This window comes from Bufo bufo, chromosome 3, assembly GCF_905171765.1.
Source record: "Bufo bufo chromosome 3, aBufBuf1.1, whole genome shotgun sequence".
Taxonomy (NCBI): domain Eukaryota; kingdom Metazoa; phylum Chordata; class Amphibia; order Anura; family Bufonidae; genus Bufo; species Bufo bufo.
The window spans coordinates 288,678,536-288,822,714 of NC_053391.1; positions in this window are offsets into that span (position 1 = coordinate 288,678,536).

Here is a 144,179-nt window from a genome sequence, read left to right on the forward strand (position 1 = left end):
GGCCATTTCCCCATCTGGATGTGGAGTGGCCAACACAGGCACCGAGGAGAGATCCCTTTTCAAAGTTGAAAAGGCTTCCTCCTGCGCATTGGACCAACCTTTGATTGAGGGTTCTTCTCCTCGAAGGAGCTCATAGAGAGGTTTTGGCTTTGGCAGTGAAATCCTCTATGAATTCCCTCATGAAGTTGGCGACCCCCAGGAATTTCCTCAAATCCTGAAGAGTGCCGGGCCTGGGTAACTTCACCATGGCTTCCACACGGGCTGTCATTATTCCTTTGGTTCCAAAGGAAATTTGGACCCCGAGGAAGGTTACCTCCGCTTTGGCCAAATTTGCCTTAAGGGGACTCAGCTTGAGTCCTGACTTTGCCAGGAGTCCCAGCAGCTCTCTCAACAGAACCAAATGTTCCTCCATGGTTTCTGTATGCAAGAGCAGGTCATCCACGTATTGTAGAAGGCATTCTGGCCGTGAGAACACTCTCAGTACGGCTGCCAATGCCTGATGAAAATACGTGGGGCTGCTGTGTAACCCCTGGGGCAGTACAGCAAACATGTATTGTTTGTCGCCCACCATAAAGGCAAATTTTTACCGGCATGACTCCGTGAGTTCGATGGAGAAGAACCCGTTAGCAACATCTACGGTCGAATACGCGGCTTTTGCCGCTTATTCTGGCCATGATGTCGGGAGTCTGGGCCACCACTGGAGCTGACATTGGGGTGTATTTATTGAGGATCCGGAGGTCTATGGTAAGCCTCCATGCACTAGTGTCCTTCTTCTTGACTGGCCAATATGGAACAGAAGACCGGCCTTCTGTTCCATATTGTAAGTGGGCTTTTCATACCCTGGACGCGTGCACCACGACTCTGCCAGAGGAGTGCCGACTGCTTTCCCCTTTTTGGTATTCTTGACTGGCCAGAGGGCATTGTTGCATTTTGAATTGCCCTCAATGACCACACCCCTAGTCTTCAATTCCTGGACCGTGTCCATAATTGAATGGGTGGCCTCTGGTGGAAATCGGTATTGGTGTTGAGGTGGAGCGTCAGGACCCTGTATGTCCACCTGAACGCCAATCAGTCTGCCACAGTCGTTTTTGCTCTGGGCCCACAGCTCGGGATGCTCGTACACAATAGGCTCCAGGTCTAGATTATGTGAGACCTCAGGCCACTTGTGTTCTAGCATGTCAGTAGAATTTTCTACTGCTTGCAAAGGTGGTCCCAGACACTGGCGTTTGATGACAAACACCTTAGTCCCCTGGGACCCTTCCACACAATGCAATTTGCCAGATCCAGGATCCACCCATTTTGTGTCATTACATCGGTTCTGATAATGTTATCAGAACCGGGGTAATACCACATGGGTATCCTGAGGGTCGTGCACCTGGTAATCTGGACGATTACCTCTTCAATTCTGTGGGCCATCACCCCCCCTTGTTGGTGATCAAATCCGATCACCACACATTGGGGGCTGTTGGGGTGTAAATCGTGCTTGACATTAGTGATGGAAATTTCCGCACCAGTGTCAAGCATGATTTTCGTTTCCTGTTCTTTTATTGTGGCTTTTATGTGGGGTCTCCCTGAAGAGTCCAGTATGATGGGACATACTGGTGCCAATTCTTGTGGGACTCCTAACCCTCAGTCGATGTCCACCAGACTCCCAGTAGGTACCAGTGAGGTACATACTGCCACTTGTGCCTTTTCACCCTGAGTATTTTGTGTGGAATCTTTTGATTCCACACCCCCTGGGACATTCACGACAGCCAAGCGTTTTGGTGATTGGCCTGGTGAATGTCCCAGATTCTTATCAACGCGTTCCCCCACTGACTTGGCAAAATTAGGTTTCATTCTGAAACCATTATTATTGCCAGTCTTTTCCGGGTTTGTCCAGTTATTTTGTGGACAATTCCTTCTAATGTGCCCTTATTGTAAACACAGGAAACAACAAATGTTTCCTGGCTTTTCCCATGGCGGGGCCGTGGGGCGAACGGTTGATGCAGACCTTGTGTGCTGTACCCGTTCATCTTGTGATCTAACGTGTACAGGCACACGCTCCCTCACTTTAACGGACTTCTTATTGTGCAGTATATCCTGTCTATACTGCTCAATAGTCATGGCCGCATCCGTGAGGGATGGCTCCCTAGCTGCACTTAGCCGGATTGCAGTATCAAGGTATGGGAACTTTTCCACAAACATGCTCACCATGCCTTGTGGAATCCCAATACCCTGATCCTTAGTAACCCTCCCGTACATCGCTTCAAACCGACTACACAGTGACAAAGGTTCATCATGGATAGTAGGCTTGAACTTTGACAGGACCTCTGGAGTGACGTCCCAATGACCCGTGGCCAGTCTCATGAGTATGGAGAGGCGTTCCTCCTTATCATGAAACTGGCCATTCGTGGGTTGCATTCTCCCCGTTACCTCATACCTTTGGTTAAATATATAAGGAGAAGAGGGATGTGTGTTGGAAGTGCTCAGCAGAAAATGCTGATCTGAGTCATCTATTATGGAACTGCTCAGAAATAAGTCATTTTTGGATCAGTATTTATGAGGAACTGTACAGAAGACATAAGATCAAATTGAATCAATGCTTTATGCAGGCAATATTGGGTCTTTTTCCCCCTATTGACTTAACTCCCTCTGAGATACGAATTTGCCTGGAGGGGTTCATGGCCGAAAAGGCCTTGATTGTTAAATATTGGGGCACTAAAAATAGCCCTACCTTCTCTGAGTGGAGGGCTTTGATGGATACCATCGATTCCTATAGAAGAATAGCAAGAAAAATAGAGTGACTTTGAAAGGGTGGGTTCTCCGCTCCAAAAATCCCGGTTACAGATAGATAGAGTAATAAAGGTTTGGTCAGATCACGCAGCAGTGAATTAATTAAGGGAGGGGGGTGGGTAAAAAGGGTTAATTGTATTAGTCTGTGTATAATTATATTACATTATTTATCATTTTCAAACTGTATGTTATGGAATTTTGTACACTTGTCTTAGAAAACAATAAAGAAGAAGTAAAAAAACAAAAAAACAAAACAAAAGGTGTGTTGGTAACCACAATTTTAACAGCTCCAATGCGATATTCCGGAGCCACTGAATATTTATTACAGTGACCCATTGGGATCGTATTTTGGGATCTCCTTGCAGATCCGTAACAGGAAGTTTATCCTTTCCATACTGGAATGGTTAGGATAGACCCCTTCCTGTTTCTCCGTGTTGGTGGATTGGAAGTGGAATATGGCCATCCACTTTCCTCTTCCCATCCGTTGTCCTGTTCCTGGAAACAGCTGCTACTTCTATTCTCCTCGGGTGTCAGGGTGAATCGTAGCGACCGGTCCACCTGTCCCCTAGTATCTACCACTGTGGATGTGTTATCCGCTGGAGACCTTGGCGGTGTCGCCGCTGTCTCCCCCTGTGCCGTTCCCGAAATGCAAACCTGTTTCGTGGCCACCATACTGTTGGTACTAGGCCTGGACAAATTGGAGATTGCCCGCTGCAAATCCGCAATGCTTTGCGTCTTTGCAGCCAGGTCCTCCCTCATTTGAACAATCAGGGCATCCGTAGATGCCGTATTGTTCCTGTACTGATTATTCTCAGTGTACAGCCGGAGTAGCTCTCTGTCCATGTCAGAGCAGAAACCCTCCTTGTCTGAGAGTCTCGACTCTAACACGCAGATCTCTCTGCCCCTTTCGACTGTACACTGAGTTTCCTCTTGTAACTGAGCCTCTAGTGTGTAAATTCTTCTAATGTTGTCAACACAACAATTGCAGTGGAAGTTTGCCTTATCAGCAACCTCCCCTGCCTTTCCTGTGTTGGTGAGTGTCTCTGTGTGTTCTGCCTTCCAAATGGTATCCTCAAAGGTGAGAACCAATTTGGCTAATATTTGGAGGCGTTTGTTTGTCTTGTTGAAGACACTCCTACTGATACAAATATGGTCATGAGCGTATGCCTGGTCCAACAAAGCGGACCATAGCAGCTCAGCGGATTTGTATGTAGTGGGGATAATGGGATTAAAAGTGCTGTGTTTACTCAAGTGTAGCAGTGTGGAGAAGTTCATACTCACTTTTTGCTGAGCGTCCATCTTCTCGTTGGTGACTCCTTTGTCCTACGTAGCTGCTTGGAAGAAGTCCTTTTTCTACCGGATCGCTTCTTCCCAACTAGCTGGACTTGTACGCTGCTCCAATGAAGATGAATCTCCTCCAGTGACGTGTCTTCTTCTTCCTTGCAACACTCGAGTGACGCGGTGACCGTGTAAAGCAAATATAAAAATATTAATACACAGATAGATTATATATTCTCTGCTAGAGATTTTGATCTGCGTTTGGTACTATAAGGAAGAGTCGCGTTACCTGTCCGAATTATCAGGTCCTAGACGCTCAGACCGCTGACCTGGTCTCTCTTGCCTGATAATTCACTGTATAAGTGACCTCTAGCCTCAAAACCAAACACAGATTTCAAAATCTAAGCAGTGGGCCTGGCTCGCCAATGTAAAGGGGGAATATTAATTAGCAATATTTATGCAAATATCAATTAATATTCATAAAGAAGAGGAGTCATCTACCGATGACTCCGCCTATTTATACCTTTATATAAATAACACTACTTTCACTTTGTCTTACGCTAATCACTAAACTAGCTGCATGCGCCTTACTGAACTCACTATCGCTAATAACCACACGTTACACAGATAGTTACAAATAAAACAAGATATTTATTAATACCTACAGTACACTACGCACGCAATACACTAACAATACAGTACTATAAATACAGCACTAAACTACACTACATGGTTTCCACCCACAAAGCTAACTAATACAACACACACACATATATTAGCAGCCCATCCCACCTGGTTCTAATCCTATCCCTAAGGGAACAACGAGGGTTAATGGTAGTGCTGCAGGGGTGAATGCAGGCCACAGACACAGAAATACAGTCAGGGGTACAGAATAGGGAGCAGGGATGCTCCTGCAGGTTTTGGGTAGGGGATTGGTGGTAACTGAAGGGTAGGGATACAGCAATGCAAGAGTTAATACCCTGCAAGTGAATGCTGGGGTACAGGGGAATAGTAGGGGTAAATGGTAGGAACAGGGGTACAGGGATAAGAGTATGTCAGGGAGAGTGGGTAGAGGTAGGGGTGATGAGGGGTACAGCAGGGATAGTGGGGGTTAGGATCAGGGAGAGTGATGGTAGTGGTGGGATAGTGGAGAGGGTAGATCGTTGGTGGGATAGGGGTATGGGGCACAGGGTAAAATAAGGGTTAATCGTTGGTGGGATAGTGGTATGGGGCACAGGGTAAAATAAGGGTTAATCGTTGATGGGATAGTGGTTTGGGGCACAGGGTAAAATAAGGGTTAATCGGTGGAATAATGGATACTCAGCCCATCCAGGGTACGCTCGTTGTCCAGGGGGGTCCTCTGTGGGGGGGGGGGCGGCTCGGCTCTTCCGCCCAGTGCAGGGGCCGCCGGATATTTATAAATATCCGGCGGCCCCTGCACTGGGAGAAAGAGCCGAGCTGCCCCCGCAGAGGACCCCCCTGGACAACGAGTGTACCACCATCAGGGACACGTGGGCCGGCGCAGTGATATGACGTCACTGCGCCAGCCCGCGCGTCCCCGAACGAGCGCATCAGGGCCGCGCCACTTGCTAACAGGCGGGAGAAGCCTTTGATCGCCCGCTGGAGATAATTAAAACAAAGGACTCAGATTCTGTTGAATCTGAGTTCTTTGTAGTCATCAGGATTAGGGATGAGCGAACCCGAACTGTATAGTTCGGGTTCGTACCGAATTTTGGGGTGTCCGTGACACGGACCCAAACCCGAACATTTTCGTAAAAGTTCGGGTTCGGCGCTTTCTTGGCGCTTTTTGAAAGGCTGCAAAGCCAATCAACAAGCGTCATACTACTTGCCCCAAGAGGCCATCACAGCCATGCCTACTATTGGCATGGCTGTGATTGGCCAGTGCAGCATGTGACCCAGCCTCTATTTAAGCTGGAGTCACGTAGCGCTGCACGTCACTCTGCTCTGATCAGTGTAGGGAGAGGTTGCAGCTGCTGTTAGGGCCAGATTAGACAGTGATTAACTCTGCAAAAACACTTAATTCAGTGATCGATCTACAGCTGTGGATCATTCAACTGCTGCTATTTAATTGCTCACTGTTTTTAGGCTGCCCAGAGCGTTTTTATGTCACTTTTTTCTTGGGTGATCGGCGGCCATTTTGTGTCTTGTGGTGCGCCAGCACAAGCTGCCACCAAGTCCATTTAACCATCAATAGTGTGGTTATTTTTTTACTATATCCTACATCAGGGTCTTGGCTGTGCTTGCTATTTTATTGAGGGGTAAAATACAATTGCCAAAATAGCAGTACCCTAAATCTGGTGTTTCAGCTGTGGCTAGCCAATTGTAATACTGTCTGCTGTCTGCCGAAGCACAGTTTTTGTTCTGGGTTGAATACAATTCCCAACTTAGCAATTCCCTAAATAATTTTTTTCTGCTGTATCAGGCCAAGTTTAAATCGATCCATAAAAGGGTATATTAGATTTAAGGAGCAGATAGTGTCATCCTCAATAACTTCACACGCTACCGTGCATTTCCAAGTTTAATTCTGTCTGTAAACGTATACCTGTCACCCAGCGCCTAAATAATAGGCCTAAAATTTATATTCAGCTAAATCTGTGTTTATTGCTGAGGCTGGTCAATTCATTTAGTGTCCGCCAAAGCACAGTTTTTCTTCTAGGTTGAAATACAATTCCCAACTTAGCAATTCTCTAAATCAGTGGTTTCTGCTGTATCAGGCCTACTTTAAATCTATCCATAAAAGGGTATATTAGATTGAAGGTGCGGATAGGGTCATTCTCAATAACTTCACACGCTACCGTGCATTTCCAAGTCTAATTCTGTCCGTAAACGTATACCTGTCACCCAGCGCCTAAATAATAGGCCTACAATTTATATTCAGCTAAATCTGTCATTACTGTTGTGCCTGTATTAGTGTAATACGGTACCTAAATAGATAGCCAGATAGTATTAGGTGCTTGTTAAAAAAGGCCTGAATTTGAATTCAATACATTGGGCCAAATAATTTTTTTCTTATTGTGGTGAACGGTAACAATGAGGAAAACATCTAGTAGCGGACGCGGACATGGTCGTGGTGGTGTTAGTGGACCCTCTGGTGCTGGGAGAGGACGTGGCCATTCTGCCACAGCCACACGTCCTAGTGAACCAACTACCTCAGGTCCCAGTAGCCAGCAGAATTTACAGCGATATTTGGTGGGGCCCAATGCCGTTCTAAAGATGGTAAGGCCTGAGCAGGTACAGGCATTAGTCAATTGGGTGGCCGACAGTGGATCCAGCACGTTCACATTATCTCCCACCCAGTCTTCTGCAGAAACCGCACAGATGGCGCATGAAAACCAAGCCCATCAGTCTGTCACATCACCCCCATGCATATCAGGGAAACTGTCTGAGCCTCAAGTTATGCAGCAGTCTCCTATGCTGTTTGAAGACTCTGCTGGCAGGGTTTCCCAAGGGCATCCACCTAGCCCTTCCCCAGGGGTGGAAGAGATAGAATGCACTAACGCACAACCACTTATGTTTTCTAATGATGAGGACATGGGAATACCACCTCAGCACGTCTCTGATGATGACGAAACACAGGTGCCAACTGCTGCGTCTTTCTGCAGTGTGCAGACTGAACAGGAGGTCAGGGAGGAAGACTGAATGGAAGACGATGCAGGGGACGATGAGGTCCTAGACCCCACATGAAATGAAGGTCGTGCCACTGACTTTCAGAATTCGGAGGAAGAGGCAGTGGTGAGACTGAGCCAACAGCGTAGCAAAAGAGGGAGCAGTGGGCAAAAGCAGAACACCCGCCGCCAAGAGAGTCCGTCTGCTATTGGCCAACGCCATCTGGGACCCAGCACCCCAAAGGCAGCTTCAAGGAGTTCCCTGGCGTGGCAGTTCTTCAAACAATGTGCTGACGACAAGACCCGAGTGGTTTGCGCGCTGTGCCATCAGAGCCTGAAGCGAGGCATTAACGTTCTGAACCTTAGCACAACCTGCATGACCAGGCACCTGCATGCAAAGCATGAACTGCAGTGGAGTAAACACCTTAAAAACAAGGAACTCACTCAGGCTCCCCCTGCTACCTCTTCTGCTGCTGCCGCCTTGGCCTCTTCCTCCGCCTCTGGAGGAACGTTGGCACCTGCCGCCCAGCAAACAGAGGATGTACCACCAACACCACCACCACCTCCGTCACCAAGCATCTCAACCATGTCACACGGCAGCGTTCAGCTCTCCATCTCACAAACATTTGAGAGAAAGCGTAAATTCCCACCTAGCCACCCTCGATCCCTGGCCCTGAATGCCAGCATTTCTAAACTACTGGCCTATGAAATGCTGTCATTCAGGCTGGTGGAGACAGACAGCTTCAAACAGCTCATGTCGCTTGCTGTCCCACAGTATGTTGTTCCCAGCCGCCACTACTTCTCCAAGAGAGCCGTGCCTTCCCTGCACAACCAAGTATCCGATAAAATCAAGTGTGCACTGTGCAACGCCATCTGTGGCAAGGTCAACCTAACCACAGATACGTGGACCAGTAAGCACGGCCAGGGACGCTATATCTCCCTAACTGCACACTGGGTAAATGTAGTGGCGGCTGGGCCCCAAGCGAAGAGCTGTTTGGCGCACGTCCTTCCGCCGCCAAGGATCGCAAGGCAACATTCTTTGCCTCCTGTTGCCTCCTACTCTGCTTCCTCCTCCTCTTCTTCCACCTGCTCATCCAGTCAGCCACACACCTTCACCACCAACTTCAGCACAGCCCGGGGTAAACGTCAGCAGGCCATTCTGAAACTCATATGTTTGGGGGACCGGCCCCACACCGCACAGGAGTCGTGGCGGGGTATAGAACAACAGACCGACGAGTGGTTGCTGCCGGTGAGCCTCAAGCCTGGCCTGGTGGTGTGCGATAATGGCCGAAATCTCGTTGCAGCTCTGGGACTAGCCGGTTTGACGCACATTCCTTGCCTGGCGCATGTGCTGAATTTGGTGGTGCAGAAGTTCATTCACAACTACCCCGACATGTCAGAGCTGCTGCATAAAGTGCGGGCCGTCTGTGCGCGCTTCCGGCGTTCACATCCTGCCGCTGCTCGCCTGTCTGCGCCACAGCGTAACTTCGGCCTTCCCGCTCACCGCCTCATATGCGACGTGCCCACCAGGTGGAACTCCACCTTGCACATGCTGGACAGACTGTGCGAGCAGCAGCAGGCCATAGTGGAGTTTCAGCTGCAGCACGCACGGGTCAGTCGCACTGCGGAACAGCACCACTTCACCACCAATGACTGGGCCTCCATGCGAGACCTGTGTGCCCTGTTGCGCTGTTTCGAGTACTCCACCAACATGGCCAGTGGTGATGACGCCGTTATCAGCGTTACAATACCACTTCTATGTCTCCTTGAGAAAACACTTAGGGCGATGATGGAAGAGGAGGTGGTCCAGGAGGAGCACTTTCAGGCCAGTCTCTTCAAAGTGACTCAGAGGGTGGTTTTTTTGCAACAGCAGAGGCCAGGTACAAATGTGGCCAGCCAGGGCCCACTACTGGAGGACGAGGATGAGAAGGAGGTGGAGGAGGATGAGGATGAAGCATGTTCACAGCGGTGTGGCACCCAACGCAGCTCGGGCCCATCACTGGTGCGTGGCTGGGGGGAAACGCAGGACGATGACGATACGCCTCCCACAGAGGACAGCTTGTCCTTACCTCTGGGCAGCCTGGCACACATGAGTGACTACATGCTGCAGTGCCTGCACAACGACAGCAGAGTTGCCCACATTTTAACGTGTGCGGACTAGTGGGTTGCCACCCTGCTGGATCCCCGGTACAAAGACAATGTGCCCACCTTACTTCCTGCACTGGAGCGTGATAGGAAGATGCGCGAGTACAAGCGCACGTTAGTAGACGCGCTACTGAGAGCATTCCCAAATGTCACAGGGGAACAAGTGGAAGCCCAAGGCGAAGGCAAAGGAGGAGGAAGAGGTCGCCAACGCAGCTGTGTCACGGACAGCTCCTCTGAGGGCAGGGTTAGCATGGCAGAGATGTGGAAAAGTTTTGTCAACACGCCACAGCTAACTGCACCACCACCTGATACGGAACGTGTTAGCAGGAGGCAACATTTCACTAACATGGTGGAACAGTACGTGTGCACACCTCATTCAACTTCTGGGTCTCCAAATTGTCCACGTGGCCAGAGCTAGCCTTTTATGCCATGGAGATGCTGGCCTGCCCGGCGGCCAGCGTTTTGTCTGAACGTGTATTCAGCACGGCAGGGGGCGTCATTACAGACAAACGCAGCCGCCTGTCTACAGCCAATGTGAACAAGCTGACGTTCATAAAAATGAACCAGGCATGGATCCCACAGGACCTGTCCATCCCTTGTGCAGATTAGACATTAACTACCTCCCCTTAACCATACATTATTGTACTCCAGGGCACTTCCTCATTCAATCCTATTTTTATTTTCATGTGCTGTTCCTTTCATATTGAATTTCTGCACTGTATTATTTCTTGTTTTACCTATGTTGTTTAAGTCTATTGTTCTCTGCTGCCATCTGCTGGCCGGAATTCATATGCTGCACGCCTTCGTTCTTGTTAAATAAAGTTTTTTCTCTGGGCGTGGTTTTAGCAGCCTTGGGCCTGGTCACTTCCTGTAGCCTTTTTTAGTGCTGCATTCTTTGTGACTGGAGACACACACCTTGGCTTGTGAAGGCATCAGTTTTTGACCAGCAGTTGCCTCAGCAGTTAGCCTCAGGAAAGACATCCACATCACAGCATCTACTGCATTCATATATTGCATCACTGTATGTCACTGCTCTGGATCAAATAAACCCACGTTTGATTGCATCCTCATGTCTACGTCTGGATCCATCTAACCTGAGCATCTGCCGGTCCGGTCTGCTCCACTGCTTGGATACGAAGGTAGGACAGTCACAAAGCCATTATCAGTTACACCTTCAATCGCCTTCATGTGGGGACAGAACAGTCAAAAACTGCCTTAAAGCCTTATACCACAGTCAATATCCGTCTGAATGTCCAATGCCCGGCTGCAGATCCCCTCAGAGCCCAGTGCCACACTCAGGAACCTCCCCTGCAACAGGCCCACTCCCAGCAAATCTGCCCAGCAACAGTGCATGTCCCATAAGCCTAAGGGGAAGCACGGTGTGTCCGCAGTAGATATACTCTCGCCTGTAAGTCCTCCACTACTCATCAAGCCATTTTCTACATCCTTTATTAACCCTTGCTCGCATGATATAAGAACTGTTCACGCACGCGGGGCCTCCCTCAAACCAAAACCCCGCAATTCACTCAAAACACCTTGGGAAACTCATCGGGGTGCCTCATCTGAGCCGCACTGCAATTTTCAGCCCCCAATTCAAAAGTTCATTTTCTTAAAGAGACAGCGCACCTTAAATCAAAATGGCCGAAAAGGACCTTGTACAGTTCCCCAGTGATGAAACAAAGCAAATGCAACCTGATACTGATCATTATGAAGAGCTGGAGGTAGAACCCACACTTCCAGCAGACCAAGTCACGCGACCAAGGCGCTCTCTCAAACCAACTATAAAGATCACAGAAAATTATCACACCAGGAAAGATGAGCTATGCGACAACCTGGAAGAGCTATGGGAACGAGTTTCCTCCCTCATATCAGGACTTAAGTCCTCCTCAGGCAATGCCACCAGCTTACAAGTTGCCGTCGGGCGGCTGAACGCAGCCCATGAAAGATACAAGAGACTGTCCACAAGGTATATAACCTTTCTAAAAGACTCTAATATTGAAGAAGCCCCGTCAGAGTTGTGCAAGGCAGAATCAATAGACAGACAAAGAGACGCCATGGTGCTGGACGCTAAAGATAAAGTGGAACTCCGCATCTCTCATTTACAAGAAACCAGATCACACAGATCACATTTGTCCAAACATTCCTCACGGTCCTACAGATCATCATGCTCTAGAAGCTCCACCCTGATTACTAGAGGCCCGCATAAATGCAGAGCAATCCAAAGTGAGGCGTTCCTTCACCGAAAAAGAAGTCCTTGCGAGGGCTGAAGCAGAAGCCAAGAGGGCAGAAGCGGAGGCAGAAGCCAAGAGGGCAGAAGCGGAGGTAGAAGCCAAGAGGGCAGAAGCGGAGGTAGAAGCCAAGAGGGCAGAAGCGGAGGCAGAAGCCAAGAGGGCAGAAGCGGAGGCAGAAGCCAAGAGGGCAGAAGCGGAGGCAGAAGCCAAGAGGGCAGAAGCGGAGGCAAAAGCCAAGAGGGCAGAAGCAGAAGCAGAGGCTCGAATAAAGATCCTTGAATCAGAGAGGGAAGAGGAAATCGCATTAGCAAGAGTAAGACTACTTGAGCAAGCATTGAGCCAAGGCCCTGATTCAATCTGCTTACCACCAGAGGAGATAGACGATCCAGCTGATCGCACCAGCGACTACGTACTGAAACAGTTATCTGCACCACCCCCAGTGTGCAGTACTGTCCAAGCCAACAACACTGAAACCTCCAAGTCAGCTCTACCTGCAGTGGCAGCGATACCCACAGCACCTGAGCAATCCAATAACAGTCGCCCAGACGCGCCCTCTCAAGGGCAGTTATTACAGCAAGATCGCCACCAGGTGTTTCCTGGCCTACCTCCACAGCTCAAGCAGCAGTCATCAGAATCTACAGAGGCTAGACCACAGCTCAACCCTGCAGCAACATCATTCTACCCGGAAGCATCTCACCCTTTCACGCCACGCAGCCTATACGCCCCAGGGGCATCACAAGTTGTCATGGCAACAAGCAGTGAGAAATCAGATATGTCTGAGTTTGCCAGGTTTATGGTGAGCAGAGAGCTAATTAACACCAGTCTCTCAAAATTTGATGACCGTGCGGAGAGCTACAGAGCCTGGAAGGCAACCTTCAAAGCCGCCATCGCCAACCTCAACCTAACCGCAGAGCAGGAGCTCGACCTCTTGATCAAATGGCTGGGCCCAGGCTCCACAAATCGCATCAAGAGCCTTAGAACTGTCTATGTGGGACAAGCAGAAGCAGGTCTCGCTGCAGCCTGGCAGAGACTCGAACGCACCTTTGGCAGTGCAGAAGCAATAGAGAAGGCACTATTCAGGAGACTGCAGAACGTCCCCAAGATCAGTCTCAAAGATGTCCATAAGCTTCAGGATTTAAGTGATTTGCTCATGGAACTGGAGCTCGCCAAAAGAGACCCTCGTCTGTCCGGGCTGTGCTACCTGGATACAGCCCATGGGGTGAACCCAATTGTCGTGAAGCTAGCATACAGCCTGCAAGAGAAGTGGGCGGCATCAGTCTCAAGGTACAAAAGAGTGCACGACGTCACTTTTCCCCCATTTATTCATTTCTGTAGATTCATCGATGAACAGTCCCAGATGAGGAATGACCCCAGCCTCGACTTCCTGGAGTTCAATACTACAGCCTCAGTGACACCATCATCCAGGTATGAAAGTATTGTACATAAACACAGAGACTTTAAGAGCAGCGTGAATGTTAGAAAGACTAACCTACCATCATCTGCAGTACCCACTGGTAAACAGTACACTACCTCATCAGGAGACAAGGCCTTCAATCGTGAATGTCCCATTCATAAAAAACCACACTCACTGAACAAATGCAGAGGATTTAGATCCAAAACCATACAGGAGCGCAAGAAAGTCCTCACCGAGCTTGGGGTATGCTTCAGGTGCTGCGCTTCATTGGAACACATGGCTAAGGACTGTAAATCCATTATCAAATGTGAGGAGTGTCATAGTGATAGACATGCCTCAGCTATGCACCCAACTCCACTCACAAGGGATTCACCTGCTGCCATCACCACCAGTCCTGCTCCAAGTCATGGCGGGGAGCCCCAGAACCACGCTAACACAGCCACTGCTGTTTCCTGCTCATGCTTGGACGTATGTGGGGAGGGCCAGAGTGAGAAATGTTGTGCCCGCATATGCCTAATCAAGGTCTACCCGGAGGGGCTACCAGAAAAGGCAGTAAAAATGTATGCCATCATTGACGACCAAAGCAACCGCTCCCTAGCAGGACCTAAATTCTTTGAAGCCTTTGGAATAAAGGGACCATCAGAACCCTACATCTTAAACACCTGCTCAGGTCGCATAGAGACTAGCGGCAGGAGGGCACAAGGATTCATCGCTTGTTCAGTCAGTGGAAATACGGAGATACCTCTACCGACGCTGATCGAATGCGATCAAATACCCAACCATAGGGATGAAATTCCTACCCCGGAAGCTGCATTTCACCATCCACACCTAAGGCACCTGACCAACGTTATCCCACCTATGGACAACAACGCCGAGATTCTACTCCTGCTTGGCAGAGACAATCTAAGGGTACACAAGGTGCGTCAACAGTGTAATGGTCCCGACTATGCACCATACGCCCAGAGACTGGACTTGGGATGGGTGGTCATAGGAAATGTATGCTTGGATCAACCAAGAATCCGCTCTTTCAAAACGTACGTGCGTGGAGATGGACGCACAACTTGCATTAAGCCTTGCCCTCATCACTATGAGGTGAAAGAGAAGCCTCCAGACCTCATACAACCACCTGACGACATTCCTCCCTACTTTGCTGACAACTTGGGAAGATTAGTCTTTCACACAAGCAAGGACGATGATAAAGTAGCTTTGTCAGTAGAGGACAGAGAATTTATCAAGATAATGGACAATGAGTTCCTTAAAGACGAAACCAATCACTGGGTTTCTCCATTACCCTTCCGAGCTACCAGGGTGAGACTCCCGAACAATAGGGAACAAGCTCTGTGTAGATTTAACTCTCTTCAGCGTACCATGAACAGTAAGCCTGAGATGAGAGAACACATCGTCGCCTTTATCGACAAAATATTCCGCAACAACCATGCAGAACCAGCTCCATCCTTAGGGAAGAACGACGAGTGCTGGTACTTGCCTTCATTTGGAGTGTATCACCCACGGAAACCTAATCAAATTAGGGTTGTTTTCGACTCAAGTGCCAAACATCAAGGTGTATCGCTTAATGATGTCCTTCTCACAGGTCCTAATCTGACGAATAACCTAGTTGGAGTGCTGATGAGGTTCAGAAAAGAGCTCGTTGCCATCACCGCTGACATTGAACAGATGTTCCACTGTTTCGTAGTCAGAGAGGACCACCGGAATTTCCTCAGGTTTCTGTGGTACAAGAATAACGACACCAACGCAGAGATGGCAGAATATCGTATGAGGGTACACGTATTTGGAAACAGCCCTTCACCTGCCGTGGCAACTTACGGCCTTCGGCGCACTGCATTAGAGGGAGAATCCAAGTACGGTAAAGACGCCAGAGACTTTGTAGAAAAGGACTTCTACGTAGACGATGGACTCAAATCACTACCGACTGAAGAAGCGGCTATCGATCTGCTTAAAAGGACTCAAAGTATGTTGTACCAAGCTAAACTTAGACTACACAAAATTGCTTCAAACAGCCTGGCCGTTATGAGGGCCTTCGAATCAGGCGATCATGCACCAGGATTCAAGGACATTAACTTGGGACTGGACAGTCCACCTGTGCAGAGGAGCTTGGGCCTCAGATGGGATCTCTCGGCTGACTCTTTCGGCTTTCAGATAAGTTGTGCAGACAAGCCATTCACAAAACGAGGCGTCCTATCAGTGGTAAACAGCCTATTTGATCCGCTGGGATTTGTAGCGCCCATCACCATACAAGGTAAATCTCTACTGAGACAGTTTTCTGAAACAGTCAAGGATTGGGATACCCCACTTCCCTCCGAGAAAGAGCAAAAATGGGAAGCGATCTTTGTGTGCCTTGGATGAGATCCACATCCCAAGATGCTATATTAAAACTTCACTTTCCTCTAGCATAAAGAAAGAACTCCACGTGTTCTCGGACGCCTCCACGGAGGCCATCGCAGCGGTTGCCTATCTGAAGGTGACAGAACCCAACAACCAAAATCACGTTGGATTCGTCTTTGGTAAGGCTAAGTTAGCCCCCAAGCCCGATCATACTATTCCCAGACTGGAACTCTGTGGGACTGTGTTGGCAGTGGAGATTGCGGATTTTATACAACAAGAACTGGGTGTCGACATAGCTGAAGTCCAGTATTACACCGACAGTAAGGTCGTTTTAGGTTACATCCACAATCGGACCAAGCGATTTTATGTGTACGTTAGTAACCGCATAGAGAGAATCAGGAGGTCCTCCAAACCTGAACAATGGCACTACGTACCATCCGAACTTAATCCAGCAGATCACGCCACTAGGCCTATGTCTATAGGTTCCTTTATTAACTCTACTTGGCTTACAGGTCCAGAGTTTCTGCTTGGAGAGGCAGACGAACGTGTACAGGAAGTTTTCAACATCCAGGATCCGGATAATGATCCAGAAATCCGCGCTGAAGTTAGTGCATTAGTCACTGGGACAAAGCAAACCGCAAGCTTCGGTTGTCAGCGCTTTGAAGGTTTCTCCAGCTGGATGAGACTCGTCAGAACTACTATTGCAAGGTTAGTGCATATTGCAAGATGTTATCATAATACTCACCAAGATAAAGATTGTCGTGGTTGGCATGCCTGTCATAAACCCTTCTCTGCTGAGAACATCTCTCATAGTGAGTACCTCATAATACGTCACGTCCAGCAGGAAAATTTCAACATAGAATGGAAGTGCTTGTACAACAAACAGCAGATTCCTTTAAAAAGTCCCCTTGCCAACTTAAATCCAGTTATCGACAGTTTTGGCTTGCTAAGAGTTGGTGGTCGTTTGAATCAAGCCCACCTGGGAATTGCAGAACAAAATCCTCTCATCATTCCCAGCAAACATCATATCACAGTCTTGATAATCCGACACTACCACGAAAGGGCCGAACACCAAGGCAGGAAAATTACTGAGGGCAAATTACGGTCTGCAGGCCTTTGGATTATAGGTATGAAAAAACATGTGGCCCAAGTACTGCATGAATGTGTGCACTGTCGTAAAGCAAGAGGAAAACAACTACACCAACAAATGGCCGACTTGCCTGCGGATAGACTATGCACAGAGCCACCTTTCACCTATGTTGGCCTAGATGTTTTTGGGCCATGGATGGTGTCCGCACGCAGGACCCGCGGCGGTCACGCAAACAGTAAGCGTTGGGCTGTACTATTTACTTGCATGAGCGTGCGAGCAGTTCACATAGAGGTGATAGAATCTATGGACACATCCAGTCTTATCAATGCCTTAAGACGGTTCTTCGCTATCAGAGGACCAGTTAAACAATTGAGGTCTGACCAGGGAAGCAACTTCATCGGAGCTTGTAGAGAACTTAACATCGACACCAAGTCCAATCAAGATCAGTTGGCGGAAAAAGGTTGCACCTGGATTTTCAATCCTCCTCATAGTTCCCACATGGGAGGCTCCTGGGAGAGAATGATCGGCATCTCACGCAACATCTTAAATTCTATGCTGATGGATGTAAACTCGTCAAGACTCACACATGAGACTCTTGTCACCCTTCTTGCCGAAGTTTCGGCCATTATCAATTCAAGACCCCTTGTGCCAGTGTCTATGGATCCTGAAACACCAGCCATACTGACTCCGGCTATTCTACTTACCCAAAAAACTGAGAGTACGCTAATACCTAGTGGAGAATTTACTCATGCCAACATCTATCAAAAACACTGGAAACGTGTACAATATCTAGCAGATTACTTCTGGAACAGGTGGCGAAAGGAGTACCTCAGTATTCTTCAAGGAAGAAGAAAATGGCAACACAACAAACCAAACTTGAAGGAAGGAGACCTTGTATTGATGAAAGAGCAACAAACCGAAAGGATTGACTGGCCTATCGGACTAATTTCAAAGGTTTTCCCTAGCAAGGATGGCAAGGTCAGAAAGGTGGAGTTGAAGATCTTCAGAAAAGGCGAGCTTAAAACGTTCTCAAGACCAATCAACGAACTAATTTTAATATTACCCATCGAGAACGTCCCTGCTGGGTGAACAGGACTGTAACTAGCTTCGCAGATCTTCTCCATTCCAAGTTGGAAAACAGGACTAATCTATGTTTGCATTCTAACATGTTTTTCTTTTACAGGTTGTTTATATTTTATGGACATTCGTCATAGTGAAATCCCCAAAGTGAATTTCAGACGGGGAGTGTGCTGTTCCTTTCATATTGAATTTCTGCACTGTATTATTTCTTGTTTTACCTATGTTGTTTAAGTCTATTGTTCTCTGCTGCCATCTGCTGGCCGGAATTCATATGCTGCACGCCTTCGTTCTTGTTAAATAAAGTTTTTTCTCTGGGCGTGGTTTTAGCAGCCTTGGGCCTGGTCACTTCCTGTAGCCTTTTTTAGTGCTGCATTCTTTGTGACTGGAGACACACACCTTGGCTTGTGAAGGCATCAGTTTTTGACCAGCAGTTGCCTCAGCAGTTGCCTCAGCAGTTAGCCTCAGGAAAGACATCCACATCACAGCATCTACTGCATTCCTGTATTGCATCACTGTATGTCACTGCTCTGGATCAAATAAACCCACGTTTGATTGCATCCTCATGTCTACGTCTGGATCCATCTAACCTGAGCATCTGCCGGTCCGGTCTGCTCCACTGCTTGGATACGAAGGTAGGACAGTCACAAAGCCATTATCAGTTACACCTTCAATCGCCTTCATGTGGGGACAGAACATTTCATTTTACCATTATATTGCGGGGCAACCCAAAGTTGAATGAACCTCTCCTCTGTCTGGGTGCCGGGGCCTAAAAATATCTGACAGTGGCCTGTTCCAGTGTTGGGTGATGTGAAGCATGATTCTCTGCTATGACATGAAGCCTGAATCTCTGTTATGGGACCTCTCTCCTCTTTCTGGGTGCCGGGGCCTAAATATATGACAATGGACTGTTCCAGTTTTGGCTGACGTGAAGCCTGATTCTCTGCTGACATGAAGCCTGATTCTCTGCTATGGGACCTCTCTCCAATTGATATTGGTTAATTTTTATTTATTTTATTTTTATTTTTATTCATTTCCCTATCCACATTTGTTTGCAGGGGATTTAACTACATTTTGCTGCCTTTTGCAGCCCTCTAGCCCTTTCCTGGGCTGTTTTACAGCCTTTTTAGTGCCGAAAAGTTCGGGTCCCAATTGCCTTCAATGGGGTTCGGGTTCGGGACGAAGTTCGGGTCGGGTTCGGATCCCGAACCCGAACATTTCCGGGAAGTTCGGCCAAACTTCTCGAACCCGAACATCCAGGTGTTTGCTCAACCTTTGTCCGGTCATTCTGATGCAATCAACCAGATTGCATCAGTGTGAATGCTTGGGGCTTGGGGTTTCCGGTAATGGGGCCTATGGATATGGGGGATGTAGTGATGAGAAGGGGATATATATATATATATATATATATATATATATATATATATGTATATATATGGGACATATGGGGGGGCACATATTCCACACAGGGGCCACGATGAGCCTCTGTGGACCACCAAGGGCATATGTGCGCAGATGCTGGGCACATCTGCGCACATCATCCTATAATGTGCCTATTAATGCCTGTATATACAGTACAGACCAAAAGTTTGGACACACCTTCTCATTCAAAGAGTTTTCTTTATTTTCATGACTATGAAGGCATCAAAACTGTGAATTAACACATGTGGAATTATATACATAACAAACAAGTGTGAAACAACTGAAAATATGTCATATTCTAGGTTCTTCAAAGTAGCCACCTTTTGCTTTGATTACTGCTTTGCACTCTCTTGGCATTCTCTTGATGAGCTTCAAGAGGTAGTCCCCTGAAATGGTCTTCCAACAGTCTTGAAGGAGTTCCCAGAGATGCTTAGCACTTGTTGGCCCTTTTGCCTTCACTCTGCGGTCCAGCTCACCCCAAACCATCTCAATTGGGTTCAGGTCTGGTGACTGTGGAGGCCAGGTCATCTGGCGCAGCACCCCATCACTCTCCTTCATGGTCAAATAGCCCTTACTTTCAAAGTTTTCCCAATTTTTCGGCTGACTGACCTTCATTTCTTAAAGTAATGATGGCCACTCGTTTTTCTTTACTTAGCTGCTTTTTTCTTGCCATAATACTAATTCTAACAGTCTATTCAGTAGGACTATCAGCTGTGTTTCAACCTGACTTCTCCTCAACGCAACTGATGGTCCCAACCCCATTTATAAGGCAAGAAATCCCACTTATTAAACCTGACAGGGCACACCTGTGAAGTGAAAACAATTTCAGGGGACTACCTCTTGAAGCTCATCAAGAGAATGCCAAGAGTGTGCAAAGCAGTAATCAAAACAAAAGGTGGCTACTTTGAAGAACCTAGAATATGACATATTTTCAGTTGTTTCACACTTGTTTGTTATGTATATAATTCCACATGTGTTAATTCATAGTTTTGATGCCTTCAGTGTGAATCTACAATTTTCATAGTCATGAAAATAAAGAAAACTCTTTGAATGAGAAGGTGTGTCCAAACTTTTGGTCTGTACTGTATATATATATATATATATATATATATATATATACACTGCTCAAAAAAATAAAGGGAACACTTAAACAACACAATGTAACTCCAAGTCAATCACACTTCTGTGAAATCAAACTGTCCACTTAGGAAGCAACACTGACTGACAATCAATTTCACATGCTGTTGTGCAAATGGGATAGACAACAGGTGGAAATTATAGGCAATTAGCAGACCACAGACCACTTCTCAGTTCCTATGCTTCCTGGCTGATGTTTTGGTTACTTTTGAATGCTGCCGGTGCTTTCACTCTAGTGGTAGCATGAGACGGAGTCTACAACCCACACAAGTGGCTCAGGTAGTGCAGCTTATCCAGGATGGCACATCAATGCGAGCTGTGGCAAGAAGGTTTGCTGTGTCTGTCAGCGTAGTGTCCAGAACATGGAGGCGCTACCAGGAGACAGGCCAGTACATCAGGAGACGTGGAGGAGTCCGTAGGAGGGCAGCAGGACCGCTACCTCCGCCTTTTTGCAAGGAGGAACAGGAGGAGCACTGCCAGAGGCCTGCAAAATGACCTCCAGCAGGCCACAAATGTGCATGTGTCTGCTCAAATGGTCAGAAACAGACTCCATGAGGGTGATATGAGGGCCCGACGTCCACAGGTGGGGGTTGTGCCTACAACCCAACACCGTGCAGGACTTTGGCATTTGCCAGAGAACACCAAGATTGGCAAATTCGCCACTGGCGCCCTGTGCTCTTCACAGATGAAAGTAGGTTGACACTGAGCACATGTGACAGACGTGACAGAGTCTGGAGACGCCGTGGAGAACATTCTGCTGCCTGCAACATCCTCCAGCATGACCGGTTTGGCATTGGGTCAGTAATGGTGTTGGGCGGCATTTCTTTGGAGGGCCGCACAGCCCTCCATGTGCTCGCCAGAGGTAGCCTGACTGCCATTAGGTTCCGAAATGAGATCCTCAGATCCCTTGTGAGACCATATGCTGGTGCGGTTGGCCCTGGGTTCCTCCTAATGCAAGACAATGCTAGACCTCATGTGGCTGGAGTGTGTCAGCAGTTCCTGAAAGACGAAGGCATTGATGCTATGGACTGGCCCGCCCGTTCCCCAGACCTGAATCCAATTGAGCACATCTGGGACATCACGTCTCGCTCTATCCACCAACGTCACGTTGCACCACAGACTGTCCAGGAGTTGGCAGATGCTTTAGTCCAGGTCTGGGAGGAGATCCCTCAGGAGACCGTCCGCCACCTCATCAGGAGCATGCACAGGCGTTGTAGGGAGGTCATACAGGCACGTGGAGGCCACACACACTACTGAGCCTCATTTTGACTTGTTTTAAGGACATTACATCAAAGTTGGATCAGCCTGTAGTGTGTTTTTCCACTTTAATTTTGAGTGTGACTCCAAATCCAGACCTCCATGGATTGAAAAATTTGATTTCCATTTTTTAATTTTTGTGTGATTTTGTTGTCAGCACATTCAACTATGTAAAGAACAAAGTATTTCAGAAGAATATTTCATTAACTCAGATTTAGGATGTGTTATTTTTGTGTTCCCTTTATTTTTTTGAGCAGTGTATATATACATACACACATATGTATGTATGTATGTATGTATATATATATATATATATATATATACATGCATATATCTCAACCCCTCCTCAACATACACACATAAAAATAATTCTGTATACATAAGATGTGTAAGAAATCTAAACTATTGCCAACCTTAGTTAACATGGCTGACTGTTTACCTGAGCAGCCTTTGCACCCCGGTTAGCAAGCGACTACGCCTGGGGTCCGGGGATTTGTTGTTACATAATAGTACGTCCTTGTGTGTCCAGTTACTTCCCGCTGCGGCTTACTAGTAAATTGGCCAGTTGGTAATTGTTTATAAGTCCCTACAATGAGGGAGTCAACATAAACTACCTTACTATAAAGAAACAGAAATGCACCCTTCCATTAGGCGCACGACTGTTGTTCAGGTCTGCATCCGAGCTGCAGTTTTTTCAGCTTTGATATGGACCCATTCAATTCCATGGTGCCGAAAAAGATGCGGTCTGAAATCTGCGTGCTGTCCCCATCCGTAGTTCTGTTATGTGGTGCCTAGAAAAAATATTACCTGTCCTATTGTTGTCTGTTTTGCGGACAAGAGATATGCAGTTATTGAAATGGATGTCTGGGCAGTTACGCTAAATGCATAACGCACAGGGAAGCCTTACAGGTTTTTCAGATACACTATTAGCGCGCCATGCAAAACACACAACGGTCATGTGCATATAGCCTAAGGCCCCTTGCACACAATCGTATGCCCTCCGAGACATACGGTATATGAGCATGCCATATGTCCCGGAGCGGCATACAACACGCGCACGGGAGCGCGCAGCATCATAGGTTACTATGACAATAATGTATATTAACTATAGGTTACTATTGATGCTGTGCACATCGGCCACCCGCGGGACGATTGTCCTGCATTCATATGAACACATGACTATAGTCCCACGGGCAGACGATGCGGAGAGTATCATAGTAACCTCTGCTGCTGTGCGTTCCCATGTGCACAATGTATGCCGCTCTGGGACATATGGCATGCTCATGGACCATATGTCTTGAAAGGCATATGGTTGTGTGCAAGTGGCGTAAGTGTCTAAAGTAGCTAATAAATATAAACTACCCAAAAAAATAACATTAAACTGTATCCAAACTATCTCTAATCCCAAAAACACTATAATGACCATAAACATGTGTAACTTCTGGATTTTTATGTAAATCTAGAGTGTTTATACACCTACTCCACACAATGCACTAATTGTCTGCTAAACAAAATTGCATTCATATTTTCTTTTCTTTTAAACATACAGTAATCTATAAATGCCATCAACGAATGGGCGAGTTCAAGAAGGAGCATCTAGAAGATCAATTGGCTATCCATAAGCTGTTGGGGCGGGTTTCGAAGAAGGTTCGGAGGATGGATAAGAGGAACCGTCAAATAATGAAAGATATAGTAGCTTTCCATGAAAAAATAAAAAAATAAGCCAGAAAGGACAGTTATTGTTAAAATGTTGTAAATTGTTATTGTTAAAATGTTATTAAAATTATTTATCTGCAATAGACTTCATGTGCGATCTTGAAAGTTCTAGCAGTCAGAGGAACGTGTCGTGTGTAGCTCATTTTGTACTTCTTTTTCTTGTCGTTTAAAAAAATAATTATTTATTGAAACAAAAATTTTAGTAAGTCAAATACTGTAATTTTTTTCATGTTAGCCCATTCCTGCTGCACACTTGCAACATGATGCTGTCAGAGGTGTCTTGGTTTATTTTTGGTGTTGTCCTGGTCTGGTAGGGGCCCATTCCTGGGAACAAATTCCTGCTGCACACTTCGAACCTGCTGCTGGCTGTCATGCTGAGTTAGGCCGAGCTATGTGTAGCCCATATACTGGACCCTTAACATCTACCTGCTGCTGATGATGAAGTCTGTCCCGACCCTGATGACTTATGTGTGGGCCTTATACTCCACAGTTACCAATACTTGCTGTTGTAGGTCCTGACACTGCTGAGTTATGTATGGGCCGTATATTACAGTGTTAGGCTACTTTCACACTAGCGTTCGGGGCTCCGCTTGTGAGTTCCGTTTGAAGGCTCTCACAAGCGGCCCCGAACGGATCTGTCCAGCCCTAATGCATTCTGAATGGATGCGGATCCGCTCAGAATGCATCAGTCTGGCTCAGTTTGTCCTCCGCTCCGCTCAGCAGGCGGACACCTGAACGCAGCTTGCAGCGTTCGGGTGTCCGCCTGGCCGTGCGGAGGCAAACGGATCCATCCAGACTTACAATGTAAGGCTACTTTCACACCTGCGTTTAGGTCGGATCCGTCTGGTATGTGCCCAGACGGATCCGCATCTATAAGGCTACTTTCACACTAGCGCTTGATCGGATCCGTTCTGAACGGATCCGATCATATTAATGCAGACGGAGGCTCCGTTCAGTACGGATCCGTCTGCATTAATAACTTAGAAAAATTTCTAAGTGCGAAAGTAGCCTGAGCGGATCCGTTCAGACTTTCAATGTAAAGTCAATGGGGGACGGATCCGCTTGAAGATTGAGCCATATGGTGTCATCTTCAAGCGGATCCGTTCCCATTGACTTACATTGTAAGTCTGGACGGATCCGCACGCCTCCGCACGGCCAGGCGGACACCCGAACGCTGCAAGCAGCGTTCAGCTGTCCGCCTGGCCGTGCGGAGGCGAGCGGAGCGGAGGCTGAACGCCGCCAGACTGATGCAGTCTGAGCGGATCCGCATCCATTCAGACTGCATCAGGGCTGGACGGAAGCGTTCTGCTCCGCTCGTGAGCCCCTTCAAACGGAGCTCACGAGCGGACAGCAGAACGCTAGTGTGAAAGTAGCCTAATGCAAACGTTTAGATCCGTTCAGAACGGATCCGTTTGCATTACCATGAACAAAAAAAAAAAAAAAAATTTTTTTTTTTTTTTTTTTGTTCATGATAATGCAAACGGATCCGTTTTGACTTTACATTGAAAGTCAATGGGAGACGGATCCGTTTGAAAATTGAGCCATACTGTGTCAACTTCAAACGGATCCGTCCCCATTGACTTACATTGTAAGTCTGGACGGATCCGTTTGGCTCCGCACGGCCAGGCGGACACCCGAACGCTGCAAGCTGTGTTCAGGTGTCCGCCTGCTGAGCGGAGGACAAACGGAGCCAAACTGATGCATTCTGAGCGGATTCGCATCCATTCAGAATGCATTAGGGCTGGACGGATCCGTTCGGGGCCGCTTGTGAGAGCCTTCAAACGGAACTCACAAGCGGAGCCCCGAACGCTAGTGTGAAAGTAGCCTAAGTCAATGGGGACGGATCCGTTTGAAGTTGACACAGTATGGCTCAATTTTCAAACGGATCCGTCTCCCATTGACTTTCAATGTAAAGTCAAAACGGATCCGTTTGCATTATCATGAACAAAAAAAAAAAAAAAAAAAAATTTTTTTTTTTTTTTTTTTTGTTCATGGTAATGCAAACGGATCCGTTCTGAACGGATCTAAGCGTTTGCATTATAGGTGCGGATCCGTCTGGGCACATACCAGACGGATCCGACCTAAACGCAGGTGTGAAAGTAGCCTTACCATGTACCTAATGCTGTCTGTTCTGCTGTCTGTCATGACCCTGGAATAAAGGGGCCTTACAACAAACTTATAAAATTATACCCTAACATTACATAAAAAAAACGAAAGCACACGTTATCAAACTGAAAAAATTTATTTATAACAAAAAAAAAGAAAACAAGCCTCTAGGGCAACTTTTTTAGCTCCAATAATATTTGGTCCATTTTTTGCAATTGGAGAAGGTGCTTTTCCTCCATTTCCCGCACCTTCATATTGATGCGATACTGCATTTTTTTTTAGTTCCACCACCTCATTAATACATTTTTTTTTGCTGTCTTCTAAGTGATTTATGCACTTGTTCACTACTGGAAAAAAAACTAAAAAAATTAATTTCAATTAGGGTTATTTACAAGACAATTAGTGCATTGTGTGTAGTATGTGTTTAAAAACTGCCTATTTACATCTAAATACAATAACTATAGATATTTACGTTAATTATAATTTGGTTTTCTTAGTGATAGTTCGGATAGAGTATAATGTTATTTATTTGGTTAGTTAATAGTTTTTCGGTAGTTTACAGAGTATGTTTGCATTTTTTTAATTTTCCAATTACACTAGTTTCTGTTGTCCCCTCATTGTTGCCACTTTTAACCACTTCACGGCCGGCCATTAAGAGTAGGCCTCAGCGGGACGTGACTTGACGCAGAGGGACAGTCTATTACGGACCAACAGACACCCTGCCCCCAGGCATAAACGTTTGCGAACCGGGGTGAAAATGCAGCTCAGCTAAACAGGCAGCCATGTTGACTAAGGGCTGCTATTTTTAAGATTCATTACACATGCATTACAGCTCCGGAGATGCAGGGTGGTGGGGGGGGGGGGGGGATCTTGGGATGCTTGTTAATATGTTATGTATACAAAATTATAGTAATGTGTGCACATATTTACCCTCCCCACCTCTTCCTCCTCTTCTGGAGCTGGGGGAAGCAGAATTTGGTGCCTGGGAAGTTCCGGCCTGATCATCTGTCGCCTCTGTCTCGCCAACATCTTGGGGGGAAGTGGCCTCCACATTTTCTCCCTCCTCCTGCTCCTCACACTCCTCCTCCATGGGCACCTCCTCTGTTTTTTTGTGGTGGCGGACGGAGGGAATGGGTTGACCTGTAATAATGACACAATGTTAAGAATTTATACAAAAAAACTCATAAATCATAACAAAGGTAAAGATTAAGAAATTCCTATATGGAGGAATCTGCATGGGATTATGAATTATACCAATAGTGGATTTGCCTCATTTTGTTGGTAAAAACAAAGTGTTATAGATGGGTAGAACTAGTCTAAGTTACAAGGTAGGATGAGGTAACATGGGATATGATAGGAAGGTGCCCTATAGGGTATTGTGACTGGGTAATTGACGTTTAGGGAAACCAAACAACAGTTCAGAAATTAGATAATGGGTTGTTGGAAGGTGTTATGTTGGGTATATAATTTTTTGGTGGCTGCCAGCGTTAGACTGTCTGCCAAGCTACATTTTGAAGATCTGCTGCCAACCCGCCCTCCCTGTTGATTTAGTTGTCACGGTAACTTTATATTTTGAATCCCATGCAAATTATGTGGGGGATTTATGTAATGGTCGGGGACTTTGACCGGAATACTGAATGATGTTTACAGTTTATGTAGATATAAACAAAAATACCTATATATATTTGTGTGTGTGAAACGTATGAAATCATCCGGTGACATCATACATCAGTACCGTGCTGTGTGTATAACAATATATACACAATCTCAGCGATGTAGAGATGTATGATGTAACCGGAAGATTTTGTACATGTCACACAAGGTATTAAGTAATCATTTGAAAAGGGATGAAATACGGATGTAGTAGAGTTAACAGACATGCTTTATGAGACTCGTTATGTAAACTTAATGCCATTAAATACATTAAGATATTTTATAAAATGGCTTTTGTTTCAAGATTACGTGATGAGTTAAGAAATTTGGGTTAAGAGGTTGTGTGTTAACCATACTACATCTGTACGGATTAGCAGCATAACTGAATATATACATTACTGAGTGTTGTAGAGAGAGATACAAAATTAATGTAAGCATTGTACCTGGGCATAATTGCCTACTATAATCTTTGACCCGATCTGGGTGTAGGTGCTTGAGGTCGCAATACTTTTTTTTAATTGGCCTTGTGGTCGTGCCATATGCCGCATTTTAATTTTAATTCCGCCCGGAGAGACCGTACAATGGCCTCTTTTTCAACCCTTTTCCGGGTCCAAGGATATCCCTGCTGCAGAAAGCGCTAAAGAATAAAGATGAAAGCATATAATCACAATTTTTTTATTATACAAGTATTCAAAATAATATCCACTACAAAAAAAGCAAAAAGTAGTTACTTCTTTAAAGGGGAAATATTAGATTTAAAGTGTGGAGATGGCAGTAGCGGAAGCAGCATCCAAAAACCACAGAGAGGCAACTTGACATAGTGTGGAGATGGCAGTAGCAGCAGCAGCAGCAGCATCAGGAGCTTACACAGAGTGGCAAAGTGACATAGTGTGGAGATGGCAGTAGCAGCAGCATCAGGAGCTTACACAGAGTGGCAAAGTGACATAGTGTGGAGATGGCAGTAGCAGCAGCAGCATCAGGATACTACAGAGAGGAAAGGTGACAGTGTGGAGATGGCAGTAGCAGCATCAGGAGGTTACCACAGAATGGCAAGGTGACATAGTGTGGAGATGGCAGCAGCATCAGGATACCACAAAGGGGAAAGTTGTCATAGTGTGGAGATGGCAGTAGCAGCAGCATCAGGATACCACAGAGAGGCAAGGTGACAGTGTGGAGATGACAGTAGCAGCATCAGCATACCACTGTCGCGGCCATGGCTATGACCGTGACTCCTGAACCGCATGCGGTTGTCAGCGGTTTTCTTTGGTTGTCAATCACAGGTGAGGGCTGTGGTATTTGCCTCACCTGTGGTGCCGCTGGCAACAGTATGTATGTGGCAGCGTAGCAGTCTGAGCTGTGCCATTGCAGCTTGCTATGTTGTGCATGCGGTTTTGTGTGATGTGTGTATGTGTGCACTTGCTTTTTATGTTATTGTGTGCACGTCTCCTTTAAGTGGTGTTTTCCCTTCCCTGGTGTAGGAAGGGTTAATCTCCTTCCTAGTGTGTTGTGCACTGGGTGTGTCCGACTGTGGGGTGTGGCTTCTTGGCCTATAAAGCCTCACTGCTTTTGCAGGTCTGCAGGTTGCTTCAGCCATGCTTAGCTGAAAGCAGCCTCCTGTCTTTACTACCTGCCAGTAAGAGCCACCCCTGTGGTCATAACCATAATGTCTCATTAAGTTTATTTCTAGTTATGTGTGAAGTCCGTTTGATGTTTTACATTTGATTTTGTGCAGCTATGGATCTGGGTTCCTGTGTGGGGATGCGTTTGTGATCTGCACCCTGCTTACACAGGGATCCAGTCAGCAAGGCTGTGGCAGGTAGGTGGAACTCTTTGTGCACCTGCCATATCCATAGAGCTGTTTATGTCTCCCCTTTTCCAGCAGCTTGGCCGTTGAGACTCCTGCTCCTCCGTGTCTAGGAGGAGTGGGTTGTCTTACTCAGCTCCTAGTTTAGGGCCATCTTGAGGGCTAGCAGGGACTTCTAGGTTCCGGAGCATGAGCCCTCCTACCATCAAGGTTGGCTCATGTAGCTAGGAGTCAGGGTCAGGTTAGGGATGCCTTTAGGAGGTGACCTGCTCCCTAATCCTGTCTTCATGGCCAAGCAGCCGTAACATCATCGGGCTCCACACGGCTGAGGATTTCCCCCATCCTCAGCCGTTACAACCACAGAGTAGCAAGATGACAGTGTGGAGATGGCAGCAGCAGCAAAAGGAGAATATTATAAAGTGGCAAGTTGACATAGTGTAGAGATTCCACATAGTGGCAAGGTGGCATAGTGTGGAGATGACAGTAGCAGCATCAGAATCAGGATTTCTACAGAGTAGCAAGGTGGCCAAGTGTGGAGATGGCAGTAGCAGCAGCATGAGGAGGATAACAGAGTGGCAAGGTGACAAAGTGTAAAAATGGCAGTAGCAGCAGCATCAGGAGGTTACCAAAGAGTGGCAAGGTGACCAATTGTGGAGATGGCAGTAGCAGCATCAGGAAGATATCACAGAGTGGCAAGGTGACATAGTGTGGAGATGGCAGCAGCTGCAGCATCCGGCGGATACCATAGAGTGGCAAGATAACCAAGTGTTGAGATGGCAATAGCAGCAGCAGCATGAGGATACCACAAAGAGGCAAGGCGACATACTGTGAAGTTTGCAGTAGCAGCATCACTAAAATAACACAAAGTGGCAAGGTGACATAGTGGGGAGATGGCAGTAGCAGCATCAGCATACCACAGAGTGACAAGTCGACCAAATGTAGAGAGGGCAGTAAAAGCAGCAGCATGAAGGATACCACAAAGTGGCAAGGTGACCAAGTGTTGAGATGACAGTTGCAGCAGAACATCAGGATACCACAGAGACTCAAAGTGACATAGTGTGGAGATGGCAGTAGCAGCATCAGCAATAGGATGCTAAGGAGTGGCAAGGTGACATAGTGTGGAGATGGCAGTAGCAGCAGCAGCATCAGGAGGATTCCACAGAGTGGTAATGTGACCAAGTGTTGAGATGGCAGTGACAGCAGCAGCATGAAGATAGCACAGAGAGTCAAGGTGACATATTGTGAAGATGGCAGCAGCATCAGAAGGATACTACAGAGTGGCATGGTGACATAGTATGGAGATGACAGTAGCAGCATCAGGATAACAGAGTGGCAAGATGACAGTGTGTAGTTGGCAGCAGCAGCATCAGGAGGATAACAAAGAATGGCAAGGTGACATAGTGTGGAGATGGCAGTATCAGCATCAGGATGCTACGGTGTGGCAACGTGACAAAGTGTGGAGATGGCAGTAGCAGCAGCTTTAGGGGGATACCTCATAGTGGCATGGCAGTAGCAGCATCAGGACACCACAGAGTTGCAAGTTAACATAATGTGGAGATGGAAGTAGCAGCATCAGGACACCACAGAGTTGCAAGTTGACATAATGTGGAGATGGCAGTAGCAGCATCAGCAGGATACCACAGAGTGGCAAGGTGACCTGTGTGGAGATCGCAGAAGCAGCAGCATCAGGATACCACAGAGTTGCAAGATGACATAGTGTGGAGATGGCAGTAGCAGCATCAGGAGAATACCACAGAGTGGAAATGTGACCAAGTGTGGAGATGGCAGTAGCAGTAGCAGCATCAGGAGACCACAGAGTGGCAAGGTGACATAGTGTGGAGATGGCAGTTGTAGCAGCAGCATTAGGATCCCACAGAGTGGCAAGGTGACATAGTGTTGAGATGGCAGCAGCAGCACCAGCACCATCAGAATGTTAACACAGAGTGGCAAGGTGACATAGTGTGGAGATGGCAGTAGCAGCAGCAGCAGCAGCATCAGGACACCACAGAGTTGCAAATTGACATAATGTGAAGATTTGCAGCAGCAGCATCACCAGGATACCACAGAGTGGCAAGGTGATCTGTGTGGAGATCGCAGAAGCAGCAGCAGTATCAGAATACCACAGAGTGGCAAGATGACATAGTGTGGAGATGGCAGTAGCAGCATCAAGAGGATACCACAGAGTGGCAATGTGACATAGTGGGGAAATATCAGTAGCAGCAGCAACATCAGGATACCACAGATTGGCAAGTTGACATAGTGTGGAGATGGCAGTAGCATCATCAGGAGGGTGCCTCCTAGTGGCAAGGTGACATAGTGTAAAAATGGCAGTAGCAGCAGTATCAGGAGGTTACCAAAGAGTGGCAAGGTGACCAAGTGTGGAGATTGCAGTAGCAGCAGCAGCATCAGGACACCACAGAGTTGCAAGGTGACATAGTGTGGAGATGGCAGTAGCAGCAGCATGACGAGGATAACAGAGTGGCAAGGTGACATAGTGTAAAAATGGCAGTAGCAGCAGTATCAGGAGGTTACCAAAGAGTGGCAAGGTGACCAAGTGTGGAGATTGCAGTAGCAGCAGCAGCATCAGGACACCACAGAGTTGCAAGGTGATATAGTGTGGAGATGGCAGTAGCAGCATCAGGATACCACAGAGAGGAAAGGTGACAGTGTGGAGTTGGCAGTATCAGCAGGTTACCACAGACTGGCAAAGTGACATACTGTAGAGATGGCAGAAGCAGCAGCATTAGGATACCACAGAGAGGCAAGGTGACATAGTGTGGAGATGGAAATAGCAGAATTAGCATACTACAGAGTGGCCAGGTGACATAGTATGGAGATGGCAGTAGCAGCATCAGGATAACACAAAGTGGCAAGGTGACATAGTGTGGAGATGGCAATAACAGCAACATTATCAGGAGGATGCCACAAATTGGCAAGGTGACATACTGTGGAGATGGCAGTAGCAGCAGCATCAGGAGGATACCACAGAATGGCAAGGTGACATAGTGTAAAGATGGCAGTAGCAGCAGCACCATCAGGATGTTACCACAGAGTGGCAAGGTGACCAAGTGTTGACATGGCAGTAGCAGCAGCAGCAGCATCAGGACACCACAGAGTTGCAAATTGACATAATGTGGACATGGCAGTAGCAGCATCAGGAGAATACCTCAGAGTGGCAAGGTGACCAAGTGTGGAGATGGCAGTAGCAGTAGCAGCATCAGGAGACCACAGAGTGGCAAGGTGACATAGTGTGGAGATGGAAGTTGTAGTAGCAGCAGCTTTAGGACACCACAGAGTGGCAAGGTGACATAGTGTGGACATGGCAGTAGAAGCTTTAGGAGGATACCACAGAGTGGCAAGGTGATCAAGTGTGGAGATGGCAGTTGCAGCATCAGCATCACGATACCACAGAGTGGCAAGGTGACATAGTGTGGAGTTGGTATTTACAGCAGCAGCATCAGGAGGATACTACAGAGTGGTAAGGTGACCAAGTGTAGAGATGGCAGTAGCAGCAGCAGTAGCATCAGGATACGACAAAGAGGCAAGGTGACCAAGTGTGGAGATGTATGGGAGACGTGGCTGACTCCTATTTGGTCGTGCACTCCTGTGGCCTGTTTTGCGTCATAGGCTGATTTTAATTAGCATGAGTACATAGTTTTCTCAGCATGTATGCTGGTATTTGTAGTCCCTGGATTCATTGGAGGCCATTTTGGCACCATAGAGATATAAACCAAAAGGGGCCCAGCATGCATGTGGGACCTACACTTCCTGAATTTCATGGTCGCTGTTATGGCACCCAACAGGTGAGTTTAGTGTTAGGACCCGTCTTATAGAGATCGCCTTGGCGTGCGGCAGACGGGCTCAAATAATTTTGTACAAAATGTATTTGCCAAGCATCTCTAATTTATCAGCATAGCATTGCCAATACAATATACCTTTGCATTTTATTTGGTTTGTAGAGTGCTGTTGCATTATGTGTTGTTCTATAGTGTGGAGATGGCAGTAGCAGCAGCAGCATAAGGATACCACAGAGTGGTAAGGTGGCATAGTGTGGAGATGGCAGCAGCATCAGGAGGATACCAAAGAGTGGCAAGGTGAAATAGTGTGGAGATGGCAGTAGCAGCATCAACACAAGGATAACACAGAGTGGCAAGGTGACATAGTGTGGAGATGGCAGTAACAGCAGCATCAGGAGGATACCAAAGAGTGGCAAAGTGACATAGTGTAAAGATGGCAATAGTAGCAAAAGCACCATCATGATGTTACCACAGAGTGGAAAGGTGACCAAGTTTGGACATGGCAGTGGCAGCAGCAGGATCAGGACACCCCAGAGTTGCAAGGTGACATAGTGTGGAGATGGCAGTAGAAACATAAAGAGGATACCACAGAGTGGCCAGGTGACCAAGTGTGGAGATGGCAGTAGCAGCAGCAGCATCAGGATATCACAGAGAGGCAATGTGACCATGTGTGGAGATGGCAAATGCAGCAGCATCAGGAGGATACCACAGAGTGGCAAGGTGATCAAGTGTGGAGATGGTAGTAGCAGCAGCAGCAGCAGGATACCACAGAGAGGCAACGTGACATATTGTTTATATAGCAGTAGCAGCAGGAGAACACCACAGAGTGGCAAGGTGACATAGTGTGGAGATGGCAGCAGCATCAGGAGGATACCACAGAGTAGCAAGGCGACCAAGTGTAACGATGGTAGTAGCAGCATGAAGATACTACAGAGAGGCAAGTTGACATATTGTGGAAATGACAGTAGCAGCATCAGCATCAGGATACCACAGAGTGAAAAGGGGACATAGTGTGGAGATTTCAGTAGCAGCAGCAGTATCAGGAGGTTACCTTAGTGTGGCAAGGTGACCAAATGTGGAGATGGCAGTAGCAGCAGCATCAAGAGGATTCCATAGAGTGGCAAGGTGACGAAATGTGGAGATGACAGTAGCAGCATCAGCATCAGGATACCACAGAGTGGAAAGGTGATATAGTGTGGAGATAACAGTAGCTGCATCAACATCAGAATACCACAGATTGGCAAGTTAACATAGTGTGGAGATGACAGTAGCAGCAGCATCATCAGGAGGATGGCAAGGTGACAGTGTAAAAAGGTCAGTAGCAGCATCAGGAGGTTACCAAAGAGTGGCAAGGTGACCAAGTGTGGAGATTACAGTAGCAGCAGCATCAAGACACCACCGAGTTGCAAGGTGACATAGTGTGGAGATGACAGTAGCAGCATCAGGATACCACAGAGTGAAAAGGTGACATAGTGTGGAGATTTCAGTAGCAGCATCAGCATCAGGATTTCCACAGAGTGGCAAGGTGACCAAGTGTGGAGATGGCAGTAGCAGCAGCAGCATCAGGAGGATACCACAGAGAGGCAAAATGACATAGTGTGGAGATGACAGTAGCAGCATCAGCATTTCCACAAAGTGGCAAGGTGACATAGTGTGGAGATGACAGGAGCAACATCAGCATCAGGATACCACAGAGGGGAAAGGTGATATAGTGTGGAGATGGCAGTAGCAGCATCATCATAAGGATGCCACATAGTGGCAAGATGACTTAGTGTAGAGATGGCAGTAGCAGCAGCATGAGGAGGATAACACAGAATGGCAAGGTGACATCGTGTAAAAATGGCAGTAGCATCATAAGGAAGTTACCAAAGGTGACCAAGTGTGGAGATTGCAGTAGCAGCAGCATCAGGACACCACAGAGTTGCCAGGTGACATAATGTGGAGAAAGCAATAGCCGCATCAGGAGGATACCACAGAGTGGCAAGGTGACATAGTGTGGAGAAGGCAGCAGCTGCAGCATCAGGAAGATACCACAGAGTGGCAAGATGACCAAGTGTAGAGGTAGCAGCAGCAGCATCAGGATACTACAAAGAGGCAAGGCGACATAGTGTGAAGTTGGCAGTAGAAGCATCACTAGGATAACACAAAGTGTCAAGGTGACAAAGTGGGGAGATGGCATTAGCAGCATCAGGATAACACAGAGTGACAAGGCGATCAAGTGTGGAGATGGCATTACCAGCAGCAGCATTAGGATACCTCAGAGTGGCAAGGTGACATTGTGTGGAGATGGCAATTGCAGCAGCAGCATCAGAAGGATACCACAAAGTGGCAAGGTGACCAAGTGTTTAGATGGCAGCTGCAGCAGTAGCATCAGGATACCACAGAGTGGCAAGGTCACATAGTGTGGAGATGGCAGTAGCAGTTTCAGGATACTACAGAGTAACAAGGTAATATAGTGTGGAGATTGCAGTATAAACAGCAGGAGCATCAGGAAGATACCACAGAGTGTCAAGTTGACATAGTGTGTAAATTGCAGCAGCAGCATCAGGAGGATACCACAGAGTGGCAAGGTGACCAAGTGAGAAGATGGCAGTAGCAACAGCAGCAGCATTAGGATACAACATAAAGGCAAGGTGACCAAGTGTGGAGATTGCAATAGCAGCAGCATCAGGACACCACAGAGTTACAAGGTGACATAGTGTGGAGATGGCAGTAGCAGCATCAGGAGTATTCCACAGAGTGGCAAGGTGACATAGTGTGGAGATAACAGTAGCAGCATCAGGAGGATACTACAGAGTGGCAATGTGACATAGTGTGGAGATGGCAGTAGCAGCATCAGGAGGTTACCACAGACTGGCAAGGTGACATACTGTAGAGATGGCAGAAGCAGCAGCATCAGGATACAACAGAGAGACAAGGTGAAATAGTGTGGAGATGGCAGTAGCAGCATCAGCATCAGGATACCACAGAGTGGTAAGGTGACATAGTGTGGAGATGGCAGTAGCATCAGCCTCATAAGGAGGATACCACAGAGTGGCAAGGTGACAACGTGTGGAGATGGCAGTAGCACCAGCATCAGGAGGATACCACAGAGTGGCAAGGTGACATAGTGTGAAGATGGCAGCAGCAGCATCAGGAAGTTACCACAGAGTGGCAAGGTGACAGTGTGGAGTTGGCAATAGCAGCATCAGGAGGATATCACAAAGTGGCAAGGTGACATACTGTGGAGATGGCAGCAGCAGCATCAGGAGGAGACCACAGAGTGACAAGGTGAGTAAGTGTGGAGACGGCAGTAGTAGCATCAGGATACCACAAAGAGGCAAGGTGACATAGTGTGGAGATGGCAGTAGCAGCATCAGCATCAGGATATTACAGATTGGCAAGGTAACATAGTGTGGAGATGGCAGCAGCAGTAGCATCAGGAGGATACCACAGAGAGGCAAAATGACATAGTGTGGAGATGACAGTAGCAGCATCAGCATTTCCACAAAGTGGCAAGGTGACATAGTGTGGAGATGACAGGAGCAACATCAGCATCAGGATACCACAGAGGGGAAAGGTGATATAGTGTGGAGATGGCAGTAGCAGCATCATCATAAGGATGCCACATAGTGGCAAGAAGACTTAGTGTAGAGATGGCAGTAGCAGCAGCATGAGGAGGATAACACAGAATGGCAAGGTGACATCGTGTAAAAATGGCAGTAGCATCATAAGGAAGTTACCAAAGGTGACCAAGTGTGGAGATTGCAGTAGCAGCAGCATCAGGACACCACAGAGTTGCCAGGTGACATAATGTGGAGAAAGCAATAGCCGCATCAGGAGGATACCACAGAGTGGCAAGGTGACATAGTGTGGAGAAGGCAGCAGCTGCAGCATCAGGAAGATACCACAGAGTGGCAAGATGACCAAGTGTTGAGGTAGCAGCAGCAGCATCAGGATACTACAAAGAGGCAAGGCGACATAGTGTGAAGTTGGCAGTAGAAGCATCACTAGGATAACACAAAGTGTCAAGGTGACAAAGTGGGGAGATGGCATTAGCAGCATCAGGATAACACAGAGTGACAAGGCGATCAAGTGTGGAGATGGCATTACCAGCAGCAGCATTAGGATACCTCAGAGTGGCAAGGTGACATTGTGTGGAGATGGCAATTGCAGCAGCAGCATCAGAAGGATACCACAAAGTGGCAAGGTGACCAAGTGTTTAGATGGCAGCTACAGCAGTAGCATCAGGATACCACAGAGTGGCAAGGTCACATAGTGTGGAGATGGCAGTAGCAGTTTCAGGATACTACAGAGTAACAAGGTAATATAGTGTGGAGATTGCAGTATAAACAGCAGGAGCATCAGGAAGATACCACAGAGTGTCAAGTTGACATAGTATGTAAATTGCAGCAGCAGCATCAGGAGGATACCACAGAGTGGCAAGGTGACCAAGTGAGAAGATGGCAGTAGCAACAGCAGCAGCATTAGGATACAACATAAAGGCAAGGTGACCAAGTGTGGAGATTGCAATAGCAGCAGCATCAGGACACCACAGAGTTACAAGGTGACATAGTGTGGAGATGGCAGTAGCAGCATCAGGAGTATTCCACAGAGTGGCAAGGTGACATAGTGTGGAGATAACAGTAGCAGCATCAGGAGGATACTACAGAGTGGCAATGTGACATAGTGTGGAGATGGCAGTAGCAGCATCAGGAGGTTACCACAGACTGGCAAGGTGACATACTGTAGAGATGGCAGAAGCAGCAGCATCAGGATACAACAGAGAGACAAGGTGAAATAGTGTGGAGATGGCAGTAGCAGTATCAGCATCAGGATACCACAGAGTGGTAAGGTGACATAGTGTGGAGATGGCAGTAGCATCAGCCTCATAAGGAGGATACCACAGAGTGGCAAGGTGACAACGTGTGGAGATGGCAGTAGCACCAGCATCAGGAGGATACCACAGAGTGGCAAGGTGACATAGTGTGAAGATGGCAGCAGCAGCATCAGGAAGTTACCACAGAGTGGCAAGGTGACAGTGTGGAGTTGGCAATAGCAGCATCAGGAGGATATCACAAAGTGGCAAGGTGACATACTGTGGAGATGGCAGCAGCAGCATCAGGAGGAGACCACAGAGTGACAAGGTGAGTAAGTGTGGAGACGGCAGTAGTAGCATCAGGATACCACAAAGAGGCAAGGTGACATAGTGTGGAGATGGCAGTAGCAGCATCAGCATCAGGATATTACAGATTGGCAAGGTAACATAGTGTGGAGATGGCAGCAGCAGTAGCATCAGGAGGATACCACAGAGTGGCAAGGTGACATAGTGTGGAGATGGCAGCAGTAGCAGGAGGACACCACAGAGTAGAAAGGTGACCAAGTGTGGAGATGGCAGTAGCAGCACCAGCTTTAGGATACCACAGAGAGGCAAGGTGACATAGTGTGGAGATGGCAGTAGCAGCAACAGAATCAGCATACCACAGAGTGGCAATGTGACATAGTGTGGAGATGGCAGTAGCAGCATCAGCATCAGGATGCTACGGAGTGGCAAGGTGACATAGTGTGGAGATGGCAGTAGCAACAGCATCAGGGGGATACCACAGAGTGGCAAAGTGACCAAGTGTGGAGATGGCAGTGACAGCAGCAGCATCAAGATAGCACAGAGAATCAAGGTGACATATTGTGGAGATGGCAGTAGCAGCATCAGGAGGATACCACAGAGTGGCAAGGTGACTATTGTTGACATGGCAGTAGCAGCAGCAGCATCAGGACACCACAGAGTTGCAGTTGACATAATGTGGAGATGGCAGTAGCAGCATCAGCAGGATACCACAGAGTGGCAAGGTGACCTGTGTGGAGATTGCAGAAGCAGCAGCAGCATCAGGATACCACAGAGTTGCAAGATGACATAGTGTGGAGATGGCAGTAGCAGCATCAGGAGGAAGATACCACAGAGTGGTAAGTTGACATAGTGTGGAGATGGCATCAGCAGCATCAGGTTACCAAACAGTGGCAAGAAGACCAAGTGTGGAGATGACAGTAGCAGCAGCAGCATCAGGAGGATACCACAGAGTGGCAAGGTGACATAGTGTGGAGATGGCAGTAACAGCATCTGGAGGACACCACAGAGTGGCAAGGTGACATAGTTTGGAGATGACAGTAGCAGCAGCAGCAGCAGCATCAGCATACCACAGAGTGGCAAGGTGACATAGTGTGGAGATGGCAGCAGCAACAGCAAAAGGAGAATACCATAAAGTGGCAAGTTGACATAGTGTAGAGATGGCAGCAGCAGCATCAGGTTACAAAACAGTGGCAAGAAGACCAAGTGTGGAGATGACAGTATGTTAAGGTTACCTGCACAATTGCTTATAGAGGTTACTCGAAGAGGAGAAGGAGTCCAATGGCAGCGACACAGGAACAGAGGAGCACGGAAACGGAATGGATGAATGATCCCGATATGCAGGAATGGCGGTTGCTCAATGGACCCGATAAGGTCCACGTGGTAGATGAGTGCCGAAGAACGAGGAAGGCAAGAGAGTAGTCAGGCAGTCCTGGGTCGGTACATGGGATGGCAGGTACAAGGATTCAGGATGAGGCTGGAGAGTAGTCAATGGAGGCAGAGTTCGGTACACGAGAAGGCAGGTACAAGGATTCAGGATGAGGCAGGAGAGTAGTCGATGGAGGCAGAGTTCGGTACACGAGCAGGTTAGCAGACAAATACTGAGAGGCTGAAGCAAGACTACGGCGGAGATAGCTCAATAATCTGGCAAGGGAGGAAGTGACATTGTCTTCCTTAAATAGGGCGTACACAGATCTGATTGGTCAAACCAAAAGCAGGAACATTTAGGTCAAGGAGGTGGTTCAAAAAAGTAACAGAAACTGTCCAGGAAGCTCTGTGGTCTAGTGAGCAAGGCTAGAGCCTAGGACGCCAGAGTCTCCCGGTTCGTTCTCTGACACAGTAGCAGCAGCAGCATCAGGAGGATACCACAGAGTGTCAAGGTGACATTGTGTGGAGATGGCAGTATCAGGATACTACAGAGTACCAAGGTAATATAGTGTGGAGATTGCACATTCCTTCAGACTTCGTCTTTTCATGTATTGTGTTTCCTTGCTGGCTTGATTCTAGGTGACCCTGACTCCGTCCATATTAAGTGCAGGGAGCCGGTGGTCGTGTCCCCTCACTATTATAGGGTTTTTAGGTGTCACACAGTCTTAGGTACGTGGGGGAGAGCTGTTAGGGTTTTATAGGGCTCACCTATAAGCTCCTTAGTTTGGGATCAAGCCAGTCGGACATTTATTCATAAGTTCCAGCTATCTGCAACATCATCCGTGACAGTGACATAGTGTGGAGATGGCAGTAGCAGCAGCATCAGGGGGATACCACAAAGTGGAAAGGTGACATAGTGTGGATATGGCAGGAGCATCAGGATACCACAGAGAGGCAATGTGACATAGTGTGGAGATAGCAGTAGCAACAGTAGCATCAGGAGGATTCCACAGAGTGGTAATGTGACCAAGTGTGGAGATGGCAGTGACAGCAGCAGCATTAAAATAGCACAGAGAGTCAAGGTGACCTATTGTGGAGATGGCAGTAGCAGCATCAGGAGGATACCACAGCGTTGCAAGGTGACACAGTGTGGAGATGGCAGCAGCATCAGAAGGATACCACAGAGTGGCCAGGTGACATAGTATTGAGATGGCAGAAGCAGCATCAGCATCAGGATAACACAGAGTGGCAAGGTGACATAGTGTGGAGATGGCAGTAACAGCAGCATCATCAGGAGGATGCCACAGATTGGCAAGGTGACATAGTCTAAAGATGGCAGTAGCAGCAGCAGCACCATCAGGATGTTACCAGAGTGGCAAGGTGACCAAGTTTGGACATGGCAGTAGCAGCAGCATCAGGACACCACAGAGTTGAAAGTTGACATAGTGTGGAGAAGACAGTTGCAGCATCATCAGTATACCACAGATTTGCAAAGTGACATAGTGTGGAGATGGCAGTAGCAGCATCAGGATCAGAATACCACAGAGAGGCAAGTTGACATAATGTCGAGATAGCAGCAGCAGCATCAGCATCAGGAGGATACCACAGAGTGGCAAGGTGACCAAGTGTGGAGATAGTGTGGAGATAGCAGTATCAGCAGCAGCAGCATCAGGATACCACAGAGAAGCAAGGTGACATAGTGTGGAGATGGCAGTAGCAGCATCAGCATTAGGCTACCACAGATTGGAAAGGTGACATAGTGTGGAAATGGCAGTAGCGGCAGCATCAGGACACCACAGAGTTGCAAAGTGACATAGTGTGGAGATGTCAGTAGCAGCATCAGAAGGATACAAGAGAGTGGCAAGGAAACATAGTGTGGAGATGGAAGTAGCAGCAGCAGGATTCCCCAGCGAGGCAAGGTGACATAATGCAGAGATGGCAGAAGCAGAAGCAGCATCAGGAGTATACCACATAGTGGAAGTAGCAGCAGCAATAGGAGGAGATGATGGAAGTAGCAGCAGCAGTAGGAGGAGACGACAAAGTGGCAAGGCGACATCGTTTTGAGATGGCAGTAGCAGCATCAGGAGGATACCACAGAGTGGCAAGGTGACCAAGTGTGGAGATAGCAGTAGCAGCTGCATCAGAGAACCACAGAGTGGCAAGGTAACACAGTGTGGAGATGGCAGTAGCAGAAGCATCAGGATACCACAAAGTGGCAAGGTGACATAGTGTGGAGATGACAGGAGCAGCAGTATCAGGAGGATATTACAGAGTGGCAAGGTGACCAAATGTGGAGATGGCAGTAGCAGCAACATCATGATAACACAGAGAGGCAAGGTGACATAGTGTGGAGATGGCAGTAGCAGCATCAGCATCAGGATACCTCAGAGGGGCAAGGTGACGAAGTGTGGAGATGGCAGCAGTAGCAGCAACATTAGGACACCACAGAGTGTCAAGGTGACATAGTGTGGAGATGGCAGTAGCAGCTTTAGGAGGATACCACAGAGAGGCAAGTTGACATGTCGAGATAGCAGTAGCAGCATCAGCATCAGGAGGATACCACAGAGTGGCAAGGTGAGTAAGTGTAGAGACGGCAGTAGCAGCATCAGGATACCACAGAGAGGCAAGGTGACATAGTGTGGAGATGGCAGCATCAGCATCAGGATACCACAGAGTGGCAAGGTAACATATTGTGGAGATGGCAGTAGCAGCAGCAGAAACATCAGGATACCACAGAGTAGCAAGGTAACATAGTGTGGAGATGGCAGCAGCATCAGGAGCATACCACAGAGTGGCAAGGTGAAATAGTGTGGAGATGGCAGTAGCAGCAGCATCAGGAGGAAGATACCACAGAGTGGCAAGTTGACATAGTGCAGAGATGGCAGCAGAAGCATCAGGAGGTTACCAAACAGTGGCAAGAAGACTAAGTGTGGAGATGGCAGCAGCAGCATCAGGAGGATACCACAGAGTGGCAAGGTGACATAGTGTGGAGATGGCAGTAACAGCATCTGGAGGATACCACAGAGTGGCAAGGTGACATAATGTCGAGATAGCAGTAGCAGCATCAGCATCAGGAGGATACCACAGAGTGGCAAGGTGAGTAAGTGTGGAGACGGCAGTAGCAGCATCAGGATACCACCGAGAGGCAAGGTGACATAGTGTGGAGATGGCAGTAGCAGCATCAGCATCAGGATACCACAGAGTGGCAAGGTAACATAGTGTGGAGATGGCAGTAGCAGCAGCAGAAGCATCAGGATACCACAGAGTAGCAAGGTTACCAAACAGTGGCAAGAAGTCCAAGTGTAGAGATGGCAGTAGCAGCAGTAGCATCAGGAGGATACCACAGAGTGGCAAGGTGACATAGTGTGGAGATGGCAGTAACAGCATCTGGAGGATACCACAGAGTGGCAAGGTGACTGTCACGGCCTTTGGTTTGCGCTGTGACACTGTTGCCACACTTGTGGTTGCCCGCGGCAACGTGTTGCTGTGAGAGCATGCGGTGGCAGTGTCTCGGCCTTCTGGGTGATTGCCATGACATGGTTGCCACGCATGCTGTTGCTGGTGTTAACGTATGGTTTGGCATGCTTGTATGTGCACTTCCCCTTTAACCCCTTAAGGACACAGCCCTATTTCACCTTAAGGACCAGGCCATTTTTTGCAAATCTGACCAGTGTCACTTTAAGTGCTGATAACTTTAAAGTGCTTTTACTTACCCAGGCCGTTCTGAGTTTGTTTTTTCGTCACATATTGTACTTCATGACACTGCTAAAATTGGGTCAAAAAAGTTAATTTTAAATAAAAAAATACCAAATTTACCAAAGATTTGGAAAAATTAGCAAATTTCAAAGTTTCAGTTTATCTACTTCTGTAATACATAGTAATACCCCCAAAAATTGTGATGATTTTACATTCCCCATATGTCTACTTCATGTTTGTATCATTTTGGGAATGATATTTCATTTTTTGGGGATGTTACATAGCTTTGAAGTTTAGAAGCAAATTTAGAAATTTTTCAGAAATTTTCCAAATCCCACTTTTTATGGACCAGTTCAGGTTGGAAGTCACTTTTTGAGGCTTACATAATAGAAACCATCCAAAAATTACCCCATTCTAGAAACTACACCCCTCAAGGTATTCAAAACTGTTTTTACAAACTTTGTTAACCCTTTAGGTCTTCCACAAGACTTCATGGCAAATGGACATAAAATGTAAGAATTTAGATTTTTTTCCAAGAAAAAAACAAGGGTTAACTGCCAAACAAAACTCAATATGGGTTGCCCTGATTCTGTAGTTTGCAGAAACACCCCACCCCTCAAGGTATTCAAAACTGGGTTTAAAAACTTTGTTAACCCTTTAGGTGTTCCACAAGAGTTAATGGCAGATGGAGAAACAATTTAGAAATTTAAATTTTTTGGAAAATTTTCCATTTTAACCCATTTTTTCCAGTAATAAAGTAAGGGTTAACTGCCAAACAAAACTCAATATGAGTTGCCCTGATTCTGTAGTTTGCAAAAACACCCCATATGTGGTCCTAAACTACTGTTTGGCCAAAGGGGAGGACATAGAAAGAGGGGAACGCCATATGGGTTTTGGAAGGCAGATTTTGCAGGACTGGTTTTGTTTATACCATGTCCCATTTCAAGCCCCCCGTTGCACCCCTAGAATATAAATTCCAAAAAAGTGACCCCATCTAAGAAATTACACCCCTCAAGGTATTCAAAACTGGGTTTACAAACTTTGTTAACCCTTTAGGTGTTCCACAAGAGTTAATGGCAGATGGAGAAACTATTTTTGAATTTCTATTTTTTTGAAAATTTTCCATTCGAACCCATTTTTTCCAGCAATAAAGTAAGGGTTAACTGCCAAACATAACTCAATATGGGTTGCTTTGATTCTGTAGTTTGCAAAAACACCCCATATGTGGTCCTAAACTACTGTTTGGCCAAACGGGAGGACATAGAAAGAGGGGAACGCCATATGGGTTTTGGAAGGCAGATTTTGCAGGACTGGTTTTGTTTATACCATGTCCCATTTCAAGCCCCCCGTTGCACCCCTAGAATATAAATTCCAAAAAAGTGACCCCATCTAAGAAATTACACCCCTCAAGGTATTCAAAACTGGGTTTACAAACTTTGTTAACCCTTTAGGTGTTCCACAAGAGTTAATGGCAGATGGAGAAACTATTTTTGAATTTCTATTTTTTTGAAAATTTTCCATTCGAACCCATTTTTTCCAGCAATAAAGTAAGGGTTAACTGCCAAACATAACTCAATATGGGTTGCTTTGATTCTGTAGTTTGCAAAAACACCCCATATGTGGTCCTAAACTACTGTTTGGCCAAACGGGAGGACATAGAAAGAGGGGAACGCCATATGGGTTTTGGAAGGCAGATTTTGCAGGACTGGTTTTGTTTATACCATGTCCCATTTCAAGCCCCCCCTTGCACCGATGATCGGGGCACGTGTCACATTGAGTGGTGGTGTCCTTCCGTATCCCCCTCTTGTGACACACTCTGCATATTTTTGGGGTTTGTCCCTTCTTTCCAGTATGGGGGACCACACCTGGAAAATGTTGGCCAGGGACGATCCGGGCACCTCCAATTCCCAAGATACTCCGGCCTGCTCTTTCCCGGTCCGAAAAGATCAGGTCCTTGAGGCCTGCCTCATAAAATTGGAGGAATGTCCCTGTGCTGCCAGCGCTTCGGAATAGTACAAAAGAGTTGAACAAGGCAACCTGTACCAAGTAGACCGCAACTTTTTTATACCATGCCCGGGTTTTGCGCATGGTATTATATGGCTTTAGGACTTCATCAGAGAGATCAACTCCTCCCATATACCGATTGTAGTCGACGATACAATCGGGCTTGAAGACCGTTGCCGCGGTACCTCGCACAGGGACAGGGTTGATGCCATTGCCGTGGATTGTGGACAGTACAAGGACATCCCTTTTGTCCTTATATCTGACCAGCAACAGGTTTCCAATGGTAAGTGCACGGGTCTCACCCCTGGTAATAGGTACCTGGAGGGGGTGGGCAGGGAGGCCGCGCTGATTTTTCCGCACGGTCCCACAAGCGAACATGGATCTGGCGGCAAGGGACCTGAACAAGGGAATGCTAGTATAAAAGTTGTCCACGTACAAGTGGTAACTCTTATCTAGCATTGGGTACATAAGGTCCCACACGAGTTTACCGCTAAGACCCAAAATGGGGGGACATTCTGGGGGTTGAATATGGGAATCTCGCCCCTCGTACACACGAAATTTGTAAGTGTACCCTGAGGCACTCTCACAAATTTTGTATAGCTTCACGCCATACCTCGCCCGCTTAGTGGGAATGTATTGGCGGAAACTGAGTCTCCCCTTGAACGCAACGAGAGACTCATCAACCGCGACCTCCCTTCCAGGTACGTAGGCCTGTTACAAATTTGGCCCCGAAGTGATCGATGACCGGCCGTATCTTATACAGACGGTCATAGGCAGGATCACCTCGGGGGGGACATGCTGCATTATCTGAATAATGCAGACATTTCCGGATGGCCTCAAACCGGGAGCGTGTCATGGCCATACTGTAGAGTGGGGTCTGGTAGAGGACGTCCCCACTCCAGTATTGCCTGACACTGGGTTTTTGCACTAGACCCATATGCAGCACGAGGCCCCAAAATGTCCTCATCTCGGCTGCACTGACCGGCGTCCAGCCACCGGGTCTAGCCAAAAATGAGCCCGGGTGCTGAGTAACGAACTGTTGGGCGTACAGGTTCGTCTGCTCCACCATCAGATTCACAAATGGGTCACTGAAAAAAAAACTAAAAAAGTCCACTGTGGGAATCTGGATTCCTGGATTGCCAACAAAATCCGGAATCGCGGGCTCAAAATCCACTGGGGGACACCAGCTAAGTTCATCGGCAGGGGGCTCCGGTGGGCTTATTTGGTGGGCCGGGAAACCAGTACGAGCCCCAGGGCGGCTCGTACTAGGGTGGGCCACAGAATCCCTAGCATGTGGGGCCCCTGGCTCCGCCTGGCGGCGTCTCCGCCGCCTTGGGGGCTCATCGTCATCAGATGATGATGAGGAGGATGCGGATGACAAGAGGAACGTGGGGTCATCCTCATCCTCACTGGGGCTCTCGGAGTCGGAGGCAATCTGGGCGTATGCATCCTCCACCGAGAACATCCGGCGGGCCATGGGTATGTGTGTGTGCGTGTCTATGTGCGTGCGTGTAAACCTTTATTGTATGTGCGTGTGTGTGGGGGCACGGGTGTTCGCGTACTAAAAAGTCCCCAAAAAAAAAGTTCAAACTTGCTGATCAGCTTTACAACGCTGATCAGCGGTGGGGCGGGCGATGCGCTAACAGTGGCCGGACGCTAAGAGTGCCGGCCAGTCAGCGCACGCAGAAAAAAAAAAAAGTGCTTATTTTTTTTTTTTCCTAACTAACTTTTCCCTTCTATCCCTGCCTAACGGTGCCTCTCCCTCACTGACCCTAACCTACCTAGAGGGCGATGGGTGCAGGAGGGTGATGGGTGCCGATTAGGGGGGATCTCAGGAGCGTGGTGAGGACGGTGCTGCAGGGTGCTCGTGCAGAACAGGAAGAGGAGGGGAGAGAGGAGCGCAGGAAGTTTGAATCATGCGCCTCTCTCCCTGCACCAATCAGCACCCTGGACAGCAGGCATCAGCACCATGGCCAGCATCGCCTCTCCAAATCTTCGTACTGAGATTGGTGGTGTGTAATCACGCCACCGATCGCAGTCTTTTTCCGGTTCATCGGGTCACCGGAGACCCGAATGGACCAGAAACGCAGCAAACCGCAGGTCTGAATTGACCTGCGGTTTTCTGCGATCACCTAGAAATACACCTATCGTTTTCTGGGGTTTTAAAAACACACTTTTTTGTCAAAAAACAGTATTTTCCTGATCTGCAAGTGTTAAATTCAAGTTTAATATATACAGCTTTCATATTCTGTTACCAAAAAAAACACTTTTTTGGCAATCTACAACATCTGGATTAGTCAGTGTGCAATTTCACCTAGAAATACACCTATCGTTTTCTGGGGTTTTAAAAACACACTTTTTTTGTCAAAAAACTGTATTTTCCTGATCTGCAAGTGTTAAATTCAAGTTTAATATATACACCTTTCATATTCTGTTACCAAAAAAAACACTTTTTGGGCAATCTACAACATCTGGATTAGTCAGTGTGCAATTTAAGCTAGAAATACACCCATCATTTTCTGGGGTTTTAAAAACACACTTTTTTGACAAAAAACACTATTTTCAGGCTTTGCAGCATCAGCACGTGTGAAATTACAGGCTTATATACTGCTGTCAAATTCAGTTGTTAAACAAACACTCGTTTGGGCACCAAAAATTTTGTTGGCAGCCTTTGATGCAGATCTCATTGTGCGATACACCCTTAATACATTTGGGTCAGAGATTTGAAATACCGCCATTTGGTGCACCAATATTGAATTCAGGCCTACACTGGTTCAGGCCGTGTGAGATACACACTCTACAAACAGGGGTTTGATTCAGGCATTTGAAATACAGCCATTTTGGTCAAAGAAATCTTTAATTCAGGCCTACACTGGTTCAGACCGTGTGAGATACACCCTCTACATACAGGGGTTTGAGTCAGGCATTTGAAATACAGCCATTTGAAATACAGCCATTTTTGGCAAATAAATCTTTAATTTAGGCCTACACTGGTTCAGGCCGTGTGAGATACACCCTCTACATACAGGGGTTTGATTCAGGCATTTGAAATACAGCCATTTTGTGCAAAGAAATCTTTAATTCAGGCTGTCACGGCTGTATGTGAGCAACAATAGTATACACAGTAAAAGAGCTACTGACTGGACCCAAACTAGGGAGGATAAAGGGTGACCCCTGTCAGACCCTCAAAGCTCTCCCTATGCTGCTAAGCACATGCCCGGATCCAAATGGCGGAACGAGGCATGCCCACGTACCTAAGACTGATGACCACTGTAACCCCTACAATAGTGGAAGGGGCACGGCCACTGGTGCCCTACTCAGTATATGGAGAAAACCGTGGCCACCTCAGATCCAGTCAGAAAATAATCTGGTACACAACAATGTCTGTACACTTAGCTGAAGGTGTTGCAGCCACAGAGAAGACGGATCCAAGGACAGCTGGCAATATCCGGAGTGCTTGCTGCAGCAGAACACAGGTCCAGTGAACTGATAGCTACAAGTGAAGATACTAAAGCAAGAGCTACAACTGAAATGAGAACTATAATCCACGCTCTACAATAGGAGGAGGGGTGATATAAAGAGAGGGAAATTAAACGCATGAGGAACAGCTGGGAGGAAGGAAACCAAAAGTAAACAGAGCAGTGAGAACTCCTCCCAGCTCTAGTAGTGACATCATCACAGGGGTGGAGAAACAGAGCTGTGAGAATGTCCCAAAGCTCTGGTAGTGACAGTACCCCCCCCTCTACGGGTGGACTCCGGACACCCAGGACCCACCTTCTCAGGATGAGCCCTATGAAATGCCCTGATGAGGCGAGTGGCTTTAATGTCCGACACCGGAACCCACATCCTCTCCTCAGGACCATAACCCTTCCAATGAACGAGGTACTGAAGAGAACTGCGGACAATGCGAGAGTCCACAATTCTGGAAACCTCAAACTCCAGATTGCCATCAACCAAAATCGGAGGAGGAGGCAAAGAGGAGGGTACCGTGGGCTGGACATATGGTTTTAAGAGAGATCTGTGAAATACATTATGTATCTTCCAAACCCATGGAAGATCAAGACGGAAGGCAACAGGATTGATGACTGACAAGATTATATAAGGCCCAATAAACTTGGGACCCAATTTCCAGGAGGGAACCTTCAGTTTAATATTTCTTGTAGACAACCACACCAGATCACCCACATTCAGGTCCGGACCAGGCACACGTCTCTTATCAGCCACACGCCTATACCTCTCACTCATCTTTTTAAGATTACTCTGAATCTTTTGCCAAATGGTAGACAAAGACGAGGAAAATCTCTCCTCCTCAGGTAAACCAGAAAGAGCCCCTCCCGAGAATGTCCCAAACTGCGGATGGAACCCATATGCACCAAAGAATGGTGACTTATCAGAAGATTCCTGACGACGGTTGTTCAGAGCAAACTCAGCAAGAGGGAGAAATGAACACCAATCCTCCTGGTTCTCTGCCACAAAACAGCGCAAATATGTCTCCAGATTCTGATTGAGGCGCTCAGTCTGACCATTCGACTGCGGGTGAAAAGCAGAAGAGAAGGACAGCCGAACCCCCAGGCGAGAACAGAAAGCCTTCCAGAACCTGGACACAAACTGCGTGCCTCTATCGGAAACAATATCAGAGGGAATGCCGTGCAATTTAACAATATGGTCGACAAAAGCTTGCGCCAACGTTTTAGCATTGGGTAAACCAGGGAAAGGTACGAAATGAGCCATCTTGATAAAACGGTCCACCACCACCAGGATCACCGACTTCCCCGAGGAACGAGGAAGATCCGTGATAAAGTCCATGGACAGGTGTGTCCAAGGACGGGAAGGTATGGGTAACGGGAGAAGGGAACCTGAAGGCCGTGAACGAGGGACCTTAGCGCGAGCGCACGTCTCACAAGCAGCCACAAAACCCTCCACCGACTTACAAAGAGCCGGCCACCAAAATCTCAGAGCAATGAGATCTACCGTGGCTCTACTCCCGGGGTGACCAGCAAGAACCGTATCATGATGCTCCTTAAAGAGTTTGTGACGTAGCTCAGGAGGCACGAACAACTTCCCAGAAGGACAACGGGCCTCCAAATCGGAATATAGAGCAGAAACAACTACCCCCCTCCGCCAAAATGGGACCCGGGTCCTCGGAGTTTCCTCCTCCCGGAAAACAGCGAGAGAGAGCATCAGCCTTCACATTTTTTATCCCAGGTCGGAATGTAACAACAAAATTGAATCTGGAGAAGAACAGAGACCATCTGGCCTGTCTCGGATTCATACGCCTGGCCGACTCCAAGTATGCCAGATTCTTATGGTCGGTAAAAACGGTGATAGGGTGCCTGGCCCCCTCCAACCAATGGCGCCATTCCTGGAAAGCCAACTTGATGGCCAACAACTCCCTATCTCCCACATCATAGTTTCTCTCTGCCGGGGAGAGTTTTTTAGAGAAAAAGGCACAGGGTCGCCATTTGGCAGGAGAAGAGCCCTGGGACAAAACCGTACCCACACCCACCTCGGAAGCATCCACCTCAACAATAAAAGGTAAGGAAACATCGGGATGCACCAAGACGGGAGCAGACGCAAAACTCTCTTTAATCTTAGAAAAGGCTGCAAGCGCCTCCTCCGACCAAGAGGAAAAATCCGCCCCCTTTTTTGTCATGTCAGTAAGGGGTTTGACAACAGAGGAATAATTCAAAATGAACTTTCTGTAATAGTTCGCAAAACCCAGAAAGCGCATCAATGCCTTCTGATTCTCAGGAAGCTCCCACTCAAGTACAGCACGGACCTTCTCCGGATCCATGCGAAAACCAGAAGCAGAGAGGAGAAAACCCAGAAATTGAATCTCCGATACCATAAAAAGACATTTCTCCAGCTTGGCGTACAATTTATTTTCCCGCAGAATCTGCAGAACCTGAAAAAGATGATCCTGATGGGTCTGAACATCAGGGGAAAAAATCAAAATATCATCAAGATACACCAATACAAATTTCCCCATTAAATGGTAGAAAATACTATTAACAAAATGCTGAAAGACGGCCGGAGCATTCATTAGGCCGAAAGGCATAACGAGATTCTCGAAATGCCCGTTAGGGGTATTAAAGGCCGTTTTCCATTCATCCCCCTCTCTGACCCTGACCAGGTTGTATGCGCCTCTCAAATCCAATTTGGAAAACACCTTGGCCCCAACAATTTGGTTGAAGAGGTCCGGGATCAGAGGAAGGGGATAGGGATCGCGAATCGTGATACGGTTCAGCTCCCTAAAATCTAGGCAAGGTCTCAGAGAGCCATCTTTTTTTTTAACAAAAAAAAAACCCGCGGCCACAGGTGACTTTGAGGGACGAATATGCCCCTTCTCGAGACTCTCGGAGATATAAGTTCGCATTGCGATTCTTTCCGGTTGTGAGAGATTGTAGAGGCGTGCTTTTGGCAGCTTGGCGCCGGGAATGAGGTTAATGGGACAGTCAAACTCCCGGTGAGGAGGTAGCTCCTGAACACCGCTCTCAGAAAACACGTCCGAGAAATCAGAGAGAAATGATGGCACAGTTTTAGTAGACACCTCTGCAAAAGTCGCTGTGAGACAATTCTCTCTACAAAAGTCACTCCACTCATTTATTTGCCTTCCTTGCCAATCAATAGTGGGGTTATGTCTAGTGAGCCAGGGTAACCCCAAAACTAGAGGAGAAGGCAATCCGTTAAGGACAAAACAAGATATATCCTCCACATGAGTGTCACCTACAGCTAGCCGGATATTGTGAACAATGCCCTTCAGAGATCTCTGTGAGAGTGGAGCAGAGTCAATAGCAAAAACAGGTATATCCTTTTCTAATGTGCAAACCTGAAAACCATGCATGGCTACAAATTGAGTGTCAATAAGATTGACGGCCGCTCCACTATCGACAAAAATCTCACAAGAAATGACTTTGCTCTCTAGCGCCACCCTGGCAGACAGGAGAAAACGGGAACTGCAGGTCAGAGGAAAAGCATCAATTCCTACATCAACTTTGCCCAAAGTAGCAGATGAAGCAGAATTTGATGATTTACCTTTTGAGGTTTTTCTCTTATTATCGCTCTTAGTACAGTTCAAGAATCTCCTAGACGGACAAACATCTGCCAAATGACCTATGCCCCCACAACAAAAACACACCATACTCTGAGGACTAAATCCTCTTTTATCAGGGGCAAATCGACCTAGCTGCATGGGCTCCTCCTCAGAAGGGAGCGAGACAGGATGAGGCCCCTGCACACTGAATGAGTCCGCACCACTGCCCCTAGACTGACAATGGCTGGACAGAGAGGTCTCGTTTCTTTTTCTTAGACGCCTGTCAAGGCGTACCGCCAATGACATGGCAGACTCTAAGGACGTTGGTCTCTCATGGAAAGCAAACGCATCTTTCAATCTCTCTGAGAGACCATGACAGAACTGACTCCGGAGTGCAGCATCATTCCAACCCGAATCAGCTGCCCATCTCCGAAATTCAGAACAATAAAGCTCCGCAGACAGTTTGTTCTGGCATAAAACACGTAAGTTAGATTCGGCCAGAGCAACACGATCCGTGTCATCATAAATCTTCCCCAGGGCCACAAAAAATCTTTCCAAGGATCGAAGGGAGGGATCCCCTGATGGCAGCGAAAAAGCCCAAGTCTGAGCATTACCCCTGAGCAGGGAGATGACAATCCTCACCCTCTGCTGCTCATTACCAGAGGAGTGGGGACACAAGCAAAAATGGAGTTTGCATGCCTCTCTGAAGCGAACAAAATTCTCACTGCCCCCAGAGAACGTTTCCGGAAGTGAGACCTTTGGCTCGCAACAGACTCCATGAGCCAGAGCAGAGCCCAATGCTTGAAGCTGAGTCATAGATTGACGGAGATCCGCTACTTCCAAAGAAAGACCCTGCATGCGGTCAACCAGGCCAGAAAGCGGATCCATGTCAAAAAAGGACGGTTTTGGTGGATTATAATGTCACGGCTGTATGTGAGCAACAATAGTATACACAGTAAAAGAGCTACTGACCGGACCCAAACTAGGGAGGATAAAGGGTGACCCCTGTCAGACCCTCAAAGCTCTCCCTATGCTGCTAAGCACATGCCCGGATCCAAATGGCGGAACGAGGCATGCCCACGTACCTAAGACTGATGACCACTGTAACCCCTACAATAGTGGAAGGGGCACGGCCACCGGTGCCCTACTCAGTATATGGAGGGAACCGTGGCCACCTCAGATCCAGTCAGAAAATAATCTGGTACACAACAATGTCTGTACACTTAGCTGAAGGTGTTGCAGCCGCAGAGAAGACGGATCCAAGGACAGCTGGCAATATCCGGAGTGCTTGCTGCAGCAGAACACAGGTCCAGTGAACTGATAGCTACAAGTGAAGATACTAAAGCAAGAGCTACAACTGAAATGAGAACTATAATCCACGCCCTACAATAGGAGGAGGGGTGATATAAAGAGAGGGAAATCAAACGCATGAGGAACAGCTGGGAGGAAGGAAACCAAAAGTAAACAGAGCAGTGAGAACTCCTCCCAGCTCTAGTAGTGACATCATCACAGGGGTGGAGAAACAGAGCTGTGAGAACGTCCCAAAGCTCTGGTAGTGACACAGGCCTACACTGATTCAGGCCCTGTGAGATACATCCTCTACATACAGGGGTTTAATTCAGGCATTTGAAATACAGCCATTTGAAATACAGCCATTTTGGGCAAAGAAATATTTAATTCAGGCCTATACTGACTCAGGCCCTGTGAGATACACCCTCTACCTAGAGGGGTTTGATTCAGGTATTTGAAATACAGCCGTTTGAAATACAGCCATTTTGGGCAAAGAAATCTTTAATTTAGGCCTACACTGGTTCAGGCACTGTGATATACACCCTCTACATACAGGGGTTTGATTCAGGCATTTGAAATACAGCCATTTTGGGCAAAGAAATCTTTCATTCAGGCCTACACTGGTTCAGGCCGTGTGAGATACACCCTCTACAAACAGGGGTTTTATTCAGGCATTTGAAATACAGCCATTTTGGTCAAAGAAATCTTTAATTCAGGCCTACACTGGTTCAGACCGTGTGAGATACACCCTCTACATACAACGGTTTGATTCAGGCATTTGAAATACAGCCATTTGAAATACAGCCATTTTGGGCAAAGAAATAATGAATTCAGGCCTACGCTGGTTCAGGCCGGGTGAGATACACCCTCTACATACAGGGGTTTGATTCAGGCATTTGAAATACAGCCATTTTGGGCAAAAAAATCTTTAATTGAGGCCTAGTCTGGTTCAGGCCGTGTGAGATACACCCTTTACATACTGTCGTTCTATTCTACTATTAATTAAACACCCATTTAGGGCATGATCCTAAATTTGAAAAATATGAGGAGAGCGTCAAATAAGGGATGTGCCCCAGGTGGTGGTGATGCTGGTGGAGCTCCCTGTTGCAGGGAGAGGACGTGGTTGATCTGTTCCAGCTACACGCACAAGTTAAACCCCTTCCTCAGGTGCGAGTAGGCGACAAAACCTGCAGCGGTATTTGGTCGGGCCTAATGCTGCTCTACGAATGGTGAGACCTGAACAAGTACAGGCGATAGTAGATTGGGTTGCTGACAGTGGATCCAGTTCCTTCACATTGTCTCCCACCCAGTCTCCTGCTGAAAGACCACAGTTGGCACCTGCAGCCGATGTCCATCAGTCTTTCACCTCACCCCCTTGCAAATCAGCCAAGCAGTCTGAGCCCCAAGTCATGCAGCAGTCTCTTCTGCTTTTTGCTGACTCTGTTAGCAGGGTCTCCCAGGGCCATCCACCTAGCCCTGCCCCAGAAGTGGAAGAGATTGAGTGCACCGATGCCCAACCACTTATCTTTCAAAATGAGTACATGGGAGGACCATCGCAGCATGTCTCGGATGATGACGAAACACAGGTGCCAACTGCTGGGGCTTTCGAAAGTGTGCAGACTGACAAGGAAGGCAGGGGTGAAGATTGGGTGGAAGATGATGTGGAGGACGATGAGATCCTCGACCCCACATGGAATCAAGGTCATGCGAGTGACCTATGTAGTTCGGAGGAAGAGGAGGTGGACGCATAGAGCCACCAGCACAACAGAAGTGGGGCCTGCTACTGCCCACCGCAGCAAGGGACCGAGCACACCAAAGCCAGCTCCAAGATGTTCCCTGGCGTGGCAGTTCTTCAGACAATGTGCTGACGACAAGACACGAGTGGTTTGCACGCTGTGCAATCAGAGCCTGAAGCAAGGCATAAATGTTCTCATCCTGAGCACAACCTGCATGACCAGGCATTTAAGTGCAAAGCACGAGCTGCAGTGGAGTAGACACCTCAAAAACCAAGAAAGATCTCTGGCTCCTCCGGCTTCCTCTTCTGCTGCAGTCTCGGCCTCTTCATCCACCTCTGGAGTGACAGTGCCACCTGTCACCCCGCAAACAGAGGATCTGCCAGCAACACCAACACCTGGGTCATCAAGCATCTCCACTATGTCCCACGGAAGCGTTCAGCTCTCCATCTCCCAAACGCTGGAGAGGAAGAGGAAGTACCCCCCTACCCATCTACGATCCCTAGCCCTGAATGCCAGCATTTCTAAATTTCTGGCCTTTGAAATGCTGTCATTCCGTCTGGTGGAGATGGATAGTTTTAAAAGCCTTATGGCGGTGGCTGTCCCACAGTACGTCGTTCCCAGCCGCCACTACTTTTCAAGGCGAGCCATCCCTTCCCTGCACAACCAAGTAGGGGACAAAATTAGGTGTGCAATGTGCAACGCCATCTGTGGCAAGGTGCACCTGACTACGGATACGTGGACCAGTAAGCACGGTCAGGGACGTTATATCTCCATAACAGCACACTGGGTAAATGCAGTGGCGGCTGGGCCTGAGGCGGATAGCAGTTTGGCGCATGTCCTTCCACCACCGAGGATTGCAGGGCGCTTCAGTTTGCCACCTGTTGCTTCCTCCTCCTACTCTGCTTCCTCATCCTCTACCAGCTCCTCATCCGGTCAGCATAACACCTTCACCACCAACTTCAGCACAGCCAGGGGTAAATGACAGTAGGCAGTTTTAAAACGTATCTGTTTGGGGGACAAACCCCACACCGCGCAGGAGCTGTGAACGGGCCTTGAACAACAGACCGATGAGTGGTTTGTGCCAGTCAGCCTCAAGCCCGGCCTGGTGGTGTGCGATAATGGGCGAAATCTCATAGCAGCTCTGGGACTAGCTGGTTTGACGCACATCCCTTGCCTGGAGCATGTGCTGAATTTGGTGGTGCAGAGATTCCTTAAAACTTACCCTAATATGTCAGAGATGCTGCATAAAGTGCGGGCCATCTGTGCGCGCTTTCGGCGTTCTCACCCTGCTGCTGCTCGCCTGTCAGCGCTGCATTGTAACTTTGGCCTTCCCGCTCACGGCCTCATGTGCGATTTGCCCACAAGGTGGAACTCCACCTTGCACATGCTGGCCAGACTGTGCGAGCAGCAGCAGGCGATAGTGGAGTTTCAGCTGCAGCACGCACGGGTGAGTCTCTCGGCGGAACAGCACCACTTCACCACCAATGACTGGACCTCCATGCGAGTCCTGTGTTCCTTGTTGCGCTGTTTCGAGTACTCCACCAACATGGCCAGTGCCGATAACGCTGTTCTCAGCGTTACTATCCCACTTCTATGCCTCCTTGAAAAAACGCTCCTCGAGATGATCGAAGAGGATGTGGCACAGGAGGAGGAAGAGGGATCATTTCATAGGGTTTCCAGCCAGTCATTCCCAAGTGGCTCCGAGGGTGGGTTCCTGCACTCACAAACCCAAGGTACACAATTGTCCAGCCAGGGCACAGTTTTGGAGGATGACGAGGTGGAGGATGAGGAGGAGATGGAGGAGGAGGAACCATGTTCACAGCAGGGTGGCACCCAGACCAGCTCATGGCCATCACTGGTGCGTGGCTGGGGGGATACAGAGGACACAGACAATACACCTCCCACAGAGGACAGCTTTTCTTTGCCTCTGGAAAGCCTGGCACACATGAGCGATTACATGCTGCAGTGTCTCCGCAACGACCGCTGAGTTGGCACATTCTAACTTGTGCTGATTACTGGGTGGCCACGCTGCTGGATCCCCATTACAAGGACAGTGTACCGTCCTTAATTCCATCACTGGAGTGTGATCGTAAGATGCGCGAGTACAAGCGCACGCTGGTAGACTTGCTGCTGGTGGCATTCCCACCTGACAGCAGGGGCACAGTGGAAGCACAAGGCGAAGGCAGAGGACGAAGAAGAGGTCACCAATGCAGCTGGGGCACCGCCAGCACCTCAGAAGGCAGGGTTAGCATGGCCGTAATGTGGAAAAACTTTGTCAGCACGCCACAACAACCAGCACCACCAGCTGATATGGAACGTCTTAGCAGGAGGCAGCATTTCACCAACATGATGGAGAAGTATGTGTGCACACGCCTATATGTACTGAATGACGGGTCTACCCCCTTCAACTTCTAGGTCTCCAATTTGGGCACATCGCCTGAGCTTTCCTTTTACGCCTTGGAGGTGCTGGCCTTCCCTGCAGCCAGTGTATTATCTGAATGTGTGTTTAGCACGGCAGGGGGCGTCATCACAGACAAGCGCAGCAACCTGTCCACAGCCAATGTGGACAAGCTCACGTTCATTAAAATGAACCAGGCATGGATCCCTCAGGACTTGTCCGGACCTTGTCCAGAATAGACATGTATACCGGCACTAACCAGCCATTGTTATAGTGCAGCGCAATTGCTCATGTTTGTATTTTGGATATTTCACACTATTTTGGAGTGTACCCTAATTTAAAAAAATAAAATTAAAACCAAAAACCTGTGTTGGCTACCTCGTCCTCCTCCACCGTCGCTTCCACCTACACCACTACATCCACCGCCTCCTCAAACTCCTACTCCATATGGAACTCCACCTCATTAATCAAAATTTTTATTTTTATTTGTACATGTTTTACTTTATATCATTTCACTACTTTGTCATTTACATTTCGGGTGAAATTCACCAATTTTTGGGTGTATAGTACCACTGCTATACCTAGTAGGCTGTTTAAAAAATAATAATAATTGTCTAACATTTTCGGGTGAAATTCATAAATTTTTGGGTGTATAGTACCACTGCTATACCTAGTAGGCCGGTTAAAATAAAATAATAATTGTCATTAACATTTTCGGGTGAAATTCACCAATTTTTGGGTGTATAGTACTACTGCTATACGTAGTAGGCCGTTTAAAAAATAAAATAAAATAAAAAATTGTCATTAACATTTTCGGGTGAAATTCACAAATTTTTGGGTGTATTGTACCACAGCTATACCTAGTAGGCCGTTTAAAAAAAAAAATTGTCATTAACATTTTCGGGTGAAATTCACAAATTTTTGGGTGTAATATACCCCTCCTCTACCTAGTTGTCAGCTTAATAAATTTCAATAATTTTTCTGTTACATTCTTGGGTTGACATTATACAATTTTAGATGTAAATAAACACCTGCTATGCATAGGTGACTGGGAATAAAATGTAATATATTATTCAGTAATTAATGCGCGCCACATCCTTTCATTCAATGCTTAAACTTTTACGCTTTAATAATATCTCCCATATTTCAATTCTATAATTTTAAATTTGAAAAAATGAATCCTCCCTTGGATGTGGTCTCTCTTTCTCACGCTCCCTCTCTGGCCTGGATCCCTGATTTCCCGCCACCCGTGATCACCATGGTAGGCGCATAAAAGAACATCGAAAGTTGATAGAGCAGATATCAAATTGGATCGTGAACATCACAGGGACGTGCGACATGGTGGGGCAGTAAGTGTGCACACGCCTACATGAACTGACTGACAGGGGTCAGCCCTGCAACTTCCGGGTCTCCAAATTGGGCACATGGTCTGAGCTTGCCCTTTACCCCTTGGACTTGCTGGCCTGCCCTGCAGCCAGTGTATTGTCTGAACGTGTGTTTAGCATGACTGGAGGGGGTGTCACAGGTTATATTTCCCAATGTTTTGGGGTGTACCCTAATTAAAAAAATACAAATACATTTAAAACCAAAAAGAAGTGTAGGCTACCTCCTCCTCCTCCACCGCCACTTCCACCTACACCGTCACATCCGCCTCCTCAACCTCCTAATCCATATGGACCTGGTCCTCCTAGAGCAAGATTATTATTGTTTATTTTTACGTATTTTATGTTATTTTAAGTCATTTCCCTATCCACATTTGTTTGCAGAGCACTTGCCATGCTCTTAACCACATTTTGACGACATTTGCAGCCCTCTAGCCCTTTCCATGACATTTTTACAGCCATTTTAGTGTTCTAAAGTTCGGGTCCCCATTGACTTCAATGGTGTTCGGGTACGGGGTCAAGTTCGGGCCCCAAACTCAAACTTTTTTCTGAAGTTCGGCCGAACCCGTCGAACCCGAACATTCAGGTGTCCGCTCAACTCTAATCATAAATCAAACTTTCACTTTTTAATACTTGCTTGCAAATCCTTTTGCAGTCAATTGCAGCCTGAAGTCTGGAACGCATAGACATCACCAGATGCTGGTTTTCATCCCTGGTGATGCTCTGCCAAGCCTCTACTGAAACTGTCTTCAGTTCCTGCTTGTTCTCGGGGCATTTTCTCTTCAGTTTTGTCTTCAGCAAGTGAAATGCATGCTCAATCGGATTCAGGTCCAATGATATGGCCAATGCATATCATTCCACTTCTTTCCCTTAAAAAACTCTTTGGTTGCTTTTGCAGTATGCTTTGGGTCATTGTCCATATGCACTGTGAAGCGCCGTCCAATGAGTTCTGAAGAATTTTGCTGAATAAGAGCAGATAATATTGCCCAAAACACTTCAGAATTCATCCTGCTGCTTTTGTCAGCAGTCACATCATCAATAAATACAAGAGAACCAGTTCCATGGGCAGCCATAGGTCACAGTCGTTACCTCTGACTGTGACCTTCCGTCCTTGCTTGTTCGGCGCGCCTCGCTGAAGTTTCGTTCCTGTGTCATTTGTGGTTCTTTATGGGTTAACTCCCCTGTATGTCTATTAGGAGTTAATCCTCTTTGTCTGCTCCATGGGTGTGGCCTCTCTGCTGCACCCATGGAACCTGTATATAAGGCTGAGGTTTCCTCAGTTCTGGGTCAGCTCTCCTGGTGTGTGTTGTTTTGTCCTGCTCCTGTTTGTACTCACTCTCCCATGCTGCTGACCCATGGGATCCGTGTCTGTCTGTCTGTGCTCTGTGGGTTTCCTACTTGTTCATTCCCGTCCTCTTTGATGTCCTCTTTCCTATGTTTCTGTTATCTGTTCTGCCAGTTATGTTTGTTATGTTATATGTCTCTGTTCAGCAAGCCCTTGCTGCACCTTTCTTTGCAGCAGAGTGCAATGCTCAAGGCCATGCAGTTTACTACTGGTGGAGCAAGTCCTTCTCTGCTCATTGTCACTCCTGTTTCCTTGCTATGTATTCCTGCTTATGTTTTAGTTGCCCTGTTTTGTATTTGCCTGTCTATGTTATGTTTGCCTTTGTGCCGTCGGGACCCTTCAGGTACCTGTTGTCCATTTGTTCTGGCTGTCACTGTCTAGTTCACGCTCCAGAGTGGACCCTGGCAACTTCCTGCTGCAAAGTCTAACCCTACCATCTGGGGCCCTAGTGAATACCAGGAGTTGCTTAGTCACGCCCCTCTGGAGTATTACTAGACGGTGGCGCAGTGGGGGTTTTCTCCCACTGTGCTGACGGTACATAGAGCTCATGTTTTGTCTGTGCTGTCTTCCCTGGTTTTTGTTTGTGCAATAAACTCTTATGTGTCTGTACCTGATTTCCGTTTGTTTATTGCTTGACGACGCGGTGGTCTCTCTTGGGACCTCCTACTCGTGACACCATACATGCCCATGCCATGAGATTACCACCACCATGCTTCACTGATGAGGTGGTATGCTTAGGATCATGAGCAGTTCCTTTCCTTCTCCATACTTCTCTTCTTCCCATCACTCTGGTACAAGTTGATCTTGGTCTCATCTGTCCATAGGATGTTGTTCCAGAACTGTGAAGGCTTTTTGAGATGTTTGGCCAACTCTAATCTGGCCTTCCTGTTTTTGAGGCTCACCAATGGTTTACATCTTGTGGTGAACCCTCTGTATTCACTCTGGTGAAGTCCTCTCTTGATTGTTGACTTGAAACACATACACCTACCTCCTGGAGAGTGTTCTTGATCTGGCCAACTGTTGTGAAGGGTGTTTTCTTCACCAGGGAAGTGGTCTTCTGGGTCTTTTGGTGTTGCTGAGCTCACTGGTGCGTTCCTTTTTTTTTTAAAGAATGTTCCGAACAGTTGTTTTGGCTACATCTAATGTTTTTGCTATATCTCTGATGGGTTTGTTTTGTTTTTTTCAGCCTAATGATGGCTTGCTTCACTGATAGTGACCGCTCTTTGGATCTCATCTTAAGAGTTAACAGCAACAGATTCCAAATGCAAATAGCACACTTGAAAAGAACTCTGGACCTTTTATCTGCTCATTGTAATTGGGATGATTAGGGAATAACACACACCTGGCCATGGAACAGCTGAGAAGCCATTACTTAAAAAGTGGGAGGCACATATGTAAACTGTTGTAATTCCTACACTGTTCACCTGATTTGGATGTAAATACCCTCAAATTAAAGCTTACAGTCTGCAGTTAAAGCACATCTTGTTTGTTTAACTTCAAATCCATTGTGATGGTGTACAGAGCCAAAAATGTTAGAATTGTGTTGATGTCCCAATATTTATGGACCTGACTGTAGTTCCAAGACACATTTATTCTGCCTAAGCAAATGGCCAATTACAATATATCAAGAAACGAGAAGTATTTTCCTTAACAAATGTTCGACATTATCTCCACTGTATGCTAGACTACAATAGTAGTCTACAAGTAACAATAAATTACCAGTTACATATAACTTTCTACACAGTTATAGATAACTACGCAGAATGTAAGGTGGAACTTAATACTCACCAAGATTTCTTCTGTATCCAAGATCCAAACTCCTGTGTTCCTTGAACTGTACACCTCAATAAATCACCACAGTCCCATCTGGGGTACCAAATGTAGAATCCTTCGAGCTTTGGGTGCCAGTTAATTATAAATAAACAAAATAGCTACTGGATCTTTAAAAGGGGATTTATTAACCCCTTAAGGACCCTGCCATTTTGCACCTTAAGGACCAGGCTTTTTTTTGCAAATCTGCATGTGTCAATTTATGTGGTGATAACTTTAAAACCCTTTTACTAATCCAAGCCATTTTGAGATTGTTTTCTCATCACATATTGTGCTTCATAACAGTGGTAAATTTGAGTCAAAATAGTTTGTGTAGTTCCCGGTCTCTTCTTTACTTCTTTATTGATGAGCTGTGGGCTAAAGGACCTTTGGTGACTCAGATCATATGCTCCAATCACATGGTCCATCACCGTGGTGATGGACCATGTGATTGGAGCATGTGATCTGACGTCACCACAGGTCCTAGCCAATAGTTCATCTTTTAAGAAGTAAAGAAGAGACCAGGAACTACGCGAACAAGAGGAGAAGGTGAGTTAATTTTTATTTATTTTTTTAACCCTCAATTGATCACCTACTAAGCATTCTGTATTCAGAATGCTATTATTTTCCCTTATAACCATGTTATAAGGGAAAATAATACAGTGAATAGACTGTCACCTAGCAACCATGCGTGAAAATCGCACCGCATCCACACTTGCTTGCGGATGCTTGCGATTTTCACGCAACCCCATTCACTTCTATGGGGCCTGCATTGCGTGAAAAACGCAGAATATAGAGCATGCTGCGATTTTCACGCAACGCACAAGTGATGCGTGAAAATCACCGCTCATGTGAACAGCCCCATAGAAATGAATGGGTCGGTATTCAGTGCGGGTGCAATGCGTTCACCTCACGCATCGCATCCGCGCGGAATACTCGCCCGTGTGAAAGGAGCCTTAGAAGTTTAGAAGCAAATCTTAACATTTTTCTGAAAATTTCCAAAACCCACTTTTTAAGGACCAGTTCAGGTCTAAAGGCACTTTGTGAGGCTTACATAATAGAAATCACCCATAAATGGCTCAATTTTCGAAACTACACCCCTCAAGGTATTCAAAACTGATTTTACAAACTTTGTTAACCCTTTAGGTGTTCCACAAGAATTAAAGGAAAATGGAAGGCAGATTTCACTGGTATCATTTTAAGTTGCCATGTCACATTTGAAGAGCCCCTGATGCACCCCTAGAGTAGAAAAAAAAAAATTACCCCATTTTTTTCAAACTGCGGGATAAGGTGGCAGTTTTGTTGGTACTATTTTAGGGTACATATGATTTTTGGTTGCTCTATATTACACTTTTTGTTATTCAAGGTAACAAAAAATTGCTGTTTTGGCACAGTTTTAATTTTTGGTTATTTACAATGTTAATCTGACAGGTTTGATCATGTGGTATTTTTATAGAGCAGGTTGTTACCGATGCAATATCACCAAATATGACTACTTTTTTTGGTTGTTTGTTTCAGTTTTACATAATAAAGCATTTTTAAAAAAAAATATTTTTTAGTGTCTCCATATTCTGAAAGCCATAGTGTTTTTTTTATTTTCATTTTCTGGCCTCATTTTTTTAGTATGAGATGACAGTTTGATTGGTACTATGGTACTATTGGTACTACTAGGATGCATATGACTTTTTGTTCAATTAGTATTACACTTTTTGTGATGTAAGGTAACAAAAAATGCCTTTTTTGACACACTTTTTATTTTTTACGGTGTTCACATGAGGGGTTAGGTCATGTGATATTTTTATACAGTAGGTTCTTATGGACGCAGTGATACCTAATGTGTATACTTTTTTTTACACAGTAACACCATTTTTGAAACAAATCTTGTTTTGCAGTGTCTCCATATTCTGAGAGCGATTGGGCGATTGTCTTAACTAGGGTCTAATTTTTTTGTGGGATGAGATGATGGTTTGATTGGTATGATTTTGGGGTGGTTTGCTTGGTATTACACTTTTTGTGATGTAAGGTGACAAAAAAAATAGCTTTTTTGACACCGTTCTTATTTTTATATTTTTACGGTGTTCATCTGAGAGGTTAGGTCATGTGGTATTTTTATAGAGCAGGTTGTTACGAATGCGGAGATACCTAATATGTCTGCTTTTTTTTTTTACATTTAACACAATAAAAACATTTTTGAAACAAAAATAATCATGTTTTAGTGTCTCCATAGTCTGAGAGTCATAGTATTTTTTATTTTTTGGGCGATTGTTTTGGTAGGGAATCATGTTATTTGGGATGAGGTGACAGTTAGATTGGTAATTTTGATCGCTTGGTGTTGCACTTTTAGTGATATAAGGTGACAGCACAGATTTTATTTTATTTTTTTGACTGTTTTCACCTGAGGGGTTAGTTCATGTCATATTTTTATAGATCCGGTCGATACGGACGTGGCAATACCTAACATTTTTAACATTTTTTTTTACTTAATTTTGAGAAACGGACATTTTTTTTTGCTTGAAACTCTAAAAAAAAAATTTTACTTTATTTTTTCAACTTCTTTTTCAGTTTATTTTTTGTCCCACTCTGGGACTTCAACTTTTGGGGGTCTGATCCCCTCTACAATGCATTACAATACTTCTGTATTGTAATTCATTGCCTGCAAGTGTATTACACACTGTAATACATTTACAGCCTGCTTCCTGTGAGATCTAGGGGGCTTGATCTCACAGGCTGTCATGGAAGGCAGCCACGATGCCTAAGGAAGGCATCGGGCTGCCTTCCCTGTCATCGGGTCCCCGTCACAGCAGCGCGGGGACCCTATGGCCACCCCTGCACCTGGCAGGATACCGCATTTGCCACAGTCAGTGCTGACCGTGGCAGTGCAAGAGTTAATGCGGCGACATTGGTGTTTTCACCGATCCGGCGTATGCAGCAGGGACCCGGCTGTCAGGGACCCGATCACCATGCAGTACATGTATGTCACTGGTCCTTAAGTCACAGCCAGATATGACGTACATGTACGTCATGGGTCCTTAAGGGGTTAATAGCAGAGCCCCCAACTTGGCTGTATTCAGATGTGCCAGGCGGTTATTGTCCGTGAAGGCCACAAATGGCGTGGCAGCGAGATAGTCTTTGAACTTCTCGGTCACAGCCCACACTAAGGCAAGAAACTCCAGCTTGAAGGAACTGTAGTTCTGGTCGTTCTTCTCAGCTCCTTTCAGGGATCTGCTGGCGTAGGCAATTACCCTCTCTTTGTTATCTTGCACTTGAGCCAACACAGCCCCCAGGCCTCTTTTACTGGCATCTGTGTAGAGGTGGAACGGCTTCTGATAATCTGGGTAACCCAGAACTGGGGGTTCGGTCAGCTTCTTCTTGAGGAGCTGGAAGGCAATCTCCCGTTCTTCGCTCCACTCAACAGGAATAGGAGTCTTTGGACTCTTCTTAGGGTGCCCCCTCAGGAGTTCCTGGATTGGATCCGCAATTTGTGCGAAATGGGGGATGAAACGCCTGTAATACCCTGCAAAGCTGAGAAAGCTTCTCACCTCTTTTACGGTGGTAGGAGTAGGCCAATTGCGGACAGCAGCAAGTTTATCAGGATCAGGCTGTACTCCTTCGGCACTAACAACGTGCCCTAGGTATTTTACCGCTGGTTTCAGCAGGTGGCACTTAGATGGCTTGATTTTGAGGCCAAATTTGGTAAGGACTTGGAACACTTCCGCCAGGTGTTCTAGGTGGTCCTCATACGTCTTGGAGTATATAATGACGTCATCTAGATATAACAATACGGTTTCAAAGTTCCTATGGCCTAAACAACGTTCCATCAGCCGTTGGAATGTCCCTGGAGCCTTACACAGTCCAAACGGCATGTAGTTAAATTCAAACAGGCCCATAGGTGTAGTGAAAGCAGTCTTTTCTCGATCTTCCGGGGCCATAGGTACTTGCCAGTACCCACTAGTTAAGTCCAAGGTGGAGAAATAGGCTGATGAGCCAAGGGCAGTCAAGGACTCCTCAATGCGTGGTAGTGGATAGGCATCTTTGTGGGTGATTTGATTGATCTTTCGGTAATCCACACAGAACCTTATACTGCCATCTTTCTTTCGCACGAGGACTAGGGGCGCAGCCCAGGGACTGTGACTGTCCCGGATTATGTTAGAGTCTTTCATCTCTTGTATCATCTCTTTCACAGACTGATAGGTAGTAGGTGGTATGGGTCTGTGCCTCTCCTTGATAAGAGGATGAGAGCCAGTGGGTATGGTGTGTTTGATTACACTGACCTCTCCGTAGTCCGTGGAGTGCTTGCTGAAAGCCTTGTTGTGCTCTTTCACCAGATTCAGAACTCCCTCTATTTGCTCCTTCGGGGTGGATTCGTTCCCCACATGAAGTTCTTCCCACCAGGATACTGTAGAGGCGCTGGCAGGGGCGCTGCTGCTCTGTGCGGTCTGGAACGTCTCCGTGGCAGACAGACGGATCACATCCTGGAAAGACACTTGGAAAAGCTGAGCAACGGGGCAGTGCTTAAAAAGAGTAACGGGGTGATCACCAAAATTAATTAAACTGACAGGCACTTTACCTTGGGACATGGTCACCAGACTCTTGGCTGTCCGTACGAAGGGATGATTCTCAATCTGGATGGGTTCAGACCCTGGATCCCTAACAACGCACGGCACCACAGGATGATCTGGGAATTCGGAGGCAGGATTACTGGCCGCTTGTCCCGGATCCGAACAGTACAAATTTCCCCTTTTTTGTTGGCGAACCTTTGTTGAGCGCACAGCACGCTGATAGTCTTTTGAATGACCTTTCTGGAAGCAGGCGAGGCTGAGGATATAGTTTGGTTCAATGCTTCAAGCACTCGGAGTAACAGTTTTTAAGGACATTAGTCCCTAGGATCACAGGGTGTCCTCCTTTATCTCCTGCTTGTACCACAATTACATCTTGCTGTGGTAAGGTGGCCTCTCCCACCTGAAGAGTAGGTTCCCAGTACCCATGGACTCTCACTGGCTTACCGTTGCTGGCAATGATATCTAGCCAGGACTCTGGTGGCTGGGTGAGGAGACTTAGATCCCAGAACTTGTCAAAGGCAGGTCTTTGGATGGTGGTGACCTGTGACCCCGTATCCAGCAGGGCTTCAAAGGGTATCCCGTTGATACATATTTTAATTTTTGGACGGGATCCCACGTATTTAGGCATCCAGCTTGGATCCTTTGGACCTACTGTTCTATCTCCCGAGGGGCGGTCCTCTGCCTCAGGGGTTGCCCGTTTTAACTGCCAGCACATTGATTCAGTATGTCCATATTTTTTGCAATAGTGGCAAACAGGCTGCTTTCAATTTCTAGACCGATAATTTGGCCATCCATCAGGTTCTTTTGGGTAGACATCCCTATATGCAGGTGGGAGCCTTGGAGGAAAAGGGCCTTCATCTTCCAACAGTATTGGCCTTTCCCACTCCTCTATTTTCTTGCATACTTTCTCTAAGCTCAGAGTGAGATGGTTCACTTGCTCCATTAGTGCTGCCACTACATCTGTTACTGGAGCCTGAGTGGCTTGACTGACTCCAGCCGGCCCCACATTGACAGTCTTTGATTGACAAACCTGAGATTCAGGCAAGGCTGCTGGCCCTGCGGCCGGGTTTTGGCCTAGAATGCTGATGGCCAGCTCTTTAAAGTCCAAGAATGCACAATTGGGGTGTTGGGCTGACAGCATCCTCAGTTGGCCCTTTAAATGCTCCGTACTTATACCTGCAATGAACTGTTCTCTAAGAGTCCTGTCCTGATCCCCAGCTTCCTTGTGGTCCACTTGGACCACAGCCCTCAGGGTCTCTTGCAAGGACAGAGCAAAATCGCGGAGCAACTCCCCAGGTTGCTGCTTCCTGCTGAAGAATCGCATTTTAACTTCGGACACCGTTCTGGCCTCAAATGTGGTGCCGAGGCGATCAAAAATCTGCTCCAGGGTACTCTTTTCAGAGCGGGGCCAGGACATGACTTCCCTGCGGGCGGCCCCTTCTAACTGAGCTAGGAGGATCTCCATTTGTTGTTCAGTAGATATAGGATAGAGCCGGAACAAGGCCAGTATCTGGTCCCTAAAGTTCTTTAATTTATTGGCTTCCCCTGAATATCGTGGAAACCAGGGGGCCCCAAAATAATACGGCATGGTTAATGGCATCAGGCTTGATGCTGCCGCGGTGGCAGGTGCCCTATGGTCAGTTGCGGGCACTTCAAAAGGCATTTCTGGGGCCGCCTGCCCTGCTCCTTCAGGTGCGGACATAGTGTTACTAGGTGGGTATGGCCCTTTAAATGACAGCGGAGCGGACCGGAGCTGAAATGTCAGAGTCCCTTTTTTTTTTTTCAAAGTAAAGTCTCTTGCGGCTAAGGGAGGACCTTTCCCGGTACCCTAGCAGGGGTCGGAGCTGCTCCGGTATAGTAATCAGAAGGGGGCCGGTGAAAGATAAAGTTAGTACTTACTCCGGCATGTGCTCGCTCCAAGTCTCGCGAGATGCGGCGCTACGTCAGACGGGAGTCCCACGTTCAGCGTCAGAAGGTAGGCGCGGCCTCTTGCAGCTCCGGGATTCAGGTAGGCGGTACTTTTTCCCGACAGGGCGGCGTTTCTTCCTCCTTGCAGGCTGGGCGGTAACTTCACCTTGTCCTTTTTCACGCCAAACGGGTACAACAAGGCGCACTTGTAATCCAGTCAGGTTAAGCGGCCATCTTTGAACAAATCGCTGTCTATTCACTGGCAGCAAGCGGTGGCTTACACAACTGGCAAACAGTCCATGCACTATAATCTTTACACCGCAAATTATTACAGTTCTCTTTGGCCCAGCAATTTTTAATAAACAGTGGGGCTTAGTCACTTTTTGGGTGGATAATGGCACACAGTTTTGTAATCCAACAATGGCGCGGATATGATCGTATCCTGTTCGTGACGCCAATTTATGCAGCACGCCAGACCTGCAGGGTATTGCGATAGTGAGGTCATGGTTATGGGCAATCGAGGGTTACTCACTTTTTAGAGGAAAACCCTGGGCAGGCATGCGGCAGTGAAGGAGAGGTAGACACAAGTTCCTCTGTGGCACACTCTGGGTGTAGGGACCAGACCTGATGGTGGATGAGGTGCCCTGGATGTTGCAGGTATTTTGAGTGCCTGAGGCAAGGTCCCTTTAAGGATCGTCACGCCAGTGCCTGTAACGGTGGCACACCGATTTGTAGGAGTAGTAATGGAGGTACACAGCTGGTATGGTAAACCAAACGTTGCTTTACTTGGAAAACAGTCCCAACTTTATACAGACAGTTGATAATGATGATGCAGTTCCTTATAACAATATTCCACAAGCAGGTTTACTTTCAATATGGCAGGTAATAATCTTGCAAGATACTTGGAGGGTGTACAATTAATGCTTCACAGCCCTGGCTGCACTATCTCCACAGCTATTCTAGCTGGCTGTATCCCAAGGCCCGGATGCCTAAATGCTGGCTTTAATCCTTGGTAATAAATAATCTTCCTCCCGTATTGACCCTTGCTTTTATCTTATAGTACTTCCGCCCATCAGCTTACTTGTCTGAGCTGGTTGTATTGTTCCTGTTGTGAGGGAAGCTGCAGGTTTCTCCCAGGAGGTACATCTCTTCTCTTGGGGTGACTCTACTGAGCTAAGCTCAGCCTCAGGAGCTTTAGGCTGACTAGGTTACTCTTCTAGCCACCTGGAATGAACTAACTCTCCCCTGTCTGGGCCTACCTATATATACTTAGGGCTCTCTAGCTCCCTCTAATGTCTAGGAGGCTAAACTACACCCTAACAGGCCTGAGACCCAGATAACACAGGGAAATGCATAATTAAACATCACAGTAATGCAAAAGACATGTTAACCCTTGTGTAGCGCCCACCTTTACCTAGTGGGACACTACACAGCCTGCTGACCATCATGTTCTGTACGGCTGTTTCTTCTTCCGTCATGCCACTGCTGCCTTCATGAAACTTCTTCTGCCTAACTACCATCATGTTCTGTATGGCTGCTACCTGTATCATGCCATCGCCGCCTTTAAGCCACTGCCGATGCCTGCCTACCAACATGTTTTGAAGAGGTGCTGCTGCTGCCTCCATTATGCCACCTCTGTGGCCTACCTACCATCAGGCTCCGTAAGGCTGCTGCTGCCACCATCAAGCCACTGCTACCATGATGCCACTGCTGCTGCCTGACTGCCATCATCTTCTGTAAGGCTGCTGCTGCTTGCCTGCCAAGATGTACCATATGGCTGCTGCCGCCACAGCGTCAGCTGCTGAAACTTGCTGGTAATCCCCTACTGCCACCACTATTAACACTATACATCTACCACTACCACTACTACTACCCATAGACAGCCTATCTACTGCATTGTATGTTCCATTCTGTGCTGCTTCTGCTGCCCCTACTATTGTGGCAACATGCCTTTTATTCAGGGGTAGAAAAAAATGTGTATAGCAGCACAATGAAAAACTATAAATAAAACCTTTTCTTGTGGTGGTGCCAGCCGTGTTGGGAGCCAGTCTGAAGTTCCCCCTTGAACGCTTCATATATGAAAAACCGCAGCACTCACTTGTCTTAAATTCTGTAGAATTTATTTCACCAACAACAATGCGATGTTTCGACCGTCATGGTCTTTCTCAAGCAACTTATGATGTGAACAAAAGCAGACATACAGTACAGACCAAAAGTTTGGACACACCTTCTCATTCAAAGAGTTTTCTTTATTTTCATGACTATGAAAATTGTAGATTCACATTGAAGGCATCAAAACTATGAATTAACACATGTGGAATTATATACATAACAAACAACTGTGAAACAACTGAAAATATGTCATATTCTAGTTTCTTCAAAGTAGCCACCTTTTGCTTTGATTACTGCTTTGCACACTCTTGGCATTCTCTTGATGAGCTTCAAGAGGTAGTCTCCTGAAATGGTTTTCACTTCACAGGTGTGCCCTGTCCGGTTTAATAAGTGGGATTTCTTGCCTTATAAATGGAGTTGGGACCATCAGTTGCGTTGAGGAGAAGTCAGGTGGATACACAGCTGATAGTCCTACCGAATAGACTGTTAGAATTTGTATTATGGCAAGAAAAAAGCTGCTAAGTAAAGAAAAACGAGTGGCCATCATTACTTTAAGAAATGAAGGTCAGTCAGTCAGCCGAAAAATTGTGAAAACTTTGAAAGTAAGGGCTATTTGACCATGAAGGAGAGTGATGGGGTGCTGCACCAGATGACCTGGCCTCCACAGTTACGGACCTGAACCCAATCGAGATGGTTTGGGGTGAGCTGGACCGCAGAGTGAAGGCGAAAGGGCCAACAAGTGCTAAGCATCTCTGGGAACTCCTTCAAGACTGTTGGAAGACCATTTCAGGGGACTACCTCTTGAAGCTCATCAAGAGAATGCCAAGAGTGTGCAAAGCAGTAATCAAAGCAAAAGGTGGCTACTTTGAAGAACCTAGAATATGACATATTTTCAGTTGTTTCACACTTGTTTGTTATGTATATAATTCCACATGTGTTAATTCACAGTTTTGATGCCTTCATAGTCATGAAAATAAAGAAAACTCTTTGAATGAGAAGGTGTGTCCAAACTTTTGGTCTGTACTGTATATACACACATCCCCTCCCAGTAGGTCACATGACCTAATTAGTTATGCAAATTATAAACCAATTATGTGAATTATCTACATTCCACCAACCTATAATCTAATCTATTACGTCTAAACATATTTATCATTCCCCTATCTCCATTGAGCACAGTGTCATAATTATAAAGCATCAAAAAGTGTTTACTTAAAACCTTGGTAGGAGTCTGGTTGGCACATCATGGAGGGGATCTTCCTCATCGTTCTGTGTTCTCTGAAAAGCGCGCGCATCTCAGCGTTTCCCTGTCAGAGGTGCGCATGCGCTAGGGACACGTGCAGGCTCACAAAGGGCGCGCTCTTCCTAGCGTTCCTTCTTGGTTAGTGCGCCTGCGCATCGGGTATAGAGCTGGGTATAGAGGTGGGATTCAAATTTTTAACAACAGGTTCCCTCCTCAACGGCAGACACGTGGCGTCCCGACACATACATACACTACACACACATACCACCCAACTTTTAAATAGCCTAAAGAGCTAAGCTATAGAATGAAAGCTCTGATTTCCAGGTTCCGCCACCAGAGCACCGGATTGGGATTCAGTCGGTACCACGGTTCTCCGATCTGACTGTAATTTTAAAAACCGGATCTGGAATATCTGAGGGAACTGGCTGAATCCCATGTCTGCTTTTATTAACCTACCCTTTCCACATCAACACTGCTACTTCTCCCAATTAAAAGGGAGAATTTTTCTAGGCTCGCTCACAACAAGCCACTGTTTCTTCTGACAATTAACACCTGAGATATGGGCATGCATTCTGACCTTGTTAATAAGGCATAATTTGTGGATTCTTGGTCCCCCAACAAGCCACTTTTTATCCCATAACACTGTGTGTGTTTAAAGGGAATCTGCCACCATGAAAATGTAAGGTAAGCTATAGGCAGCATGTTACAGAGAAGGAGGGGCTGGGCAAATTAAAATATAGTTTTATGGGAAAAGATTCAGTACACAGTGTAATTTATTCATTTAAATTCCTGCTCATTCTGGGCTTTTGATAAGGCAGCAGTGCTCACAGTAGAGCCACAGCCTTCTTGCAGCTTTCCCTAGGCTGAGTGATGACATATTCATCAGTCACATGGCCTAAGTACAGCTCAGCCCCATAGAAGTGAATGGGGCTGAGCTGCGATACCAAGCACAGTCTCTATACCAGGCATCCTCAAACTGCGGCCCTCCAGCTGTTGCAAAACTATAACTCCCAGCATGCCCGAACAGCTTACAGGTATCAGCCTACAGCAAGGCATTGTGGAAGTTGTAGTTTTACAACAGCTGGAGGGCCGCAGTTTGAGGTAGCCTGCGCTATACAATTTATGGTGCTGTGCATGGTGAGCAGGGAGAAGACCATGGCGCTCACAGTAGTGCCGATGCCTCCTCAAACAGCTGATCGGCGGACCCCCACTGATAGGTCATCAGTATTTAAATATCAGAAAACCCTTTTAACTAATTCCACACAACAGTTATATTAATGTTATGTATATCTTGATTTTTCTTTAGAATAAATGAAATCCGCAGCACATCCAAGTAGTGAGGAAGTAAAAGAAGCTTTAATCACCAAGCATGCGACGTTTCAATCCTCTCAATGGGATTTTTCTCAAGCAGTGACATAGTGGGCAGTGCATAGTACATATTTAAACACATTGACATAATCAAACAATCAATGGGTAAATTACATTAATTTAAGATAATATATAAAAAATCGTAATGTCAGCAGTGTTATTAATACAATCATTTCATATTTCAAAACTGCGTGCAGTGTTACAGTGAAAATAATACCCATAACCAATCCAACATACAGCGTACAGAGAAAATACTTTAATAACAATCATCATTAATTCAGGTGTCTATCATCTAGATAACCAAAGTGTACAGGTGTACCTTAGTAGAGTGATAAACAGGATCACGGGAGTGTGCGATGGAGTCGATGCACATGGGTAACGGCGTCTCAGAGATACCAGTGCGCATGTCGCAGGACTTTCTTGGGGATTCCGATCACATGATCACCCATTCCGGCCGTACATTGAGATGCGCATGTCTCAGGACCTGCGAGCATGTGATCAAAACATGTGATCACTCCTCCGGTCATGTGTTCAAATGTATCCTCCGGTCATGTGCTCAAATGTGTCACATGATCGGAATGGACAGCATAGGAATTCCAGTGCTCAGTAATGTTCCAAACACATAGACAAACATGATTGTATATACCAATTTCCAAATGTACTTATACGGGACATGTATGTGTTGTCCGAGGTAAGTTATAAGTATCAAAAGTATATGAAAATATGAAGTCTTCAAAAAAATAAGATTATGAGTGCAGGCATAAAAGTAGCAGAGTACACATGTAAACAGTGACACTTGGCAGAGGCTCATTGCAACCCAAAAGGCATCGAACCACACGGACGGCTACATCAGGGAGATGCGAATGACTATATACAACTGGAAGTACCATTGTTATATGCAGAGAAGCAATATGTACTAAGCAGAAGTACCGCCGCTTCTCTTTTACTGTATTAGGCATAATATATTGATTATTGGATGGCCCCCTAGTCTAAGCGAGGAGTTCAGTACATGTGACTTATGTGGTCATCACAACGTCCCAACCTGAATTGTCCCCCTTGTCCGTTGGATACCATTCCTGGAAATCCAACATGGCAGATCCGGGATCATCCTCTAGATTCCGGGGGCACCCCTGTGTGTATCCATACAAGATGTCACCCCCTCTCCCCGAGAACGATGGCTCAAGGGGCCTGTCCATATGTGAATCCGAACACATGGGTATAGCAATCAAACATCCCACGTGTCTCATCACCACTTATGTGTAACCATATGCCTGTATGCAAGTCAAAAAACAGAGGGTATCAATGAAATCAATAATCTGTGTATCTTCAAGAAAAATGATCACGCATCACACATGCACAAAACATGATCATAAGTCACGCATCATACGTGTATAAAACATGATCACAAGTCATACTACACACAAAGCATGATCCCATGAATGTTCGTACAAAAAATATTTTGTCCAAAAAGGTAGACAAAATATATATAACAATTTGAACCTAAACAAAAAATAAATAAAGAATGTATCTATATAAGTCCCATGATACTCCAGTGGATAGACCTTCCATCGCTCACCCCTACTGTGAATACGCACAATGTTCACCATAATCCTAAGGATAAATAAAAACAATATATAAAATCACCTTGTTGTATAAACAAGGGGCACAACCACATAAAACTCAACATAAGAATAGACAAGCAGAATCAAGAGCGCAACCACCTAGGACAATAACCAGGGCCTATAATCCACATTTAATCCCTGTGGTCTCAGAGTGTTGAGTTTAGTAATCCATCGCATCTCACATTTTTTAAGAAGGGCATGTCTGTTACCACCCCTCCGTGGTGTGGGGATATGATCTACCAGCATACATTTGAGGTCCCTCTCCTTATGGTCCATGTCAGTAAAATGTTTTGGGACTGGAAGGTCCATCCGTTTTTTACAGATAGTATATCGATGTTGATTGATTCTACTTTTAAAATCCAATGAAGTCTCCCCAATATATAATAACTGACATGGACACCACAGGATGTATATAACAAATGAGGATTCACATGTCAAAAAGTGTTTGATGTAGTACTTTTTTCTGCGTCCGTGGATGCAGAAAAAAACTACCTTTTTGCATGTATCGACAAATAATACAATTTAAGCATGGAAAACTTCCCAATTTGGGGCTGCGCAGAAAGGTTTGGCCCGACTCTTTTTGTGTGCCTATGTCCGTAAGAATTAGTCTGTCTTTGAGGTTCTTGGGTCTTTTGTAAGACATGAGGGGAGGAAGATGGAACTCCTCAATCCCCTCATGACTACTTTTTAAGACCGGCCAGTGTTTCAGGATAATTTGCCGAATATGTGTACTATCTTCTGTGTATACAGTTACTAGAGGAATTCTCTTGTTTTGTTTGCTGTTATTTTTGTCTCTCTTGGTAAGTAGATCAGTACGTGTTTTGTCCTGTATAGAAGTAAGATGTTGTTTAAGTAAAGTTATATAAGTCCTTGTTTTATTAGATTTTTCTTTAGCTATAGTATTTTATAAAGGTAGAACTGGAATGCAAATAGAATTGAGTAACACGCAACAATTGGAACAAAATGTATTGCGCAACAGTATTACAACGTAAATAAAACAATATGTATTTGGTATCACTGGAATCATGCTGACCCAGACAGTCAAGAAATCATGTTATTTATGCAAAAAAAATGAGTGCCGCAAAATGTATAAAGTAAAAAGTACCCGAAAATGGCATCATTAACCTCCTGCCGTCACACTAACGCCGAAAGGCGTAAGTGCAGCGGCACTCTCAGGTCTCAATGACGCCTATTGGCGTCATCTCGTGAGACCCGAGATTTCACGCTGCTCGGAAGTTATACTACAGCCTGCCAGCGCTGATCATTCGCTGGCAGGCTGTAGATGTTAAAAAAATCGCATCAGAAAGGTATATTAGATGCTGTTTTGTTAACAGCGTCTGATATACCTGCTACCTGGTCCTCTGGTGGTCCCTTTTGCTTGGATCGACCACCAGAGGACACAGGCAGCTCTGTAAGTAGCACCAAGCACCACACTACACTATACCCCCCCGTCACTTATTAACCGCTTATTAACCCCTGATCACCCCATATAGACTTCCTGATCACCCCCCTGTCACCCCCCTGTCATTGATCACCCCCCTGTAAGGCTCTGCGGATCCACAAAACACGGACACCAGCAATGTGCTTTCCGCATTTTGCGGATCCGCACATTGCCAGAACTATATAGAAAATGCCTTTTCTTGTCCGCAATTGCGGACAAGAATAGGACATGTTCTATATTTTTGCGGAACGGAAGTGCGGACCCGGAAGTGCAGATCCGCAATTCCGTATCCGAGCGGGACAAAGCCTGTCCCCATAGAAATGAATGGGTCCGCAATTCCGTTCCGCAAAATGCGGAACAGAATTGCGGACGTGTGAATGGGGCCTAAGGGTCCCTTATCACCGCCAGTTAGTTAGCTACTTGTTAGGTAGTTAGCGCCCAGCCCACCGCACCGCAGTCACTGATTAGTCACTGATTAGCGTTATTGCTGTCGCTAATCAGCACTAGTACTATATAGTATCTGTAAGTGATCAAGACTGATCGCAATCAGATCTATATCAGTACATTAGGGTCACCTTAGGCTCTACAAAAAACTCAGTGTTCGCCCGATCAGGCCTGATCTTGTGCGCACACTTGCGTTCAGTCCGCCCCACCGCAGTGACAGAAATATATATTTTTTTGATCACCTCAAAAACACCGTAAAATCGCTGCGGCGCTATAAAGATCACTTTTGAGGGGCATGGCGAGTTCATAGAAGATTTTTTTTTTTGCCACAAGTTAGCGGAAATTTTATATATATTTTTTATTTTTTTGTTTTTTCTTACAAAGTCTCATATTCCACTAACTTGTGACAAAAAATAAAATCTTACATGAACTTACCATACCCCTCACGGAATCCAAATGCGTAAAAATGCCCTGTGAAATCCTAAAGGTACTCATTGGAATTTGGGCCCCTTTGCGCATCTTGGCTGCAAAAAAGTGTCACACATGTGGTATCGCCGTACTCAGAAGAAGTAGGGCAATGTGTTTTGGGGTGTGTTTTTACATATACCCATGCTGGGTGAGAGAAATATCTCTGTAAATTGACAACTTTGTATAAAAAAAATAGAAAAAGTTGTCATTTACAGAGATATTTCTCTCACCCAGCATGGGTATATGCAAAAATACACCCCAAAACACATTGCCCTACTTCTCCTGAGTACGGCGATACCACATGTCTGACACTTTTCTGCAGCCTAGGTGCGCAAAGGGGCCCAAATTCCAATGAGTACCTTTTAGGAGGGCATTTTTAGACATTTGGATTCCAGACTTCTTCTCACGTTTTAGGGCCCCTAAAATGCCAGGGCAGTATAAATACCACACAAGTGACCCCATTTTGGAAAGAAGACACCCCAAGGTATTCCGTGAGAGGCATGGCGAGTTCATGTAAAATTTTATTTTTTGTTACAAGTTAGTGGAATATGAGACTTTGTAAGAAAAAATAAATATAAAAAAATCATTTTCCGCTAACTTGTGCCAAAAAAAAAACTTCTATGAACTCGCCATGCCTTTCACGGAATACCTTGGGGTGTCTTCTTTCCAAAATGGGGTCATTTGTGGGGTATTTATACTGCCCTGGCATTTTAGGGGACCTAAAGCGTGAGAAGTAGTTTGGAATTCAAATGCGTAAACATGCCCTGTGAAATCCTAAAGGTACTCATTGGAATTTGGGCCCCTTTGCGCACCTAGGCTGCAAAAAAGTGTCACACATGTGGTATCGCCGTACTCAGGAGAAGTAGGACAATGTGTTTTGGGGTGTATTTTTACATATACCCATACTGTGTGTAAGAAATATCTCTGTAAATGACAACTTTTTAAAAAATTTTATACAAAGTTGTCAATTTACAGAGATATTTCTCTCACCCAGCATGGGTATATATAAAAATTCCCCCCAAAAAACACATCGCCCTACTTCTTCTGAGTATGGCGATACCACATGTGTGACACTTTTTTGAAGCCTAGGTGCGTAAAGGGGAGAAAGTCCAACGAGTACCTTTAGGCTTTACAGGGTTGCTCACAATTTAGCCCCGCCCAAAATGCCAGAACAGTAAACACACCCCACAAATGACCCCATTTCGGAAAGTAGACACCCCAAAATATTCACTGAGGGGCATAGTGAGTCCGTGGGAGATTTTTTTTTTTGCCAGAAGTTAGCAGAAATGGAAACTTTATTATTTTATTTTTTTTCTCAGAAAGTGTCATTTTCCGCTAACTTGTGAAAAAAAATTAAATCATACATGAACTCACCATGCCCCTCTGCGAATACTTTGGGGTGTCTTCTTTCTAAAATGGGGTCATTTGGGGGGTATTTATACTATCCTGGCATTCTAGCACCTCAAGAAACATGACAGGTGCTCAGAAAGTTCGAGCTGCTTCAAATGCAGAAATTCACATTTTTGTACCATAGTTTGTAAACACTATAACTTTTGCGCAAACCAATAAATATACACTTATTGGATTTTTTTTTATCAAAGACATGTAGCACAATAAATTCTGACACAAACTTGTATAGAAATGTAATTATATTTGAACAATTTTACCAGAAAAAGTTAAAAATACACTTTTTTTTAGAAAATTGCGGTCTATTTTGATTAATATCAGAAAAATGAAAAATCTCAGCAGCAATCAAATACCACCAAAAGAAAGCTGTATTTGTGAGAAGAAAAGGAGGTAAAATTCATGTGGGTGCCAAGTTGCATGACCGAGCAATAAACCGTTAAAATTGTGAAGTGCCGATTTGTAAAAAAGGGCCTGGTCACTATATTATATATATATACCTAGAAACTCCCTCAATATACACTGCTCAAAAAAATAAAGGGAACACAAAAATAACACATCCTAGATCTGAATTAATTAAATATTCTTCTGAAATACTTTGTTGTTTACATAGTTGAATGTGCTGACAACAAAATCACACAAAAATTAAAAAATTGAAATCAAATTTTTCAACCAATGGAGGTCTGGATTTGGAGTCACCCTCAAAATTAAAGTGGAAAAACACACTACAGGCTGATCCAACTTTGATGTAATGTCCTTAAAACAAGTCAAAATGAGGCTCAGTAGTGTGTGTGGCCTCCACGTGCCTGTATGACCTCCCTACAACGCCTGTGCATGCTCCTGATGAGGTGGCGGACGGTCTCCTGAGGGATCTCTTCCCAGACCTGGACTAAAGCATCTGCCAACTCCTGGACAGTCTGTGGTACAACGTGACGTTGGTGGATAGAGCGAGACATGATGTCCCAGATGTGCCCAATTGGATTCAGGTCTGGGGAACGGGCGGGCCAGTCCATAGCATCAATGCCTTTGTCTTGCAGGAACTGCTGACACACTTCAGCCACATGAGGTCTAGCATTGTCTTGCATTAGGAGGAACCCAGGGCCAACCGCACCAGCATATGGTCTCACAAGGGGTCTGAGGATCTCATCTCGGTACCTAATGGCAGTCAGGCTACCCCTGGCGAGCACATGGAGGGCTGTGCGGCCCTCCAAAGAAATGCCACCCCACACCATTACTGACCCAATGCCAAACCGGTCATGCTGGAGGATGTTGCAGGCAGCAGAACGTTCTCCACGACATCTCAAGACTCTGTCACGTCTGTCACATGTGCTCAGTGTGAACCTGCTTTCATCTGTGAAGAGCACAGGGCGCCAGTGGCGAATTTGCCAATATTGGTGTTCTCTGGAAAATGCCAAACGTCCTGCACGGTGTTGGTCTGTAAGCACAACCCCCACCTGTGGACGTCGGGCCCTCATATCACCCTCATGGAGTCTGTTTCTGACCGTTTGAGCAGACACATGCACATTTGTGGCCTGCTGGAGGTCATTTTGCAGGGCTCTGGCAGTGCTCCTCCTGTTCCTCCTTGCACAAAGGCGAAGGTAGCGGTCCTGCTGCTGGGTTGTTGCCCTCCTACGGCCTCCTCCACGTCTCCTGATGTACTGGCCTGTCTCCTGGTAGCGCCTCCATGCTCTGGACACTACGTTCACAGACACAGCAAACCTTCTTGCCACAGCTCGCATTGATGTGCCATCCTGGATAAGATGCACTACCTGAGCCACTTGTGTGGGTTGTAGACTCTGTCTCATGCTACCACTAGAGTGAAAGCACCGCCAGCATTCAAAAGTGACCAAAACATCAGCCAGAAAGCATAGGAACTGAGAAGTGATCTGTGGTCACCACCTGCAGAACTACTCCTTTATTGGGGGTGTCTTGCTAATTGCCTATAATTTCCACCTGTTGTCTATCCCATTTGCACAACAGCATGTGAAATTGATTGTCACTCAGTGTTGCTTCCTAAGTGGACAGTTTGATTTCACAGAAGTGTGATTGACTTGGAGTTACATTGTGTTGTTTAAGTGTTCCCTTTATTTTTTTGAGCAGTGTATTTCTTATAGCATCTAGTTACACTATTTTGTTTTTGGGCATTTATTTATTCTTTGATTGATTATTGATTTTGGTGGGGTTATTTATTTTAATATTAATAAATAAAGGTTATATTTTAGAGTCTTTTTCTAAGTAAGCTCGTTACTGAAGAAAAAAGCTGTAGATATATTTTTTTTCTGTGAGCAGTACCTTGGAACCAAGTTGGATTTTTGAGCGACTGTCATGTTGGACTCACAGCATGTCGCAGTGCAACACCCTTGAATATCATTATAAAAAATATTGGTCAACTTTGCTGCGACATGAATGTCACGTGACATGTTACAATGTAGTTGTATACTTTATGTCACGTGACTTATTGTTGCCATATAGCCCTGGCACAGTGTTTCAGTTGTCAGTCTCTTTGCACATTTTGCTAAATATGGCTGGTGAAGGAGTTAAGACTCTACATGTTTCTAACCCCTAACTGTTTTTCATCCGTCAACCTCAGTCATCCATCAACCCTTCATCTCTGGCTTACAGGAGCTGCTCAGAATAAACGTGTTTCCAGAGTGGATGTTGATCCTTTACAGCTGCCTTTAATTGAAAATGCTGTCCCTAAAGGCTGAGCCGATAAATTTGCTTTACGGGAAGGTTTTTGGAACGTGGCTGAGGTTTTCTTATCGATTGGCTGTGCCAAGGCCTAGTCTGTCTCCACTCATTTACTTTGTAGGCTATTGATCCCGTTTTCAAAGTGAGCTCTGTGTCTGAGTTATAAACAGCATTTTTGTTACAGAGTATCTTACATTTCATTAGGACAGGAAAAGTATGTACTCATTTACGCTACTTTCACACTAGCATTTTTACTGGATCTGGCAGGGTATAGCAAAAATGCTTCCGTTATTGATAATACAACCATCTGCATCCGTTATGATCGGATCCGGTTGTATTATCTTTAACATAGCCAAGATGGATCCGTCATGAACTTCATTGAAAGTCAATGGGGGACGGATCCATTTTCTTCTGTGGTAGATTGTGTCAGAGAAAACGGATCCGTCCCCATTGACTTGCATTAGGGGTCATGAAGGATCCATCTTGCTCTGCATCCCAGGACGGAAAGCAAACTACAACATGTTGTATGGGAACGCAACTAAACAGAACGGAATGCATTTTGGAGCACTCCATTCTGTTCAGTCAGCACATCCCAATGTGCAGGTGCACGCTGCCATGGCTAGAAACACAAATAAAAAAAGACAATGCAACAGCACTTTGCAGACACAAATAATGTATAATAATGCAATAATTATAGAAAACATTCTGGTGCTAAGTCTACGCTTATTTAGCAAATTTGAGATTCTTGGCAAATACATTTTGTACAAAATTATTTGGGCCCGTGTGCCAAACATCAAGGCGATCTCTATAAGACAGGAACCTAACACTAAGGCTCCATTCACACGTCAGTATATTTTCTTTCCAGATTTACGTTCCTTTTTTTTGCGGAACCGTGCTCTGTTTTTTGGCGGATCCGTGTTCCGTTTTTTTTTCAAAAGTGCATCCGCATCTTTTCCTTGTTTCCGTGTTTCCGCAAAAATCTGAAAAAGAAGGCGGAAAAGATGTTGCTAGGGTACCATAGAAAAAAAAAAGTGCATAAGAACAGAGGACATGTGCTAGTACAGTTGCCATTTTATTGTGCTTTTGGTATCATTCAGAGCTGTGTAAGAAACCTCTGCTTGGCTGGCATAGTTTTCTACCGATTTCTCAGCGATCATCATGGCAGAAGACATGGATAACGTACTATTTTACTGGATTCTCTCTCGGCGATTCAGACGGCAGTAATCTATGCTGGATGAAGAACCGGGGAGGAAGAGGAGACGGCAGTGGGTCCATCCCATTGTTGCTCAGCGCCTTCAGAAAGGACAATTTCACAAGTTATACAACGATCTGCGACGTGACCCTATAAAGTTCAAAAGCTATTGCCGGATGTCCATCGAAGCATTCGATCATCTGCTGGTCTCTCTACATCCTGACCTTAATTTCCTGGACACCAGCATGAGGCGCTGCATATCTGCTGAACAACGGTTGCTTGTCACCCTGAGGTAAGTGAATGTGCCATTTTTAGATACTATATATCAGTGATGGCGACCCTTTTAGAGATCGGGTGCCCAAAACTGCAACCCCAAAACCCCCTTATTTATCGCAAAGTGCCAACGTGGCAAGTTAACCTGAATCCTACAGTCCAATATAGTATATCTTTCATGTACTTTATCATGTAGTAGCTATAATAGCCTGTCTACATTCAGTGCGCTGCCTGTGCTGTTCATGGTGCGTCCTGCGCTGATGAATGGCAGGAAAGGTCATATTGGTACACTCAGACTTTTTCCAGGGTGTGGGTGCCCACAGAGAGGGCTCCGAGTGCCGCCTCTGGCACCCGTGCAATAGGTTCGCCACCACTGCTATATATTCAATATAAATATATTATAATGAAAGTTAGAACTTATTTTTCTTTCCTTTTTTGTATTTTTCAGATTCCTTGCTACTGGAAATTCATTCGCTTCGTTGCATTTTGAGTTTCTGCTTGGAATCTCTACAGTCTCTGTGATCGTCTGTCATACCTGTACAGTTATATGGCAGCGTCTCAGAGAAGCGGTGATGCCCACCCCCAAGGTGGAAGATTGGCTACGTATCGCCGAGGGATTTTACCAATCTGCGCAGTTTCCTAACTGCATTGGGGCACTGGACGGTAAGCATATCCGTGTGAAGAAGCCGCCTCACTCAGGGTCCCAGTACTTCAATTACAAGCAATATTTTTCTGTAGTGCTGATGGCCCTTGTTGACAGTAACTACAGGTTTGTAATTGTGGATATCGGGGCCTATGGGAGCACTTCAGACAGCCGCATCTTTAGTGCTTCCAGAATGGGTGAACGGCTTCACACAACCCAGCTTGCCCTGCCAGAGCCCAGTAGACTTCCTGGATCTGCAGGTCCGCCGGCTCCATTTGTGATTGTGGCAGACGAAGGATTCGCATTGTGACCCCACCTGATGCGGCCCTTCCCTAGACGCGATCTGGATGACAGGAAGCGCATCTTCAACTATCGATTGACTCGCGCCCGTCGGTATGTGGAGTGCGCTTTCGGAATACTGTCCACTAAGTGGAGAGTGTTCATGTCATTCATACAGATGAATCTGGACAATGCCACCCTGGTGATACAGGCTTGTGTACTGCTACACAACTTCACCAGGATCCACGATGCCTCAACAGATGCAGATTTGGGCCTAAATATGACATCTTCAGTCAGTTTAGACCTGAGCCGGCCTGGACGCCCTGGAACAGCTGGACTAGCTGTTCGGGAACTCTATGCCGACTACTTCTGCAGTCCTGAGGGGGCATTGTCGTGGCAGTTGGATGCCATCCATGGAAGACGCTGATTTCAGCTGGAATCTGGTTGAAATTTTTGAAAAATTGAAATTCCTTAGTTTAGTTAGATCCCCTGTTGTTTGTCACGGGGTTCCGAAGGTGCACTCGGTCCCCCATTGCCCGCAGAACTGTTGCTTAGCTTTTGGAATGAGGTTCTGTGTTTGACCTTATTCCCAGGGCGGCTTTACTAGCTGGGTGGCTCCCTGCTCCTAGTCTGACTTGAGCGCCGAGCTGATCACTCGGTGCTCGACTGGTTGGTCTGTCGGTCATGTGACGCTGGCCACGTCACATGACCCTCACTCCCCACTATAAATACAGGCAGCCTGCTGGCTACAGGTTGCCTGTTAATTTCTAGGTTCCTGGCTATTTGTTGGACTGCTGAATACTTACCTGATCCTGTTCCCTGACCATCCTTTTGCCTGCTCCTCTTGTACTGCGCTTCCGTCCTGGTATTGTGACCTCGGCTCCCACCTGACTACTCTCTTAGGACTCCTCTTGTACTTCTCTGCTCTCCTGGTATTTATGACCCCGGCTTCTCCTGACAATTCTCTGCTTGCTCCATTTGTACTTTGCAGCTTTCCTGGTATTGACTCGGTCCGTTCACGTCCTGTTGTTTGTCTGTCTGTCATCTCTGCACTTACTCCAAGTTAGGGATTGCCGTCCAGTTGTCCCCTGTCATTAGGACTCGCGAGGCAAGTAGGCAGGGCCAGGGGTAAGGGTGGAGCGCAGTGGTCACTTCCCTCCCCCCTGTGTGTGTGTGTACGCGACCGTTACAGATTAACAGGCCCAATAACCACTGTATTATGAATCCTCTGGTGACCCTGACTGACCATGTCTCTAATCTGACGCAGAGGGTGCAGGAGTTAGGGGAAAAACTCAGTTCTTTTGAGTTAGGGCAAGGTTCTTCCACTCCTCGGGCCTCCAGTCCGCATTTTGAACCCCAGATTAAGCTCCCAGAACCCTTTTCTGGAGACCGGTGGAAGTTTCTCTCTTTTAAGGAGAGTTGCAAACTTTACTTCCGTTTGCGCCCCGTGTCCTCTGGCCCCGAGAGTCAACGCGTGGGCATTATCATTTCCCGATTACAGGGTGATCCGCAGGACTGGGCGTTCTCTTTACCTGCTTGGATTTACATTTATCTCCCTAACACGTGTTGGGACTATATATCATTTGTTTTACATTTGGCCGTTAAGACCATCAATGTCCCTAAGCTGACACGTGCTAATTAATTATAAAATATAGCTTTTATTACTAATCCTTAAAACAAATCAATGAGAACACTACTATTAAAATTATCAGCTATGTCTGCCTGCCTAATGTTTATAGTAGCAACGTAGTGTCTGATTAGTGAGTGCATCCACTGGAAGGTGCTATATACATATAGCTAAGTCTCTCATTACTGTCTTTATTGCAACCTTTTTCTGCTCACTCAAAGCATGCTGTTATTCCCACAGCTTGCTGCTTGCTAGCATAGTTATCTTCCTAGTCTGCACTCCTAGCGTTATGTCTCCCAGACGTTATTGCAGGGCCGGCATAGACTGGCTAAAAAGCTAATATCACTCGCTGCCCCCCGACATGTTTCGCCTAACAGGCGTCTTCAGGGGTTTGGGCAGTGAACTAAGTGTTGGGGGCGACTCAAACACTTATGCCTCATTTTTTAGTGCCCGGAATACAGCTCAGGGACAGAGACAAGTGGGGATACCGTCAGGGGACATAGCTGCTGTGCCAACTAACGATGGAATGAGGATTATTAACCTTACAGATCTGATACTGACACGAGAACATGAAGCACTGTTAAGCAAAGGCCTTTCGTTCACACCACTGCCCTATTTCGATTGCTTTAGTTGGGTTAAGGACGTAAATCTATTTGCGAGGAAACTGGCCCTGTATAAAGAACATAAAAATCTAGAAAGGGACCCCACTAAACAAAGTGGCAAAGAACTAGCAGCACTACAAATTTTAGAAGATCTGCAGAGGGAACATCGAGGTGAGATAGTACCACCCAGGGCACCTCATAGTACGCTAACCCCACAATCTAGATATACGCCGCCCTTTATGAAATATGGGAAAATTGAATCATTTGTGGACTTAGTTACCAAGGATCTCCAAAAAATAAAAACCAGTAAAAGATCTCTAGGATCTAACCTCACTGTACAAGAGAAAGGAGCATTGGATAGCCTGATTAAAAATGAGAACTTAGAGATCAAGCCGTCCGATAAAGGAGGGAACATAGTGCTCCTTAAAAAAGAGTACTATGTAGATATGGTGATGACCCTCCTAGAAGATACTAATACATATCGTCAACTTAGGGAAAAACCCACTGGGAAATTTAAGCAGGATCTAAAAACAATCTTAGATGAAGCAAAAGAGAGAGATCTGATTACTAAAGAAGAATTTAAGGTTCTATATAACCCTCATCCCACTATAGCTACTTTTTATGCTATCCCTAAGGTACATAAAAAACGGGATCCAATTCCAGGAAGGCCGATAGTATCAGGCAACCAAAGTCTATGTGAGGGCATCAGCAGTTATGTGGACCAGGCGATATCCCCATTTGTATCTAGTTTATCCTCATACCTTAAAGACACCAAAGATACGCTGACGAAACTCCAGGGCATTCAGGTTAATGAGATCACACAAATAGCGAGTCTGGATGTAGAGGCTCTCTATACCAGCATTAAACACCATCTTGGCCTAGAAGCAATTAGATATTATTTATACAAAAAAGGTATTCAATTTCAAGAGCACAATGAGTTTGTTTTATCACTACTTCAGTTTTTGTTGACACATAATTATTTCACGTTTAATGGTAAATTTTATTTACAGGTCACCGGGACAGCTATGGGGACAATCTGTGCACCTAGCTTTGCGAATTTATTTTTAGGGTGGTGGGAAGAACAGGTGGTATTCACTGAAGCCAACCAACACTTCACAGATCATATACTTTATTGGGGTCGTTTCATAGACGACGTTCTAATTTTGTGGGACAGCACCAGCACTCAATTTTTTGATTTTGTTAAAGAACTCAATGATAATCTACTAGGCCTTAAGTTTACTGCGGAAATAGATCAGAGAACGATCAATTTCCTAGACCTCACAATTACCCTGGAGAATGATCGCAGCATAAAAACCACCATATATAGGAAACCCACCTCTACAAACAGCCTATTACATTGGAAGAGCCACCATCCAACTGCCCTTAAAAAAGGTATTCCAATGGGGCAATACCTTCGAGCGAAAAGGAATTGCTCCACAACTGAAGGCTTTGAGGCTGAATGTGGGCTACTATATGAAAAATTCTTAGTAAGAGGATATCCAAAGAAAACCCTGCACTATGCATACAATCGAGCAAGAAAAAGTAGTAGAATGAGTCTACTCACGGGCACTGGACAATCCAGAACCCAAAATGATAAAGTAATACGGTGTATTGGAAACTATGATGGACAATTTGAGAAGGTACGGAAGATCCTGACACGGTATTGGCATATACTGCTCTCAGATGATGAACTGAAAGAGATCATCACCCCGAGACCAGCTATAACATACAGAAGGGGGCAGAATATAAAAGAGAAATTAGTGCATAGTCACTTTACTCAGAATAAACAACAGAATAAACCCACCTGGCTCCAGACAAATGGATCATATCCGTGTGGGGATTGCAGTTTCTGCAAGATGATGTCACCAAAAAAGGAATTTAGTAATCCTAGTGACAACAAGAAATACCAGATTAAGGAATACATAAATTGTAAATCCATGGGAGTAATATATGCCATACAGTGTGAGTGTCCGAAAATATACGTGGGTAAAACCACGCAAGAACTCAGAAGACGTATATCCAAACACCTCAGTGTGATAAATACCACCAGCGATACACCTCTCGCCAGACATATGCACCAAATACATAATGGGAATATTCAGAATTTGAAAGTATGGGGCATACAAAAACTCAGACTAGGTCCAAGGATGGGGAACCTAGACAGGAGATTGCAACAGGAGGAAACCCGATGGATTTACCGCCTGAAAAGTCTAGCCCCAGTAGGACTAAATGAGGGCTTTACCTTTGCCTCATTCCTGTGAGAGAGATTCAAATAACAAGATATGAGTACAAAGAAGATATAAGATATTAATAAAGAACATAACTATAAATATAAGGAGGGCAGCCAAGCCGAAAAAAACTGAAGTATAAGTATAAAACTTGATAACAATAGAACTGCCGGAATATTGAGTATGACCAAAGATAATACATAGTCCCACTAGAAGCCACATAATCAGAGTGTTACAGTACAGTGAAATCGTTACTATATTATTAAATTTCTATAAAAATGAGTGTTATGTATGGGGAAAAATAAAAAATAAAAAATAATAAGAAATAAAAAATAATATAAAAATTAATATCAATAACAGTAAAAGTAAAAAGAAAGGAAAAATAAGATAAACAATATAATGAGAGGGAAAATAATAAAGAAAAATAAAATCATAAGGTTAGAGCTCTAGAGAATAGGATTTGGGGAATATTATACATCCAAAATCACACGAGGCCATCTTAATACTAACACGAGGAGGTGTATATTATCACCGTAGAATAGTATTAAAAATAGAAATAACTTTAGAACTACACCTAAGGAATATAGGTATATAAAAAGGGGGAAAAAATGCACTAACTAAAAATAATTGCTGAAATTAAAAATAATTAAGATTAATATAAATAATAATGTAAAATAACAAATAATAAAGTATAAAAATAAAAAAGATACGTAAAATAAAAAATATTCATAAAAATATAATAGAAAAAATGTATATACAGTATAATACAAAATATGAAAGAAAAAAATAAAAATTTAGAAGTATAATATAATTAATATTAATAATAAAAATAAGTAGATTTTAGGTATATAAAGAAGGGGGAAAAAATGCACTAACTAAAAATAATTGCTGAAATTAAAAATAATTAAGATTAATATAAATAATAATGTAAAATAACAAATAATAAAGTATAAAAATAAAAAAGATACGTAAAATAAAAAATATTCATAAAAATATAATAGAAAAAATGTATATACAGTATAATACAAAATATGAAAGAAAAAAATAAAAATTTAGAAGTATAATATAATTAATATTAATAATAAAAATAAGTAGATTTTAGGATACAAAAATATCATATAATGGGAGTTTAATTAATAAATATCACTGGCACATAAACTTACCTTATGGATCGTGGTGGTTGCGGGAAGACCGGAACATCTGGCAATCTGGATGTATAAAGAGGAGAGCTTGAATTCATAAAAAAAGTCATGTAAATACAATGTACAGCAAAAAGATGGTAATTAGGAATTGTCTGCATTTGTTGAGTGTAGATAAGGCAATAAAAACCAGTGGTAATATATATGTATTCCTATAACTCATGAGCATATGCAAGCCAAAATAATGAATCCATACTTGAGATGAAATAATATAGAGGGAAAAAAATTTATAAAAACCTTAAATAAATAAGTAAAAATATAAAAGTAATAACTAAATATGTACAGTCACATATTACTAGACCAATAACTCTGAATAAGAAAGGACACCTCTAATGATAATAGGGAATGGAAAATAATAAATAACATAAAGGGTCCAGATATGTGGAAGTGAGATACCAGAATATCAGCAAAGAACTAAGTCCCAACGCATGAGCAGTGAGAGCCTGCAAAATCGGCTCTATCAGTGGAAATAGATGTAAGATAACGCAAGTCAGAAGACATGCGCAGAGACGGCACTGTTGGGAGTCGCATTGCCCATACGTCATCAGGAATAGAAAGCGGCGCAGAAAGATGATCGGTATGAAGCTAACTAAGGGATACTTAGACATGCGCAATGAATACCTATGGAAGACAACGGCACCAAGTACGGCGTACGTCACACAGCGCAGCTCGAAGCATATTGGGCAACAGCGAAGTAGGAGGAGCTGGTATTCAGTACGATCTAGTAGAGGTACTGAGATTGGCTGACAGATTAGGCCTAAAGAAACAGACACATACATTGGTCAATCGAACGCTCACATGTGCAGGGAGGTTTTAAAAGCTTCGCCCCCAACACTTAGTTCACTGCACAAACCCCTGAAGACGCCTGTTAGGCGAAACATGTCGGGGGGCAGCGAGTGATATTAGCTTTTTAGCCAGTCTATGCCAGTCTATGCCGGCCCTGCAATAACGTCTGGGAGACATAACGCTAGGAGTGCAGACTAGGAAGATAACTATGCTAGCAAGCAGCAAGCTGTGGGAATAACAGCATGCTTTGAGTGAGCAGAAAAAGGTTGCAATAAAAACAGTAATGAGAGACTTAGCTATATGTATATAGCACCTTCCAGTGGATGCACTCACTAATCAGACACTACGTTGCTACTATAAACATTAGGCAGGCAGACATAGCTGATAATTTTAATAGCAGTGTTCTCATTGATTTGTTTTAAGGATTAGTAATAAAAGCTCTTTACCTGCTGGCACCAGTTGTTTATATTCTGTGGAGGGGTTCTTTCAGGCCTTGGGTACCCTCTATGATGAACCAGACAGGGCTCTAGTAGCCAAGACGGCTCAAAAGGCACTGGTTCAGGGCAATTTACCAGCTGAGGATTATTGCACCCAATTCAGAAGGTGGTGTGTCCCCTCAGGATGGAACGAACCAGCCCTGAAGAGTCAGTTCAGGTCAGGTCTGTCTGATAAATTAAAGGATCTTCTGGTCAGTTATCAACTTCCAGAGACCTTAGAGGAGATGATGACCCTTGTTGTCCGACTTGACCGACGGGTTAGAGAGAGACGACAGGAACAACAGTTCTCTTCCCAGATGGTGGTCCAGCCAGAGGCCTATCCCAGAGACAATGCTGAGGTCTCCACCGAGGAACCCATGCAGGTTGGCATGATCCGAGGGAATCTTCGCCGCAGACGTGGAGAATGCTTTTACTGTGGAGATCCTGACCATTGGATCAACCAGTGTCCTAAGAAGGTCCTCTCTGTCAAGTCTCCTAAGACAAGGCAACCTAAAGACCAGGTACACCCTGAATTTTCTAAATGTAAGCTTTCGGTACCCATTACGATTTCTCTGGGAGTAGATAAATGGCCGGGTAAGGCCTTTATTGATTCTGGCTCAGCGGCTAGCTTTATTGACTCTGAGTATGCTGTAAGATTGGGTATTCCTATGTTTGCCTTACCAACTCCTATCCATGTCATGGCTATTGATGCTACTCCTCTTATTGGTGGTACGGTGAGCTTATGTACCTCAGAGATTTCTCTAACCGTGGGTGTGTGCCACTCAGAGAGATGTTCGCTTCTAGTCCTGGAGAACCTACCTGCTGAGGTGGTACTAGGGTTGCCTTGGCTCCGACTACATAACCCCACTATAGATTGGTCCAATGGGGAGTTGGTGAGATGGGGGCCTAAGTGTGACTCGTGCTTGTCCGTGGTACAGGCTGGGGTCTCAGTAAAGTCTGATACTTTACCCTCTGTTGTTAAAGAATATTCTGATGTATTCTCATCACCAAACCCGGAGGTTCTACCCCCCATAGACCTTATGATTGTACCATAGAGTTAGTAGAGGGGGCCAAGTTTCCTAAAGGACGAATTTATAATCTTTCTATGCCCGAACGCAAGGCCATGGAAGATTATATTAAGGAGAGCCTTGGTAAAGGGCATATTAGACCTTCTGTAGCTCCTATGGGGGCGGGGTTTTTCTTCGTTAAGAAAAAAGATGGTGGTCTTAGGCCATGTATCGATTACCGGAGATTAATTAAAATCACTGTCCAGAATAGATACTCCCTCCCATTGATTCCGGATTTATTTAACCAGGTTCTGGGGGCAACCTGGTTTTCCAAAATTGACCTGAAAGGGGCATACAATCTAATCCGAATCAAGGAGGGAGACGAATGGAAGACAGCGTTCAATACTCCGGTAGGACACTTTGAATATCAAGTGATGCCTTTTGGACTCAGCAATGCCCCAGCTGTGTTCCAAAATTTCATGAATGACATTCTTAGGGAGTACTTAGGTAAATTTGTTATTGTCTATCTTGACGACATTTTGATATTCTCTCCTGACTTCGAATCCCATGTGTCTCATGTTAAACAAGTATTAGAGGTGTTGAGGGAGAATCAGCTATCCGCTAAACAAGAGAAATGTGTCTTTGGTGTACAGGAGATTCTGTTTCTAGGGCATGTTCTGACTCCTCACGCCTTCAAGATGGATCCTGGTAAGGTACTAGCAATTAAGGAATGGGTAAGACCTTCATCCTTAAAGGCCTTACAACGGTTCTTAGGTTTCGCCAATTACTATCGTAAATTTATTATGAATTTTTCCGTAATTGCTAAACCGTTGACCGACCTTACTAAGAAAGGGGCGGATTTGGAGAATTGGTCTACTGAGGCCATTTCTTCATTTGAAAAATTAAAAGAGGCATTTAGTAGCGCTCCCATTCTGATCCAGCCTGATCAGGAGAGACCTTTTATTGTGGAGGTGGATGCGTCCGAGGACGGCGTAGGAGCAGTCCTTTCACAAGGTCCTGCTAGCCTCACTAATCTGAGACCATGTGCCTTCTTCTCCAGGAAATTCTCTCCCACGGAGAGAAACTACGACATAGGGAATAGGGAGCTGCTGGCCATTAAATGGGCATTTGAGAAGTGGAGGCATTTCCTGGAGGGGGCAAGACATTGTGTAACTGTTGTCACTGACCATAAAAACCTTATGTTTCTCGAGTCTGCTAAGAGGTTGAATCCCCGTCAAGCCAGATGGGCTCTGTTTTTTAATCATTTTGATTTTTCCATCACGTTCAGGCCGGGAAGTAAAAATGTGAAGGCGGACGCATTATCTCAGAGCTTCCAGGCTTTTGAACCTACTGAGGTACCACCTGAATCCATCCTACCAGCAAAAATCTTCTTAGCAGCTCTTACCCAGGATATCTCGGCTCGCATTAGGTCTGAACAACATCTGGCACCGGTATCCACCCCAACAGATAAATTGTTTGTTCCCGTACAATTTCGTCTCCAGCTGTTGGGTGAGTGTCACGATTCTGCCTTTTGTGGACATCCGGGTGTTGAGGGCACTAAGGATCTGGTTTCTAGATCTTATTGGTGGCCCACTCTAACTAGGGATTCCAAGTCCTACGTGTCAGCCTGTGAGGTTTGTGCCAGGTCCAAGACACCTAGGACTCGCCCTGCTGGTAACCTACGACCCCTACCCATTCCCAGTAGACCCTGGTCCCATATCTCGATGGACTTTATAACTGACCTACCGCTGGCGGAGGGTAAGACTGTGGTTTGGGTAGTGGTTGATAGGTTTAGCAAGATGGTTCATTTCATTCCCCTGTCTAAACTTCCGAATGCTAAAACCCTGGCATCTATTTTTGTGAGAGAGATTGTTCGTTTACATGGCATCCCGGAAAATATTGTTTCTGACAGGGGTGTGCAGTTTGTGTCCAAATTCTGGAGGGCCTTCTGTCAAAGATGTAAAATTTCATTGTCTTTTTCTTCCGCCTACCATTCTGAGAGTAATGGGCAGACTGAACGCCTTAATCAGTCTGTGGAACAATTCTTGAGGTTGTATGTTGCTGATGACCAGCAATTATGGGTCAAATTCCTTCCGTTGGCTGAATTTGCTTTGAATAACCGTGTCAATTCTTCTGCTGGGGTCTCCCCTTTCTTTTGTAACCATGGTTTTCATCCCCGTTTTCATTCTGGGTCGTCCGTCTCCTCCTCTAACCCTGAAGCGGATAAACTCTCTTCCGAACTGTGCACAGTTTGGGCCCGGGTTCAATCGAACCTAGAAAAGGCTCAATTTTCTCAAAAACTCAAGGCCGATAGGAGACGTTCAAGGGGGGTAAACTTTCAGGTTGGGGATAAAGTATGGTTGTCCTCCAAGAATCTATCTCTCAAGGTAACTTCTAAAAAATTTGCTCCTCGTTTAATTGGACCATATAAGATCACGGAAGTGATTAACCCAGTATCTTTTAGGTTGGAGCTGCCTGAGTCATTCCACATTCATAATGTGTTCCATAAATCTCTGCTTAAAAAATATTTTGAACCGGTAGTACCATCAAAAGCCTCGCCTCCGCCGGTTCTTGTTAATGATGCTGTTGAGTATGTGGTGTCTAAAATAGTGGATGTCAGGAAGGTGCGTAATACCTTGCAGTTCCTGATTCACTGGAAGGGGTATGGACCTGAAGAGAGATCTTGGGTACCTGCCAGGGAGGTTCATGCTCCTAGACTTGTTCGTAAATTTCATATAGAACACCCTGAAAAGCCATCGCCTGAAGTCTTGTGTCCGGTGGCCCCTCGTAAAAGGGGGGGTACTGTCACGGGGTTCCGAAGGTGCACTCGGTCCCCCATTGCCCGCAGAACTGTTGCTTAGCTTTTGGAATGAGGTTCTGTGTTTGACCTCATTCCCAGGGCGGCTTTACTAGCTGGGTGGCTCCCTGCTCCTAGTCTGCCTTGAGCGCCTGTCACAGCCAGACAGCTGAGAAACGCTCACAGGAGCTTTTCAGATCCTCCTCCTTGAATTTCTTTGTTTTGGTTTAGTTTCTCATCTCGTTAGTCTATCTCAGCTGTCATGCAGTCGGATTGATTGCTGCCCTTTAAATGCCTCCCCATAATGCAGTAGTGTGCGGCTGATACCACTTCCTGGAGTGTGCGTGCATGCTGTTTCCAGTCCTCAGTCCTCAGTCCTCAGTCCTCAGTCCTCAGTCCTCAGTCCTCAGTCCTCAGTCCTCAGTCCTCAGTCCTCAGTCCTCAGTCCTCAGTCCTCAGTCCTCAGTCCTCAGTCCTCAGTCCTCAGTCCTCAGTCCTCAGTCCTCTGCAAGATAAGTGCTGGTTATGTATTTATGATTTTGTCTTTTCTGGATCCAGGAGACCCTGACTCCCTCCGTGTCAGTGTAGGGAGCCGGTGGTCGTGTCCCTTCACTATTGTAGGGTCTTCAGGTAATAGATAGCCGAGGAATGTGGATATGCGCCCATCCACCTTTGGGGTGTTCGCATAGGCTGAGCAGTGAGGGAGAGCGGCAGGTCTATTGCAGGGGTCTCCCTTTGTTCCTTAGTTGTGGATCCAGAGAGACATTGTTTATTTGGTATTGTCTTGTCTCCTGTACACCATCCGTGACATTATCAGCCGCCCAAAACCGTCTCAAGCATGGATCCGGTTTCACTTTTGGCTGAACGCTTTCAGGGTCTTTCTTTGGAGGTAGCAGATCTCCGTAAGACTTTTTCTCAGTTTCAAGTGACCGGTTCAGCTTGCGTTCATGGAGTTTGTGCTGAGCCTAAGATCTCGCTCCCGGATACGTTCTCCGGGGGTAGTGAGAATTTTGTGCGTTTTAGAGAGGCTTGCAAACTCCATTTTCGCCTTCTTCCCCATTCTTCTGGTGATGAAGAACGGATGGTGGGGATCATTATATCGCTGCTCAGGGGTAACGCTCAGTCCTGGGCCTTTTCGCTGCCGGAGGGGGCACGGCCCCTTCGTTCAGTGGATGAATTCTTTTTAACCCTGGGTCAGATATATGATGATCCGGATCGTATTGCTCTGGCTGAGTCTAGACTACGTCTGTTATGCCAGGGTAAACAATCTGCAGAGATATACTGTTCAGAATTTCGGAGATGGGCAGCAGATACGGGTTGGAATGATGCTGCACTCCGAAGTCAATTTTGCTATGGTCTTTCAGAGGGATTGAAAGATGCATTTGCCTTTCATGAAAGACCTACCTCCTTGGATTCTGCTATGTCTCAGGCTGTTTGTATTGTAAGGCGTCTTAGAGAGAGAGGAGAGATCTCTCCTTCCTGTCATACTCAGTCCCGGGACAGTTCAGCGGTCTCATTCTGTGCACAGGGGTCTCAGTCGCTGTCAGCCCCTTCTGAGCAGGAGTCCATGCAGCTGGGGTTGATTGCCTCTGACAATAGAAGATTCAGCCCGCATGGGGAGAGTTTGTTTTTGTTGTGGAGGTCTAAATCATCTGGCAAATGTTTGTCCCTCTAGGAGATTCAGGCAGTTTTCTGGGAGTAATAAAGAGACAAAAAGGAAAAAATCTTTTAAAAATGTTCCGTCTGTTACTATTGGCAGGGTTGAGGCGGAAATTGAAGGTTTTCCGTTTGCTTGTAGTTCCCGTTTTGTCCTGCCTGCTAGGGTGGCGCTAGAGAGCAAGAGCATTTTTTGTGAGATTTTTGTGGATAGTGGAGCAGCTGTCAACCTCATTGATAATCAATTTGCAATAACTCATGGTTTCCAGGTATGCACTTTGGGAAAAGATATTCCTGTTTTTGCTATTGATTCAGCTCCACTTTCTCAGAAATCATTAAAGGGCATAGTTCACAATATCCGTTTAATTGTGAGTGATGCTCATGTTGAGGATGTGTCATGTTTCGTCCTTAGCGGTTTGCCTACTCCTCTAGTGTTGGGGCTACCCTGGCTCACTAAACATAACCCCACCATTGATTGGCAAGCGAGGCAAATAAATGGTTGGAGTAACTTTTGCAGAGAGAATTGCCTCATAACATCTGTGTCTGAGGTTTCTACTAAGACTGTACCACCTTTCCTCTCTGAATTTTTGGATGTCTTCTCTGAGAGTGGAGTTCAGGGTTTACCTCCGCACAGGGAGTATGATTGCCCTATTAATCTCATCCCAGGCGCCAAGCTGCCTAAATCTCGTTTATACAATCTCTCCCAACCTGAGAGGGTCGCTATGCGTGCTTATATCTCTGAGAGTCTGAGAAAAGGACACATACGACCCTCAAAGTCACCTGTTGCCGCTGGTTTTTTCTTTGTTAAGAAAAAAGATGGTTCTTTAAGACCTTGTCTGGATTTCAGGGAGTTGAACAGTATCACTATTCGTGATCCTTATCCGCTTCCTCTGATCCCGGACCTGTTTAACCAAGTTGTTGGGGCTAAAGTCTTTTCCAAATTAGACCTAAGAGGGGCATACAACCTGGTTAGGGTCAGAGAAGGAGACGAATGGAAGACGGCTTTCAATACCCCTGAGGGCCATTTTGAGAATTTGGTTATGCCTTTTGGTTTGATGAATGCCCCAGCCGTTTTTCAGCATTTCGTCAACAGCATTTTTTATCATTTAATGGGAAAATTTGTATTAGTGTATTTGGATGACATTTTGATTTTTTTCTCCTGATTTCAAGACTCATAAGGAACACTTACGTCAGGTCTTGCTCATCCTGCGGGAGAATAAATTATACGCGAAACTGGAAAAATGTGTGTTTGCGGTTCCAGAGATCCAATTTCTGGGGTTTCTTGTCTCCGCTTCTGGTTTTCGCATGGACCCCAAGAAGGTCCGCGCTGTGCTTGAGTGGGAGCTTCCTGAGAATCAGAAGGCGCTGATGCGTTTTTTGGGCTTTGCTAATTATTACAGGAAATTTATTTTGAATTATTCCTCTGTTGTTAAACCACTCACTGATATGACCAGAAAGGGGGTAGATTTTTTCTTCCTGGTCGGTAGAGGCGCGTAAGGCCTTTTCTAATATCAAGGAGAGTTTTGCTTCCGCTCCCATCCTAGTACAACCTGATATTTCGTTACCCTTCATAGTTGAGGTTGATGCTTCTGAGGTAGGGGTGGGTGCGGTCTTGTCTCAGGGTTCCTCTCCTGCCAAATGGCAACCGTGTGCCTTTTTCTCAAAGAAACTCTCCTCCGCAGAGAGAAATTATGATGTGGGAGATAGGGAATTGTTGGCCATCAAGTTGGCTTTTGAGGAATGGCGCCATTGGCTAGAGGGAGCCAGACACCCTATTACCGTGTTTACTGAGCATAAAAATCTGGCCTACTTGGAGTCAGCCAAGCGTCTGAACCCGAGACAGGCCAGATGGTCTTTGTTCTTTTCAAGGTTTAATTTTGTTGTTACGTTCCGCCCTGGGGTTAAGAATGTGAAGGCAGATGCCCTGTCACGTTGTTTTCCGGGAGGTGGGAATTTTGAAGACCCGGGTCCCATTTTGGCTGAAGGTGTGGTGGTCTCTGCTCTTTTTCCTGAATTGGAGGCAGAGGTGCAGGCAGCCCAGTCAGAAGCTCCTGATCTTTGTCCTCCTGGGAGGTTGTTTGTGCCTCTCGCTTTGAGACACAAGATTTTTAAAGAACACCACGATACGGTCCTTGCTGCGCACCCGGGGGCAAGAGCCACACTGGATCTCATTGCTCGGAGATTCTGGTGGCCTGCGCTTCGTAAGTCGGTTGAGGGTTTTGTGGCAGCTTGCGAGACTTACGCTCGTGCCAAGGTCACTCATTCACGGCCATCAGGTCCTCTCCTTCCTTTGCCCATTCCTTCCCGTCCTTGGACACATCTGTCCATGGACTTCATAACGGACTTGCCTCGTTCCTCGGGGAAGTCTGTGATTCTGGTGGTGGTGGACCGTTTTAGCAAAATGGTGCATTTTATCCCTTTTCCTGGTTTGCCCAATGCTAAGACGCTGGCGCAGGCATTTATTGACCACATTGTCAAATTGCATGGGATTCCTTCAGACATAGTCTCTGATAGGGGCACGCAGTTTGTTTCCAGATTCTGGAAGGCTTTCTGTTCTCTCTTGTGGGTTCGGTTGTCATTCTCTTCTGCTTTCCATCCGCAGTCGAATGGCCAGACAGAGCGCGTCAATCAGAATCTGGAGACATATCTGCGCTGTTTTGTGGCGGAGAATCAGGAGGATTGGTGTTCTTTTTTGTCCCTTGCTGAGTTTGCTTTAAATAACCGTCGTCAGGAGTCCTCTGATAAGTCACCATTTTTTGGTGCATATGGGTTTCATCCGCAGTTTGGGACTTTCTCGGGAGAGGGCTCTTCTGGTTTGCCTGATGAGGACAGATTCTCCTCGTCTTTGTCATCTATTTGGCAAAAGATTCAGGATAATCTAAAGAGCATGAGTGAGAGATATAAGCGTGTGGCGGATAAGAGACGTGTGCCTGGTCCGGACCTGAATGTTGGTGATCTGGTGTGGTTGTCTACCAAGAATATCAAATTGAAGGTTCCCTCCTGGAAGTTGGGTCCTAGGTTTATTGGGCCTTACAAGATCCTGTCTGTCATCAATCCTGTTGCCTACCGTCTTGATCTTCCTCAGACTTGGAAGATCCATAATGTTTTTCATAAGTCCTTATTGAAACCTTATGTTCAACCTATTGTACTCTCGCCTTTGCCTCCTCGTCCGATTATGGTTGATGGAAATCTTGAATTTCAGGTCTCTAGGATTGTGGATTCTCGTCTTGTCCGCGGTTCCCTCCAGTACCTCGTTCATTGGGAGGGTTATGGTCCTGAGGAGAGGATGTGGGTCCCAGTGACGGACATTAAGGCCTCTTGTCTCATCAGGGCTTTCCATAGGTCCCATCCTGAGAAGGTGGGCTCTGAGTGTCCGGAGTCCACTCCTAGAGGGAGGGGTACTGTCACAGCCAGACAGCTGAGAAACGCTCACAGGAGCTTTTCAGATCCTCCTCCTTGAATTTCTTTGTTTTGGTTTAGTTTCTCATCTCTTTAGTCTATCTCAGCTGTCATGCAGTCGGATTGATTGCTGCCCTTTAAATGCCTCCCCATAATGCAGTAGTGTGCGGCTGATACCACTTGCTGGAGTGTGTGTGCATGCTGTTTCCAGTCCTCAGTCCTCTGTCGTCTGCAAGATAAGTGCTGGTTATGTATTTATGATTTTGTCTTTTCTGGATCCAGGAGACCCTGACTCCCTCCGTGTCAGTGTAGGGAGCCGGTGGTCGTGTCCCTTCACTATTGTAGGGTCTTCAGGTAATAGATAGCCGAGGAACGTGGATATGCGCCCATCCACCTTTGGGGTGTTCGCATAGGCTGAGCAGTGAGGGAGAGCGGCAGGTCTATTGCAGGGGTCTCCCTTTGTTCCTTAGTTGTGGATCCAGAGAGACATTGTTTATTTGGTATTGTCTTGTCTCCTGTACACCATCCGTGACAGCGCCGAGCTGATCACTCGGTGCTCGACTGGTTGGTCTGTCGGTCATGTGACGCTGGCCACGTCACATGACCCTCACTCCCCACTATAAATACAGGCAGCCTGCTGGCTACAGGTTGCCTGTTAATTTCTAGGTTCCTGGCTATTTGTTGGACTGCTGAATACTTACCTGATCCTGTTCCCTGACCATCCTTTTGCCTGCTCCTCTTGTACTGCGCTTCCGTCCTGGTATTGTGACCTCGGCTCCCACCTGACTACTCTCTTAGGACTCCTCTTGTACTTCTCTGCTCTCCTGGTATTTATGACCCCGGCTTCTCCTGACAATTCTCTGCTTGCTCCATTTGTACTTTGCAGCTTTCCTGGTATTGACTCGGTCCGTTCACGTCCTGTTGTTTGTCTGTCATCCCTGCACTTACTCCAAGTTAGGGATTGCCGTCCAGTTGTCCCCTGTCATTAGGACTCGCGAGGCAAGTAGGCAGGGCCAGGGGTAAGGGTGGAGCGCAGTGGTCACTTCCCTCCCCCCTGTGTGTGTGTGTACGCGACCGTTACATTGTTAGTTTAGAATAGGGACTCGCAAGATAATGAGGACCCTTGACGTGGGCTTGCGGGCTGAGGTATTGTGCCAAATCCAAAATTTGTTTGAAAGTTGGTGTAAATACCTTCTAATGCCTCATTTCTAATTACGTCTATTAAATATTTTTTATCAACTTTTAGATTTGTTCATGTCTTCACAGCTGAACACGAACATGTCCCATTTTTATTAATAAAATGGTATATGTATGCGTTCAGCTTTGAACAAGGACAACAACAGACGTAATCAGGCCTGCAATCCACAGAGAAAATCCTTCTACCCAGAAAAGGTAAGTATATTACATCATAATTTCATCCATGTAGACACTGCGATGTGAGAATCGGAGCATTTCATACTCCAATGCTCTCATTTGCGCATCACTTGATCGGCCATGGAAAGGGGTACCTTATTTGGCCAAAACATTGCCACTGATGGGCAGATGCTTCTACCAAGCACTGTGTTTGGTGATGTCAATAGCACTAATATGCGGGCTTCTGCGCTGACCTGGTCCATTAAAAGGCTAGGGCTGTGCGAGTGCCAGCCCATTAGAGCTAGTGACATCATCAAAAACACTGCTTGCCAGAAGCATCTGCATAACTTTTTAATTTTTTAAATAGTCATTTCCATGCACTAACAAGCAAATAGCAATGGAGAATATTTGAGCATTAAAAACCTCTGATGCTCACGCAGGGTGAGCATGGATGAAAATATGGATCAAAATAGTATTTTTTGAGCAAATGACCGTAACCTACTCGTTGCAGTATTGCAGCCCTCATGATACAATTTCGCAATACACGGGCACCTGTCCGTGTGGTCTTCACTGATGTGGATCCATTCACTTGAATGGATCCTCAATCACAGTGATGCAGAATGGACGGATCACGGACTCATTCAAGTAGAATGGGTCTGGATCAGTCCCGACTGCTGAACTTCAGTTCTCTGTGTATTGGGGACCACAAATTGCGGTACCAAATGCATGGAACAGAAGCATCAACTTTTGTGTGCATGAGACCATTTTTAATACAAATGACCTAAATTTATAATAGGTCATCAATATTAAATTCAAACAAAAAATATAAAATCTTAAACTTTATATAGAAAAATAACATTACATTTTTTTAAGGTAAACATATTTTTTAATAACAAACAAACAAAAAAAAATAAAAAATTAAAGGTCATATAAATCCCTCATGAAAGGGCCCGGAGGATGGACCATAGGGGGATCAGGACGGTGACTTGAATGAGGATTGACCTGAAGCATGGCATTTCTGGCGTTCATCATATAGTCCATCAGATGATGTTGCTCCTGGGGGCCTGAAAAAAGGTCCATAAGCATTGCAATTGCCGAAATGCAACGTGTTTGCCGTTCTTCGGGCACACGGCGGAAGCAAGGAGCCAGCCCTTTTAATGCCGTTTCTTCCATACGTTCGTGTGCATGAGGCCCTAATCTTCCCGTGCGGCACCTGAAAGGGTTAATTGTACTATCATATCCCCCTGTAAGAGATCAGGGCTGCCAGGCAGCAGGGGGCAGACCCCCCCCCCCCTCCCCAGTTTGAATATCATTGATGGCCAGTGCGGCCCCCCCCCTATTGTAATAATAGGTTGGTGGCACAGTGTGCGCCCCCCCCTCCCTCTATTGTAATAATTCGTTGGTGGCACAGTGTGCGCCCCCCCTCCCTCCCTCTATTGTAATAATTCGTTGGTGGCACAGTGTGCGCCCCCCATCGGCCCCCCCTCCCTCTATAGCATTAACAACATTGGTGGCCAGTGTGCGGCCTCCCATCTCCCCCCCCCCCATTATTGGTGGCAGCGGAGTTCCGATCGGAGTCCCAGTTTAATCGCTGGGGCTCCGATCGGTAACCATGGCAACCAGGACGCTACTACAGTCCTGATTTCCATGGTTACTTAGCAATAGTACAATAGTAGAAGATTCATACTTACCTGCTGCTGCGATGTTTGTGTCAGGCCGGGAGCTCCACCTACTGGTAAGTGACAGCCTCAGGTCTGTGCGGCGCATTGCTAAATGAACTGTCACTTACCAGTAGGAGGAGCTCCCGGCCGGACACGAACATCGCAGCTCCCAGGTAAGTATGAATCTTTTACTATTGTACTATTGCTAAGTAACCCGCTGCCACCAATGATCGGGGGGGATGGGAGACCGCACACTGGCCACCAATGTTGTTAATGCTATAGAGGGAGGGGGGGGGGCGATGGGGGGCGCACACTGTGCCACCAACGATTTATTACAATAGAGGGAGGGAGGGGGGGGCGCACACTGTGCCACCAACGATTTATTACAATAGAGGGAGGAAGGGGGGGGGCGCACACTGTGCCACCAACGATTTATTACAATAGAGGGAGGAAGGGGGGGGCGGGGGGGCGCACACTGTGCCACCAACGAATTATTACAATAGAGGGAGGAAGGCGGGGGGGGCCGCACTGGCCACCAATGATATTCAAACTGGGGAGGGGGGGGGGGGGTCTGCCCCCTGCTGCCTGGCAGCCCTGATCTCTTACAGGGGGATATGATAGTACAATTAACCCCTTCAGGTGCGGCACTTGAGGGGTTAATTGTGCTGATCACGGCCCCCTGTAAGAGATCGGGTGCTGCCAGGCAGCAGGGGGCAGTCTTGTACACAGTTTGTAGTGTATTCTAACTAGAAGCGTCCCCATCACCATGGGAACGCTTCTGTGTTAGAATATACTGTCGGAAATGAGATTTCACAATCTAACTCATATCCGACAGTATATTCTAACATAGAGGCGTTCCCATGGTGATGGGGACGCTTCAAGTTAAAATATACCATCGGATTGGAGAAAACTCCGATCCGATGGTATAAAAGGGACTTCAGACTTTACATTGAAAGTCAATGGGGACGGATCCGTTTGAAATGGCACCATATTGTGTCAACGTCAAACGGATCCGTCCCCATTGACTTGCATTATTCAGGACGGATCCGTTTGGCTCCGCACGGCCAGGCGGACACCAAAACGACTTTTTTTTCATGTCCGTGGATCCTCCAAAAATCAAGGAAGACCCACGGACGAAAAAACGGTCACGGATCACGGAAAAACGGGACCCGTTTTTGCGGACCGCAAAAAAATACGTTCGTGTGCATGAGGCCCTAACCTGCTCTATAAAAACAACACATGATCTATCCTGTCAGTAAAAAAAAAAAAAAAAAAAAGTGGTGCCACAACAGCCATTTTGTGGTTACCTAGCCTCACAAAAAGCGTAATATCGAGCAATCAAAAATCATATTTACCCCAAAATAGTACCAATAAAACTATCGCCATATCCCGTCGTTTCCAAAATGTGGTCACTTTTTAGGAGTTTCTCCTTTAGGGGTGCATTAGGGTGTCTTCAAATGTGACATAAAAACCAGTCCAGCAAAATCTGTCCCCCATAGCCATATGGCGCTCCTGTCCTTTTGAGCCCTTCTGTGTACCCATACAGCAATTTAAGACCACGTATGAGGTGTTTCTATAACTGCAAAATCAGGGTAATAAATATTGAGTTTTGTTTGGCTGTTAACCCTTGATGTGTTACAGGAAAAATGGATAAAAATGGAAAATCTGCTAAAAAGTTTTTTTTTTTAATTTCGCCTCCATTTTCCTTTAATTCTTATGGAACACCTAAAGGGTTAACAACGTTTGCAAAAATAGGTTTTTAATAATTTGAGGGGATTAGGTTCTAAAATGGGGTCATTTTTGGGTGATTTCTAGTATATAAGCCCCACAAAGTGACTTCATAAACGAATTAGTATTCAAAAAGGGGTTTTGGCAATTTTCTTTAAAAATTTCAAAATTGCTTCCAAAATTCAAAACCCTCTAATGTCTTCTAAACTATAAAGTGACATTTACAAAATGATGCCAACATAAAGGGAATGTTACGTAATAACAATTTATTAGGTATCACTATCCGTCCTAAAAGCAAAGAAATTCGTATTTAGAAAATAGTGAATTTTTTAAAATTTTCTGTAAATGTGGTATTCTATTTATAAGTAAAGGTAAAACATATTGACTCAAATTTACCACTATCATGAAGTACAATATGTCAGGAGAAAAGAATCTCAGAATCGCTTGGATAAGTAAAAGCATTCCAGAGTTATTACCACATAAAGTGAAACATGTCAAATTTGCAAAATTAGAGATGAGCGTGAATATTCAAATAGCGAAATATTCGGACGAATATTACAACTTCGTATATTCGCAAATATTTTGAATATATTAAGATATATTCGTTATAACAAATATTTTTTTTTTCCATCTGAACCCATTAGTCATATTAGTAATCTACTTTAATATCACAAAATTAGTGCTAGTAATTTACTATCACAAATTTGGTGATAGTAAAAATTACTACTATCACTAATGGGTTGGCTTGGTAGAATTGTCGAATATAGCACTATATTCTCTATCTTCGACCAAGCCAACCCAATAGCATATAGTGGCTTAAAGCCCATATGCGAAGCGATTCACGCGTATATTTAATTGCCGATTTATCGCATAACATAAACTATCTTACATAAAGAGGAAAATTATAAATCAGTAACGATTCTCATTACTATTAGTAATAGTAATGAGAATCGTTACTGATTTATAATTTTCCTTTTTATGTAAGATAGTTTATGTTACGCAATTCCCTCGCATATTTAATTGCCGATTTATCGCATAACATAAACTATCTTACATGAAGAGGAAAATTATAAATCAGTAATGAGTCATTACTGATTTATAATTTTCCTCTTCATGTAAGATAGTTTATGTTATGCAATAAATCTGCAATTAAATATGCGAGTGAATCGCGTTGTATAAGGGCTGTATGCTATTGGGTGCCAGATCCGTCCCCAATAGCATGCGCAGACCTTTAAAAACTAGAAGAAAATAAATACCGGATCCGTTTTGCCTGATGACACCGGAAAAACAGATCTGGTATTGCAATGCATTTTTCTGACTGATCAGGCATTTTTCAGACTGTTCAGGATCCTGATAAGTCAGAAAAATGCCTGATAAGTCAGAAAAAATGACATGTGTTTGCATACAGTTTGCCTGATCAGGCAGGCAGTTCATGCAACGGAACTGCCTGCCGGAATCAAACAACGCAAGTGTGAAAGTACCCTTAGCTAGTTTCAGGTAGTGATTAGGGAATAGTGTAGTTTTATAGCTGATAGGGTCGAAATAATTTGAGATAATTTAGTATAGTTAGCTGAAAAATAGAGTTAGTGTTAGGGCCTAGTGTAGCAGATAGGGTTCAGTGCAGGGTTTAGTGTAGGGCATCGAGTTAGGTAGGTAGCTGAAATATACAGTACAGACCAAAAGTTTGGACACACCTTCTCATTCAAAGAGTTTTCTTTATTTTCATGACTATGAAGGCATCAAAACTATGAATTAACACATGTGGAATTATATACACAAACAAGTGTGAAACAACTGAAAATATGTCATATTCTAGGTTCTTCAAAGTAGCCACCTTTTGCTTTGATTACTGCTTTGCACACTCTTGGCATTCTCTTGATGAGCTTCAAGAGGTAGTCCCCTGAAATAGTCTTCCAACAGTCTTGAAGGAGTTCCCAGAGATGCTTAGCACTTGTTGGCCCTTTTGCCTTCACTCTGCGGTCCAGCTCACCCCAAACCATCTCGATTGGGTTCAGGTCCGGTGACTGTGGAGGCCAGGTCATCTGGCGCAGCACCCCATCACTCTCCTTCATGGTCAAATAGCCCTTACTTTCAAAGTTTTCACAATTTTTCGGCTGACTGACCTTCATTTCTCACAGTAATGATGGCCACTCGTTTTTCTTTACTTAGCTGCTTTTTTCTTGCCATAATACAAATTCTAACAGTCTATTCAGTAGGACTATCAGCTGTGTATCCACCTGACTTCTCCTTAACGCAACTGATGGTCCCAACCCCATTTATAAGGCAAGAGATCCCACTTATTAAACCTGACAGGGCACACCTGTGAAGTGAAAACCATTTCAGGGGACTACCTCTTGAAGCTCATCAAGAGAATGCCAAGAGTGTGCAAAGCAGTAATCAAAGCAAAAGGTGGCTACTTTGAAGAACCTAGAATATGACATATTTTTAGTTATTTCACACTTGTTTGTTATGTATATAATTCCGCATGTGTTAATTCATAGTTTTGATGCCTTCAGTATGAATCTATAATTTTCATAGTCAAGAAAATAAAGAAAACTCTTTGAATGAGAAGGTGTGTCCAAACTTTTGGTCTGTACTGTATAATATAGATAGATAGATAGATAGATAGATAGATAGATAGATAGATAGATAGATAGATAGATAGATAGATAGATAGTGCTTGATAGTTTAGGTTAGGTATTAAGGCTACAGTTAGGGAATAGTAAAGTTTAGATTTTTCAGGGCAGGGTGTAGTTTAGGTTAGTTAATGATATAGTATAGTGTAGGGTCTATCTGTCTGTTTTGTCTGTCAGTTAGTTAGTGTCCGTCCAGTTAGTGTAATAGTTTTTTTTTCCCGTTTTTTGTTAATTAAAAAAAATATTTTAGTCTCTGTGTGTCAGTTAGTGTCTGTGTCAGGTAAAAAAAAAAAAAAGTTTTAAAGTTTTACGTGTTTTGTGTTTAGTGTAGCTTTGTCCGTCCTCCGTTAAAAAAAAAAAAACGTTTTTTAGTTTCTATGTGTCAGTTAGTGTCAGTCTTAGGTTAAAAAAAAAAAAAGGTTTATAGGTTTACGAGTTTAGTGTATTTTTTTTCTGTCCTACGTTAAAAAAAGTCTTTTAGTCTCTGTGTGTCAGTGTCTGTGTCTGGTTAAAAAAACAAAAAACAAAAAACAAGTTTTATAGGTTTACGTGTTTAGTGTAGTTTTGTCCGTCCTCCGTTAAAAAAAAACGTTTTTTAGTTTCTGTGTGTCAGTTAGTGTCAGTCTTAGGTTAAAAAAAAAAAAGGTTTATAGGTTTACGAGTTTAGTGTATTTTTTTCTGTCCTACGTTAAACAAAACGTCTTTTAGTCTCTGTGTGTCAGTTAGTGTCTGTGTCTGGTTAAAAAAACAAAAAAGAAAAGTTTTATAGGTTTAACCTCTTCAGGACACATGATGTAACGGTCCGGCATGTTGTCCTGGTACTTAAGGACACATGACATACCAGTGCATCATGTGTATTTCCGATCACTGCCGCCCGGCGGGCGGTGGTCGGAACCCGGTGCCTGCTCAAATCATTGAGCAGGCACCTTGGCTAAATGTGCAGGGGGGTCCCGTGTCAGACCTGCGGTTTGCGGCTTTTACCTGCGGTTTGCGGCGGCGATCGGCGGTGCCATCGGGTCCCCATGCGGCTGTAAGGGGGACCCGATGGCATGGAAGGCAGCGCGATGCCTAAAGAAGGCATCGCACTGCCTTCCGGTGATGAGCCTGTGAGATCCAGCCCCCTGGATCTCACAGGCCGGAAGCTGTATGAGTAAGGCCTCATGCACACGACCGTTTTTTTTTGCGGTCCGCAAAAACGGGTTCCGTAGTTCCGTGATCCGTGTTTGTTTTTTATTCCGTGGGTCTTCCTTGATTTTTGGAGGATCCACGGACATGAAGGAAAAAGTCGTTTTGGTGTCCGCCTGGCCGTGCGGACCCAAACGGATCCGTCCTGACTTACAATGCAAGTCAATGGGGACGGATCCGTTTGACGTTGGCACAATATGGTGCAATTGCAAACGGATCCGTCCCCCATTGACTTTCAATGTAAAGTAAGGAGTCCCTATTATACCATCGGATCTGAGTTTTCTCCAATCCGATGGTATATTTTAACTTGAAGCGTCCCCATCACCATGGGAACGCCTCTATGTTAGAATATTCCATCGGATTTGAGTTAGATCGTGAAACTCAGATCCGACAGTATATTCTAACACAGAGACGTTCCCATACTGATGGGGACGCTTCAAGTTAGAATATACTGAGAACTGTGTAATAACTGCCCCCTGCTGCCTGGCAGCACCCGATCTCTTACACTGCCGCACCTGAGGGGTTAATTGTGCGTATCATAGCCCCCTGTAAGAGATCAGGTGCTGCCAGGCAGCAGGGGGCAGACCCTTCTCCCTCCCCAGTATTATATTCATTGGTGGCCAGTGCGGCCTCCCCTCTCCCCCCTAATTAAAATCACACCCCCATCATTGGTGGCCAGTGCGGCCTCCCCTCTCCCCCCCTAATTAAAATCACCCCCCCCATCATTGGTGGCCAGTGTGGCCTCCCCTCTTCCCCCCTAATTAAAATCACCCCCCCATCATTGGTGGCCAGTGCGGCCTCCCCTCTCCCCCCTCCCCTAATTAAAATCACCTTCCCCCATCATTGGTGGTAGCGGAGAGTTCCGATTGGAGTCCCAGTTTAATCGCTGGGGCTCCGATCGGTTACCAAGGCAGCCAAGACGCAACTGCAGTCCTGGCTGCCATGGTTACTTAGCAATAGAAGCATTATACTTACCTGTGATGTCTGTGACCGGCCGGGGGCTCCTCCTACTGGTAAGTGACAGGTCTGTGCGGCGCATTGCTTATAGCACAGACCCTTTCACTTACCAGAAGGAGGAGCGCCCGGCCGGTCACAGACATCGCAGGTAAGTATAATGCTTCTATTGCTAAATAACCATGGCAGCCAGGACTGCAGTAGCGTTTTGGCTGCCATGGTAACCGATCGGAGACCCAGCGATTAAACTGGGACTCCGATCGGAACCCTCCGCTGCCACCAATGATGGGGGAAGGTGATTTTAATTAGGGGGGGGAGAGGGGAGGCCGCACTGGCCACCAATGAATGTAATACAGGGGAGAGAGGGGGTCTGCCCCCTCCTGCCTGCATGGGCGTCCGCAGGAGGGGGCAAGGGGGGGCAAGAGCCCCCCCTGGAATCACCCCCCCCCCCGGAAAGATTGCCCCCCCGAGCTGCTCAGAAGTGGGAGGGCGGCGGCGGGGCACAGGGAGATGGACGCTTCCATTGTGGAAGCGTTCATCTCCATAGTCATCTGTATCGCCGTCCTCAGGACAGCGATACAGATGACTGTGCTGAGGCAGCGGAGGGAGAGGCGTGTCCCTTTCCCTCCCTCTGATAGGCTGCCGGCCTAGTGCCTGCAGCCTATCAGAGGCCCGGTGCAGGCGGCGCGATGACATCATCACGCCGCCTAAGCCATACAGCGCGGGACACAGGCCGGAAGAGGCCTGCATTGCTGCCAAGGAGGTAAGTATAAGTGTTTATTTTTTTTTTTGTGTACAATACTGGTGGATACTGGCACATAATGGGGGTCTCTAGCTACTGGCACATAATGGGGGTCTCTGGCTACTGACACATAATGGGGGTCTCTGGCTACTGGCACATAATGGGGGGCTCTGGCTACTGGCGCATAATAGGGGGGCTGTCATTACTGACACATAATGGGGGGGCTGTCATTACTGGCACATAATGGGGGCTGTCATTACTGTCACATAATGCGGGCTGTCATTACTGGCACATAATGGGGGGCTGTCATTACTGGCACATAATGGGGGCTGTCATTACTGGCACATAATGGGGGCTGTCATTACTGGCACATAATGGGGGGCTGTCATTACTGGCACATAATGGTGGCTGTCATTACTGGCACATGATGGGGGGGCTGTTATTACTGGCACATGATGGGGGGCTATTACTGGCACATGATGGGGGGCTGTTATTACTGGCACATGATGGGGGGGCTGTTATTACTGGCACATGATGGGGGGGCTGTTATTACTGGCACATGATGGGGGGCTGTTATTACTGGCACATGATGGGGGGGCTGTTATTACTGGCACATGATGGGGGGGCTGTTATTACTGGCACATGATGTGGGGCTGTTATTACTGGCACATGATGGGGGGGCTGTTATTACTGACACTCTATTTGGGGCACTATAGGGGCATCTACTGAGGCCACAAAGAAGGGGTGTTTTATATGGGGGGCTCTGTACAGTAGAATTTTATACTGGGACACATTATGGTGGGTACTATGAGGAAGGGGGGAGAGGAGTACTATGGGGTCATCTATGGGGGCACTAAAAAGAGGTATTTTATACTTGCAAATTATGGGGGACACTGAGGGCATCTACTGGGACATTTTATACTGGTACATTATGGGGGGCACTAGGAGGAAGGGGGGAGAAGAGCACTATGGAGGCATTTACTGGGGGCACTATATAGGGGTATTTTATACTGGCACATTATGGGGGCACTATGGGGACATTAGCTCAACTGGGGGCATTACAAGGGGGTATTTTTATGGTATATTTATGGTGGGCTTTATTACTCCCACATGGTATGACCCCCTAGTAGCAGCACCATCCTCTCCCTGCTCTGCTATTCCTCTGCCCCTTCTCCAAATCCTTATTATGAAATCATTCTCATTGGGATAAAACACAACATCAGCTCCGCCGAGCCCCCCAGCCAAGTGTTGAAGTGGTGTCCGAGATCCCCAAGGGCCAAGCCAAGTAATTGTAAGTTTTAATGTGAAATATGTTTGTTTATGTTATACACATATAGCATACACTGTGCCACACAATACACAGTATACCGCTACACTGTGTAGTCTGTTCTATAAGCACCATTGTTTTGTGGCGGCGGACAGAAAATAATCTGGAAGTGCCCCTCCTGAGACCAGGCTCTGGATACGCCACTGCACAGCTCATGCGTTATTATACTTTGTGATAATGAATAAGCCCCTCCCCTTCATTACATTCTCAGAAACAAGCAGAGCATGGATAATAATTTTTGCCCCCCCCTGGAAAAATTTCTGCGGACGCCCATGCCTGCCTGGCAGCACCTGATCTCTTACTGGGGGCTATGATACGCACAATTAACCCCTCAGGTGCGGCACCTGAGGGGTTAATTGTGCGGATCACAGCCCCCTGTAAGAGATCGGGTGCTGCCAGGCAGCAGGGGGCAGTAATGTACACAGTTCGTAGTATATTCTAACTTGAAGCGTCCCCATCACTATGGGAACGCCTCTGTGTTAGAATATACTGTCGGATCTGAGTTTTCATATTTATACATATTAGGTATCGCCGCTTCCGTATCGACCAGCTCTATAAAAATATCACATGACCTAACCCCTCAAATGAACATTGTAAAGAATTTAAAATAAAAACTGTGCTAAATAAACCATTTTTTGTCACCTTGCATCACAAAAAGTGTAATAGCAAGCGATCAAAAAGTCACACGCACCCCAAAATGGTGCCAATAAAACCATCATCTCATCATGCAAAATGGTGTCACTTTTTTGGAGTTTCTACTCTAGGGGTGTATCAGGGGGGTTTCAAATGGGACATGGTTTAAAAAAAAACAGTCCAGCAAAATCTGCCTTCCAAAAACCATATGGCATTCCTTTCCTTCTGCGCCCTACCGTGTGCCCGTACAGAAGTTTACGGGCAATAAATATTGAGTTTTGTTTGGCTGTTAACCCTTGCTTTGTTACTGTAAACAATGGATTAAAATGGAAAATTTGCCAAAAAATTGAAATTCTGAAATTTCATCTCCATTTGCCAATAACTCTTGTGGAACACCTAATGGGTAAGGCCTCATGCACACGACCGTTGTGTGCATCCGCGGCCGTTGTTCCGTTTTCCGTTTTTTTTCGCGGACCCATTGACTTTCAATGGGTCCGTGGAAAAATCGGAAAGTTCACAGTTTGGCTTCCGCGTCCGTGATCCGTTTTTCCAGTCCGTGAAAAAAATACCTGTCCTATTTTTTTCACGGACAACGGTTCACGGACCCATTTAAGTTAATGGGTCCATGAAAAATCAGGGATGCACACAAGATAGTCATCCGCATCCGTGTCCGTTTTTCCTATCATTTTCAATGCAAACTTGACTTTTTTTCACTTTTCATGTCCGTGGATCCTCCAAAAATCAAGGAAGACCCACGGATGAAAAAACGGACACGGATCACGGACCTACGGACCCCGTTTTTGCGGACCTTAAAAAAAAAACGGTTGTGTGCATGAGGCCTTAACGACATTTGTAAAATAAGTTTTGAATACCTTGAGGGGTGTAGTTTCTTAGATGGGGTCACTTTTATGGAGTTTCTACTCTAGGGTTGCATCAGGGGGGCTTCAAATGGGACATGGTGTAAAAAAAAACAGTCCAGCAAAACCTGCCTTCCAAAAACCGTATGGCATTCCTTTCCTTCTTCGCCCTTCCGTGTGCCCGTACAGCGGTTTACGACCACATATGGGGTGTTTCTGTAAACTACAGAATCAGAGCCATAAATATTGAGTTTTGTTTGGCTGTTAACCCTTGCTTTGTAACTGGAAAAAAATTATTAAAATTGAAAATCTTCCAAAAAAGTGAAATTTTGAAATTGTATCTCTATTTTCCAATAATTCTTGTGGAACACCTAAAGGGTTAACAAAGTTTGTAAAATCAGTTTTGAATACCTTGAGGGGTGTAGTTTCTAGAATGGGGTCATTTTTGGGTGGTTTCTATTATGTAAGCCTCGCAAATAGAGATGTCGCGAACATAAAATTTTCCGGCAGGCGAATTTTAAAACCCACAGGGACTCTTTCTAGCCACAGTAGTGATGGAAAAGTTGTTTCAAGGGGACTAACACCTGGACTGTGGCATGCCGGAGGGGGATCCATGGCAAAACTCCCATGGAAAATTACATAGTTGACGCAGAGTTGGATTTTAATCCATTAAGGGCATAAATCACCTAACAATCCAAATTTTTTTTGAACAACGTGGTTTAAAACATCCAGTGTGTGTATACGATCAGGTATGATGTTTTATCGATCAGGTAGTGTAAGGGTTACGCCCGCTTCACAGACATTGACAGACCAAACTCCCTTTTTAATGCACCGCAAACAACCGCAAACAGTCCATTTGCCCAACCGCAAACTTCCCATTTGCACAAGGTTGGATACCAAGCTAGCCATGTCCCGTAGATGTCATTGAAGGTTTCTTTCTCCACCCAGCCACGTACAACACCAAGGGTCCCCGAAAGGTGAATTAAATTGATTTTTCGAACGGGGAGATGGTTAAAAAAACGCTGGCTCCCTCCCCTTTGTTTGAATCCATGCCACGGTCACTGCATCTGCACCGTGCAATTTACTGTCACACCCGATATGTGTGGTATTTTCTGTAGTACTCTCTTCTCATCAGTTTAAATAGAATTTTTTTTTATCTGCAAGGTATTTGTGAGTAAGTGACACCCTGTAACGGTATAAGTGGAGGCCTAGCCACAAGCCAGTGGCCACAATACAGTCTGTGTGGGCCTGACACACACTGGCTTGCAAATGTGTTAGATCACAGAAAAATATTAAATAGATTTTTTTTTTATCTGCGAGGTATTTGTGAGTGAGTGACACCCTGTAACGGTATAAGTGGAGGCCTAGCCACTAGCCAATAGCCACAATAAAGTCTGTGTGGGCCTGACACACACGGGCTTGCAAATGTGATTAGATCACAGAAAAATATTAAATAGATTTTTTTTATCTGAAAGGTATTTGAGTGAGTGACATCCTGTAACGGTATGAGTGGAGGCCTAGCCAGTGGCCACAATACAGTCTGTGTGGGCCTGACACACACTGGCTTGCAACTGTGATTATATCACAGAAAAATATTAAATAGAATTTTTTTTATCTGCGAGGTATTTTCTGTCACACCCTGTATGAATGGTGTGCACACAGTACTGTCTGTGACTGAGCCTGCAGCCTCTCACACACGGGCAGGCAACTGCAATATATATATATATATATATATATATGTAAAAAAAAAATGAAAAAAAAGCAGACTGATGTACCAGCCCTGAAAAGGGCTTTTTGGAGTGCTGTCAGGAAGCTGTCCTTACAGCAGATGAGTCTGTGGACACAGAACACTGCCCTAGCTAACGCTTTCCCTATTGAATCAGCAGCAGCAGCACTGTCCCTCTTCTTACTGAGAATGCAGATTCCAAATGAATCTAAAATGGATGCTGTCCAGGAGGTGGGAGGGTCTGGGAGGGAGGGTCTGCTGCTGATTGGCTGGAATGTGTCTGCTGACTGTGAGGTACAGGGTCAAAGTTTACTCAATGATGATGTATAGGGGGCGGACCGAACATCGCATATGTTCGCCCGCCGCGGCGAACGCGAACAAGCGATGTTCGCCGGGAACTATTCGCCGGCGAACTATTCGGGCCATCTCTACTCGCAAAGTGACTTCAGACCTGAACTGGTCCCAAAAATTGGGTTTTTGAAAATTTCTTCTAAACTTCTAGGCCTTGTAACATCCCCAAAAAATAAAAAATTATTCCCAAAATGATCCAAACATGAAGTAGACATATGGGGAATGTAAAGTAATAAATATTTTTGCAGGTATTACTATATATTATAGAAGTAGAGAAATTGAAACTTGAAAATTTGCATTTTTCTGCAAATTTTTGTTAAATTTTGTATTTTTTTATAAATAAAAATAAAAATTTTTGACTTCATTTTACCAGTGTCATGAAGTACATTATGTGACGAAAAAACAATCTCAGAATGGCCTGGATAAGTCAAAGCGTTTTAAAGTCATCACCACTTAAAGTGACACTGGTCAGATTTGCAAAAAATGGCCTGGTCCTTAAGGTGAAATAAGGCTGTGTCCTAAAAAGGTTAAATGTTTAGTGTTTAGTGTAGTTTTTTCTGTCCTACGTTAAAAAAAACTGTCTTTTAGTCTCTGTGTATCAGTTAGTGTCTGTCTTAGTTTAAAAAAAAAAAAAAAAGTTTTATAGGTTTACGTGTTTAGTGTACTTTTTTCTCTCCTACGTTAAAAAAAAACGTTTTTTAGTCTCTGTGCAGGGCCGCTGATAGGCCAGTACAGCTGGCCCAGTTGTACCGGGCCCGGCTGGCAGGGGGGCCCGGGCAGCCTCGACATAACCAATTAATGTTTTAAAAAAAAAACAAAAAAAAACCTCCACAGCCCTGACCGCTAGTCAAATGCCGTCGTACCCCCCCCCCCCCCCCCTCCTGCTTTCTACGTTTTTTTTTTTTTTTTAAATCGCCGCTCAGTACCTGCCTGCTTGCTCCGTTTGTATGCGGCAGCAGGTAGGGACTATTTCCTCTGTTTCGGGCGCGGAAGAGTATCTCTTCTCTTCTCTCTCCCGCGCCCGCTCCTCTGCTCTGCTCAGTCTGCTCTGCAGAATCAAGTCCCGGCCAGCTTGTCCTTCCCTGGCGCCGCGGAGTGATTCTTCTCCCTCCGCGGCGCCAGGGAAGAGAGTGAGAGAAGGAAAAGCACCACTGGCAGTGAAGAAAGGAAAAAAAAATAAAAATTTTGTGACACTCCGGGCAGCGAATCCAGGAATCCAGGGAGGCAGACAGCACAGCAGCCAGCGCTACTACTACAGTTTATCTACAGTGAAGGAGGAAGTGACTCTGTCCTGGGGCCAGGAATCAGGATAACAGGTATAAATGTACTTGTTTGGGGGGGGGGGGGGGGTCAAGATCTACTGTCTGCAGGCTCACTCTAATTATTATTTCAGGCCTGGCTACCCCACTGTAGTTGAGTTGTCTACAGTAAACTATCTTTAACGAGACCTGGCTTGTTGTTTTTTTTCCACCTTTATCATTTGTTTAATCTTCCTAATTTTTTCAAAATACCACTTCATTTATTCATTAATGTTTTTTTATTACATATTGATATTAAAGAGGTCTGTTCTCATCTGAAAACAGTATTTATTTTGGATAATAAAACTTATAACTGGCTGGAGAAAAATAAATATCACTTGTAGACAAATCTGCATGTTGTTTCAAGGCGGCGTCTGGGGAGGGGCCAAGGGCGGGGCCAGGGGTGTGGCTGAAGGAGGGATCAGGGGGTGGAGCTGAAGGGGGCCCCGTCATGTATGCTGTACGGGGCCCCATGATTTCTATCAGCGGCCCTGTCTCTGTGTGTCAGTTAGTGTCTGTCTTAGGTTAAAAAACAATTTTTTTTTTATAGGTTTACGTGTTTAGTGTAGTTTTTTCTGCCCTACGTTAAAAAAAAACATCTTTTAGTCTCTGTGTGTCAGTTAGTGTATGTGTCAGGTTAAAAAAAAAAAGGTTTGATAGCTTTACGTGATTAGTGTTTAGTGTAGTGTGTTACTGTTTACGTCCTTTTCATTTTTCACCCATCGTCCCCACCCACCCCAGCATGAGTTTAGCGGGCCGTGCAATTAGCTGCAGTCGTGATTGGGGTAACAGGGGAGTTGGTTACCGCGCTGGACCGCTCCCAGCACGGGACCGCTCCTCAAGCCACAGACAGGTGGGCGCAGGTGGCAGGGTCGTCCGCCTGATCCGTGATTTTTTTATTAGTGGCAGCCGGGCCATTACTTCACAGGATGCAGAGGCTGTCTTGGCTCTCGTGGCCGATTCTAGTGCCATGGAGTCCTCTGCCCCGGATCGCAGCAGCAGCAACTGCAGCACTCCGCCTCCTGTAGGACCAACCCCCAGCCCTCAAGAATTGTCCCCTCTCCTGTTCGAAGACTTGGACACTGAGAGAGACATCTTAGTGGAGGCAATGCAGGAGGCAGAATTACTGTTCAGCCCTGAGGATGGGCAGGACCTGTTGGAAGGTATGGGGGATGGGGAGGAGGGGCCTATAAATACTCCTGTGAAATCCCTTCCAACTGGTGCAGGTGGTGTTAGCCACACAACCCCTGCACCTAGTCAGACCCAGGCATCAGCGAGGGGACAGCGGAGCCCGGGTCAGGGGCTCCATGTCAGCTGTTCCCGTCAGTTCACCACAGGTTGGCCCTGGGTCTGACATATCAGGGGGTGAAGAGGAGGGTGACCCAGAATGGGTGCCACCTCCTTTGTCAGGTGACGGCAGCACCGATGAAGGTAGGCACCCGGGGTAAATGGTGAGCCAGGTCACCAGGAAGCCCAGTGTCAGGGGCTCCACTGGTAATGGCAGCAGGAGTAGGAAGCAGCAGCCAGTTCCACCTGTGCGCACCGAGCCCGAACAGGCACAAGCCAGCACCACCCCATCTGACAGGAGGTCGGTGCGGAAGTCACCTGTTTGGGCTTACTTCACCCTGGCAGCAGATGATGTCACAGTTGGCATTTGTAAGCTGTGCCATGCCAGGGTGAGGAGAGGGAGATCTTTGGCTCGCCTGGGTACCACTGCCCTCACCCAGCACATGCGAGTCAACCACTGGCGGAAGTGGGAACAGATGCGGGGTAGTCACAGCAGCAGCACCCACCAGCAGTGTGCAGGGGACAGCAGCTCCTGCCACTGTACTGGAGCCACCCCAACCCCTTCAACCAACTCATTCCCACTCCCCCGCTCCCTCTACTAGAGGTACTGGTACCGGCAGCCATACCTCTGCCTTCACTGCACCCTCCTCTATCCCTTCCTCCTCTGCGGTCCGGCGCCAGACATCTGTTGCAGATGCATTTAAACGCACCGCGCCCTACGCCCCTGGGGATCGTCGTGTGCATTCACTCAATGGGCTCCTGGCAAGGGTTATCGCCCAACATCTGCTGCCTTACAGTCTGGTGGATAGCAATGCATTTAGGCAGATGTTCGAGCAGGCCCAACCCAGATGGCGTGTCCCCAGCCGCCATTACTTTGCCTGGACCGGCATCCCTGCCCTACACCAGCACCTTGTGCAGAATGTATCCCTGTCGCTGGATCACGCTGTCAGCGACAGGGTGCATCTCACAATGGATGCCTGGACCAGCAAGCATGGGCAAGGATGCTATATAAGCTTCACAGCCCATTGGGTGTCCCTCCGAGGTGCCGGGGAGGGATCGGCGGCATCTAATTTTGTGGTGCCGCCCCGGGGTGTCCAGGGGAGAACTGCTGCTCTCCCGAAAGCCACTGTCTCCACGGCTGCTGAGCCCCCCAGCAAGCATCCCCTTTGCTATGCAAGTGTGGGGCACGTCTGCTGCCAGGCCGTGCTCCAGCTTGTGAGCTTAGGAGACCGGAGACACACTGGACCTGAGGTTCTGGCTGCACTACAGGCTCAGGTTCAGAAGTGGCTGACACCCCACAGGTTAGAGGCAGGTATGGTTGACTGTGACAACGGCAGCAACCTACTCGCCGCCCTCCATGCTGGCAGTCTCACCCACGTACCCTGCATGGCACATGTCCTCAACCTTGTGGTACAGAAGTTCCTACGCACATACCCAAGGTTAAATGACATTGTGCAAAGGGTACAGAGGACTGCCAGCCACTTCCGCCGCTCCCCAACTGCCGCAGCGTCCCTGTCCAAACTGGAGCGGAACCACAGCCTGCCCCCTCACAGGCTGATTGTGGACAGTGTGACGCAGTGGAACTCCACCCTCCATATGCTGGAGAGATTGTTGGAGCAGCGACGGGCGGTGAGGGAGTACCTGCTGGAACTAGGCACTCCAGGGCCATCACACCCACTCCCCTAAATCACTAATGCGGAGTGGGGGCAGATACAGCAGGTCTGCCACGTGTTGATCCCATTCGAGCAGACGACAAAGATAGTCAGCGGGGAGCATGTCGGCCTCAATGACATGCTCCCCCTAGTGTTCCTGCTGGACAGGACACTAGATCGCCTGCTCGAAGCTGGGGAGAGTGCCTTGGTGGAGCAAGAGGAGGCCCAGGACGAGGAGGAGGAGGAGGAATTAGTGGACGTCCAGGAGTCTGGGCCTGGTTAGGAGGGAGAGTCGGTGTTGGGTGCACCGTTAGTCCAGGGGTGGGGCAGCAGCAACAGCAGCAGGAGGACCAAGAGGTCATGGTCCAGGGCAGCGATGAAGAGTCACAGTGGGCTATCCTCTTCCCCATGGCTGCCCATATTCTGCGATGCCTCAGGAGGGACCCCCGGATCAGGAAAATCAAGGGGAGGGATGAATATTGGTTGGCCACCCTTTTAGACCCACGCTGTAAGGGGAAACTGGAGCAGTTTATCCAAGCCAGCCGCAGGCAGGCCCGTATGGATCAATTGCAGGCCTGTCTGATCAGCTGGCTGGAGCAGGCAAGCCCTCGGCCTCACGCTCCAGTTTCCCTCGCCCATCTCACCCAGCAGGTGGCTGGCCCCAGCAGCACCAGCCGAGCAGGTGACCTTATGGGTGAGATGAGGCTGTTCTACCAGTCTGCGCAACCCAGTACCAGCAGCAGCAGTATCAGTCACCACTGACTACATGGGGTCCGTCGGTGCTTCCGACAGCATGAGTACCGACGACCCCATGGAGTATTGGGTTGCCAGGCTGGACACCTGCCGTGAGCTCGCTCAGTATGCGCTGGAGGTACTGTCTTGCCCCCGCTCCAGTGTACTATCTGAACGGACATTCAGCGCGGCAGGTGGGGTGGTCACCGACAAGCGGACCTGTCTGTCCACAGACCGTAGACAGACTTACATTTATAAAAATGAATGAGTCCTGGATCGGCGGTGACTTCTTGTCCCCCGCCGTCGGTTTAGGGCGTTGAAGGGTCCCTTGTCAATCCCTCTCGGCTCTCCCTCCGAAAATCCGTTGTTTTTTTATTTTTTAAATGTTTGTAACATACTTATCCAGCTTTTTAATTATTTATATATTTATTTATATTTTTATTATATTATGAATTTCTTAATTGATTCATGTTTTTAATTATTCATTGTTTTTTTATATTTTTAATATATTATGAATTTCTTAATTTATTCACTCATGTTTTTAATTATTTATGTATTTATTGATATTTTATTATATTATGAATTTCTTAATTTATTAATGTTTTTAATTATTCATGGTTTTATTTATATTTTTAATATATTATGAATTTCTTAATTTATTCACTCATGTTTTTAATTATTTATGTATTTATTTATATTTTTATTATGTTATGAATTTCTTAATTTATTCATGTTTTTAATTCTTCATGGTTTCATTTATATTTTTAATATATTATGAATTTCTTAATTTATTCACTCATGTTTTTAATTTATGTATTTATTTATATTTTTAATATATTATGAATTTCTTAATTTATTATCGCATGTTTGTAATTATTTATGTATTTATATTTTCATGACATTATGAAATTGTTTATTCATTAATGTTTTTAATTATTTATGTATTTATTTATATTCATAATTACTTATGAATTTGTGTAATAATGTCTATGTAGATTTATCATTGTATACGTAAGCCATACTGTATATCACTACCAGAGCTTTGGGACGTTCTCACAGCTCTGTTTCTCCACCCCTGTGATGATGTCACTACTAGAGCTGGGAGGAGTTCTCACTACTCTGTTTACTTTTGGTTTCTTTCACCACAGCTGTTCTTCATGTGTTTGATTTCCCTCTCTTTATATCACCCCTCCTCCTATGATAGGATGTGGATTATAGTTCTCACTTCAGTTGTAGCTCTTGCTTTAGTTTCTTCACTTGTAGCTATCAGTTTACTGGACCTGTGTTCTGCTGCAGCTAGCACTCCGGATATTGCCAGCCTGTCCTTGGATCCGTCTTCTCTGTGGCTGCAACACCTTCAGCTAAGTCTGCAGACATTGTTGCGTTCCTGTTTGTTTTCTGACTGGATCTGAGGTGGCCACGGTTCCCTCCATATACTGAGTAGGGCACTGGTGGCCGTGCCCCTTCCACTATTGTAGGGGTTACAGTGGTCATTAGTCTTAAGCACGTGGGCATGCCTCGTTCCGCCATTGGGATCCGGGCATGTGCTTTAGCAGAATAGGGAGAGCGTTGAGGGTCGGACAGGGGTCACCCTTTATCCTCCCTAGTTCTGGGTCCAGTCAGTTGCTCTGTACTGTGTATTACTATTGTTGCTCACATACAGCCGTGACACTGTAAAATAGATATCTCATAAACCAATTGGCAGACAGCACTCCACACGCCGCCCGCACCAGTCTGCTCTGTTTCCATATCGGGCAGATGGAGTCTGTAGCAAAACACTGAGGTAACGCAGCATGCCTCACCGTGTGCTGTTTCCTCCGAGCCAGAGGGCAGGAGGAGCGGCAGGGTTTAGCAGCGGCTCTGTCAGCCTCCTTTTGTCTGTGAGGATGCATGTGTACCGCCGCTTTCTCCACCCATTCACAATCAGCACCACACACACGCTGTCCTCCAGCCAACGGCAGGACATATCCAGTGCACGTCTGAGCACAGAAGCCAGTGATGAGCCAGCTTACCTCAGCCCGGGTCTGGTAGTGTCCACGGCTCTCCCGCTGGGATCATTTCCCCTTCCCGACTGTGATGACTCGTGCCACGGTCCACAGTTTCTGGCCGGGTGCTTGGCAGCTGCCTCCAGTGCGCAGCCAGCATGCAGCGATCGCAGGTCGGGCTGCAGAATAAGCCTTCAGCTGCGATGCGTGACTACACATGGGAGTTTGTGACACACAGCCCGGGCCAGACGTCACTACGTATAGGTCTGTCGTCCTATAATTTAGGTCTGTCGTCCTGGAAAGGATGGCTGACTTCTATGTTCACCTCTCTACATGGTTGAGTGTGACTGGCGTTATACTCATCCGTGTGGTAATGGAGCGTTATTGCCACATGTATATATCGATATATACATGTATTTTTAATGTTACTTCTTGACAATAATGTAATGAACATTGATAATTTGCACATGCTACTTTCAACTAAAAACACAGCTTTAAACTTTGCAGTATAAACTGCGGACTATATAATGTTCTTGAAGCCATGTCACCATTTTGAGAGTGATTCTACTCATTGAATGACATGTTTCTGTCTGTTTGCCGGAAGCTATGTTCTGACATGCACACTTAACCAAACGGTACGCTATATTGGACCCATGCTGGTTAGTTCTTAGCCCACTCCAAATAATTTTTGGTATTTCAAATAATTATTTTTTCCATTGAATTTTTGGGTTTTCAAAAAATTCTTAATAGTGTCAATCACATGATTTAAGCAAATGTCATTAATCTACATTGTCTTAGTGGGGTTATTAATCTGTTCACTGTATGAATACTTTTATTTTTATATATATATATATATATATATATAAAAAAGGAAAATAATGGCGGCACTGGAAACAGGCAGTATGGGTGCTACGTCCAGGGATATAGCTGCTTACCCCAGATGAACAGAGATGAAACAAGGACAGCACTCCAAGTAAAAAAGTGGTATTTAATCACCCATGCAGATGGCAACGTTTCAGCTCAAACAAGAGCCTTTTTCAAGCAATGAACACAGTGTATGCTGGGGTATATATAATCCAACCCCCATTACGTCATAATACAATCAATCAACAATAAAGTTTAAAAAGTTCAAGTGCAAAAGTGCATATACAATATCAAAATACAGATATATATGTGTAAAACCCATAGGCGATAAAATCGCTGCAGTGATATATCAAAAATATAATACATAATGTGTATATTATAACCTACAGAGAGGTAATTAGTGATTAGGGACAGGTGTACACAAAAAGGTGGGAGGAGCAAGAAATAATAATGCTGCGAAAAAAGAGGAAAAGCGGTGACATACCCAGCGCTGTTCATCGTGTCCAACATGTCACATACCGCTGGATCCGGCGTTCAGATACACGCAATGCGCAGACGCCAGAAAGCGTCCGGTCGCGGCATGACGTCACCACCAGTAGTTGCGGAGACATGCGCACTGACATGCGCCCTACTACTAGGAGTCTTGGTCGGCCATTTTATTAAAGGTAATAATGTCCCAACACTGTGGATGCGCATGTCCATGTAAAAATAAACAGGGCAGCGCAACACGGAAAAATAAGCCGTGTTATATGACATGAGTTCATGGGGGCAGAACGAGATACTGTAGCCCAAAATAGATACAGATCCCATCCTCAATGAGCGATAGGTGTAATGGAGACCGCACCAGAATCTGTCGCGATCCTCACACACACCGCCCATGGGTCCCCCATAAATCCATCATGAATCTATATCTCGCAGTGTGGACTGACACAATATGTCACATAAACACCACAAAGGCTAACCGAACCAAAACCATATAGAGTAATTGAAAACACTCATGTGAATAGATAAAGACATGTAGACACAATGCATATGCACCGGGTACGTCCCACTTCTTGATTCAGCAGCGTCATTCTTATCTGTGAATATAAAAGAGAAGAAAATCAGAAAAAATGGCTTAATAGTGTTCAAAATACAATATGTAACCCAAGAAAAGAGGCGTATATCACAAATGAAACCATCGGGGGCAAACCGCTCATCTAAACGTAAATCCCCGGATTGTAATCCACATTGAGCCCATTGGGTCTCAAACTGTTAAGAGTGTAGATCCAAAAAAGCTCTCTTTTTCTAAGGATCAATACCCTGTTCCCCCCACGTCTAGGCATGGGTACATGATCAATAGCCCAACATTTGAGATCTTTTTCGGAATGTTTAAGTTCCGTAAAATGTTTGGCAACAGGGAGGTCTTTTCTTTTTTTACGTATGGATAATCGATGATTATTGAGCCGCGTCTTAAGATCGGTTGACGTTTCACCCACATATAATAACTTACATGGACAAATCAAAACATAAATCACTTAATTGGAACTACATGTCAGGTGAAAACGAATAGGGTGTTAAACTCCAGTAATAGGATGGATAAAAGCACTGCCTTTGCCCATGTATTTGCAGTCCGTACAACATAGGCAGGGGAAACTACCCTTACCATGCGAGGTTAGAGCGGTTTGTATTGACCTAGATCTAGGGCCAATATCTGCTCTGACAAGCTGATCTCGTAGGCTTCTGGACCTGCAATATGAAAATAGGGGGGGAGATCTAAATTCCTGGATCTCACTATGACAACCTCCCAGGATACCCCAATGTCGCTTAATGATACGATTGATCTCTTCACTCTGTTCCGTGAATTTAGAAATAAAGGGAATCCGGGTCAAGGACCCTTCAGATGACTTTCTTTTAAGGAGACTGTTTCTATCCAAACCACGGACCTTATTGATATGGGAATCCAATAATTGGGTAGGGTACCCCCTTTTTTGAAATTTACTGGCCATATTGTCTAGAGAAGAATCTAGCTTGTCAGGTTCAGAGACGATACGTTTGACCCTAAGGAATTGTGAAAAGGGTAAATATTTGAGTGTATTACGTGGATGGCCACTATTGTAACAGAGAAGGGTATTTTTGTCGGTTGGCTTAGTGTAAAGCTGGGTATGTAGCTTGCCCTCATTGAATGTAACAGTGGTGTCAAGAAACTGTAATTCAGTCTCCGAATGGACCAAGGTAAACTGTAGATCCTTGTTAGCACTGTTTAAAAATTGGTGGAACTCAAGCAACTGGGTAACACTACCAGTCCATATGAGGAAGATGTCGTCGATGTATCTCCACCACCGCAGCAAATGGCTGCGGTGGTGTGACACATGGACGACATCTTCCTCAAAGCACCTCATGAAGATATTAGCGTAGGTGGGTGCTACGTTAGACCCCATCGCCACGCCTCTTTTTTGTTGGAAAAACGTGTCCTGGAACAGGAAATAGTTATGTCTTAAAACAATCTGCAATAAATCAATGATAAACCGCCTAGCAGCGAGTGTATAGGGTGAAGAGTCAAGCATGCGAGAAATGGCGTCAACACCTAAATCATGGTTGATAGAGGTATAAAGCGAAGTGACGTCAAAGGATGCCAGATGGACCTCATGGACACCGGTAAAATGAATCTCATTCAATTTGCATAGGAAGTCAGTCGTATCTTGTACATATGACTCGGCCCCTATTGCAAATTCATGTAGAACCTTATCCAGGAAAATGGCAATACAGCTAAAGATGGAGTCCGAGCCGGAGACGATAGGTCGTTCGGGAGGGTCAACGAGGGACTTGTGCACCTTCGGTAGTATATATAGAACCGGAGTCACCGGATGATCTACAGTGAGAAAGGTGCACAAGTCCTCATCAATAGTGCCCGCCAACATGGCGTCTGCCAAACATTTCCGGATAAGTCTAGCGATCTCAAATTTGGGATCAATCTGTAGAACAGAGTAAACATTAGTATCATCCAACTGACGCTGGATCTCAGCCACATATTTACCGGTGTCCATGATGACCACTGCGCCACCCTTGTCCGCAGGCTTGATTGTTAGTGAAGAATCTTTTCTTAATTGATCTAATGCTTCAATTTCAAACCTGGATAGGTTTGGATGTTTAAAAGCAACATTATTACATCTCAATCTGTAGGCAGAAACATCAGATTTAACAGCCGTGATAAATGCATCGATAGAGGCCTCATTAATGCATGGAGTAAAGTTACTCTTCAGAGACAGATCGAGGCGTCTCAGGGAGAACTCGCTAGCCTGAGGCGCCGCGATCTGTGTCCTGGAGTTAAACCACACCTTTAATTTAATTTTGCGAAAAAAAGCATAGAGGTCAGCGTCCAATTCAAACCAGTTGGGGACAGACATAGGACAGAACGAAAGTCCTTTGTTTAGCACACTCACTTGAGCCGAGGTGAGCGTCCTGGATGACAGGTTGATCACCGTCACTCTTCCTCTTGTTGGTCAATGACTTGCTGGTCTGTGCTCTGGTTTTGTTGTTTTTGGGCTTGACCAGTTCTGCGATGTCGACGACTATTTTCATATTGCAGGTCCAGAAGCCTACGAGATCAGCTTGTCAGAGCAGATATTGGCCCTAGATCTAGGTCAATACAAACCGCTCTAACCTCGCATGGTAAGGGTAGTTTCCCCTGCCTATGTTGTACGGACTGCAAATACATGGGCAAAGGCAGTGCTTTTATCCATCCTATTACTGGAGTTTCACACCCTATTCGTTTTCACCTGACATGTAGTTCCAATTACGTGATTTATGTTTTGATTTGTCCATGTAAGTTATTATATGTGGGTGAAACGTCAACCGATCTTAAGACGCGGCTCAATAATCATCGATTATCCATACGTAAAAAAAGAAAAGACCTCCCTGTTGCCAAACATTTTACGGAACTTAAACATTCCGAAAAAGATCTCAAATGTTTGGCTATTGATCATGTACCCATGCCTAGACGTGGGGGGAACAGGGTATTGATCCTTAGAAAAAGAGAGCTTTTTTGGATCTACACTCTTAACAGTTTGAGACCCAATGGGCTCAATGTGGATTACAATCCGGGGATTTACGTTTAGATGAGCGGTTTGCCCCCGATGGTTTCATATGTGATATACGCCTCTTTTCTTGGGTTACATATTGTATTTTGAACACTATTAAGCCATTTTTTTCTGATTCTCTTCTCTTTTATATTCACAGATAAGAATGACGCTGCTGAATCAAGAAGTGGGACGTACCCGGTGCATATGCATTGTGTCTACATGTCTTTATCTATTCACATGAGTGTTTTCAATTACTCTACAGTATATGGTTTTGGTTCGGTTAGCCTTTGTGGTGTTTATGTGACATTTTGTGTCAGTCCACACTGCGAGATATAGATTCATGATGGATTTATGGGGGACCCATGGGCGGTGTGTGTGAGGATCGCGACAGATTCTGGTGCGGTCTCCATTACACCTATCGCTCATTGAGGATGGGATCTGTATCTATTTTGGGCTACAGTATCTCGTTCTGCCTCCATGAACTCATGTCATATAACACGGCTTATTTTTCCGTGTTGCGCTGCCCTGTTTATTTTTACATGGACATGCGCATCCACAGTGTTGGGACATTATTACCTTTAGTAAAATGGCCGACCAAGACTCCTAGTAGTAGGGCGCATGTCAGTGCGCATGTCTCCGCAACTACTGGTGGTGACGTCATGCCGCGACCGGACACTTTCTGGCGTCTGCGCATTGCGTGTATCTGAACGCCGGATCCAGCGGTATGTGACATGTTGGACACGATGAACAGCGCTGGGTATGTCACCGCTTTTCCTCTTTTTTCGCAGCATTATTATTTCTTGCTCCTCCCACCTTTTTGTGTACACCTGTCCCTAATCACTAATTACCTCTCTGTAGGTTATAATATACACATTATGTATTATATTTTTGATATATCACTGCAGCGATTTTATCGCCTATGGGTTTTACACATATATATCTGTATTTTGATATTGTATATGCACTTTTGCACTTGAACTTTTTAAACTTTATTGTTGATTGATTGTATTATGACGTAATGGGGGTTGGATTATATATACCCCAGCATACACTGTGTTCATTGCTTGAAAAAGGCTCTTGTTTGAGCTGAAACGTTGCCATCTGCATGGGTGATTAAATACCACTTTTTTACTTGGAGTGCTGTCCTTGTTTCATCTCTCTCTCTCTCTATATATATATATATATATATATATATATAAAACACAAATAGTGCAGCAGCACAGTCAGAATTAGTGATCTGGGTGCAATTCCCCACAGAGGTCGGCCCTTCCTCCACGATGTATACTTGTATACTTAGCAAAATGACGAGGCAGCACTTCCAGCTTTAGGTGAACGGGTGAGGACCCCAAACTTTATTCCAAGCGACGTTTCGGCCTGCTCAATGAGGCCTTTATCAAGCTACATAACAGTGCAAATGACAAGGTATATATACCCACAATTCAATACAGATCAATTACAATTAGTGATTACACATGTCTCCAATCTGGTCACATGATCTTTAACTATATCGTCACATGACATAGGTAAGTGATAAACATTACAAACATGCTCTTACTAGAGCGTCCAAAAGTTACAAAAGTGATCATGATACTATTAAAAACAGTGTATATAGTTATATCCATGTACCTCTATTTTGGTTAAATAGAATAAGCTTCTATTTTGTGCATTACTACACCAGGTGTACGCTGTGCAAAGTGCATAAAGAGTTAAAATCCTCAGTTATTGGTACGGCTGTACCCCATCACATATTAAAAACAACAGGAAGGAGCTCACCACACATAGACACTTAGAACCAGCCGGAGTTGGCGTCCCCTCGATGGCGGTGCGCATGCGCCGGGCCAGACGTCTCTGGCCACGCCCCCGACGCCGCCGCGCACCCACGTGATAACTCCATGGACCGCAGCGTCATCCAATGGAGCGCACCGTAGGAGCGACAGCCGTGAAGGGAGGGAGGCCAGGTCATGTGACTCGGCATCAGTCACACCGCAAACGGGGGCGTGTTCAGTAACCATAGAGATGTATAGTGTGTTTAGACATGCGGACGATCGCACAGACGCCAGGACGTATACATGTGCACAAAGTCCAAATAACAGCGCATTATAGGGTACATGGAAATGGCCAAAGGGGAAGGGAATCAAACTCAGCCTATAAGATCGGAGCGATTGCATCGTCCCCAATGGCCACCACCATTATACCTTCATTGCGTGTGGTTACAATGGGACACACCCCTCCCATCTACCTACACATGTAACAATAATGTGTATATAATTCCACCAGCTCCCAGGTGTGTGGCTAGTGAAATAACACACACCATCTCTACACATTCAACTGCTGTCAAACATCAGTAGACATAATGTGCATCATGCAACCCATCCAGGTAGTCAGCCGTCGTCCCGCAAGTCTCCACACAATGGTCACTTTCACGTTCATGTATTAAAGGTCCTTAGGCGGCTCCATCCAGTACATAGACAAAGGTTCATCAAGCTCATTCAAAGTGATCTAAAATGAATGAAATATGTATCAATATACAATAGTTAATTAACAAAAACGCTAGCACTGTTATATATCTCCTATACCAGTCAAAATGGTCAAGCCCCTCCACGCTAGCGAACAATACACACATTTATCACCCACATAGTTCCCATCTACATTCAGCATTGAGGCCATCAGGCTTCAATGTATGTAACCTGTGTATCCACATGATCTCACGTTGTTTAAGTAGTCTTTCCCTGTTACCTTCCCTTTTAAGTGGGGGAATGTGATCTATCACCCTAAATTTGAGGTCCCTTTCTCTGTGTCCAGCATCAACAAAGTGCTTCAGCACAGGGAGATCTCTCCTCTTTTGACGGATTGAATACCTGTGATAGTTCATTCTGGTCTTGACCTCACAAATGGTTTCCCCTACATACAAAAGATTGCAGGGGCAAGACAGAAGATAGATCACAAATGAACTATCACAGGTCAAGAAATGTCGTATTTCAAATTGCGTCTTCAGTACCGGGTGTGTAAATTTCTCCCCTTTAAGCATATAGCTACAGTTAACGCAGCCTAAACACGGATAGCATCAGGGCTGGGACAAGGCCATTTGGTGCCCAGGGCGAAGATGGCAAACTGCGCCCCCCCCCCGTTTTTAAGAAAGAATCAATGTTGTTTCAAAACAAGAATATACTTAAAGCAATAGAACAAAGGACTGTGGGACTTTGAAAGTCACAGACACTATAAAGTTCCCCCCCATCATCATGTGCCAGTATAAAGTCCCCCCCATCATCATGTGCCAGTTTTGTAATAAGCCCCCCCAATGTGCCAGTAACACTATTGTAAAAAAAAACAAAAAAAAAACACTTATACTTACCTAAGTGTCAGCGATGCGATGCAGCCTCTTCCTGTGTCCCACGCTGTAATGTAAGGCTCAGGCGGCACGATGACGTCATTGCGCCGGCCTCTGATAGGCTGCCGGCCTAGTGCCTGCAGCCAGGGGCGTACATAAAAATCACTGGGCCCCATAGCAGGAATCTAAATTGGGCCCCCATTCCCCTTTTATAGCCCCTCCCTTTGTTCCATGAACTATTCTTGCTGCTGCGTTTTATAATGTATGCCATCAGGGCCGGAATGGGATTACAAAACAGCCCTGGCACACAAAAGAGGTATAATAGATGCAGATGTATATTATATACAGCAGTGTACAGTTATGTGAGGTACGCGGTATAATAGATGCAGTGTGTACAGGTATATAGTATATTCCCTAGTGTTCTGATATGTGAGGTACAGGGTATAATAGATGCAGTGTGTACAGGTATATAGTATATACAGCAGTGTACTGATATGTGAGGTACGGGGTATAATATATGCAGTGTATACAGTATATACAGTAGTGTAATATGTGAGGTACGAGGTATAATAGATGCAGTGTGTACAGATATATAGTAAATACAGCAGTGTATTGACACCTCGTACCTCACATATCAGTACACTGCTGTATATACTATATATCTGTACACACTGCATCTATTATACCTCGTACCTCACATATATAGTATATACAGAAGTGTACTGATATCTGTACACACAGCATCTATTATACCTCATACCTCACATATCAGTGCACTGCGGTATATACTATATATCTGTACATATTGCATGTATAATACTGTGTAATATATGCAGTGTGTGTGCATGTATGTGTGTGTATATATATATATATATATATATATATACAGAGCAGTGTATTGATGTGACACATAGAAGGTATAATACTGTAGATGCAGTGTTTATAGAAATATGTGGTCAGTTATGCATTATAGTCACTATGAGGTACATGAGGTAGTGGTAACTGTCTGAAGTAGTATACATGAGTGAGCAATGAGTAAAAACAGGGCATGGAGGGGGGGGGGGGGGTAAATGATGAAAAGTGGAGGACCTCCTCTTACCTCTCCATTCCAGTCTGTATGGATCAATACAGAGCTGCTTGTGAACTTTTAATACTTGCTGTTAGGGGTTGAAGGACCTGTGATGATGTCATCACAGGTCCTGGCAGATGTACCTTTGAAACCTAGGAACTACACTATTTTTGGTGCAGTTCCTTTGCTAGATTCTGCAGGACCTGTGATGTTGAAGATGATGTCATCACAGGTCCTGGCAGATGCACTGTTCTAACCTGGGAACTACACTTTACACTGTGCAGTTCCCTTACAGGACCTGTGATGACATCATCAAAGGTCCTTTAGCTTTAGAAAGGTAAACAGGAGTAATTAGGGGGCGGGGCCTCTCCTCCACTTCGGTGCCTGCCTGCAGCCTATCAGAGGAAAGGGAAGGGACACGCCTCTCCCTCCCCTGCACCTCCGCTGGCACAGACAGTTTACAATGGAGATGAGCGCAATGGAAGCGCTCATCTCCCTGTGCCCGGCGGCGGCTGCTCACTTGGGGGGGGGGGTCATTTTAGTTGGTGGGGCACATGGAGGGGCACAGCATGATGTAGGGGGGACGGTGGCCCCCTCTGCCCCCCCCCTGGCGACGCCACTGCTGCTGGCACTTCACCTGCGCCCCCCTCCTGTCCGCAAATGGTAGCGTCCAGGGCACCCGCTCCTTCGGCCCCTGCCTTGTACCGGCCCTGGATAGCATCCATATTTCTTACGACCTATGTAGGTCTGAACGGGGGCCTTACCTCCAGCCACTTCGGCTTTAACTAGCTTATCCCTCAGGCTGTCAGCTCTCCTGTAAGACATCAGAGGGGGCACGGCAAATTCCTTAACCTTTTTAAAGTTGCTATTCAGTATTGGCCAGTGTTTTTTAATGGCACCTGCTATTTGATAGCTCCCCTCAGTGAACGTAGAGATGAATGGCACCCTAGCAGAGGCGTAACTAGAACTGACTGGGCCCCACAGCAAATTTTTGTACGGCCCCCCCCCCCCCCACACACTTACACACTTCTTCACAAACCGCCTCCTCCTGTGTAAACCCCTCTTATATGGCTATTTTGTGACTTTTTATTTACTGTCCTTTTTTAGCACAACTTTGTTTTTTATCATTTCCAGTTGCTGACGGAGTTTATATTCAACTCAACCCCTGTCTGATTTACCTCTACATATCCACAAGTATTTTATCCTCTGTACCTTTCATACTGCAGCCATGGACGCAGTCATACACGCACTCTCCACATACATGGACGCAGTCATACACGCACTCTCCACATACATGGACGCAGTCATACACGCACTCTCCACATACATGGACGCAGTCATACACACACTCTCCACATAAATGGACGCACTCATACACGCACTCTCCACATATACATGGACGCACTCATACACGCACTCTCCACATACATGGATGCACTCTCCACATACATGGACGCAGTCATACACGCACTCTCCACATACATAGACGCACTCATACACACACTCTCCACATACAAAGACGCACTCATACACACACTCTTCACATACAGGGGCGCACTCATACACACACTCTCCACATATACATGGACGCACGCACTCGTACACACACTCTCCACATACATGGACGCACTCATACACACACTCTTCACATACATGGACGCAGTCATACACACACTCTCCACATACATGGACGCACTCATACACGCACTCTCCACATATACATGGACGCACTCATACACGCACTCTCCACATATACATGGACGCACTCATACACATACTCTTCACATACAGGGGTGCACTCATACACACAGTCACCACATACAGGGGCGCACACATATACAATACACATATATAGACACCCAGCTTTCCTGCTGTACCTCTCCCCCATACTCTAATGCCTTTGCACTTGTGCCATGCAGGATAGCAGGGAAGCTGGATGACATTTCATTATATAATTCACCCAGCTTTCCTACTGTACTGCAGGTCACAGGTGCACAGACTGGGAAAGCTGAATATTACCGCAGTAGTTCCCCTGACACTCACATCACTGGTGCAGTTGTGGCAATGCAACTGATGTTCAGCTTGCTGGGCAGCATGGAAGGTTCAACTTCAAGCTGCAGGAATCGCGGGTAGAAAAGGGGGCGGGGCTATTATAGCTCCGCCCCACATCGGGCCGTCCTGTTGCTGGTCAGTGTCCATCATAAGAAATGAGGAGGGGGAGAGGCGGAGCGATGTCCCTGATGTCAGGTCAGAGGTGCAAGTGCAGGAGAAGTCAGCTGCTCTGACAGGGGCACGGGGTGACGAAGTACAGTGACTGCTCCCGGGCCCCTTCTGAGCTCGGGCCCCGAAGCAGCTGCTTCCCCTGCTTCCCTGATAGTTACGCCACTGCACCCTAGTCTGTTTGCTGATATCTCTAGGGGTCCTAGACTCTAGCTCATCGAACTGTCTATGGACTAATCTTCTAGGATACCCCCTATTGATGAACTTGTCCACCATCTGCGACAATCTCATGTCACGTAACTCTGGATCTTTGACTATACGTTGCACACAGAGAAACTGACTCCGTGGCAAAGTTTTGACCATGGACCGCGGATGGCAGCTCTCGAACCTCAATAGTTTGTTACAGTCCATTGGCTTGGTGAATAAATCAGTCACCAGTACCATGCCCTGTTTGATCACCATGGTGTCCAAAAATTGGACCTGCTCGGTGGAACACGTGACAGTAAACTGAATCTCAGGATCTATTTCATTCAAAAATATATGAAAATTAGCCAACTCACTCTCAGTGCTGTCCCAGATGACAAAAACATCGTCTATGTATCTCCACCACCCCCGCACTCGGCTGAAGTGGTGGGACACATAGACGTGTTCAGCCTCCAGGCCCGACATGAAAATGTTGGCGTAAGTCGGCGCCATATTCGAACCCATTGCGGTTTCCCGCTGTTGTAGGTAGTAGCCATCTTGAAAAGCAAAATAGTTATATCTCAAAACTACACCGAGCAGGTCCAATATGAACTCCCTACATTCATCAGTGTACTGGGTTAAAACCAGACATTTCCTGACTGCCTCTACACCCCTATCATGATTGATAGAGGTGTAGAGGCTCACCACATCAAAAGATACCAGCAGAGTCCTAGCCGTCACTTCCACATTAGCAATTTTATTCAGGAAGTCACCTGTGTCACGTATATATGATCTGGCTCCAACCGCAAACCTTCTAAGTATCTTATCCAAGAAAATAGCCAGGTTGGAGAAAACAGACTCCCTCCCGGAAACAATAGGTCTCCCCGGGGGGTTTTGTATACATTTGTGAATTTTAGGTAGCACATATATCTCTATAAGTATCTATAAGTATCTATTGATAACCCAGCCTAAGACACCATTGATATATGTGCAATTCCCTGGACTTTGTGTGGCTGTCATGGCCCATAAACAGGTAGGAACTAGTGTTAGGGACCACTCAAATGAGGCAACCTTGACGTGGTGAGTGGCTTATTACGCTTTGGCCAAAATGTACACCAATGTCTCATCCAGCATGGAGGCAGGGCAGAGTGCTGGATGTAGAGTGCGATCACATTTGAATTTTCCGTTTGTATATGTATTTCGCCATAGTGATATGCACCTATATACGGGTTGTGCTGACTCAACCCCCCACATTTTTTCTTTGTATTATATATTGGAGGCGTGGCGATCTCCTTTGAGTCATGCACACCTGACCAGTCAATCTGTCCTGGAGGCTGGTTTTAAAGTCAGTATAAAACTGAGTCTGCTTATATAGAACCTACCAGTAGCCATTTGGCTCCAGGAGAAGTGTGTGGTGGGCTCAGCATGCATGTTGGTACTTGCATCCCTGGATCCGATGAAAGCTGTAATGGCACCGGACGGGGTTAAAAGCAGAGTGTGCCTGGCTTGCATGCTGACCTGCATTCCCTGGACTTTCTGTGGCTGTCATGGCCCATAAACAGGTAGGAACTAGTGTTAGGGACCACTCAAATGAGGCAACCTTGACGTGGTGAGTGGCTTATTACGCTTTGGCCAAAATGTACACCAATGTCTCATCCAGCATGGAGGCAGAGCAGAGTGCTGGATGTAGAGTGCGATCACATTTGCATTTTCCGTTTGTATATGTATTTCGCCATAGTGATATGCACCTACATACGGGTTGTGCTGACTCAACCCCCCACAGATCCCCCATTAACAGTGCCATCCCCATCTGGGGGGTTTCTTTGCTGGGCTGGACTTTTATAGCCCCCCCCCCCCCCCAAAATTTTACTTGCATCCCTGTTCTCTAAAGGGGCGGTTTTAGGGGGTGGTCCTAGGGGTGGGTAGGGGGGGGTGGGTAGGAGTGGCGGGAAGGGGGCGGTCCTAGGGTTGGGTAGGGGCATGGCCAGGGGAGGAGGGGTGAGTTCCACCACCTTTTTTCTGAGAAAAAAAGCCCTGGGCCTTATACTCCACCGTTACCAATGACTGCTGCTATTATCCTGATACTTCTGTGTTGTGTGTAGGCCTTATACTCCACCGTTACCAATTACTGCTGCTATTATCCGGATCCTTCAGCGTTATGTGTAGGCCTTGTACTCCACCATTAACAATGACTGCTGCTATTATACTGATACTTCTGTGTTGTGTGAAGGCCTTATACTCCACCGTTACCAATTACTGCTGCTATTATCCTGATCCTTCAGCGTTATGTGTAGGCCTTATACTCCACCGTTACCAATTACTGCTGCTATTATCCTGATCCTTCAGCGTTATGTGTAGGCCTTATACTCCACCGTTAACCCTTTCATGACCAAGGGTCATTGATGCCCCAGTGCCCAGGTCAAAATTTACAAATCTGACATGCATCACTTTATGTGGTAATAGCTTTGGAACACTTTTACTTATCCACGCCATTCTGAGATTGTTTTCTCGTGACACATTGTACTTCATGATAGTCATATATTTGAGTCAATATATTTCACCTTTATTTATGAAAAAATCCCAAATTTACCAAAAATTTTGAAAAATTCACAATTTTCCAAATTTCAATTTCTCTGCTTCTAAAATAGAAAGTCATACCTAATAAAATATTTATTACTTAACATTCCCCATATGTCTACTTTTATGTTGGCATCATTTTGGAAATGTCATTAAATTTTTTTAGGACGTTAAAAGGCTTAGAAGTTGAATTTTTAAGAAAATTTCCAAAACCCACTTTTTAAGGACCAGTTCAGGTCTGAAGTCACTTTGTGGGGACTACATAGTGGAAACCCCCATAAATGACCCCATTGTAAAAACTACACCCCTCAAGTTACTCAAAACTGATTTTACAAACTTTGTTAACCCTTTAGACGTTCCACAAGAATTAAAGGAAAATGGAGATGAAATTTCTAAATTTTACTTTTTTGGCAGATTTTCCATTTTATAATTTTTTTTTATTTAACACATTGAGGGTTAACAGTAGGGATGAGCGAACCCGAACTGTATAGTTCGGGTTCGTACCGAATTTTGGGGTGTCCGTGACACGGACCCGAACCCGAACATTTTCGTAAAAGTCCGGGTTCGGGTTCGGTGTTCGGCGCTTTCTTGGTGCTTTTTGAAAGGCTGCAAAGCAGCCAATCAACAAGCGTCATACTACTTGCCCCAAGAGGCCATCACAGCCTTGCCTACTATTGGCATGGCTGTGATTGGCCAGTGCAGCATGTGACCCAGCCTCTATATAAGCTTGGGTCACGTAGCGCTGCACGTCACTCTGCTGATTCAAGCATAGGGAGAGGTTGCAGCTGCGACGTTAGGGCGAGATTAGGCAGATTAACTCCTCCAAAAGACTTCATTCTGTGATCGATCTGCAGCTGTGGATCATTGAAGTGCTATTATTGACTTGCTCACTTTTTTGAGGCTGCCCGTTTTTAGATCACTTTTTTTCTGGGGTGATCGGCGGCCATTTTGTGACTTGTGGTGCGCCAGCACGAGCTATCACCAAGTGTATTTAACCATCGATAGTGTGGTTATTTTGTGCTATATCCTACATCAGCTGCAGGCTGAGCCTGTGTCACCGAAGTGCATTTAACCATCAACAGTCTGGTTATTTTTTGGCCATATACTACATCAGCTGCAGGCTGAGCCTGTTTCACCCAAGTGCATTTAACCATCAACAGTCTGATTATTTTTTGGCCATATACTACATCAGCTGCAGGCTGAGCCTGTGTCACCCAAGTGCATTTAACCATCAACAGTGTGGTTATTTTTTGGCCATATATTACATCAGGGGCAAGTTGAGCCTGTCACCCAGCGCCTAAAAAATAGACCTGACATTTCTATTCAACCAAATCTGCACAGTTTTAGCTGGTCAAGTTATTTGTAGTGACCGTAAAAGCAGACTTTTTGTTCTGGGTTGAAAAAGCATTCCCAAATTTGCCATTCTGAAAATAACTAGTTTGTGGTATTTGAGGCCTACTTGAAATCTATCCCAAAAAGAAAATCTTACATTGAAGTTATTGATAGTGTCATTCAGAAAAACCTAAGACACACGCTAGCGTGCTGATAGAAGTGTCATTCTGTGATTAAACCTATAACTGTCACACAGCGCAAAAAAAAACAGGTCTCACATCTCTATTCAACCAAATCTGCACAGTTTTAGCTGGTCAAGTTATTTGTAGTGACCGTCAAAGCAGACTTTTTGTTCTGGGTTGAAAAAGCATTCCCAAATTTGCCATTCTGAAAATAACTAGTTTGTGGTATTTCAGGCCTACTTGAAATCTATCCCAAAAAGAAAATCTTACATTGAAGTTATTGATAGTGTCATTCAGAAAAACCTAAGACACACGCTAGCGTGCTGATAGAAGTGTCATTCTGTGATTAAACCTATAACTGTCACACAGCGCAAAAAAAAACAGGTCTCACATCTCTATTCAACCAAATCTGCACAGTTTTAGCTGGTCAAGTTATTTGTAGTGACCGTAAAAGCAGACATTTTGTTCTGGGTTGAAAAAGCATTCCCAAATTTGCCATTCTGAAAATAACTAGTTTGTGGTATTTCAGGCCTACTTGAAATCTATCCCAAAAAGAAAATCTTACATTGAAGTTATTGATAGTGTCATTCAGAAAAACCTAAGACACACGCTAGCGTGCTGATAGAAGTGTCATTCTGTGATTAAACCTATAACTGTCACACAGCGCAAAAAAAAACAGGTCTCACATCTCTATTCAACCAAATCTGCACAGTTTTAGCTGGTCAAGTTATTTGTAGTGACCGTCAAAGCAGACTTTTTGTTCTGGGTTGAAAAAGCATTCCCAAATTTGCCATTCTGAAAATAACTAGTTTGTGGTATTTCAGGCCTACTTGAAATCTATCCCAAAAAGAAAATCTTACATTGAAGTTATTGATAGTGTCATTCAGAAAAACCTAAGACACACGCTAGCGTGCTGATAGAAGTGTCATTCTGTGATTAAACCTATAACTGTCACACAGCGCAAAAAAAAACAGGTCTCACATCTCTATTCAACCAAATCTGCACAGTTTTAGCTGGTCAAGTTATTTGTAGTGACCGTCAAAGCAGACTTTTTGTTCTGGGTTGAAAAAGCATTCCCAAATTTGCCATTCTCAAAATTGTGGTGAACGGGAACAATGAGGAAAACATCTAATAAGGGACGCGGACATGGTCGTGGTGGTGTTAGTGGACCCTCTGGTGCTGGGAGAGGACGTGGCCGTTCTGCCACAGCCACACGTCCTAGTGAACCAACTACCTCAGGTCCCAGTAGCCCGCAGAATTTACAGCGATATTTGGTGGGGCCCAATGCCGTTCTAAGGATGGTAAGGCCTGAGCAGGTACAGGCATTAGTCAATTGGGTGGCCGACAGTGGATCCAGCACGTTCACATTATCTCCCACCCAGTCTTCTGCAGAAAGCGCACAGATGGCGCATGCAAACCAAGCCCATCGGTCTGTCACATCACCCCCATGCATATCAGGGAAACTGTCTGAGCCTCAAGTTATGCAGCAGTCTCTTATGCTGTTTGAAGACTCTGCTGCCAGGGTTTCCCAAGGGCATCCACCTAGCCCTTTCCCAGGGGTGGAAGAGATAGAATGCACTAACGCACAACCACTTATTTTTCCTGATGATGAGGACATGGGAATACCACCTCAGCACGTCTCTGATGATGACGAAACACAGGTGCCAACTGCTGCGTCTTTCTGCAGTGTGCAGACTGAACAGGAGGTCAGGGATCAAGACTGGGTGGAAGACGATGCAGGGGACGATGAGGTCCTAGACCCCACATGGAATGAAGGTCGTGCCACTGACTTTCACAGTTCGGAGGAAGAGGCAGTAGTGAGACCGAGCCAACAGCGTAGCAAAAGAGGGAGCAGTGGGCAAAATCAGAACACCCGCCGCCAAGAGACTCCGCCTGCTACTGACCGCCGCCATCTGGGACCGAGCATCCCAAAGGCAGCTTTAAGGAGTTCCCTGGCATGGCACTTCTTCAAACAATGTGCTGACGAAAAGACCCGAGTGGTTTGCACGCTGTGCCATCAGAGCCTGAAGCGAGGCATTAACGTTCTGAACCTTAGCACAACCTGCATGACCAGGCACCTGCATGCAAAGCATGAACTGCAGTGGAGTAAACACCTTAAAAACAAGGAAGTCACTCAGGCTCCCCCTGCTAACTCTTCTGCTGCTGCCGCCTCGGCCTCTTCTGCTGCTGCTGCCGCCGCCTCGGCCTCTTCCTCTGCCTCTGGAGGAACGTTAGCACCTGCCGCCCAGCAAACATGGGATGTACCACCAACACCACCACCTGCGTCACCAAGCATCTCAACCATGTCACACGGCAGCGTTCAGCTCTCCATCTCACAAACATTTGAGATAAAGCGTAAATTCCCACCTAGCCACCCTCGATCCCTGGCCCTGAATGCCAGCATTTCTAAAATACTGGCCTATGAAATGCTGTCATTTAGGCTGGTGGACACACACAGCTTCAAACAGCTCATGTCACTTGCTGTCCCACAGTATGTTGTTCCCAGCCGCCACTACTTCTCCAAGAGAGCCGTGCCTTCCCTGCACAAACAAGTGTCCGATAAAATCAAGTGTGCACTGCGCAACGCCATCTGTGGCAAGGTCCACCTAACCACAGATACGTGGACCAGTAAGCACGGCCAGGGACGCTATATCTCCCTAACTGCACACTGGGTAAATGTAGTGGCGGCTGGGCCCCAGGCGGAGAGCTGTTTGGCACACGTCCTTCCGCCGCCAAGGATCGCAGGGCAACATTCTTTGCCTCCTGTCTCCTCCTCTTCCTACTCAGCTTCCTCCTCCTCTTCTTCCACCTGCTCATCCAGTCAGCCACACACCTTCACCACCAACTTCAGCACAGCACGGGGTAAACGTCAGCAGGCCATTCTGAAACTCATATGTTTGGGGGACAGGCCCCACACCGCACAGGAGTTGTGGCGGGGTATAGAACAACAGACCGACGAGTGGTTGCTGCCGGTGAGCCTCAAGCCCGGCCTGGTGGTGTGCGATAATGGGCGAAATCTCGTTGCAGCTCTGGGACTTGCCGGTTTGACGCACATCCCTTGCCTGGCGCATGTGCTGAATTTGGTGGTGCAGAAGTTCATTCGCAACTACCCCGACATGTCAGAGCTGCTGCATAAAGTGCGGGCCGTCTGTTCGCGCTTCCGGCGTTCACACCCTGCCGCTGCTCGCCTGTCTACGCTACAGCGTAACTTCGGCCTTCCCGCTCACCGCCTCATATGCGACGTGCCCACCAGGTGGAACTCCACCTTGCATATGCTGGACAGACTGTGTGAGCAGCAGCAGGCCATAGTGGAGTTTCAGCTGCAGCACGCACGGGTCAGTCGCACTGCGGATCAGACCCACTTCACCACCAATGACTGGGCCTCCATGCGAGACCTGTGTGCCCTGTTACGCTGTTTCGAGTACTCCACCAACATGGCCAGTGGCGATGACGCCGTTATCAGCGTTACAATACCACTTCTATGTCTCCTTGAGAAAACACTTAGGGCGATGATGGAAGAGGAGGTGGCCCAGGAGGAAGAGGAGGAAGAGGGGTCATTTTTAGCACTTTCAGGCCAGTCTCTTCAAAGTGACTCAGAGGGAGGTTTTTTGCAACACCAGAGGCCAGGTACAAATATGGCCAGACAGGGCCCACTATTGGAGGACGAGGAGGACGAGGATGAGGAGGAGGTGGAGGAGGATGAGGATGAAGCATGTTCACAGCGGGGTGGCACCTAAAGCAGCTCGGGCCCATCACTGGTGCGTGGCTGGGGGGAAACACAGGACGATGACGATACGCCTCCCACAGAGGACAGCTTGTCCTTACCTCTGGGCAGCCTGGCACACATGAGCAACTACATGCTGCAGTGCCTGCGCAACGACAGCAGAGTTGCCCACATTTTAACGTGTGCGGAATACTGGGTTGCCACCCTGCTGGATCCCCGGTACAAAGACAATGTGCCCACCTTACTTCCTACACTGGAGCGTGATAGGAAGATGCGCGAGTACAAGCGCACGTTGGTAGACACGCTACTGAGAGCATTCCCAAATGTCACAGGGGAACCAGTGGAAGCCCAAGGCGAAGGCAGAGGAGGAGCAAGAGGTTGCCAACGCAGCTGTGTCACGGCCAGCTCCTCTGAGGGCAGGGTTAGCATGGCAGAGATGTGGAAAAGTTTTGTCACCACTCCACAGCTAACTGCACCACCACCTGATACGGAACGTGTTAGCAGGAGGCAACATTTCACTAACATGGTGGAACAGTACCTGTGCACACCCCTCCACGTACTGACTGATGGTTCGGCCCCATTCAACTTCTGGGTCTCCAAATTGTCCACGTGGCCAGAGCTAGCCTTTTATGCCTTGGAGGTGCTGGCCTGCCCGGCGGCCAGCGTTTTGTCTGAACGTGTATTCAGCACGGCAGGGGGCGTCATTACAGACAAACGCAGCCGCCTGTCTACAGCCAATGTGGACAAGCTGACGTTCATAAAAATGAACCAGGCATGGATCCCACAGGACCTGTCCATCCCTTGTGCAGATTAGACATTAACTACCTCCCCTTAACAATATATTATTGTACTCCAGAGCACTTTCTCATTAAATCCTATTTTTATTTTCATTTTACCATTATATTGCGGGGCAACCCAAAGTTGAATGAACCTCTCCTCTGGGTGCCGGGGCCTAAATGTGTGACAGTGGCCTGTTCCAGTGGTGGGTGACGTGAAGCCTGATTCTCTGCTATGACATGAATACAGATTCTGCGCTGACATAAGGCCAGATTCTCTGTTACGGGACCTCTCTCCTCTGCCTGGGTGCCTGGGCCTAAATGTGTGACAGTGGCCTGTTCCAGTGGTGGGTGACGTGAAGCCTGATTCTCTGCTATGACATGAATACAGATTCTGCTCTGACATAAGGCCAGATTCTCTGTTACGGGACCTCTCTCCTCTGCCTGGGTGCCTGGGACCTCTGTCCAATTGATATTGGTTCATTTTTATTTTTTAAATTTTTATTTTAATTCCCCTATCCACATTTGTTTGCAGGGGATTTACCTACATGTTGCTGCCTTTTGCAGCCCTCTAGCTCTTTCCTGGGCTGTTTTACAGCCTTTTTAGTGCCCAAAAGTTCGGGTCCCCATTGACTTCAATGGGGTTCGGGTTCGGGACGAAGTTCGGATCGGGTTCGGATCCCGAACGCGAACATTTCCGGGAAGTTCTGCCGAACTTCTCGAACCCGAACATCCAGGTGTTCGCTCAACTCTAACCAACACCACCACCTGCGTCACCAAGCATCTCAACCATGTCACACGGCAGCGTTCAGCTCTCCATCTCACAAACATTTGAGAGAAAGCGTAAATTCCCACCTAGCCACCCTCGATCCCTGGCCCTGAATGCCAGCATTTCTAAACTACTGGCCTATGAAATGCTGTCATTTAGGCTGGTGGACACAGACAGCTTCAAACAGCTCATGTCGCTTGCTGTCCCACAGTATGTTGTTCCCAGCCGGCACTACTTCTCCAAGAGAGCCGTGCCTTCCCTGCACAACCAAGTGTCTGATAAAATCAAGTGTGCACTGCGCAACGCCATCTGTGGCAAGGTCCACCTAACCACAGATACGTGGACCAGTAAGCACGGCCAGGGACGCTATATCTCCCTAACTGCACACTGGGTAAATGTAGTGGCGGCTGGGCCCCAGGCGGAGAGCTGTTTGGCACACGTCCTTCCGCCCCCAAGGATCGCAGGGCAACATTCTTTGCCTCCTGTCTCCTCCTCCTCCTACTCAGCTTCCTCCTCCTCTTCTTCCACCTGCTCATCCAGTCAGCCACACACCTTCACCACCAACTTCAGCACAGCCCGGGGTAAACGTCAGCAGGCCGTTCTGAAACTCATATGTTTGGGGGACAGGCCCCACACCGCACAGGAGTTGTGGCGGGGTATAGAACAACAGACCGACGAGTGGTTGCTGCCGGTGAGCCTCAAGCCCGGCCTGGTGGTGTGCGATAATTGGCAAAATCTCGTTGCAGCTCTGGGACTAGCCGGTTTGACGCACATCCCTTGCCTGTTCGCGCTTCCGGCGTTCACACCCTGCTGCTGCACGCCTGTCTGCGCTACAGCGTAACTTCGGCCTTCCCGCTCACTGCCTCATATGCGATGTGCCCACCAGGTGGAACTCCACCTTGCACATGCTGGACAGACTGTGTGAGCAGCAGCAGGCCATAGTGGAGTTTCAGCTGCAGCACGCACGGGTCAGTCGCACTGCGGAACAGCACCACTTCACCACCAATGACTGGGCCTCCATGCGAGATCTGTGTGCCCTGTTGCGCTGTTTCGAGTACTCCACCAACATGGCCAGTGGCGATGACGCCGTTATCAGCATTACAATACCACTTCTATGTCTCCTTGAGAAAACACTTAGGGCGATGATGGAAGAGGAGGTGGCCCAGGAGGAAGAGGAGGAAGAGGGGTCATTTTTAGCACTTTCAGGCCAGTCTCTTCGAAGTGACTCAGAGGGAGGTTTTTTGAAACACCAGAGGCCAGGTACAAATGTGGCCAGACAGGGCCCACTACTGGAGGACGAGGAGGACGAGGATGAGGTGGAGGAGGATGAGGATGAAGCATGTTCACAGCGGAAGGCACCCAAAGCAGCTCGGGCCCATCACTGGTGCGTGGCTGGGGGGAAACACAGGACGATGACGATACGCCTCCCACAGAGGACAGCTTGTCCTTACCTCTGGGCAGCCTGGCACACATGAGCAACTACATGCTGCAGTGCCTGCGCAACGACAGCAGAGTTGCCCACATTTTAAC